Here is a 144179-nt window from a genome sequence, read left to right on the forward strand (position 1 = left end):
TACAGTCATGGTCATCGGGAAACAGGGACATTCCTGATTTCCTGATTCTCTTTCCTTTACCTCTCTTTTACCAGTGAACCCCAGAGCTAACATGCTTGGAAACTGCCTTTACTTCCCCTTCGGGGTCAGCCTGCCTGGATCAATGCATAGGGAAGAACTCTCTCCTGTCCTTTACAGCCTGCTTCTTCCCTACCAGGGTGAACCCAGGGTGAGCCCCGGTGCCCACAGCATGGAAAAGGCTGCAGAAGTAAAACCTTGGGAAGTGGAAGAGTGTGAATAATTCATCAAAGGCAACAAAAGAAGTCCCCAGGACAATAGTGTAAAACCTGCTACTGCCCAATGCCTTGACCTTGTGCTAAAGGAAGCCACTTAGCTTGTATTTGAGCAAGGGTAAGTACACAGATACAATCTGTCAGCAAGCTGGCCTTTCTCATTCTAAAGTTCTTATAGTGGAAACGATAGTTTAATAACTGCTACTAGAGACAGCCCTCTGCAGAATTCCACCTTGTACAAGGTCACAGAGCGTCCGTGGGTGAGCAGGGCCCCTGGTCCTTGGCATTCCCTGCCAGCTTCTCCTTAGCCAGGGGATCAAAGCCTGAGCAGAGAGTGGCTGACCCTGATTTGCATTGTGAAAGTCACCTGTCTGGCTCTGCCCCTGAGGCTGAAATCAAAGCTGGGAGGGGAGCCAGGAGCAGAGAGGAAATCAAATATTGATCCAATGAGATGCGTGGCGATTCTCCTCCACCCACCTTGTCAGTCATAAAAGAGAGCCTGGGAAATGACCAGTAACCATGCTCTTTCCAGGGCTCCGATTATGGCTCCCATTTGCCCCTCCAGATGGGCTGTGCACAGCTTTGCCCAGAAAAGGAAATCCAGGAGGAGAAAGACTGGGTGGGAAATGTGTGATCAGATGGTTTCCCAAGCCCTCTGCCACCTCTGCAAGAAGAAGGGTTGGAGTTTTTTCGGTCCCAAGACTAATGACCCAAACTGATAAAAGGATATAACAGGCCTTGAAAGGAGTTAGGGGCGTGCAGAATGGCTGCTCTTACTATTTTTTAGAAGACAAATGCTGGCAAACATGGAGAAAAAGCAACTCTAATGAGTGTAAGGCCAGCCCCTACGAAGAGCAGAATGGAAGCACCTCCTGCCCCCAACACTGCTCCAGAGCAAGCAAAGGAAAGCTAACACCAGACTTAAAACACCCATCTCTTTCACACTGGTATACTTCTCAAAGGAAGGACACTGGGCGCCCATGTTTACTGCAGTGCTGATTGGAACAGTGAAAACAATAGTAGAGTATTAGTTGCCTGTCAACAGGAATGAAATCCTGCCATGTGCATTAAAGTTGATGGAACCAGATGACATTATAAATAAAATAAACCAGACACAGAAAGACAAGTGCTCTCATTTGTGGTCATGACTTACTAGGAACGGGGGGAGTGTAGTGGAGGCAGACAAAGGGAGCTTGGACTTGACCGATGCAAGCTCTGCTTATGTATAGGTATACCACACTGGCCCTGAATACTATCTATCATTAACAGGTATTAATTAAGAAAAATTGCCAGGTGGTAGGGGCTCACACTTGTAATCCCAGTACTGGGGAGGCAGAGGTAGACAGATTTCTGAGTTCAAAGTCAGCCTGGTTTATATAGTGAGTTCCAGGACAGCCAGGGTTATATACACAGAGAAACACTGTCTCAGAACCCCCCAAAAAAAGAGAGAGAAAGAAAAGAAAAGAAAAGAAAAGAAAGGAAAGGAAGGAAAGAAAAGGAAAGGAAAGGAAAGGAAAGGAAAGGAAAGGAAAGGAAAGGAAAGGAAAGGAAAGGAAAGGAAAGGAAAAAGAATTAAAAGATATGGAGTCTGGGTTCCTTTCCTGGCAACTGAAGAAGCGACAAAGGAAAGTTGGGAAATGACTTATCTACAGGAATGTCTATTGCTGAAGTCTTCTGACACTCTGACACTTGCCATGCTGGAGCTGGGCTTCCGTGTGATGGGGTGGGGTGGGGTGGGCAGAAAAAACAGTGACCAGATGAGATAGTAGAGCTGCATCTGAAACCAGGGAGCAGGCATTTCCGGCAGGGGAGGCGAGCAGCAAGCACTGATTGTCAGGGTCTCTGGGGGTTTCTCAACTGAGACTCCTGCTGAGAGAGACATCCTAACCCTCCATCGAGAAGACCAGGCCCAGGGGAGCTGTGGCTTCCCACAGAAGGAGCTCCAGTTTCTGTAAGGAGAGCCAGGACCCCTTTGGAATAAGGGATGAAAATGTTAAGTGAACATGGGCTCTTTGTTCACCCTCTAGCTCTCAGAATAATTCTCAGCTTGTTTATTGAAAATACCCAAGGTGGATGGCTGGTTTATGTGTTTGTTTTCCCACCATTCTAAAAATATGATAAAAAGTGTCTTTCAGATTTCAAACAACACAACAAAACTCCAAAGCCCACTCCTATTTCCAGGATCCTGCCTGCAGGATGCCACCTACAAGCTGGGTAATCTGGGTTCCAGTTGGCTCCCCCTCTTACCTCAGCTATGGTGATATTCTCCCTGATCACCAGTGGCATCCTGGCCTTCATTCCTTTATCATGTGCACACGTGTATCTCTCCCCTTCCCAGAGGCAGACTCCTGCTTTTCCTAACTCAAAGAGCCACTACCCATAGAAAAGCCTTTATGAAAGGTATTTCCAGGTCAGCTCTGTGGCCTTCAGGACCCTCTTTGGACCTTGTTTCCTTATCTCCAAAACAGGCAGAGATGAATAAAGGGGCAGTGGAGGTGCCTGACACACAGTGTGGCCTCCTGGAGAACTGCCACCGGCCACCTCACCCCCCCCCCCCCCCCCGCCGGCATCATTGACTGAGCGTTCAACTCTCCCACGCCAACCTCTGTGTCATTGTCAGAAGACCAGAGTGAAACGTACTCTGCACTGAGCACTTTCACCAGACCCTGTCGAGGTCAAGGGGAATGTCTAAGTGAGACACAGCACTAAGAGTCAGAAGCTCAGGGTATTGTAAGACAGCCATAGTTGGACCACCCAGACCACAGCCTGTAATCCAGTCTAATAAATTGCACAACGCACACCCCCCCCACACACCCCCCCACACACTGTAACTATAGTATGTTTAAAAAATAGTGGATGTGATTTTGAATATTCCCAACATAAGAAACAGTCATTATATATTGTGCCCATATATTGAAATAATACATTGTACCTTAGAAATATTTATAATTACCATGTGAATTGCACACCACCCTCATTGTGATGGCTAATCTTGGCTATCAACTGGACTATTTCAGGTATCAGTTCATGGGCAAACTTATGAGATATTTTCTTGATCAGATTATTTAAGGTGGGAAGATGCCCCCAAATATGTATGTACACACACACACACACACACACACACACACACACACACACACATGCACATTTATGTGTGCATGAGGAAGAGACCTGTTTAGTTGTCCTCATCAGCTTAGACCATGAAACCCGATATGGACAGGTTCAATGGAATCACCATATAAGGCTACCAATGCATGCTTCAACATTGCCAGGGCAAAAATTTCACTCTTGAATTTCATGTACATATATATATATATACACGCACACATATACACATATACATATATATACATGTATAAATATGCACATATAGTATATATAAATTGGCACATATAATATAAATATATAGTGTATGTATAAATATATATACATAAATATGAAACTTAGAATCATACATGACTATAGAGTCCAATGTAAAGGTGATATATTATAGGTCTATAGTCCCCTTGCACACAGAGCAGAATGCCAATTATTAGAAGTGCCAGTATACCGGCAAGAAACACACAAATGTTTTAGCTGAAGAAGTTCAAATGTTTTATTTTCAGAAGTGTATACCTACAGAGATTTTGGGAAAAGCATAAGAAATGATGAAACAAAAAAATATCAGCCATCCATCAATGTGGTGGTTTAAATGAGAAAACCACCCTATGGACTCATGAGTTTGAACACTTGGTTCCCAACTGGTGACAGTGTTGGTTGGAAGGGTACAGAACCTTTAGAAGGTCTGTGATGTAGGAAGTACATCACAGAGGACAGGCTTTGAGAGAGCCTTGTTCCATTTCCAGCTCAAGCTCTGCTTCCTGTTTGTGGAAGGAGATGTGATCAGCTTCCCGATCCAGCTATATACTGCCATGATGCCCCCACCGTTATGGAAAACGTCTAGAACTATTATGTTCTCCATCTGGAACCAAAAGTCAAAATAAACTCTTTGTTCTGTAAGTAACTTTCGGCCTTGGTGTTTTATCATAGCAACAAAACATAACGGACACAATCCCCAATCCAGCTGAAGTCTTGCAGGGAGCGGGGCAGCTCCCTGATCCCAGGAGAAGGTGGTGCTGAGGATGAAGGGCACTTGGCAGAGCTGGAGACCCAAAGGAAAAGCCTGCTGAACACGGTCAGAATTAAGAGAACATCACTCTTACATATCTGTCTCGTCTTTTAACCTCCTGCTGCCACTCCCCATTGACCATACCCGTCCAGAAGCCAAAGGACAAGATACCTCCTGGTACTGTCTCAGAGACCAGCCTCCCAGGGCACAGGCAAGGCTTGAAAGAGCAGGGAAACCTTGGTTGGGCTGGAAGAAGAAACAATTATCTCCTTCCTCTGGGGTGTCCACCAACCCTCTTTCTTACCCTGCATCTTAGAGGCCACTATGCAAATGAAGCTCTCTCTACCAAAAGCCCTCTCAGTCTTGACTTTGCCATCAAATCAAGACAGCTCAAGACTTGATTCTCTCAGAAGGGCCTGGGCCCATGTATGCTCTGTACAGAGGACAGGAAGGGCTGGGATTGAGCAGAGAGAGCTGCAGGCACAGTTGATACGAACAATGACTAGGCCCTTTAGTAGAGGTCGTAAGGATTGAAAAAGAGGCTTGGTGGTGGACAACAGAAGAAGAAAGAGAAAAGAGCAGACTCAGGAAGCCAGGGAGTGGGTGACCTGGTTTCTTACTGTCACCTTAGGCTGAGAGTGGGGCTGGAATAGGGAAGGGGTGGCCAGGAAGAGCCTAACAGCAAGTAATGTATTTACAATTATCAGTCACCACACGCTAGCTGCAAAAGGCTGAATGCTCAGGTACACCATCAGCCAGAATCTCAAGACTAGGGAAAGGCCATGTGCGGCTTTTAAAAGATCTAGTACATGACACGGAGCCTGCCTTTCTTCTTGGGTCAGTCCCAAAGTGGCTACAATCAACCCAGTTCTTGTGTCTACTCCTGACAGTACCTGGCATTGGGCAGCTCAGCCCGAAAAGAATGTTCTTCTTGAGATCCCAGCTAGAAATTTTGTTATCACATTTTACCAATCTCCGTGGAGTCACACAGTCATCCTCAAACCAACTCCTGTGTCCAAGGCAATACCTAGTGATGGAATATTGAATGTACAAGGCAGGTTACCAAAACCAAGTTTCTATAGCAACATGGTGTATGGGATACGTCTGACATAATGGCAGTGCTCTCACTTCTGCCTGGTCTGGTGTGAACCTAGTGCTGGGTTGAGATGTACCGGAGACGTGACCACCCCCTACCTGGGCTGTCTCGGGGCATTGGGTTTCACTCTCCAGATAGCTCCGAATTCCAGAGCGATTTTGAAAGCAAAGATTTATCCCTCTTTTTTGCATGTTTTCCAATGGAGGACTTGACTGGGAGTTTTCTTTGTACCATCTTCACTTTCTCAGAGACTAAAGCAAACAAGATTTCCACCAGTGTGTTTTTTGTTTTTGCAGCAAGGGAAGGAAAACTGATTTTCACTGTACTTCCCCAGGACCCACCTGGAAGTGACACACATCAATCCTCTTCGCATTTCAATGACCAAAGCAGGTCACACAGCCACTTCTGCTTGCAAACCAATAAAGGAGTGTGGGCATCCTGAAGAGGGAAAATGTTTATGAATGAGTGAGCTGGACACTGGCAGGCATTGCTGGTGGCAGCAGCCTGGGCACAGGTTCTTTTGAAAAGCTCATTGGCATGGCAAGAGAAAGGCCTGGGAAGACATGTATGCTCCTTTGTACCAGCTCTTGAATAGTAGGAACTGCTAATCTGTGTATACATCACCATAGTATGAACAGTTGTGCACACAAGTGTATGTTTAAGTGCTCTATACACAGACAATGCAAAGCCGCCGGAACGCTACAATGGGGGAATAATTTGATAAAGCAACTATAGCATTTTAAAGGTTTTATTAAGTTTTATTTTGTGTGCATGAGTTGTCTGCCTGCATATCTTTATGTGCCTTACACTCTTGGAGGCCCAGATTGGATTCTCTGGAACTGGAGTTGCAGTCAGTTGAGCAAGTGCAAGTAACCACTGAGCTACCTCTCCAGCCCCACTAGCGTTTTGGAGTGTTGCTTTGTAAGAGTATCTGAGGTCATGGAAGGATGCTCACAATATATAAACTGGGTGAAGAAGGAAGAAGTGCACTATGTTATAAATATAAAAAGCCATATAGAAGAAACCTTCGAGGCGGCTATTTATGTTAATGTTCTTGGAAACTTTGTATCTTTCTCTATTTCTTTAGTTCTCTATACCAATATGTAATCTTTGATAACAGTAAGGTTAAAAAAATCACTTAAAAGGATTATAACTTTCAGGCATGACAACACCATCCTATAATCCCAACTACTCAAGAGATGGAGATAAAACCATTGCAAGTTTGAGGCTGACCTGGGCTACATAGCGAAACTCTGTCTCAGTTTTTAAAATGAAAAAGGTTGGCGTATTCACTTCTTCTCTGTTGGTATGCTAAAACACCATGACCAAGGCAAACTTCAGAAGAAAGTGTTTAATTGAGCATATAGTCCCAGAGCATCCGAGTTCCATGGTGATGGAGCAAAGTCCTGCGGCAAGAACAGCTGAGAGCTGACATCTCAAATCACAAGCAAAAGGCAGAGAGCATACTGGGAATAATATGATTCTTCTGAAACTTCAAAGCCTGCCCTTAACAAATACTGCCTCCAACAATTCACACCTCCTAAGCCTCCCTAAACAGTCCTACCAACTAAGGACAAAGTATTTCAAAATATCAGCCTCCGGAGGTTATTCTTATTCAAACTGACACAGTTGGGGATGTAGCTTAGTGACAGAGCATATCCCTAGCATGTGTAAGGCCCTGGGTTCAAGCTCCAGCGCCATCAAAGAAAGACAGAAAGTAAACCGGTTAATTTCAGGTGGCTTTCCTCTTAATAAGATGGAATATGAAGACATTTCTTATAACTCCTTTCGTGGTAGCAGAAATTGGCTAACTGAGTTACATTCAGTTGGATAAGGAGCTGTGGTGAGACATTTAAAGATAAGATGCCTTTAATCTTCCATAGAGGACTTGCTGAGATAAAGTAAAATAGTCAAAGTGTGGGAAAAGTGAGCATGGAACATTGCTGCTTATTCAGGTATGCACACACCCACATGAACATGTATATACATGCAAAAACACAAACAGAAGCACATCCAAACAGATTCACACAAATACACACAAATGCAGACACACAGAAACACATTCAACTACACATAAACATAATCAGATACACACAAACAGAGGCAACTATATGCAAACACCTACAAATACATAGAACACACACAAAAACATAGAAACAAATGCAAACGCACACCAGCATATGCAAATACACACAGATTCTTCAAGGAAATGTACAAACACTGCTAGTTGGCTGCCTTGTGGTGGGGAAGCCAGGAGAGCTGACGCTCAGTCACAGAAAGGAGACTCTTAACTCTATGTTCTTACGTGACTTTTAAAAAAAAAAGCCACATACATACATTACTTATCTAGAATCACCTCACACAAACAAATTAATTGAAAGAAAGAACTCAGACCCTGGGTCTGATGGCTACACTGTGATTGTGGTTTGTCTTCTTGACTTTTGGTTTTAAGCTATTTCACTCTGTGCCTCCGTCCTAGGCTGGGCTACAGCTCCAGCTTAACTGGGTTTAGGGATTTGCCCACGATCTATTGATCTGCCTGCCATTCTGAGCATAGCTAACAGAGGGCTCCAAGGCTGCTGGAATTAGGCTCCGAGAAAATGAGTCACCTTGTCACCTAGCCTACAGACATCTGCTATCCTTCCCAGGGCCAGGCCTGCGAAATGGTGAAGGCTTCCACTTGGTTGATTATTGAAACTTCCGATAGACAGTTAACGTCTTGAGTTCAGGACTATTTTGTTATTGGGAGTTACTTGAGTTCACTGACACCGAGCTGGACTCATCGCTATAGAAATCCTCAGGGTTAAGGCCTGAAGGGAGAACGGATCCAAACAGATGCTGAAAATTCAGGGCTTGGCTCTTCAAAGCAAGGCGCTGGGGGAGGCTCCTTGCAGTTATGTATTCCAGGATGAACTTGACAAAACCTAGAGTTAAAAGCAAGAAAAAAATTGTTCCCTTATTTTGACTTTGAGTTAAATTTGTCTCCAGGTTTCTTCCTCCCAAGCCTCCTTGCAGGGAGTCCACATGCATCCTGTGCCCCTCTCACAGCCCCAGAGTCAATGATAAGTATTGCTCATCCACATGGTAAAAGCCCAGTGTAGGCACCAGAGAGACCCAGAGTAAAGGGGAGAACGAGGGGAGTCTCTGTCCTTGTGGGGGGTTCTGTTATAAAGCTCTGTAGAACCACAGAAGAATCTGGAAGGGGAAGTGTATAATGCGGCACATGTGCCGTAGAGAAAGACAAAGCCAAGTGTGGCTGGGGAGGGCGGGATGGGGACTCCCTCCACAGTACCTGGGGGAATGATGTGGAGACAACAGGAAGGGATCTGGGTGAGTATTGGGGGAGAGAGGGGCGTGACTTGTGAGAAGTGACTGCGTTTCCCTGTGGCTCCACACGAGGTAGAAGAAAAGGGTTTGCTGAGATACAGACTTTACATTTTTTTCTCTTCTATTTTTTCTATGTCTGGGTGTTTTGCCTTCATATACTTCTGTGTACCACTTGTTTGCAGTACCCTTGAAGGCCAGAAAAGGGCATTGGGTTTTCTGGAACTGGAGTTACAGACAGTAGTGAGCTGCCACCTGGGTGCTGGGAATCCAGTTCAGAGATGCTCTTAACAATGGAGTCATCTCTCCAGCCCACACAACTTACTTTACAATGACAGGAATATGTGTCCCTGTGTGGATTATGATGCACTTGGGTTCTGCCACCTGAGGAGACCAGGTGGGTCTTCCTGGAGCTGGAGCTGCAGAAGGTTGTGAGCTGCCTGACGTGGGTGCTAGGAACCAAACTCAGATATTCTGCAAGAAAAGTAACAGCTGAGCCATCTCTCCAGCTCCAGAATTTTTAAATTATGCAATAAAATACTAACTATTTATTGAAGCATGATTAGTAAAAACTCAGAGAGAAAAATTGGGGTTCAACCTGAAGATCCGAAAAGCAAAACAGCCAGCCACTGGCTCTTACCTCGACCTCAGTCTGAGATGGCGATCTTTCCTCCAGGAATTTTAGAATGAGACTGTGTGTGAGAACTGTCTCCTCCTGTTTGATAACCCTCTCTAGGGCTGGGATTAAAGGTGTTCACCACCGTGATTAAAGGTGTGCACAGCCAGGTTTCTACGGCAACTAGTGTGGCCACCAGGATTAAAGGTGTGTGTTACCATGACATCGTCTGTAAGGCTGACCAGTGGGGCTGTTTTCCTCTCAGATTTTCAGGCCGTCTTTATTTAGTACAATACAGCTGAAATGCCACGTCAAGTTATAAGAAATAGTACACATTTTCACTCGCGGTTACATAGTGATATAACTTTAAAGAGAATCCCAGTCTGGTCCCTACCAATCCCAGATTTGGGAGATGGTTCCAGGTGGGCGACCACACTCAGAATAAAAAGTCATGCAGGAAAAGTAGAGCAGCAAAACTACAATTTGCTTTATTGCTTTCTTTGTGCTCATGCAGTTTAGCACCAGAACAGTGGGTGGTTCCTGGTAGCCAGTAGCCAGTAGTAGCAAACAGCTGTTGATAGAATTAATTGTAGAGTTTAAGCACTGTGGAAAAAAAGAACAAATGGGAGCTGAGCCGTGTCTTGAGTCTAGTCATTCCTGGAGACCATCTGATTGATGGTTTTTCCTCACCGGGTGGCAGTGGCAGAGTCAATGGATGTTCGTTCAGAGTCGTGTGGGTCTACCAATGAATGCTTTCTTCTGCGTTGGCAGGTCCGGGTACAGCAATCTCTCTCTGTGTTGTTTCTACCTCCTTTTTCCTTCCCCAGTCCAAATGCATCGAGTTTAGGTCATAAGGTGGAAAAACTAACCTTCAGGTATCCACTGGCATGGCTATCAGGGATGCTGTGGCCTTGAATTCCCCTGTGTAAGCTGAGTGGCTCAGGCCTGTATGTTTGTGCTCCCATCCCAGGAAAGTAGAATGGTCACAGGAGGTTGGGAGGTTAGAGGGAATTAGCGTTAAGTATAGATTGATGAGGCATTCTTTACGCACTTTGGGTAAAGCTGACTAGGAAGGCAGCTGCCATTCAGCACCAAGATACAGCTGGTACACATGGGCTGCGCACAGGCAGGCAGACACAGGCTTAGAGGTAAAAACACACAGGTAGGCTGGCCAAAAAGAAAAAAAAAAGAAAGAAAGAAAAGAAAAGAAAAGAAAAGAAAAGAAAAGAAAAGAAAAGACTTGGGCCTCTGATCTGACCTCAAGGTCCTGTTTATACAGAATCACTAAAAGTGACACTCTGTCTAAAATACCTGTATAATAGCTTTTGCTTACTTTGGGGGTCTCAGCCATTCAGCTTTATCTGAATTTTATGGTGACTCCAAGGCCTCTGGATGTGCAGTGTCGGCCTTGTTTTAGCCGACTCATAATGGATATCCATATCAGTACCACATTGTCTGGGCATTGACTGGCCGCGATGATCTTTTCCCATAATGCCTTTTACTGGGGACAGGGAGGAGGGAACACTCTGTGATTCTACTTGTCTTATCCACTGACTCTGCAAGCCAAGATGGCTGGAAAAGCAAAGGCCCTCTGGGACAAGGACAATGGCAGTGTGTTCAGCGTAATCCTTCCTTCTTTCCATCCTGAGGTGAACACATTCAACAGTAAACTAGATGCTCTTCCTACCATCATTCCAATTATCACGTCAGCCTTTGTCTCCCCACATTAGGGCTGAAAGAAACGTCCTGGCCCGAAGTGTGACGTCTGCATCTCTGACAACTGACTTACTCTTTAGGTAGGCCAGAGAATTCCCTTGGAGGAGAGCGTATCTGGGCCAGATGGGATAGCCTGGCACAAAAGTAGCAGGTCACTTTTGAACTGAACCAAGTTGGTAAATGTCAATGATTTGCATTTCCCTGAAATGTCTACCAGCTTACGCCCATCAATCAGTCCATTTCACCACCTGGCTCGAACCTGGGTCTCTGCAACCCACACTGACTCAGGGAGGAAGGTTTTACCAATGGGCAAAAGCTGTCAGGATTTTCACACGGGAACTTGTCCACCCAGGTTTTCAATATAATCAGAGCTATGCCAAGGCTCTTTTGGAAACTGTTTTTTTTCTACATGCAACCATTTAAACATTGACGTTTCTCTTCCTTGGCATGAAGAAAAACAATAGCAGAGAGGTACAAGAAATTTTACATCATGGGAAACAACTTCATACACGCACACACACACGCACAATCTCTGAGCTCCATGAAGGAGAGTAATTCCTCATTGCCTTCAGGGCCCTTTGCCCAGAAATGAACTTCAAAGAAACAGAAACATAAAGATTCGCATGTCAGCAGGGTCCCAGAACATCCTGAGACTCTCGCAGGACCAGGAGACCCAATATACCTGAGACATTAACTTTCCTATCTCAGTCCAACACACCTTATGTAGCTAGGAAGTTCGCTTTTTGAGATGCTATTGTCCTGCCAGGTGGTGGTGGTACACGCCTTTAGTCCCAGTACTGGGGAGGCAGAGGCAGGTGGATCTCTGTGATTTCAAGGCCTGCCTAGTCTACAAGAGCTAGTTCCAGGACAGGCTCCGAAGCAAAACAACACAGAGAACCCTATCTCAAAATACAAAAAAGCAAAGCAAAACAAAACAAACAAACAAACAAACAAAAGAGTCTGAAATACTGCTGCCCTGAGAAAGGCCCCCACTAGGTGTGAGTGTCTCTTTGGGCCTTAGTCATCTGAATCGAGATTGCTTGAATTCAAATCCAACTTCCAGCACTTGCTATTCAGGGAAACTTAGCCATGTTCACTAACCGTGTTGGGCCTCAGTTTCCTCATCAGTGAGGTGGAAGAGTATTAAAATGTCTATCTCATAGGGTGTTGTGCCGATTCATTCATCAATTAATCTATATAAAGTTATTAGAACCTTGCCCTGCATAGAATTACTGCTTTATAAATGCATTTACTCCCTAAATTCTGGCCTCTGACCATTTTTATAGATTTTTATTCAAGTCTTTCATTGTGCATAACTTATATACATAGTATTCATTTTGGCCTGCTTTGTGTCCAATTTTAACCATATTGAGGTCACATTTTAAACTACTTTTTCCTGCTTAATTCAATGTGAGTACTTTCCCCTCATTTAAGACGGCTTTTAAGGGAGACATTATATTTCATCATATGGATTCATTTATCCAATTTACTATAAACATTTAGGCTGTTTCTAATTTTTTATTATTATAAATCACACGGCAATGAGCGTCTGCACCCATAAATCTTCATGTGGATGTCTACTAACTTCCTTAGAATACATTTCTAGAACTGGAATTGCTGGATCAGGAATTTAACTCATTGTGAAGTCCCTAGATGCACACGGCCCCATTTCTTGCTTGCACAGAAACAAAAGTCATGACTCTAGCACCCTTTCTGTCTCCTCTGCTTTCTTGGCTAGATTTTTTAAAATTCTTCCTTAGGCAGTCTAAGCATCATCTTACCCATGATGCCTTCTGTTTTTCTGTATTGGCTTAAAGGCCCCTTGTCTATGTAGTCATTACTTGATCTCAGTGGAGAATTAGTTCCAGGACCTCTGCAGACATCAAAATACACAGATGCTCAAGTCTTTTCTATAAAATAGCATAGCATTTCCATTAAAGTTATGTACACCCTCTTGTATACTTCAAACCATTGCCTCTAGATTACTTAAAATACCTAATGTAAGTGCTGTGCTGTATAGCATAAGGAAAATGACAAGAACACAAGGCTGTACCTATTCAATACAATTTTTCTAATAGTCGTGATCCACAATTACCTAATCCACAGATGCTGAAGCCAGGACCCGCTGAGCTCCACCCTTGCCTCTCACAATGTCCTTAGCATACTATCTTGCATTTGGTGTTTATAAATCTATCTGCATGGACTAGAAACATCTTAACAGAAGAATAATCAGCAATCTTCGCACCTGGCACATAATGGATGGTCAGTGGACAGACAGAGTGAATGTACCACCCTAATTATATGAACCCACACAAGGTAAGAATCTGTCCAGGTTGTCTGAATGTGGCCCTGGGTGTAGCAATTGGAACAAGCTCAGCAATGGCAGCCTGAGGGGGACATGACCTCGTAGGGCTGGTAGAAGAAGAAGCCATAAACCCAAGACATGCAGGCTGTCTGCAGAAACTGAAAAAAGACCAGAAAACAATTTTCTTACAACCTTTAGGAACTCAGGTATCTTGCTGACACCTCTACCTAACCTACTGAGAGCCTGGCTGAATGTCTGACTTAAAGGTAAACGTGATATTATCTGTCACAGACACTATAGAAAACTCAAACAACCTTATGCCTTTGCTATGTTTCTGGGGTGGTTTTAATGAGAATGCCTCTATAAGTCTCTGTATTTGAGTACTTGGTCCCCAGTGGGTAGAACTGTTTGGGAAAGATTTGGAGGAAGAGGAAGATTTTTTGGAAGAGATGTATTACTGGGGATGGGCATGGAAGTTGCAAAAATCCCACACCATTCCCAGTTAGCTCTCCCTGCCTCGACTTGTGGATCAAGATCTAAGCTCTCAGATGCTGCTGTAGTGCTATCCTCCCCTCCAGGATGGTCATGAACTCGCCCCGTGAAACTGGAAGTCCCCAATAAACCATTTCTTCTGTAAGTTGCCTCCACCATAATGTCTTATCACAGCAAGCATCACTAATACACTTTCATAACTGAATAGGTGCTAGTTGCTTGGGGAACACACATGTTCCCTCATGTCTTTGGTGGTGATCTGTGTTCTTAGTGTGAACTTCAGCCATTAGTGAGACCTGGATCAAATCATGGTGTGTGTGTGTGTGTGTGTGTGTGTGTGTGTGTGTGTGTGAAAACTACACACACACACACACACACACAAAACCAAATAAACAAGCAAACAAAAACAAAAAGCAGATGACTTCTTGAGAATATTTCTGTCCCTATGCTCCTTGATTCCTCTTCCAGAACAAGGGTTTCTGAAGCGGAGCAGACTATTGTTGAAAAAAAATGTTGTTGGTAGACAAATGTCCCATGATGTAAGAAGCCAAGGTCTCAGAATCCCCTAAGGAGACAGTATATGTGTGCCTAGTATCTTTCCTCTGCCTTCCTTTCTACCCATGCCTTTGGATGATGCTGGTACAAGCATCACTTCTGATGGTCAACCAAGAGAGTCCCTGTCCCCTTCGTCTCCTCCAGAGAATCACATCTCTTCTCAATTCCTGAAGTAAATAACTTCTCCTACTTCAGTATGCACAAGAGCCCCTCAGCCAGCCCTGGGCTCAGATTGGTGTTCCGTTTCCTGGTTGTGTGACCTGTCCCATCGTTGAATGTTTCCCAGTCCTTGATTGTTCTTCTGAGAGTTAAGGGTAGCTTCTACTTCATATGGACCAGTAGCACATGAAAAGATGTAAATTTGCTAATGGGCTAATACCGTGCTATCTTATGGAAGATGCTCATAAAGAGATTCATTCATCCAAAAGCATAAATAGAACACTAAATTAATAAATATGTATGCATACACACATGGGAAACATTGCATTAAAAATAAAATTGTATTAACATAAAGCAGGTAAAACACGTGTACAATATATTAATATATTTATATATAAGCCTGTGTATTTGTATATACATATATGTGTATGTATATATAAGAAATAAGACTTATGGCTTATTTTTAAACCTTTTATAGTTCAATGGAAACAAGGCAGGTAAAATATGGAAACATAAGATAATACAGTGAGTTCAAAAATGCCAAGAAACACATGGGTTCAGGAAAGAGAGATAAATAATCACTCAAGGAACACCTTTGGGGAAAGTCATTATCTTTTTTCCCTTTAGCAATGCTGAGGATCAAACCCAGTGCCTTACATCAGCTAGGCAAGAACTCTGTCTCACTGAGTCCCATCCTCAGCCCTGAGGCCTCCTTTAAATTGAATTTCCAGGATTAGCAGGAATTAGTTAGGTAAAACCCACAAGAAACAAACAATATGTGCAAAAGAAACCGCAAGCCCTAAGGCCTAAGGCAAAGGAAACACACACGCAAGCACACACATACACACACTCTTTCTCATACACACACACATTCATGCATGCACACACTCAAATGGACACTACACTGCAGAGCTAAAAAGGGGAGAAGTATAGAGATGGTTTATTAACATAAATATCTTATTTTATTGAGACAGGGTCTCACTGTGTAGCCTTGACTGGTCTAGAATTTGCTATACAGACCAGGCTGACCTTGAATTCATGGGGATCCACCTGCCTTTGCCTTCCAGGGGCTGCATTAAGGTGCGCGCCATTGGACAAGCTTATCAATAGAATGTTCTTTACTGGTACAGCTGTCGTTATGAAAAGCAGCAGACCCGGGGCATCTTTTCACTGACTCGCAGTGAGTCCCCATGAAGGGAAATTGTGATCGTCATTCAACTCTGTCCTTAATTCCTTGAGGCATTATGGGAAGGCTAGGCAATCAGTGGGCTAAAAAGTTAGGAATTACGTGTCAACGGAGCATGGGGTCCCACGGGGAGAGCCAAAGTTCCGATGGGTAAAGAACTCGAGCATTTGTTTTTTATTAACAAGCTGTAGTAAAGATTCAAATTATTTTCAATTTTTTCCAGTTATTAGTTTTTAAAACTTGAATCCATGCCAAGAGTGTGCTTTTGTGGGGCCCTGCTGAAATAGCTGTCGTATCTCTGTGTAAACCCAAGTCTTCTCTAGCTGGACTGTTCACTTGCTGTTTCTCCCAAGTTCCTCCTCTAGCCCTTCACTTGTGTTACACGCCCCACTAGGATGCTTTCCCTGCAATCCCTTCCATTCCTCAGGGCCAGCTTAGACTCCATGTGTGGGAGGCAAACTTGCCCCTTTGATGGATTTCATACATTTGTTGTCTGCAAAATAGACTTTACTTATCTCCAGAAAAATCTTCACCACATCAAAGGAGGTTAGAGAAGAAAATGCTGCTATCCTTTAAGACTACTGCCGTAGAGGAGGGATTATTTAAAGCAATCCCTTCCAATCCTTAATTATGCGATATTGATAATCAATAATATTGCAGACCAGTAGGAATGGTGATTTCATCTCCCAGCCTTCTTCTGCCTTGCAATGCTAATAATTTTTCATATCTAAGTGCAGGCTGCCTTGAGTTTTTATTTTTATGTAGCGGGGGGGGGGGGTCTATGAGATTACAGTCCTAAAACCTCAGCAGAAAGCAACTGTTATAAACAAGGTTGGCTGAGGATAGACGGATTTGACTCAAAAAAACAAGGCCCTGAATGAATGTGCACAACGCCCCCAAGGAGCTGAAAACCCCATGGAGAAGGGTGGAGCTTTGATTCAAAATCTTCCCAACTATTCTCTAAATATCACCAGCCTCCAACTTCCCTGGGAAGAAAGCAACATTTGCAAATAATAAGACAGACTGTGGGTTTTAGAAAGTATAGGGTAGGCTCAGCCATTCACCGGAGCAGTTGTCCATAGCTCACAGAGGTGGTTCTATTGTTAAAATTTTGTGAGTCAGTTTAAACAAAGCTAAAATAATTTATCATTAAGTAAGCAAAGTTACCATTCACTAGTTCTTCTTACAACCGGGCCTTTCGGTGCACATCTTTAATCCCAGTGCTCAGGAGGCAGAGATAGGCAGTTCTCTGTGAGTTCAAGACCAGGGGGTCTACATAGTGAGTTCCAGGATAGTCACAGCTGTGTGAGAGAGCATGCCTCAAAAACAAACAAACAAACAAACAAAAAAACCCCAAAATAAATAAATAAACAGACATCAACAACAACAATAATCAAATTCTTCTTACAGATGCTGCTCTTATGACGCTTTTGGAGGGTTTGGATCTATTGTATTTATATGGTGGACGCATTGTATAATACTATGTAATTCTGTACATCTATCTCTTAAATTCCTCCTTCAGGGATGTAATATGTAGGTTTCAGTTGCCTGGGGGAGGGGAATTGTCAAATCTTAGAACATAGTCCCCTCAAAGAAGAGGAGGTGACTGTGAAACAAAGTTCTTTAGCATGCTGAATCTCCAGTTTTCCCTTTCATCTTGTTTGCTAGCAAACAAATATCAAGTCACGTTGGGAATACACTTGTCAGTTATAAACAAGGTTGGCTGAGGATATACGGATTTGATTCAAAAAACAATGAAATGATCCTATAAGAAACAGTTATTGTTTCAGGTGGGATTTCTATTGCTGTGAAGAGACACCGTGGTCACAGCAGCTCTTAAAAAGGAAAACATTTAATTGGGGCTGGCTTGCAGTTTCAGATGTCTAGTCCATTATCATCAAGGTGGGACACGGTGACATGCAGGCAAAAATGTTATATGTGATGTTTATATCACATATTGTTTTTCATATTATATCATGTTTTATTATAAGTTTATGCTGTATATCCCTTCTATCAGTAATTGTGATTAATTAACATGCATACACATTGTTAATTTGGGGGGAGGCAGTTGTCAACTATGTTTTATCAACCACTGGAATGCTACAAGAGGCGAACCGTTCTAAGGAATGTGTGTAAAATTACTTTTAAAGACACTATCCTTTCCAACAAAACTTCTGCACCCTACTACTTCCAACTATGGTTAGTCTCTGTCAAACCAAGGGCAGATCAAGTGAGGGCCTCAGTGAATGACAGAGTTCACCCACCCTACGGAACAATCAACCATGCCTAAGCATGGGAGCACACACACTGAAATGATTTCTCTCCCTGCTTTAAGACCGGATTTAAAGACTAAAGGAGGAACAGCGTCCTCCTAATCCCTGGCCCACTGTCTCAGTGATTTCTAATGCAATCATCTGAGGGACACACATCCACTCCCACACCACCCGATCTGAGAGGCATCTCCAAGTGCCATTAAGCTCTGACACATGGGACTCATAACCTAAGCCTAGAATGTCCCCATTCTGGCCAGAGTAGTGTTACATCTCTGAACAATGAAGCAGTTGGCAAAGCCAGCCAAGACGGCTCTTTCTGCTCCTTTCCGACCCAGAGGCCCCATGGACTGTGCTAAGGGTAGCTTCGGGTCCCAGAGGTCCCTGGAAGCAAGGCTCCCTCTAAAGCAAGGGCATTAAACACAGGAAGGGCAGAAGCATGTCAACGAGATGACATCTTTAGGCCGCCAGGACCCCAGCGAGGCAAATTGGCAAAGACAGAAAGGAAGACAAGCTGGAACTCCAATCCAGATGCCTGGAAAGAGCCAGAGGCTCCAGACGTACCCCCTTTCCACATTCCCGAGCTCAGCTAACCCCCGCCCGGTTCTCACGCCATACACTTGCTTTTCGTTAGCAAGAACCAACAGAGGATCACAAGCTGAAGCGTGGGGCAAGTCTGTTGCCTATGTTCCCACCCGTCTCCTTAAAATAAGTGAAGACACGAGCAACAGGCTTGCTTCCTATTGCTGCTTCTGTGTGTGTGTGTGTGTGTGTGTGTGTGTGTGAATGCATGCATATACATGCACACACTTTAAAGTTTTACATGGAGAGAAGAAATCAGGAGGTTGGCCCCTGTCGTAAACGTTCTGTTGGGTCTAGTTACAGCACTACACACAGTGTTAAGCACCTTTGTGAATGCATTTTCTTCCCGCACTGTATGCTCTAAATCAACATTACCCAAGTACGTTCAGACAGATGTTTATGCCTGTTTTATGGGACAATGGGAGAGAATGTTCCAAGTCTGAGGTATTTCTATTTTCACATTTTAATCGTGTTTGTTTGCAATAGGACTTCTCGGAGCCTTTTAGGGCAAATAGATACACTTTATGAGTCTGTTTACTGGGGTAAAGTTCACCATATTTTCCAAATTCATTTGAGACCAGAACCTATTTCTCAGGGGCTATTTTTCAGAACTGGCATTCTGCAGAGGGATCACTGTGACGCTGTCTCCTGTTGCAGCTATTTTGAAGGTTTTTTTGCTTATCAAAAGACACTAGTGCTACATGAACAAGACTTCATTCATCTTCCCTATTCATCATCTGCAGCAACCACAGGCTTTCTCTTGTTTCATAACTTTTTGTGTGCTTTCAGAGATTTGATCATATCATTCTTCTCTTCGCTTGCAAGAGACCCTTGATAGCACTATTTTCATCATTACCAGAAGCTTCTGGAAACAAGTGGGTCCTGATGGGGAGCCCTCAGCCAAGAAGCCATTTCTGGCCCAAAGTCAAGGTTTAGCTCCAAGGGGCCACTAGTTCTGGAACATAAAACAGTGTGCATATTTGAGGTATTTGTGGGATGGTTTATGACTGTGCTTTCTTAGCACCAAAAAATCAACAGGAGCCCCAGCACTCCCAAATTCTCTGAAGAAAACACTGACCCTTGGAGGGTCTGCCTCCTGGGGTCCTACCTATGGGTCTATATTTTTAAACAAGTATTTTGGGTAATATTTGCCATCACAAGTATAAAGGCATCAAATTATCTAGGAGGAATGAAGACTAGGTGGTTAATATAACAGCAAGAGTTATAGACAAAAAAAAAAAAAAAAAAAAAAAANAAAAAAAAAAAAAAAAAAAGACTACTTGACCAGGAGGCAGGGACAGAGGTTGATCAACACCAAAGTTCTCTTGTTCATTGCACAAAGCAAACATGTGCGAGAAAGGGGTTTATTCGATGTCACGGGCCATCTTTGAGAGAAGCCATCAAAGGACTCCAAGCAGGAACAGAGGCACCCTCAACATGGAGGGACAGTACTGACTGACTTGCTCTCCATGGTTTGCTTGACCTGTTTTCCTATATAACCTTAGACCACCTGCCCAGGAGTGGCCCCACCCTAGAGGGCAGACCCACCCACTTTAAGCATAAATCAATAAAATGCCCCACAGACATGCCAAAAGGGCAATCTGATGGAGTCAATGCCTCAATTGAGATTCCTTTTGCAGGTGACTCTTGTTTGTGTAAAGGTAACAAAAACCAGCCAGAGAGGCATGCCTGCATCCTTGCACAAGGCTGAACTAGGCATGTCTGCATCCTTGCACTAGGCTGAGCTAGGCATGCCTGCATCCTTGCACAAGGCTAAACTAGGTATGCCTGCATCCTTGCAGTAGACTGAGCTAGGCATGCCTGCATCCTTGCACTAGACTGAGCTAGGCATGCCTGCATCCTTGCACTAGGCTGAGCTAGGCATGTGTACTCCTTGTGCTTGGTTGAGCTAGGCTATAGCTCTGACCATTATACCGTCAATCTTGAGGTTTGTGTTCCTAAATTGGCACACTAGCCATGATTCATCTGAATCTGGGGGTCTTTTTAAAATTTAGCTATGACCTGGTGAACTATGATAAACTGATATCTTCACTCAGGAACTGTAGATTTGCTGGGCCCAAGCAAGGGCTAGACATACATACATGCATGTGTACATGCCAACATACATGCCCTGGCTACTGGCACAACTGGTATTTATAACTCTTTATGCAGTTGTCCAAGAGCTTCGGGGTGATGAAAAAATGACCCTTAAGTTTGAAATGATCTTTGTGTTTCTTCTCTATGTGACCTACATCCAGAAGCTGGGATTACTTGGTGATTTTTATTTCTTCAAGAGAGGAACAGGGGAATAAAAGTGATGTCTGCTTTATTAAAAATAAAATAAGCATCCCAAACAAAAGTTTGTTATTTCTAAAAAAAAAATAATAATCCCCCTTCATGTCTAGCCACCAAGAGAGTCTTTGCTGCTTTCTTGAAAATGTTTAAATCAAAGCCTGGAAAATCTTGCAGCCATTACACTGTAATCTCTATGAATCACCAATTTGCTTTTCATGACTTTCTCCGCATTCCTATTATATTTTGTAGTTTATTTTGTTCCATGTTTTTAGCTGCAGCTTTGCCAAGCCCCAGAGTCTAGAAGTCACCCAAGCAGGGAATGTGTGCACCCCACTCTGCAAGCTGCCTCCCTAGCAACGAGGCACACATCTGACTTCTCTTCCACCCCATCCTCTTTCCGTCTGGCACAGAGACAGACGGAAAACCACCAGACCTAACACTCGAGGACCGAGGCTTTAAACGGTCCAGGATGCCCCAAGTCAGTTAGAAGCCTTCCTTTCCCTGTTATAGCAAGTACATCCTGCAGAGGCTGACGACTTTCAAGGGGGCGGGGCTACCGCAGTTGTGATCTGTTGGGTGCGACCACATCGTGGCTTCGTTAGTGCAATAAATAGTTTATTTTAACTTCGCTTACTGAGTCTCTCCCTTCACTTCTCATTTGCAAACTCTACACATCTGCTTGTGATACCACACACTCCCTTGCTAAGCAAATATTTATTTCTCTTTCATTCCAACATGGGCAAGAAGTTTGAAAACCAGTTCGCTGGATCAGCCTCCTACACCATGCGTGTAGATGGGCGTTTCTGGGTTTGTCCTGGTGTCAGCGGGGTGGATGTCTGATTTACTCATTCAAACATCTACTCATAATTCAATACACATTCATTTATTTACTAAGTTTTATTAAGTGTGTATTGTTGTGTGGAGTACAGGCATTGATTTGGCATGGGCAAAGTAATGGGATGAAAGGCGGTTGGGCAGTCAGGACAGCAGTGTTTCCCCTCAGGACCTGTCAACTGCCTTGTGCAACCTTGGAATTACAGTTTATTATGGAGGGATCCAGGTCCTTTAGGATGCATGCCCACAAAAGTCAGCCTTTGTATACAGTCTGAAATTTCCAGAACGCTCAAAGCGCCTCACTGGGATGTTTAGTAATTTTCAACTCGAAATGGGTTCAACTGTTTAAGTAAATACAAGAAGAACAAAGAGCAGTCATTAGCTGTAGAGTAAGATTGTAAATTAATAATTCATAAATTGACTACACAAACAAATTCTTCATAATAATTACAACTTGCATTGTGGGCTTGATATTTTTTGAGGGGGGAGCTGAGTTTGTTTGGTTTGCTCCCTAGGTGTATACCTCAACTCTTGGGAACCCCAAAGATCCAAGCGGAATGTGATAAAACGTGCTTACATCTTAGCGTATTTCCACTTGTAAATGTAGAGAAAGGCAGGAAACACATTTATCTGTTAGTTGCTGTCATTCGGAATTTGCCTCGCTAGCCACAGGAAAATGTAATCGCTCAACCATGGCTGAAGTCACTGCAGGTGTGTGTCACTCCCTTCTAACATGCAAACATGTGAAGTGACCATGCTGCCGCCGCCATTGTCAAAAGTGACATCGGAACACTCTTTAGCATAGTCATCTGGGGATCCACCAGCAACGGAAGGACCTGGAGACTGGGATGAGTGTGGAGGGCTTGGAAGAGCTATGCAATCTGATAAAGCCTTAGTCCGGTGATTCTCAATCTGTGGGCTGCAACCTTTCACAGGGGTCACCCAGGACCATAGGGAAACACACAGATGCTTGCATTCCAACTCATGACAGTAGCAGAATCACAGCTATGAAGGAGCACGTAGAATCGTTTTATGATTGGGTCACCGCAACATGAGGGACTGCATTAAAGGGTCACAGCTTTAGGAAGGTTGAGAACCACTGACTTGGTCAGGGTCTTAGTCCCTGTTCTGTTGCTGTGAAGAGACACCATGACCATGACAATTCTTATGAAAAGAAATCATTTAATCGGGGGCCTTGCTTACAGTTTTAGAGATGTGCTCCATTTTCATCATGGCAGGGAGCATGGTGACACACGGGGCCCTGGAGCAGCAGCTGACAGCTACATCCTGAGATCAGGCTGAGAGAGGGTGGGGACTGGGGCTTGGCATGGGCTTTTGAAACCTAAAAGTCCACCCACTAGTGACACACTTCCTACAGCAAGGCCACACTTCGTAATCCTTGTAACTCTTTCGAACAGTTCCATTCCCTGGTGAGCAAGTACTCAAATATATGAGCTTGTGGGGCCATTCCTATTCAAACCACCCTGGTCAGCACTTAGAAAATGTACTCGCCGTTGAGAAGAAATACAAGTAGAAGTTCTCTGATTATCATTATTGCCTTATGATTATGCCGAGGTGAAATTACCTGCACCGGCTCCCTCAGCGGCCTCAGGCTAGGGCGTGGTGAGGTGGGAAGCAGAAGTCCTTGTTTTGTTCCAGGCCCACCCAGTGCTTTAAAAAGATTCCTGATCACTAAAAACACCCATAAAGGGTGGAAATGAGAACACCCAGATGGGAAGCTGCATGGTAAGAAACCACAGAGGGAGATGGGTCCATTTTGTCCTCAGCATCCTTTAGCAATGACTCACATGATAAATGCCCATGCTCAGTTCCAGGAAAAAATTTTGTCTCTTTAGAAAAAATTCTGTGTTTTCCATTTTCAGAGAACCAAAACTAAGTAACCCAGCATGTTTCCACTTCGCCTTCTCTGCCAAGAAGCTTGCGCCAAAAATGTATTAGCCAAGTGTTATAATTATCAGGTGCCTAAAGCCATTCATGCCATTGTTTTTTTTTTTTTTTTTTTGTGTCCTTCAGACATTCCTGGTTTTCTTTTGGGCTTAAACAGTTTATTTTACATTGATTGAATCTGCAAATTTTTTTTCATCTCCAGGGAAGGGTTTAGTCACCTGATGTTCTAAGACATCTTTAAACTCAAATTCTATGAAATTTTCAATAAAGTTAAATTGTTATTTTTATGCATTGGCACTTTGCCTGCATGAATGTAGACGGTATATGTGATATGTGCATGCCAGGTGCTCATGAGAGCTAGAAGACGTCAGACTTCCTGGACCTGGAGTTATACGTGGTTGTGAGCTGCCATGTGGATGCTGGGAACGGAACCCAGGTCCTGGGGAAAGACAAAAAGTGCTTTAGCTGCTGTGCCGTCATCCTAACCCCCGAGTTTTGTATGGTTTAAAATGCATTAAGAGTCTACTATCGCCTAATCTCCATGTACTGTAACTCTAGTGTTCTTAGGCTCTTTAGCCTTTGAGTACCAATAAGGCCGTGTTTGTATTAGTTACACCTTCAGCTCTGTAACCAAACCCTGCAAAACGGTAGAGTATCAGGGGTCCTTAGATGTATTATTTACAGTCTTGGGATACAGCAGGCATTGAGCATAGACTGTTGGCTTTGTCATTTGAACACGCTCTCCTTGGAACCCGCCCCTTTCCTTTTCTTGTAGGCTCTGATCTACCAACAGTGATGACTTCTGGGAAAACGCCAACCTGAAAACCCCCTGATTTGCCCACTCCCTGATTACTACACACTCCCTTCATTAGGTTGGGTTAAGGGAACCATGGGAAGGCCATCTTCACAGCTTTCTTATAGAGAAACAATGGCGGTATTATGGACAGAATCATGCAGGAAAAGAGAGTCAAGGGGAAAAGAATAGTTCCCAGGTCTGCGTCTGGTGTCTTCTGGAATTGGAGAGGAAGGTCCGAAAAGGTAGGAGCAACATTTGAGAGAAGGCAGCGTTGAAAATCCAAGAGAAACAGTTGCCATGCCCAAACCTTCAGGGCCCTGTGAAGCAGGTGTTATTGTTCCTCTGTGACACAGGAAGACTACACTTGCTCTGTTTTATCCAAAACACAAAGCTCATTACCATGGAGCTACGACTCCAGCCAAGTCTGCTGGGCTCTTTCCATGACACACCTGTGTGCGGTGGGTGACGGAACAGGCCTTTCACGTTCCTCCTTGTCTGCCTCTATCTGTAACCCAAACCTACAATAGACGATAATTACACCAAAATGCTTCCAAAGTCAACTTCTTCCTCTGACAGATGCCAAAGACAGCAAGCAAACTCCTCTCTTCTCGTGTGGGCCATGGTAACCAGGAGGGAAGGAGTCACACAGGCGATCTGAAACCGAGATAGCGATGGGAGGTTTCAGTTTTTAATGTGATTTTTCTACCAAGAATCAAACAGAGGGAAATATGCTTCAGAAAATAACATAAAGCTCATGCACGCACACACACACACACACACACACACACACACACACACACACGTGTATGTAATGCCAGCGTTATAGGAGAAACGAATGGATCTCTGGGAGTCCGTGTTTGCTCATTGCAGCTGCCAGCCAACCCTAATACATAAAGTAAGACTGCGGAATTCTGGTATCATGCATTCTCCTTCCTGAGAGAAGTCTCTTTCCATCTGTGACATCTGTGTGATTGATTGCTTTGGAAGCGGAACGAATAAAAGAAGGAAGAAATATTATGAGACTAACATGAAAAACTACTTCTTGAGGGGAACAGCATATTATCTGACTGTGTACCAGGCTCTAGCCACTGGCATTGCAGCCCCATTGACTCTTTAGAACAGGGCCAATGGCATCTTCTGTGTCTGGGAGTAAGGTGCAAGCAGGCTCGGATGGACTGTGCTGTCCTGGCCATCTAGGAAGCATGCTCTGAGGCCTCTCTCCCCACCAGGAAACTCGACTTCCTCTGAACCAGAGAAATTTTTTGAGAGTGAAAACACCCCAAAGACACAGCCAATGTTTTTAATATTGATTTAAAGCCATGGAACCTTTTGTGTATACACAAATGTAACAAGTTGAAAAAATATTATCCTGACATTTGACACCTTAATCCCTCACAAGGAGGAAGCCTTCATTGTCTGGAAAATACCTTGGTAAACATGCTTGGGCTATGACGTCAGTGGGAGCCGAGACCTCAGAGCAGAAAGAAGGGAGGGAGAGGAGGGCCGAGGGTAAATCTCTGTTTCTCTTCCTAAATGGCACCAGAGAGGGAAATGAGGAAAAGGGGGCAGCATGAAGGGAAGCAAGAATTAAAGAAATGATGCTGGTACCCACCTATGGATATGCATAAATGGACGTGAGAGCTCTGTGTATCATCCATCTGCCTGTCTATCATCTCTCCCAGTACCTGAGCTCGTATAGAACTCGGGACTTTTCTTTTTTAAAATTATTATCATTTTTAATTATATATACATCTGTGAGGGGGTGGCCCATGCAGCTGGCTGCAGCATTGGTGAAGGCCAGAGATGTCAGCTCTCTCTGGGCCTGATGGTTCCGAGGCACCCACCAGACATGGCTGTTGGGAACCAAACGTGGGTCCCCTTGCCAGAGCTGTGCTTGAGTACTTGCTCTTAACTTCTGAGCCATCTCTCCAGCCCTAATCCTTTTACTTTCAAAAAATGAAACAAGAGGTGTTTCAGATACATATCAACCCCGTGAGCAAGCATTATGGTGCCCAGAAGGGCAAATATCTTAACTGGCAGGCATGGAGCAAGTGAAATTGCATCTGTTGAAGTCAATTTATCTCACTACCAAATACTTTTTTTAAAAAAAAAAATTTTTGTTTCCTCCCTTCTCCCGCCCTCAAAATGTCTTCTGTTAAGTTTACAGATACTTTTGGTGATTCAGTCAGTTTCTTATGGAGCTCAAAGAAAGGCCTGAGTTCTGTGATTGGCCATGGTCCAACTACAGTGGGTGGGAATGGTGCTACAGAGGCCCAAGAGCCAGAAGAAGTTGCGATCCTAATCGCTCCGAATTCTAAGAACTCTTAAAATCTTGGCGTCTTGAACTCTGGAATTGGTAGGTTTTAGGAAATTGAAATTGCATTTTAGGAGTGCAAGGAGGATCCACACAACCCTTGAGTGTGTCTATGCAATCATTACTTGTCAATATATATGAAGAAGGAGGGAGAATAAAGAGGGAGAGAGGGAGGGAGGAAGACACTCTGGCGACTCGCTGCATTCTATACTTGAAATAGCAATAACAATCAGACTTGACATAAATGCTTATGTTAGAAGCAAACTCAAAGAGAGACCAGAAGGAAATGCTTATTGCACCCCCAACATTGCATTGGATTTAGGAAATAGGGGTTTCCCCAAAACACTTGTACTCTATGATTTTTGGTATCTCAATGGTTACTGCCAACTCAGATAACAACCGAAGTCTTCTGTCTTCAGATAGGTACATATACCTCAGATACCAGAACCAGAGTTTTTCTTAATGAAGTAGTTCAATACCTAGTAGGGTGCTTAGCATACAAGAAGTATATAATAAATATATCTTGGCTCATGGGAGATTAATGGATGCATGGAAGCGCAGAGTGGTCAGGGGGCAGAGGTGGTGGCCCCATCTCTTGGTCTCTTCAACATCACCACAGAGCTTTGCAGAGGGCCAGGTGTTCTCGCTGATTTTTTTCTTGAGACTCTGTCAGGCGTAATTATCTAATGAGGGGCCCAAGGCTCTTCATCTGGTTTCTAAGGACACACTTCCCAAATGACAAGCCAATCCAAGCCTGAGTCAGGGCTGTGGACAGCCCAGAAGGTCTTTAAAAGATGGGAGGAATGGGAGAAGAAATCTCACAGGAATCCTCGGTTGAGTCATCTCGATAGACTCCAGATCCCATGACCATAGCCCTGTGCAAACTTCGCTGTTGGCTGGTTCGACCTTACTCCTTAATTCAGATTCTCTTATGCTTATCCAGCCTCCGAGCCTGCCTATTAAAGTGCTTTCAAATGTTTGGGAAGTCAGTCGTACTTAAGTTTATCCCCTTACTGTTTGGATGACAGGAACTATTTGTAAACGGAGCGCCCTGCCAGTTACCGGCATTTATTTGCAGTTATATCACAAATGTTTTTTGAAACTTGTGTTTATCTATAATTTGACACATCAAGAGGACTTTTGCTCTTGGCCCGAGCTCCTGCCAAGGCAAATGGTTATGTGTTAAAGTTGCTTTCATCAGACCTTCACAGACCTCATGGCTGACTCTCTCGTCTCCCTCACATCAGGGTTACCCAAGCCGATGTTAAGAAAAGCAATTGAACACATATGGAGAGCCCAACTGAGAGGAGAACAGGCAGGGGGTGGAGGGCAAGCTCTGCTTGGAGTACTGCTCTAAATAAAGGGCTGTTTTCGGAGAAGCTGGCTCTGACATCCACAAAGGCCCTTTGGCAGAGGACCCAGCTGCTCTCTCAGCCACCTCTGTGTTGATTACAGGGGTTGCTCTTTGCTCCGCTGCTAAATTCAGAGGAAGATGTGTCCTGCCCCAAAGGCATCTGTTTCACTCTCCTTGCTTAGCCGCCATTGCAGTTAAGCCCCGAGAAATCCTATCTTGGCCGATATACAGGGAGAAGCTCTCAGTTGGAAAGATGGATGCTTTTTGTGATGGATTTTGAAAATCATAGTGCTTCGTTGCTGGAAGGAGATCCTCCTAGATGATCCAGTCCAAGCCCCAGCTTATCTAATTCATGTATTCATTCAACAAATATTTGCCAAACTCCTTCCACATGCCAGGGACCATTCAACACGACAGGGGAATACTGGGAATGGAACAGACCAGACCTTTCTGTCATGGAGCAAGTAAACAAATACCGTGATTTTAGGGAGTGTTTACTCCATTGAAGATGACCAAAGAGGATAACATGGGAATGGGTGATTGGTGACGTGCTTTTTTTCGAAAGAAAATCCCCAAGAGGAGGCAGTATTTGAACTGAAAACAAATTATGGGAGACTCAACCAAGCAGAGATTCCCCCGAGGAGACAGACAGAAAACAGTCGGTGCAGCTGACACAGCAGCCAAGGCTGCAAACGCAGAAGGTTGACATGAAGCTCAAGCTCACACGGTGGAGTTGAGAAAGAGCAGAGATCAGATCACATAGGGGTAGGGAGCTCGAATGAGGGATTTCTGTCTAATCCACGTGGAAGCAAGAACGAAGGGGAGTTCTCCTAGGCAGGGATTTCCAGGCAACAGGGTTGACCCCGAATCAAATGCTATCTTCCTTCTCTCCGTTTTCCCACCAAACTGATGCTCTAGGAGGCTCGGGATATTGGAAAGTATGGCCTGGCACAACACAGAGAATTAATCCAGGAATATATGCACTTTTCATAATGACAGTCACTCTAGATTGAAATCATCTCTCTGGCTGGTTGTTTTATGGGTTTGCTTCTCTGGGTGTTTTCCCACCCTTAACGTTCCAGGCTCACAGGGAAAGGAAATCCCTCCCTGGAGCGGCTCCCCAGCTTGGCTGATCTGTGGTTCACCTTCAGAGCAGTTCTTGACTCCACAGCCCACCTGTGCCAGTTTTTACTTCATAATTTTCATTTTAAAGTTATTGACTTGCCTCAATTGATAAAATTGTTATGACTTTGATGTCTGGCTAGACTATCTTTAATTTCACATACGAAACTAAGGTTAAAAGATTAAGGCTTAAAATTTTCAGCATTGCGGTTGTGAGGTTATTTAAAATAACATACGATTCACACATATTTTTTAACCATCCAGTGACGCCCTGTGGTCTTGATCAGGTTTACACTTGTTTTATCACTGAAAACCCTTTATGCATAACCCTCCTTCCTGTGCGACAGCAGAGGACACAGCACGGGTGATGAACTTTTTCTGCACAGGTGACATCGAGATGGAACATGGGTTCTGGTGTTGTTAGCCTGATCCATCCATTCCAAACCGCACCTACCAGTCTCTCCCATTACAGCTGCAGCACCAAGTATCATTGTCTGACCTGGGTTTCTCAGTCTCCACACTGATTGGCTGGGGACATGTCTGTTCGGCGGGGATGGCCCTGGGTGTTGGAGGATGCTCAGCAGTCTTCTTCGTTCCTACGACCATATGCCAACAGCCCCTTCCACGACATCTAGTATCGTCGTGGAATGGCCAATGGTGTGTTGTAGTGCAAAATCGCCTGTATCTCTTCAACCCTGATTTGAGAATCAGTAAGCTGGAGCCACTTTCTCTGTAAGTTGTGAAGTACATTTAGCCAGATCAGTGATATCATCCATTAAACATCCATGATCTTCAATCTTGTAATTCCCAAGCACTTTGCTATGACCAGCATTTATTATTATTATTTTTATTATTTACCATGGTTGAGTTCTATTTCACTCGTCAGAAAGGGAATTCCTCAAGGACAGCATTCATGTTTCTCTTCTCTGCAGCACATACTGTATCTTGACAGGACACGAAAGTGATCTTCCAAGTGAGGGCAAGAAATCTTTAAGAGAGCTCTGATAACATCGTGGAAAAGCATGGCTGTCGGCGGCGATGCTCAGTAGCCATTACTGCGTTCACATTATGCTGGCCTTCTTAAGAATGGGCAGTGTGAGAGAAGAAATCTGGTGAATAAAATGAGAATTTATTCAAGAAACAGGTACAGGGTAAAAATGACTGGACAAACACTTCTCAAAGTTGAAGCATAATGAATAAAAAACAGAGAAAGTTCTTCCTAAGATGGCGATAGCTTACTACAAGAGGGAACTGGCCTGGGAGGTCAAAAGACAGATCTACAAATGCGCACATAAATACACAAAGTAATCTCAACTCAAGCTATAAATACTAAAGGAAAATAAACAGTATAGTTTAGTTATCCAAGGACAGAGAGGGGGAAATTTCTACTCTGGACAAAAGGAAGAAATGAGTTAGAAAAACTGTTGGCAAAGTATCGAATGGGCATTCCTCACCCCTCCCAAAACAAAAACCAAACAGGACTCTACAGTAGAAAGTAATGAGTTTTGTTCAAAGCAAAGGTCATGGGTCAGGGTGAGTGAGCACCCGGAGGAGGCAGTGTGAGGGGACATAGCACACTGTGTCCATGGCTAAGCTTTGGAATGTAAGAGCCAGGCAAAGCTATCGAACAGCTTAAAACACAGATGCATGATTTATATTTTGTAAATAGCAGTTTTATTGAGATATAACCCATCTACCATAAAATTCTTTCTTTTAAAGCGAACGTTTCAGTGGGTCATAGAATGTTCAGACTTGTGCAACCAAGCTGTTTAATTTAGAACATTTTTATTGTCTCAAAAACTTCCCCAGACCGACAGGCCGTCTCTCCGTTCTCTCTTACACTTAACTCTAACATAGCCCATTCTATTTCCTTCCTATATGAATCTACCTATTTGAACATCTCATATAAATGGAACTAAATATCAGGTGACCTTTCGTGTTTAGCTTCTTTCACTTAAAGTAAGGTTTCCATGGTTCATCCGTATTTACAACGTGTATAACTTCATGTCTTTATGAGGTAAATAATTGGGCAGTACATGGGCACACTTCACTTTATCGATTGGAAAACCTTTGTTTCTACTTTTTATGTTTTGGAAATGTTGCTTATAAACATATGTACACAGATTTTTATGTGGACATGTTCTCCTTTCTTTGGGGCCTATTCCTAGAAGTGAAATTCATTATTTTGGTAACTACAGAGGTATCTTTTAAAGAATTTGTCAACCCATTTCACAAAACATCTGTACAGCTTATGACACTACCAGAAATACACGGTGGCTCAGCTCTCTCCAATCCATGTCATCGCTGTTGTCACCTGTCTTTTTAATGGAAGCCATCCCAGGGAGGCTGGGGAGCTGTCTGCTGTCTTATAGCTCTTGTTTGCATTTCTACAATGACCAAGCATGTTGAACATGGATCTTGGTGATTTTCAGTTTCTTAAAATAAAGTCCATTCAATTTATTTGCCCATTTTTCATTTGGGTCCTTTATCTTGATATTTTTGAGTTAGAAGAGCTAAAACACATTTTCTAGGTATGTCTTCTAACAGATACCTAACTTGCCAATATTTTCTCCTGCAGATTGCATTTGGCTTTTTCATTATGTTGTTAGAGGCATGGCTTTTTGTAAGATTTGGATAGAGTTACTTTTTTTTTTTCTTTTGTGATTTTTGGTGTCAAACCGAATAAGGCTTTGGCTAAGCTAAGAGTTTTATAGTTTCAGCTTTTATGTTTGGATCCATGATTCATTTGAATTAGTTACTTTGGTGGCACAAGAAAGGAGCCCAACTTCATCCTTTACCTTTGGATTTTGACATCTTAAATCTTCCAAGCCGCAGGGAATACACAGGTCCCCACTACCTCACGCCTACTTTATTCGTGTTCAACAATGCTCCTGTACTTTCCACGGGGTACATACATCTTGCACTTTGTTAATATTGTTCTTAAATCTATTATTCTTTCTGATGTTATTGAAAATGGAATTTGATTTCGGGTGCTCTTTTAAGAGCATAGTAAAATATGATTGGGGTTTGCATGTTGACTGCATACCCTGAAATATAGCTTAACAAATTTAGTATTTCAACTCGTCCTTCCTCCCCTTCTTCCTCTTCCACCTCCCTTTCTATACTTCCTCTGCCTCTTCTTCCCCGTTCTCTTCCATCTCTTCCTCCCCTTTCTTCTTTCTTTCTCCTCCCCTTCTTCCCTCTACTCTATCACTACTATGATGTAAATGTCTATTATGTCTTTCTATTTGTCTTTTATACAATGCCTAAAATAGCGGCAAGAGTGGACTTATCTGTGCATATTAAGCATCAGTTTTTTTTCATTATTAACTACAATGTCATAAGTCTGTGTTAGATATGTACTTCATTATAATGAACAAATCCTCTTTAATTCCTAGTTTGTTGTGGCTTGATCATGAAAGGCTACAGCATTTTGTCAATATCCCTTTTAAGTCAAGTGGGGACATGGACTATTTATTTTATGAATGTGGTATATTACATTGATTGATTTTCACATAATAAGCCAGCTTTGCATTCTTGGGAAAAAGCCTACTTGGTCATGGTTTATAATTCCTCAAATATGTTGTTGGATTTGGTTTGCTAGAATTTACGAAGGATTTTTGTATTTATGTCCACAAGGGATATTGGACAGTACTTCCTACTATGATTTTTTTTGTATTGAGTATTAAATTAATAGTGACTTTGTAGGAAATGACAGAAAGTATTCTCAATATCTTCTATATTTTGGTAGAGTTTGCAAAAGATTGGTATTAATTTGTTTGATATATCAATAGAATTAAAACAATGAAACCATACGGGCCTGGGAATTTCTCTGTGAAAAGAGGGTGTTTTTTTGTTTTTGTTTTCTTTCTTTTTTTTTTTTTTGTTTTGAGACAAGGTCTCACTATGTGGCCCTAGCTGGTATGGAGCTTGCTGTGTTGATCAGGTTGCCCTTGCACTCACAGAGAACCACTTGCTTCTTGAGTGCTGGTCTTAAAGGGATGCACCACCATGTCCATCTCATAAAAATATTTTTTAGGTTATCAAGTTATTCCATTTATGTCTCCTAGGTCTATTCAGGTTGTTTTTCTTTTTGAGTCACTGTTAGTGTCTTTCTAGACATTTTTCAGTTTCACTCATAATTTATCGGTGTGCAATCAATCATTATAATTCCGTACCAGTTATTTATTGTTTTTCCTTCCATGGCCAAGGCAACTTATAGAAAAAAAGTGTTTATTAGAACTTAAAGAGGAATAATAGTCTGTCAAGGTGGGGGTGCATGGCAGTGAGCAGACAAGAGAGTTGGAGCAGGAAGTGGAGGGCTCACACGTGGAACTGAGAACAAAGTAGGAAGAGAAACTAGAAGTGGTATAGGACATTAATCCTCAAAGCCTGCCTCCAGTAACAAACCTCCTCCAGAGACCAAGTGTTCCAACAGCTTAGCCCATGGGGGCTACACTCATTCAGACCTCCCACATTCCACTCCCTGGCCCCGAAAGGCTGGTGGTCATATCACAAGGCAAGATATATTCGGTCCAACTCCAGAAGTTGCCACAGTCTTTCACAATTTCAACACTGTTTAAACGTCCAAAGTTGAAACCCTCTTCTGAGACTCAAGGCAATCTCTTAATTGTAAACTTCTGTGAAATAAAAAGAAAATTGAATGCTTTCAACCTAACTGCACAGAACATACATTACTATTTCAAATGAGGGGAAAGGGGAATATACTGAGTAAATACTGGACCAAAGCAAGCCTGAAACCAAGCGTGGCAAACACCCAACTCTTTAGTTCCCTATCTAGTGTCGAAGAGCTCTCAGAGGGCGCAGCCCCTCCAACTTCGCTGCCTGCAACATAGATCTCTCTCTCTTGTCTTGAGCTACTTCTGTTCCCTGCATGCAGCTCTCCTTGGCAGGTATCCCAACACTCTGGCGTCTCCGACATCTTGGAGATACACGGTACTTTTGCAGCTTCATGCAGTGGCCTCTCACAGCCTCTGATTCTCTCAGGACCTTCATGGAAGGGGTTCCCCAGCCACGTGTTGCCTGACCCCAGTAGCTCTTCGGAGAGGAAGAATCCAGGACCCGTTCTTGCATCGTTCATTTCCCTAAAGCGCTACATGGGCATCACTGCCAAGTTCAGCTGCCAGGTTGGGTTGGACCCTCACCCTCTGACCACGTGAGCTGCGGCTTTTGTTTACTGTTGCGTTCTAGGATCAGGACATTTCTTAGGCGTTTCCCTTGCATCATTTGGAAGCCTAGTTGGGTGGAGTCCTGCCCCAAGGCCACTCTACCCTATGTTCTAGTGAAGATCCCGTCTCTCTGTGAGGGTGCTAATTTCCTTGGCAATTACAACCTTTCTTCCAGCACAATCCTTGGCTGTAGTATTAAGCTTTTTAATGCTCCTTTTCTCTCCAAACTGTACATTTTTATTTGTTGCTGCCCCCACTTGCTCTTTTTCATTGCAGACCGTCATCAGCATTACCAATAACAGCACTACAGATTCAATATTATGCTGTCTTGAAGTCCCTTCTGCCAAAGAAATTAGTCCATTAGTTTAAAAGTTTGCCTCAGGCAGGTCCTTAGGACAGGCCAGTCAGCAGCCAGATTTTTGTTTGCCAAAATATCGCTGGAATAGCCTCTGGTACAGCTGTTAATATTATTCCCATCTGGAACCCCTGGAGCTGGGTACCCACAGTCCACGCAGCTAAGAGCACTGCTATCTCATAGGCATCTATTAGGATGCCCCTTAAAACTCTGCTTACAGACAGCCATCTAGTCAAAGTTCCAAGGGTTCCCACATTATTCCAAAACACAGCATAGTCAGGTTCTTCCCAGCAGCAGCCCACCCTCCAGGACCAAGTTGTGAGCTATGGGTTTTTCTCGTGTTTTTCTCTTGCTGCGTCAAAACGTTGCCATTTCAATTTACAGAAGGAAAAGTTTCTTTGGGCTTATGATTCCAGGGGGATAAGAGTCCATGATGGCAGGGAGGTGTGGCAGCAAGAGGCAGTTGCGAAAGCAGGAGCAGAAGGCGGAGAGCTCACATCTTTATAGACGAACACAACAGAAGAAGACACTGGATGTTGGGTGAGATCGTAAATGCCCAGGGATGCCCTTCTTCCAGCGTCGCTCCACCTCCCAAAGGTTTGACAACCTCCCCGGACAGCATCTCCAACTTGGGAGTAAGTGTTCAAAAATATCCAAGTCTATGGGAGATAAGCTTGTTCAAGCCCCCATAGTTCACTCTACAATGCTCTTATTTCTTTCCATTTGTTCTTGTTCACTCCTTTCCAGGGTTTTCGAGTTTGAGTCTGTTCTTATCCTGTGCTCAGTTCAAATATGCTAAATATTTATCAGTTCTACCAGCCTTTTCAAAGAAGCAACACTGGTTCGTTGATTTTTTCCATATCGTCCTTCTAATTCTACTTTTTATAAAATTAATTACTCCTCTTTATTATTCTATTTCTGCTGCCATTGAATTTGGTCTGATCTTTCTCTAGTTTCTTCACGTGACAGTTTATGATGTTGAGTTATCTACATACGCATTGGAAGGTAAACTCTCCGTCTAAAAATGCACAATTTGGCACGGCATATTCTCATTCCTCTTGCTCAGTTTCCCAACTCCCTTTGAAATTTCTGTTTGGCCCAATGGTCAACCCACTTATGTAGAAATGTGTCTTTTAATTTCCACACATTTGCAAATTCCCAAAATCTTACCATTATTGATTTCCAAGTTGTTTCCATTATGTTTAGGAAACAAATTCTGTATAACCTCACCTTTAAACAATTTGGACTTGTTTTGGGACCCTTTAAAATGCTTCAGGAAATGTTCCATGAGTACATGGAAAGAATATGTATTCTGGTACTGTTTAGTAGAATACTCTATAGATATTATTAAACCATTTCGCTTATAGCACTGCCCAAGACATATATTTTCTTTTGGTTTTCTGTGTAGCTACCTTGCAATTAGTGAGTTTAGAGTATTCAAGTCTCCAAATATCACCGTTGTCATTTGTTTCTCCTTTGATTTTTAGGAAATGTATTTTTGGACTTTGTGTTAAGAGGACACATGTTTATAATTATTATAACCTTAGTTATAGATTGTCACTTTTGTCATCATGCAATTATTTTTCAAATAATTTTTCCTTTAAACTTTCTCTGATTTTGTATAATTCTCCACATTTTCCTTCTCCCAGTTATTTCTTGCTATTATTTACATTGTTTATTTTAGGTAATGTTCATTTTAGCCTATGTGTGTGCTTGAATCTAAACTGAGCTATTTTCTTTCAACACTTTGAATAAGTTTTGTTACTGTTTTCTGATCCCCACGATTTCTGAAGTAAAATCAAGTTTATGTTTTTAAAGTCAAGTTTTTATTTTCTCGTTGCCTTTCAACACTTCAAATAACATAATCTTTTTTTTTCTCTTACTTGGATATATTGTCAATTTTCTATATGTAGATGAGTGGATATTTTTAAAATCACAGTTGAGCAGCTTGGGCTCTTACTTCTTCACCTTTATTTTTCTGATCCCTCACACACAGGCATGGTTTCTATTTTGTGACTATTACTAGGCTTCATGACTCCTACAGGTGTCTAAGAATCTGTTCATTTGGAAAACTTCTTTCTCCTTTCTTTACCCCCAAAAGTGGACATCAATGAATTTACTTTCAAGCTAACTGAATTTTTCTTCTGATACATTAAATAAAATTCTGTGCTCTTCTGGTAAAAATTTCATTTTCTCCATTTTTTATTATTTGAGAATTTTGTAAGTGTATATAACATATTTTGGTTAAACCCATTTACCCTTCCCTTTTATTTCCTTATATATCCCCCTTACTTTTATTTTTCAATATCATGTTGTCTTTTGTTGTTCTTTTTTAAATTACAGAGTCTATTTATTGATGTCTGTATATATATGGATCAAGATCTAGGAGAGCATGGGTAACCTCCCAGTGATGACTTGCTGGAAGGACCATCTAGGAAAGCATGGGTAACCTCCCAGTGATGTCGTCCTGGAAGAAACCTGACTTGTCCTAGCAGTCACTAACTGTCCAGAGCTCTTCAGCCAGGGGTGCGACTTCATGTGCTCCTCCCTCATCTGTGCTGGGATTTTGGACCGCGTGGTCTTGTGCAGGTAGTTACAGCTGAATTCATCTCAGTGATTTCATGACTCAACTCTAGAATTTCCAGAATACTTAGAAATATTTATTTGTTGCTGTTCTTCACTTGAGATTTATCATTTTCGTATTTTCTTCATTTTTACATGGTTTTTATTAAGTGGAAGCTGTTTAAGAAACAACAGGTTTAAAATCTTTAATAATTACAATGTCAGATTCCTCAGGGACAGTTTATATACATTCTGTGCATCAGTTCCATTTTCCAATTTCTCTGCATTTATTATCATTTTTATTGAAAATGGCATTTTCAGTACGAGAATAACTCTGATGTCACATCCGTCTTCCTTTCCACAGTTTGTCATGTTCCTATCCATTTTTTTTATAGTGACTTTCTTGTATGTAATTCTATAGCATCTGGTCCCAGAAACACCGATTCCTTCTAGATTTGCCCTTCCTGTAGCACCCCCGATCATCCCTGCGTTGGATGCACAGTGTGAATGCCGGTTCGTGGAGGATGAATCGAAAAGATCCACTAGAAAACCTCGCTCATGTTCATCCTAGCGAGAACGGAGTTTACTGGTATCAATGGACACTTTAAGATGGGACAGAAGGAAATAAAAAAGAGCTGCAATTTATAATCACATTGGAAACTTTATAAACGAGAAAAAAAAATGCCTGAAGAGGGTGCAGAAAGATGGTGCGAGCCAGATGCTGTCAGCAACGTCAAGGAACGAGTGCTCTCCACACATAATGGGCCAGATGCATAAATGAACACGCAGTGATTATGTTAGCATGCCCAAGGCCTGTGCAAGATCCAGACAAAATCCAGCACAGAGAGGTCAAGGTGGACAGGAAATCTCCCACCAACTGAGCAGCTGCTAGCATTTGAAAGCCGCTGGAAGACAGGGAGTCAGTTTCCTTCAATGATGTGACCCATTGGTAGCTGACTGCCTACCGGGACAAGACCTTACTGTCAAGGCTAGCTGGGTAACGCAAACTGGACTTGAAAGGGAAAGAAAATAGAAAAAAAGGAAACATCTCAAAGTTGGATCAGAAGAGGTGAGAGGATGGTATGCGTGCGTGCGTGTGTGTGTGTGTGTGTGTGTGTGTGTGCACAGACATGCATGTGTGTGATGGGAATAATTGATATGTGTGTTCAAAGCACATTGAATTAAAAGTTTTCAAAGAACTGATAAAATATTGCTAAATTGTGTTTCCTACATTTGGCAATTTATCAGAGCTTACATACTTTAAATTCTAAACTCATCCTTTCCTATAGGTGCTCAGAGTTTCCCATGCAAACCCCCATTTCTTCATGTATTCAAGAAGATGCTGCTTGCAGCCAGCTCTACCGTGGATGTCTATGGGCAGAGCTCTAAATGTGCTACCATCGTCTCCCAGGGTACCGACAAACCACACAGGAGACATTACGCTTTGCCATTTCACTCCTTAAGACAGAACCTAATTAGATCATCTTCTGGCATCGATCAAAGAGCCCCTTTGGAAAGTTTAACACGTCTGAACGGACTCAATTGCCAGACAGCAACCAGTGTGCCAAAAATAGAACCTTAACCAAAGCCAAAAAAAAATCAGGTTGGCTGAGGCATGGCTGAGTATGAGGCACTAGGTACTTCCAACAGCCGGGTTTGATAGAAGCAATTAGGAACAGCAATAATTGCCTGTCGGGCAACTTGGCTATTTGCTGAGGACAGAGCTGATACAGTTAGACACAAAGGCAGCTGGGCCTGCTGTTGTGGCCTTTTCCCTTTAGATTTCTTCTGGTTCCCATTACAAGGAAGCTCAAACTGCCGACCCCGTTAAAACATCAAGGTGGGGAGGGAGACGCTCTTGAAGCCATCTTTCAAGGTTGGTCTATAGTTGGTTTTATTTTAGAAAGGGGGTCCTGTACACATTTATTCCCGTTCTTTTTCCCTAAGTGATGAAAACATGAAGCTCCCATCAACAAGGGAGTCGAGGAATGAATCCTTGTTTTCTTATACGTGGCAGGATCTTCTTCTGCTTCTGCTTCTCCTTCTTCTGCTCCTCCTCCTCCTCCTCCTCCTTCTCCTTCTCCTTCTTCCTATTTTTATGTGTGTGGCTGTTTTGCCTACATGGTTGTCTGTAGGTATGCAGAGGGGCAGTCAGCACTCTTAATTCCTGAGTCATCACTACAGCCACTCTTTACTTTTCTTCCCTTTGCCATACCAAAAGTGTGAGTTTAGGTGTTCAGTCATAATTTATTTTACAAGTTCTTTAACCAGCAACTCTGAAATCTGGTTAGGGCTTCAAATGCCCATTTCCACAACTGGAAACCTTGTAGAAACATGGACTTCCACTTTCTGGCCCTTGGTTGCTGTGGGAACGTTTTGCCTGCGTGTGCATCTGTGTGCCACACACATGCCTGGTGCCTGTGGAGGTCTGATGAGGATGTTGGATCCCCTGGAACTGGAGTGACAGATAGCTGTGAGCCACCATGCAGATGCTGGGAATCACACCTGGGTCCTCTGGAGAGCAGCTAGTGCTATGAAGCACTGCCCTATCTACCCAGCTCCCAGATTTAGTTTTCTGAGTCGCCTTTCTGTCAACTTTTGCAGTGACTCAACTAGTTTACTTCCCCACTAGCAGAAAAAGGCTCCCTCTCCCCCACCCGACATCCTCCCAGAACTTGTTAGCACCTTCCATTAATGCTAGCCATTCTGACCGCTGTGAGGTGGCGTCTGCATGTAGTTTTAACATATATTTCCCCAGGGTGGTAGGGTATTGAACAATCCTCTGTACTTTATATTTTTGAGAACTGTTTGCTTTATCAGCCCTCTTACCGATTAGATAATGTGTTTCGGTGTGTAGGTTTGAGCTCTTTGTGAATTCTAGACACTGAGCGTCGGCTTTCTCTCATCTTGGAGGTTCCCTCTCCGCGTCATTGTTTCCTTTGTTGAGCACAATGTTGTTCATTGCATGCAGTCCCATTGTCAGCTCTTGGAATTACTCAGCTAACGCCTTTTCAGAGAAACCCTTACCCGTGCCTGCGTCTTGAAATGTTTTATTTATGTTTTTCTTCTAGCACTTTCAAAATTTAAGGTCTTATATTAAGGTCTTGATACATTTTGAACTGATTTGTTCTTTTTGTGCAGAGTAAGCTATTTGGATGAACTTTTGTTCTTTTCCATGTGGACATCCTGTTTTCTCTGTAGCCTTGCTGAAGAGGCTGTCCTATGGCTGGCAAGATGGCTCAGCAGGTAAAGGCTCCTCCTGCAAATCCTGGAGGCCTGAGTTGGATTCCCTTGGGACCCACATACCCTCTTGATGGAAGAGAGGACCTGCTCGCACAGGTTGTCCTCTGACCTTCACACATGTACATCCGACTGTCTTTACAGAACATCGGGTAGCTGCTGTGGGGGCTTGGCTTTATTTCTGGGACGTCTTTTGGTTTACACGCTGGCTGTAGTGTCAGGACCACGCTGTTATTGTTTCTATTGCTCTGTAAGATCATTTGAGAGGAGGAAGTACCACACATCCTGCAATGCTCTTTCTGCAAGGATTCCCTGGGCTACTCAGGATCTTCTGAGTTTCCATATACATTTCGGGGTTGATTTTTCCATTTCTGGGAGGATTAACATTGAGGCATTGATGGAGATTGTATTGAATCTGTAAATCACATTTTGGAAACACAGCATTTTAAAAAATCAATTCTGCCAATCCACAGTCACTGGGACTCTCTTCATATTGTACTGTCTTCTTCAGTATTCTTTCTTCAGTGCTCGAAAATTCTCAGTGTCGAGGTCTTTCTAGCCTTTGATTAGGCCTACTTGAGAGTAGTTTTTAAGCTACGGTGACGGTGTTGCTTTGCTGATTTCTCTCTCAGCGTGTTCATTATTGCTATGCAGGAAGGCTGCTGCTTTCTGGATGAATTTATACCCTGCTACTTTGTGAATGTGCTCACTTGTTCAGAGAGTTTTCTGGCAGAATCTTTAGGGAGTCTCACATATAGGAACCCATCATCTGCAGGTGGGGATAATTTGGCGTCTTCCTCTTTGTATCCCTTACATTTCTCCACTAATTACTTTAGCTAAGACTTCAGACACCATAAAGGGCTAGAATGGAAGAAGTGAGTACTCGTGCCTCATCCCTGACTCAGTAGAAAGGTCAGTATTTGGTGGACACGAATAAAGAACACAGAGGTGCCCACTCTGACCCTAGCAGCCTGAGGAGATTTCCTAGCCTTAGGGAACTTGATGCAGCCCAAACCAGGCTTTGGTGCTGGAATTAATTTTAGGGCTAGACAGTTTATGAAGCAGAACTGGAAGTTTTATGAAATACATTTTAAAATAGGCTTAAAAGTGAGAATTGGGAGAGGGAAAAGTGCTCAAAACAAATCAGGACATGTCCCGGTGTGTAAGGGCTCCTCAGGGAGAGATACGCTCAATGTTTTCACTGTTGTCATATACAGGGTTTGGGTGGGGTGCGAAGCCACTGTCTCATCACTGGAGGGTTCCTGATAGAATTACAATGGATAAGGTAAAAGACTCTCTCACAGGCCATGGGAAAGAGGGGTATCGTTACTGTAAAAAGTTCTGTTGGAGATACTCAGGCAAAGCCCAGGTAGAAGAATGAAGGCTTTCTTAAGATCATATACATTCAGGCCTTCAGTCTAGGTCATTGCTATTTTTGCATAAATATCCACATATAAGACTTTGCTGTTTAATACTTCTTGACATGTTTATTAGACATTTGAGGTAGGTATTTTTTCTAAGACTTCTCTGCTCAGTCTTCAGCATGTTTTTTTAAAATGAGATTATTTTCTTGTTTTTGAATTTTTGAATATTCTAGGTATAGATTCTCTGTCAGTAGATGGCAAAGTTTCCCTTCCAACCTGTAGGCTAACCCTTCACTCAAATGACTCTTCTTTTGCTATCCTGGAGGTTTTTAGCTTCATAACGTCCCATTGGTCATTGTTGGTCTTATTTCCTGAACCACTGAGGTCCTATTTAAGAAGTCTTTGACTGTGCCCATGCTCTGCACTCTACAGTTTCTCTTCTATCAGCTTCGTAGCCTTGGGTTTTGCATTGAGGTCTTTGGTTCATTTGGATCTTATTTTTGTGCAGGGTGAAAGATAAGGGTAGAGTTTCACTCTTCTGCATGTACCCATTCAGGTTTTTGTTTGTTCATTTTTTGATTTTTAAAGAAAGGTTTTTATTGGATAGCCCTGGCTTTCCTAGAACTTACCATGTAGACCAGTATGGCCTCAAACCCACAGAGATCTACCTGCTTCTACCTCAGCAGTGTTGAGATGAAAGGCGTGAGCCACCCATGCCTAGCACTTGTCTAGTTTTACTAACACCATTTAAATATGCTGTCTCCAGCATGTATTTTTGGTATCTTTGTCAAAAAATTGGTGTACTTAAGTTCAGGGTTTTTTTTTATTATGTTCCATTTATTTATGTGTTTGTTTGGGTGCCAGAAACATGTGGTTTCTATTACTATTACTATTTCTATTACTATTACTATGGCTCTATACTAAAGAATGTGTAGTATAACTTGAGATTGGGCACAGTATGGAATGAAGCCATACTGATTGTGGACTATAATTTCTGTGGTGTGTATGTGTGTGCACATGAGGGGTGAGCTTATATTTTTCCTGGAACGGTTTTCGTGTTCTCTCAGTAATAAAGGGTAATTTTTCTGGATCTAATGATCTGGGTTGACAGTTACTGATTTCAGATCTTAAAACACATCACTCTATACCATCATGTCTTTTAGAGTTTCTGTTGAGAGGTCCACTGGGATTGTAGTGGATTTGTTTTATGTGTGATGTGAAACTTTTTCCTTGTGGCTTTCAATGTTCTTTGCCCAGTACTATCAGTGTCTTAACTGTGACATAATACAGGGAGTACTTTTCTGGGCCTGTCTACCTGCCTAGCCTTCTAAAGTGTCTCTTGTCATCTATTTCCCTTGATTGAGCCTTTATTCTGGTATGATTTTATTGAATGTGTTTTCCATGCTTTTAGTTTGTACTTCTCTTATTTCTATGCCATGGTTTATAAATTTGGTCTTTCAATAGTGTCCCACAGAACTTACATGTTCTGTTCATACTTTTACTTTATGTTTAATTTCATTCTTTATATCTTTATTGTTCATCTACCTTGTCTTTAAACCCTGATATAGTGCCATCAACTCAATTCTCTTGACTGGGATTTCTACCAAGAGTTTTATTTGACCAAGTTTTTCGTTTCTGAAATTTCAGTTTACTTTTTCCCAATATTTCTATATCTTTAGTGAATTCTTACTCCATAACTTGTATTGACTTCCTTATTTCATTAAGGCATTTATTCATATTCTTTTTGAATTAAAGAGCTTAGTTATTATATTTTCATGGCTTTCATCAATCATTCTTACAATTATCATTTTGAATTCTTTGCCTGAGACTTCACTTAATTGACTTTCATGAAAACCCACGCTGTAGAATTGGTAACTTTTGAAGCCATATTGCATTGATTTTTCATGTTTCTGCCTTGGGAACGGGACACAGAGAATTATGTCATAAGTTGAATTTTAAAAAGTCACCTTTCTTTAGTTGAGATATTTATTCAAGTGAACTCAGTTGTAGCAGGGTTGAGTGTCATTTCTCCCCTATAACCTGAGAGTGTAGCTCAGTAGCTATACCCACAACCTGTATCCTCAGAGTCCCTGGCATACCCTCCAGTGATATTCTGTAAAACACTAAAATCAGAAGCAACCATGATTGATGGATAAGGCACTTATGGAGGTATTGTAGTAGTCAATCAAAATATTTCCCCTCAATTCTAATCAATTTGGAAGAGTGAAAAGTATAGATAACACACAGTACAAAATGTTAGTTACTGAGGGTAGAAATGAAAAGAAAAGAAGCCAAATAAGTTAAAGAATTATTCTAAGAGCAAGAGAAAATAGAGGAGTGATAAGTAAGGAGTTGAGATATGGTTGGGACAAGTAAAGCTCAACGGTTATTAAAATCATATACATTTGTAATTAAGAACTAAAAGAAGGGAATGGGAAAGAGAAAGGGAGAAAATGAGGACAGAAAGGGAACACTGTAGGTAAGAAAAATAGTACAGGACATGCAGTAGAGCAGGCATAGGCACACACAGGACAATGATCAACTCAAGTCATAGAAAAACTAAAGAAAAAAGTCAAATATTTATTCAAGAATAAAAATTTAAAAATAACAAATGGTGATGTAAAATTAAAATAGTATAGCATAACCTAAGTTTTCTTCCTTTCTGGAATGGGTACTGCCTTTATCCCCTAATACTTGTCTAACATGGGGTGACCAATTTTCGTGTCTACAGTTCAAACTCCTTAGATCAGATTGTTTGGTATGTAGTGTTTTAGTGGAGCTCAAACGGTCCACAGTTTGGTTTCAATTTCTGTCAAGGTATCATTGGGATTAGCCTTACCAGAGGAGTCTCCCAGATCTCAGCATAGGGGCGCCTCCTCAGAATAGGTCTTGCCTGGTCAGCTATGGTCTTCTGCTTGTGTGCTAAATGTTTACATTTCTCCATATGCATTATAATGTCCAAATGTCAGCAGCTTAGGCGTGGCTACACCCGTGCCCATATTTACCTTTAAAACAGCTGAATATTGTGGTTTGCCTGGTGGGCTCAGGATACCTTTCTCTTAGTGTCCACAGTTCTAATGTAAGTATGTTTGCACCGCTGAGTTTCAGTCCAGGTCATTTCCTATGGGTCGTTTATGTGGCTCTGTGGTTCCCTGGGTCTCATGCTCTTTGTGATGAGGCCAGAGAGACGGTGGACTTTGGAGTTTAGAGATGTGATTGCACTGAATTTTCTGTTTGCTTGTTCCGGTACAGACAGGAAGTGATGTGCAACTAGGGCCCGGAGTGGCTTCCGGTATCTGCTGCACTCAGCTTGGATCTCTGTTGTACACATTTTTGGGGTTTGCCTCCGGAGCTTTTCCTTTTTTTTCCATTCATTTGTGGATCCAGAGTGGAAGGCGAGACTCTCTCCCTCTGCCGTCACCCTGTTCAGTGCGCTCCCTTACAGTCTGTGGCCCCTTTTATAAAGCTAACGATGGTCTCCTGTGATTATTTTGAGTTCTAGTTCACTGTTGACTGGGATCCTCCCTACTCTGTGAAGTCACAGAACAGATCATCTCCTTTAGATTCACAGGGAGGTAGGAGAGTGTTGTTAGTCCCTACCTTCTGCTGTCTGTCTCCATTCTTTAAAGGACATTGGCCATTAAATTAAATGTGTTCCCTATTTGATCATGACCTCATCCTCATGTTCGGCAATTATACCTGCAACAACCTTATTTCTAAATTAGGTCTCATCCTGAGGCACCAGAACTAAGAACTTCAGCATATCCTTCTGGGGCATGGGGAGTATAATTCTATCCATATAAGGGATTATTCTAGTTGTCTGATCTAGTTTAACTTTGTGACTAGGACCCAGTGGAGTAATAAATGAAAAACTATTTAGAAATGACAGATTATTATTCACATGCTTGGAAGACTTTCTTCTCTTTACCATTTACTGTGAAGATATAGTAATATTTCACAAAACTTAAATTGTCAACTTGGATACTTAAAGGAATTCATAGCTTATTAATTCCATTAATGTATGGTCATGCACCACATAATGATGCGATGGCCCAAGATGGATTGCATATATTATGGCAGTCCCACAAGATGAAAATGAACTAAAAACTTCCTATTGGCTAGTTACATCATAGTCTTTTGAATGTTGTAGCGTAGTGCACTCTGGGTGATACCAGTGTAAACAAATCTCCTTTGCTGCGATCACATCAAACCAGCATGTAAAAAATAATATACGTTGATAAACGACTGCCGCTGACTTATGCATTTATAGTTTTTATTGTTATTTTATGACTCTTATCTCCTAAGTGTTTTGTTGTAAAGCAGTACTCAAAGTATACAAACAACATCCTCACGCATCTTATGTGTCCAGTATGCATCTACAGACCAAGCCAAGCGAGTAACCTAGATCATTATGATTTGTGTAAGCATAGCCTAAGATAACTCCCGCAATGACAAACCTGCCTAACAATGCACTTATCAGAGGGTTTGCTTGTCTTTGAGTGACACAAGAGTGTGCACTATCTTTCTGCAGTTTTCAAGGAGGCTCCTATACCCGGTTAGAAGTAAAAACAATTGAGAAATTAAGTCAAACAGCACGATCAAAGGCATACAGCACGGCAATAAAATTATTAGAACTGGGTCTCAGGGACACTGCAGTGTAGGGTCATGTTTGAGCTCACTAGAATGCTGTGATGATAATTTCTCTCCGGAGGCTGCGTTTTCTCATTAGGTGGATCATTTGGAAGAACCAGAGGGTCACGTTCTGATCCAGGGAGAATTGCTATCACCAGAAGCCTCTGTCCCATTGGTTTGGTTCCAGCTTTCTGGAATGTGGTGATAAAGATGTGAGGTGGGATAAGAAAGGAGGGCTCATAGCAAAGAGGGTCAGGGCAAGCAGGGAACAGGATAATTAAAATGAATAGGTAAAGTTTCAACTCCGACAACAAGGCATGAATTAAGTGTTGTGTGTAGGATAATTAGCAGTCATTTATTACAAGAAAATTGCTACCAGCTGTTCAAAACCCAGGAGTGAGAGGCTGATCTGTGAAAGACTCTAAAGTGAAGCTGGCTCCAAGGCCTAAAGGCTGCGTTTTATTGTCCAGAGACAGCCTTGCCCTAGGGTGAATCCATCCCACTCAGTAATTGCTGTTACACAAGTTTCTTATCTCGGCCAAAAGCTCCTAGAGAACATTGGGTCAAGGGGATTTGGGGAGTCAGAACAATAAAGGGCAATATAAGGTTGTCAGAACCTCAGAACCCCAGGATCACTCCTGGTGTATATCTCCCGCTTCTTTATAGCCTGGTTTAAAAACATGGCCTTGTCTTTTGCCAATGCCCACTTCCCCCACTGAAGCCTCTGCCTGTTTTTCAGCGGAACACAAGCTCTGTTCCAAGCTCTCTCTCATTCTCTTCAATGTTACACTTCTTTGCAGTTGCTTTTTTGAGTTATCTGGGAACCTGAGGGACACAAACACTAATAACATGGGCAAAAAATAAGTAAATAAAATAAAAAGTATGAGATTAATCTTAGGAAATCTTCTCAACCTGACAGTCATGACACTAGCAAAGGTAGTCTCAATGTCTCAAAGTCAAAAAATAATTCAAAAGGAGTTTCCACTGCCTACTGTGGAGCAATCTGAATAGTGGTACAAATAATATAAAACCTGTCAGAACTGCCTACATTCCAGGACCAGGTGCTCACTGACCCTGCATTTGGTCATTGGCATCACTAGAGGCCAATGGGACACACCATTCCTAAAGGCTGACGTGACAGGTTTCCACCATCGATTTGCTCCACACCCTTATAAAGTCTGCATCATCACTGCCTGCACTCTTCCTCTTCCTCCCCCTCTCCTTCCCTGCCCCTCCCTTTATTCTTTCCTCTCACCCTCTCTCCTCCCTCCCTTGCTCAGAGGCAGCATTTTCCAAAAGAAATCTCTTGCTTGAGGTCTGTTGTGTGGTGTGATTTTTTGCAGTATTCCTTGGCCCTCCAGTCACTGCAAAACCCTTACAAAACCAATGAGTTAAAGCACACCCGATAAGTTAAACATCCACGAGTTAATAAAGATACTAGAACTCATACTCACTGGCATCTTCTAAGATGCCCACGTTTCACTTCTGTTGCTGTGATACAATACCAGGGCAGAAAACAACTCAGGATAGAAAAGTTCTAGCATCTAATTCCTGTTTTCAATTTCAGTCCATTATTATAGGGAAGTTAAAGCTGCTTGTCCAATCCCATCCACAGACTAAAGCAGAGACAAGATGGATGCATGCATGGCTGCCACTCAGCTCACTCCTAAGCTGTTCTACTGCTCAAACAAGTCCTACTGCTAGGCCCCAAGTTAAAGGTTACAAAGATGTGGAAATGGAGGAAGAATGGAGACCCAAAACTCAGTTGACCACAGTTCCCATTCTCCTCCTCTTTTTGTCTCCTTATAATTTATTTGTTGATGAAACTCAATTGTTTGTAGAATTGCAAATGTGGATTTATTCATATAACATTACCTTACTATCATCTCATAATTCTCTTTTCTCCGGGAATTTATAACTCCAGCTACAGGCTGTGGGTTCTCTATAGGATATTAGGAGATAGTGATGCCTCTCATCAGGTGAAACACAATGTCCCCACTGTCTCCCTTCTACTTCTGTTAGCAACTCCATTGCACATTTTCTATGTCCATTACATAGGTAGAGATTTGCGAAAAACACCCCTCCACTGTCTGTTTGTTACTTGAGGGGCAGCTCCTACAGGAAATCAGACTAAATTCTTGATTCCTTTTTTTTTTTTTACCAGTTTCTAAAAAAAAAAAAAAAAAGTTTCCCCAGTTAGCTCCTGTCATGGTTAGTTTTAATTGTTAACTTGATACAGTCAAGTATTGTCTGGATCATGTTGACTTGTAGGCATCTTTATGGGGGACATTGCCTTGATTGTCTTAGTTGATGTAAGATAACCCAGCCTAAAAGTGGGCAACATGTTTTTAGCTGAATGTCTCTTCCTATTTTGTCTGATACCATTTCTGGAAAGATGAAAACAAACATTTACTCCGATGGAAAACTGACAACAGACCAAAATAAGGATATCACCAAAGTCCAACTGAGAGAATCAATGAAATTTGATTGTTTTGGTTACTTACAGCAACAGGGGAAAGGGGTTACTTATAGAACTTATAAACGACGTGTATAGGTGACAGCTCACAAAAGCTGGAAACAAGGAGGTTACTACACAACTTGCAGGCAGCTCAGGAATTGGAACTGTCCTTTCCAAGTATCTCAGTTAGTCTGAACTTTTCCCAGGAAGCTTGACTCATATCTGGTGTTTTTTCACGGCCACTCAGATAGCTCAGCTGGTCTCTGTCTCTTTCAAATGGCTTTTCTGATCTTAGAGTATCTCTATACAGTCCTCATTGCTTATATAAGCTGTGGAGATAAAGGCCGAGTGTATCTGTTCAGTTTTAGGGACTTCCTGAAGCTTGTGATTTGTTTACTTCCTGAGATTACAGTGCTCCCCTACAGGATGAAATATTTTATCCTTTAAAAGATGCTGTGTTTTAGTGAGGTTCTCTCCAAGGGGAGAGGTTTATCTTGGAGGAAATTTCTAAACAATACCTTCCAACATACGTTGAGTTTTTTTTTTTTAATGTGCTTGGATGTTTTGCTGGCATGGATGTTTGTGTACCACAGGTGTGCCTGGTCAATACAAAGATGAGAAAAAGGTGTTTGAACCCATGGAACTGGAATTCCAGGGGGCTGTGAACCACCATGTGGGTTTTGGGAATTGAACCCAAGTAGAAAGTAGCTAGTGCTTTTAACTTCTGAGCCATTGCTCCAGCCATGTGCTGGAATTGCAAGCCTAGTGTGATAGCGTTAGGCAGCTGAGCCCTTCAGAAGTTACGTAGTTCATAAAAGTAGAGCCTTTCTATATGGCATTACTAGAAAAAGGTAGGCGAGGACTACTGCTTCTCTCTATTTTTGGTCATTATTGAATACAATGAGAGATTGCTGTCTATAAACTACAAAGAAAGTCATCAATAGACACCTTATTCTTGAATTTACCAGTCTCCAAAAATATGAAAATAGATGCTGGTTGTGTTTAATGTTTGCCTGAAGTTCACAAAACCCTGGGTTTGATCCCCAAGACCACATAAGTTAGGAGTGGTAGCCCAGCACTGGGATGGGGAAGGGTGGAGACATGAAAATTAGTTCAATGTTATCCTCAGATACATAGCAAATCTGAGGCCAGCCAGGTATACATGAGATTTCATTTTAAAACAGGAAAGAAAGAAAGAGAGAGAGAGAGAGAGAGAGAGAGAGAGAGAGAGAGAGAAAGAGAGAGAGAGAGACAGAAGAGAGAAAGAGAGAGACAGAGAGAGAGAAAGTGAGAGAGAGAGAGAAAGAGGGAGAGAGAAAAAGAGAGAGAGAGAGGAAAGAAGGAAGGAAGGAGAAAAGAAATAGAAATAAATGTATGTTGTTTGTACCACTCACTGTGTGGGAGAGAGAGAGGAAAGAAGGAAGGAAGGAGAAAAGAAATAGAAATAAATGTATGTTGTTTGTACCACTCACTGTGTGGGATTCTGCTAGAGCATCCTACACTAATTAAGAAAATATAGAACTTCAATAAAGGGAGAGAGGCAGCTCACCACTCGCTCCACAACCATCAAGACCATGGATCAGGGCTGGGAATGCAGCTCACTGACAGAGCAGTAGACTGGCTTGTGTGAGCTCTAGCACACACATTACCAGACCTGCCAAAAAACAACAACAACTGCAGCTGACCCTTGAACAATATAGGTTTGGATTTTATGAGTCCACAATATATCAATTTTACTTTGGAGATAGGTCACAATTTAAAAATTGCAATGCGTTGTACAGCTTAAAATACCAAAGAAGACAAAGATACAAATTTAAAAATATGTCGATAATTTCCTGTTATATCATTACTTGCTTTCATAAATATACACAAAAATATTATTAAAAGTGAAGACTTATTAAAACATATGTGCCTAAACACAGCATGTATGGTGTCATGTGTGATGGAGAGAATTTTTAACAAGCATAGATACAGCATTAGATCATAACTCCATACAACCAGCTATGGAACACACTACGCCTCAACACTAATTTTATGGCTACCTCCTGTTGCTAGTGAGGGCATCTCAAGTGTTGCAAATGTGCTGTCAAAGCCCTGTGAGATGCTAATCACCTCCAGGTGAGCAGTTCAACCGTTCAGTAAATTGAGTATTGCTGTGAAAAGGGACCCACAGTTCTCTCACATTCTTTAAATATAATACAGCTAATACATGAAATAGGTTCTAAGAAACTGTTTATGTCTTCACATGGCTTGCAGTCAACAGAAAACTATTAGCAGCAAAATTTTGGAAGAGTCAACATTAAATCCAGAGACTGACTACTCAGGAGTAGAGTACTTGTCTACCATGCAAAAGGCCCTGGATTCCATCTTTAACAATGGGTCAGGAGTGTGGGGATCTAAGCTTAGATATTTGATTGTAGGGCTGTGTGAGGAGTGTGATGCCTGTACATGTGTGTGTGTAGTATATGTGGTATGTGTGTGTACATGTGCACATATGTGTATGTTTCCATGTTTCTGGCATTTTCAGTTCACATATTGCTCTCAAGAGTCAATCATAAATAAAAATCTCCTAATTTCTCTGTACCTAAAGTGAGACAGACTAGAGGCAGCTGATTTTAGAACAGAAAGGACAGAGCAAAGGATCTTGTTCGACACCACGATAAATTAATTTTAGTCTCTAGTCGTAAGTGCCTTGAGACTCAAAGAGAGTAAACTACAGTAAATGGCTCCTTGATTGAGAATTCACTATTCACATGGCAGAGAAAAGAGTGTTTGCTCTTACTGCAAGCTGCTTAAAATCTTTAGGCAGCTTGTTCCAGGCACTGTTATGTTCTGACGTGCAAGGGGACAGAGGTGGACATTACATACAAACATCACTTTTTCAGGAAAGAAGACTCCTTTGATAACTGGAAGGCTTTAGTCCAGCTCTAGTCTGAGCTCATTTCTTGCAGGAAGCATGGAGGAAACACGTGTGTTCATTTCATCCACTTGATAGGACCTAGGGATTTGTATGTTGAGATGAGAGAAAGGGGATCCAACTCATGCTCATCAGAAAGGCAGAAGTATGCTCCACTGAATCTTTTAGCTGTTAAGGACAGAATATATTTTGAAATGTTTGCAATATGGAATGAGACATGGCAATGGAAAATGATTCTCTGTTATGGCTCTTCACTTTCCTATAAGACAAAGACAAACAAGAGAACTCCTGAAACCTGGGGCTACTATTCATTCTTCAGTACAGCTCATAAACGCTGAGATTCAAGAAGACCCCAAGTGACCTCAAGTAGCCACCAAGTTGTTAGAGTGTGATGACCTAACAATCCAGGACCACCAGAGCTTATAAATTGTGACTACGCCTTCCAAAATTTCTTATAGCAATGTTTCTGCTCCTTGTGGTCTTCCAGAACATTGCTGTTTTCCACCAAGAAATTGAATCTGTTTCTTCCCTTGAGATTGGGCAAAACTTTATGACGAATGAGATGAACACAAGCCAAGAGGTACTGCATGACTTCTGAGGTTTGTGGTAATATTTTGTTTGTGATGTAACAAATAAAGCTTGCCTGAAGATCACAGTGAAGAGCTAGCCACATTAGTTAGCCATAGAGGCCAAGCACTGGTAGCACATACCTTTAATCCCAGCACTCAGGAGACAGAGGCAGATGGATCGCTGTGAGTTCAAGACTACCCTGGGCTACATGAAATCTATCCAGTCTAGAAGAGAAACAGAGCCAGGTAGTAGTGGTTCACACCTTTGATCCCAGTACCTGGGAGTCTCATGCCTTAAATCCCAACACTAGGGAGTTGGAGGCAGGAAGAGATATGGCTGAGCAGAGAGAAATATAAGGCAAAAGGAGACAGGAGACCATGTGCATTCAGTCTGAGGATTGGTGGAGACAGGATCTTGCCCACTTTGGTCTGAGGATTTGGTAGAGATAAAAGGTCTCTCTAGTGGCTGGCTCCTTTACTTCTCTGATCTTTCAGCATTTACCCTAATATCTGACTCTGGGTTTTTATTATTAAGACCAATTAGAATTTGCTCAACAACTGGCATCCAACTTTTGGGGCATGAATTCATGAGAAAGCCTCTTTCCTATGGCTTTGCAGTCACCAACATAGGCCAGAGCAATGTGTGGCCAGAGTAACTGCCCCATGGGCTAAGTTTTCCTTTCTTCTTCCCTGGTGGTCTTTCCCTGGACCCCCTTCTTGGGCTGTTGCCAAACTCAGTGGCTGCCTTGAAACCCACTCAGCTTTCTACTGCTCTACACACCAGCAGTCAATCTCACATCTTCATTGTCACCATCAGCAGACTTGGAGAGACAATTGGGAATTCTTAAATGGAGGAATTAGTTTAAAGAGAGTGTTTAGTGGGAAAACTAATACAACAGAGAGAGCTAGGTCTCTGTATGGTTATGCAATGCATGATTTAAAATTGGAACAATTAAATCAGTTAAATGTAGGGATAACTTAACTGGGGTTGACATAATGTTAATTATCATTTTTGATAATCTTTATTGTCGGTTTGGTAATTCTTGATTTATCTGTAAAAGAGTTGGTTCATATGAGTGCCAAGATACATGCCTTAGAAAGACTTATTAAAACAGATCATAGAGATATTCAAATCCAATCAGAGGAATTTAAAGGAGAACCAATTTCATCATTATAGTATAAGGTTAGAGAGGAACAGCCTAAGGTTTTCAAAGAACCAACCTTAATTTATCCAGTTACCTTACAGGAACTGCCAAATGACAGATATCTCCAAGACTGTTTAAGTGCTCAGTGGAATCCTGTGGAAATGTTAGATTTAAGGAGATTCAAGGAAGCAATAGTCTCATATGTCATGCATTCACCTTTTGTGAAGCAGATGTTAAACTCATGGTCAAGTTGTACTAGAGTTATTTCTCAAGACTGGAGAGACATGATTACAGAAGTCTTGAAGCCTGGTCCTCAATTACAATGGAAGACCTGGTGGAAAGATAAAGCTAAGACCATTGAACAATGAAGTAGGACTAGAGGTATGGAAGTACTCCAAGACTAACTTCTTGCAGAGGGGGAGATTTTGCTAATTACGAAGGAAATCTCTGTATGATGACCTCACCCTGACTTTATGCCATGCAGCAGCTTTGAATGCTTGGGACAGAATTGAAGGAGTAGGAAAGAAAATTGATTCATTTACTAAAGTCATACAGGGCCCCAAATAAACTTTACTAATTTCTTACAAAGATTGACATCAGTAGTAAATAGAAAGATACCAAATTCAGAAGCTAGACAATATTTGAATCTCTGAATTTTGAAAATGTCAATTCACAATGCAAAAGGATAATTAGGCCTTTAAAGGCAATATCAGCTCCCTTGGAGAAATGTATCCAAGATACAATCAATACTGAATCTTACAACCATGATGATATTTAGATAGGAAAGACGATTTCCAGTGGTTTGAAGAAAAATCAAAATGTCAAATGTTTGAATTTTTGTAAACAAGGTTACCTAAAAAGAGATTGTAAACACAGCATTTCTAGAAACAATGCTTTTTCTAAAATTCGAACAGAATGCCCCTCTCCTTTGGATTATGCAGAAGGTGTGACAAGGGAAGACATTTTACTAATGAATGCAGATCAACAAGGGACAGTCAAGATAATGTTTTGTCATCAGGAATCACCTTGAGGGACCTCTTGCAGGCCCCCATGTGAAATTCGGTTCAGTAATTTTCTGTCATCAATGAAGAAACTTCTTCCCAGAGCAATTAAAGAACCTAGTGTTTATTGTAAGAAACCATACTGCTCTGGATAAAGGAAACCTATAACAGAGGGAACAAAAAGTTCAGGTGAAACCATAAATCAAATATTTTGGCTAATTTTTATAAATGAACAAAGACTAAAATTAAAATATGAATAATTACATTGTCTTTGTAGGTCTGATAGGCACAGGTGTGGCTGTAACAATAATTGCACAAGAATCTTGGAATCCAAATTGTCTTCTTCAGGAGGTAAATGCTCAGCTTTTAGGGATTGGAATGTTATTTCAAGTAAAACAGAGTGCAAGATGGTGCGACTGTATAGTGCCAGAAGGACAGAGAGGAAATTTAAAGCCATATGTACCTAACACAGTAACAAATTTTAAGGACATAATTTATTACAGCAGTGGAATACTCAGAATAACTAACATTCCCTCAATCTTAGGAACAAACCATAAATTAATGTGTGTTTCTTGGGAAAATATTAGAAGGTTTTATAAAGAACAGTCACTGGCCATTCACATTGTACAAGAACAGAGTACAACAGCTGCTGTTCTTTCCAAGGCATCAACAGCTCTACCTTTAAAATTATTGACAGGCAATCCTGTATGGTTTGAGCAATGACCTTTAACAACAGAGAAACTGCAGGCCTTAGACCAGCTGGTACAGTAGCTGCTAAATGCTCAGCTTATTGAAGAATCAACCAGTCCTTGGAATTCTCCTGTATTTGTTATTAAAAAGAAACGTAGAAAATGAAGAATGGTAACAGATCTAAGAGCTGTGAATAAGGTGATTTAGCCAATAGGCTCTGGAATTCCTTTGTCTTTTCTATTACCTAAAAATGGCCTCTTATAGTTATTGATGTAAAAGGTTGTTTCTTCACTATACCTTTACAAGAAAAGGACAGTGCCTACATGTAATAACTCTCAGCCTGCTAAGAGATATCAATGGAAGGTTTCCCCACAGGGAATATTAAATAGTCCCACTATGTGACCATATTTTGTAACTCAGCCATTAAAAATGATATAAAAGCAATTTCCTCAATCTGTAGTTTACCATTACATGAGTGACATATTATTAGCTGTTTCAAATGTAGTTACTTTAAAAAGAATGTTTGAAGAGTTAAAAAAAAATGTCCTACTTGGGGATTAAAAAATGCTTCTGAAAAAAAATACAAAGGGAAGAGTCTATTAATTATTTAGGATATATAATGGGCCTACAAAAAAATTAGACCCCAAAAGGGCAAATCAGGAGAGTTCAATGGTCAGCTTTTAATGATTTGCAAAGATTGCAAGCAGACATTTCCAATCTTCACCCCACTATTGGGATAAAAAATGATGAACTGAATAACTCATTCAAAACATTAAATGGTGACAAGGACTTAAGTAGTACAGGAGAATTATCAGGCGAAGATGAGAGAATTGACTTTGGTGGAAAAGAAATTGTAGGATGCACAAGTGGATTGTTTGGATCCAGAGCTTGATTGCATTCTGGTTATTTTACCCTCTAAGCATTCTCCTACAGGAATATTAATGCAGAGGGAAGATATTGCTTAAAATGGATCTTTTTACCACATAAACAGAGCAAAATAAACTTATGTGGAAAAGCTCTCTGAGTTGATTCTAAAAGGAAAATTGAGGTTTCATGAATTAGCAGTACTAGACCCAGCAGAAATTGTACTAGTACCTTTTATTAATGATTAAATTGACAAATGTTGGGCAGAAAGCAAACCTTGGTAAAGAGCTTGCATTAATTTTTTTTTGTTTTGTTTTGTTTTGTTTTGTTTTGTCGAGACAGGGTTTCCTGTGGTTTTGGAGCCTTTCCTGGAACTAGCTCTTGTAGACAGGCTGGTCTCGAACTCACAGAGATCCGCCTGCCTCTGCCTTCCAAGTGCTGGAATTAAAGGCGTGCGCCACCACTGCCCGGCAAGTTTGCATTAATTTTTTGGGAGAGATTAACAACAAATATTCCCAAAGCAAGAGAATCCAATTTATAAAGAGCTAATTGGATCCTTTCTCTTGTTGTATGGGACACACCAATATCTGGAGCCCTACATTCTATACTGATGCAAATAAATCAGGAAAGGAAGGTTACAAATCAGAAAACTGAAGTAGAGTGTCTCAAAGCCCTTATGACTCTCTCCAAAAGTCAGAATTATATACTATTCTCATGGTATTAATTGATTTTATGAACCCCTCAACATAGTTATTGATTCTCAATCTGCAGAAAGAGTTGTTTTGCATATTGAAACTGCTGGGTTTATACCAGATGATACAGAATTGACTTCATTATTTATTCAGTTATAAGAAATTATCAGGAAAAGGAACAATACCGTATATATAACACATGTCCAATCCCATACGGGTCTGTCAGGCCCTCTAGCAAAAGGTAATAAAGAAATTGATCAACTATTGATAGGAAATATTCTGGAGGCCTCAGAATTTCATGTAAAAGCATCATTTCAATAGCAAAGTTTTAAAGAAAATGTTTTTCCATTACTTGGCAATAAGCAATGGAAATTATAAGGAAATGTCCTCCTTGGTTTTTATACACCCAGACTTCACTACCTGCAGCAACTAATCCAAAGGATATTCAAAGGAATAAAATCTGGCAGATGGATGTTTTCCATGTTGTAGAATTTAGAAAATTAAAATATGTACACCACACCATTGCTACCTACTCAGGACTTAAATGGGAAACTGCTTTGAATTCTGAAAAGGCTGATTTGATAATCACACATTTGTTAGACATTATGACCATCATGGGTATACCTGTACAAATTAAAACTGAAAGTGTTCAAGCATATGTCTCTAGTAAAATAAAAGGTTTTTTTGCTTATTACAATATAAAGCATATTATAGGTATACCATATAATCCTACAGGGCAAGCAGTTAGAGAAAGGTCAAGTTGAACTCTAAAGGATATGCTAAATAAACAGAAAGGAGTAATAAAAACTCTCAGAAATAGAATGCATAATGTTTTATTAACTTTGAATTTTCTAAATGCTAATGAGAAAGGAATAGGTGTGGAGAGACATTGAATAATAGAAAAAAACTACAGAATTAGATCAGCATGTATACTTTAAAAATGTGTTGACCTCTGAATGGAAACCAGGATATGTGTTACATTGGAGAAGAGATTCTGTTTTTGTTTCCACAGAAGAAGAAAAGATACGGATACCATAAAAATTGACAAAAGGTTTGATTTGAACAAGAAAGACCTCTTAATCAGAAGAGATGGTAGTTCATCAAACAGCAAAGCTGTTCAATTGAAACTAACCTATAAAACTAACAAATGTTTTTCGTTTGATTAGGTATAACTTGGCATAAGAGAACCTCCCCAAAATGAGGGTTTGGGAAGGTTTTGTTTCCGTCTTTTCAGGAGAATAAAGACATCCAACTAAGGAATTGGAGAAATACTAGACAAATGAAACATGTAAAACAAGGGACAAATAATCCACAAAATAATGTTCCAAGAAAAAGAGTAAATTGGCCTATTGGTATATCATCTTTTCAGCAAGATAAAATGTTTGTTTTTGCTGTTCTCTATAGACACATAATGCAAATGGTCTTTATGTAGTTCCTGTCCAATTATAAATTAAAGCTGGTTTTGGAGTCAGAATGTGGCTATCTGCTTCTCTAAATCCAAGCATGCTTATCAAAGTAAAACTCAAAGTCTCTGTCTTATGTCAGAAGACCCACCTGATATAGGACAGAAGAAAAGCAAAAATTTAGAGACTATCCTATTACCAATAATCTCATAATCCTTAGGTTTTAATTTGACTCTTTAACAGCTTTTCTTAAGGCATAAACATTATTTCAAAAATTTTAAAGATTAATACATATATATATTTTAAACTTTTTGTCATGATATTAATGGTCATATAAAGTACTAACTAATTCTAGAAAAAGGCTTCATCTAGCTTCCTCTACATGATTTCGGGTTTGAGTCTCTATGAGGCAACCAGGAATTAAGTTTTTGTACTCTGGATATACATATACATATATATATGCATATACATATATCAAAATATGGTCCTTTAATCTCTTTGAGATCTGTTGTATATGATATTTAAAGTGTTTAAATTTTCTGTAGCAAACCATGATCACACTTAAGAGTGACCTTTGTAGTCTCTGAAAGGAGGATGTGGCCCCACAATGGCGATTCCACCAGGACTATGATAACACCACTAAGCTAAAACACAGCATATAAAGATCAGTTTTGAACTACAAACTACTCAAGATCATTTTGAGGTGGCTAGCTGAGATGATCCAGGCTTACAGACTACCCTAAGCAGGACCTGAGACAAGCTCTGCACTTTCCCATTACATGAAGACTGGATAACAAATGGTATAGCTATCTCTCCCAGGACTTGACAATTAATCCAAATATTTCTTTTCAGGTTCCCCTCAAGATGCTATTGCCCCCAGACAGTAGGAAGTAAATTTAAGAACACAACACCCACATTCCCAAGACGTGGGATGAGTGGGTTTTGGTAGTTCAATGGGTTATGGATATTTATCATTGTTTAGGGTGATTGGTTATGAGTTCTTATTGGTAATAGTCAAGAAAAAGGTTGAACAAAGAAGTTTAGATTTGGGGTTCTTGTTTTGAAAATAAAAATGGGGAGATAGATATGATGAGATACACAGGTAGATTATTAAGTCTACTCTGAAAAGAAAGAAGAATATAAAATTAGGGTAAAAGATAGATTATTGAATCTACTTTTAAACCAAAAAAATTGTTTTAAGTATTTTACAGTGATAATGGATTTTTGTATATTGACACAAATTTAAGATTATTTAAGACAGCAGAATTTACATGAAAACTGAACCTCTAAATCTCACGAGCATCAAAAGCCTGGGCTCTAGGACTTTGATACCATTGAATTGACTTCCTTTCAGAATCATGTCCACCTCAGCAACATCTGGATAGTCACCAGAGGAGTTAACCCAGATACTAAGAAAAAAAAATACTATTTAAGAGGTTTTAGTAGATAAGATTCTGTACAAAGGAAGTACTAAGAAGGATAACTTGAGATAATCAGACTTCGGTGGTGGGATCACTTGTCACATTCAGGGAAAACCTGGAAAAAACAAACACAATGGAACAAGAAATGAACAAGAGAGAATTAGACAGCCTTCCAAAAGGCTCTGCAGTCCCTGGATAGCATTTTTTTAAAAATTCTAGCCATGGTAAATACATGCCCAAGAATACAATTAGAAAAAAAGACTGCTTTTCATACGAACTGCAAACTATATCAAAGTTTCTCTTCTCTCAAATTAGCTTTGCAATAGCTCTGTAAAAAGAGTGGCATTATTTATCACCATTTTCCCTCTTTTGTTACAGAAGAATGACATTGTGTGAAATAAAAGTGTTAGGGCAGAAATGATCCTCATTTACCTTCCCACTCTCGATTGCTCTTCCCACCATAAAAGTCCTAACTTTAGCATCTGAAACCACATTCAGAAACGGACCTCTGGGTGTGCCTGTGTGTTTACAGGTACACAGCTGCTTAAGTAACCTAAGCTCAATTACTCTATTTTTGCCTTGCATTTTGCCTCTGTATTTAACAAAAATAAGGTGGACAGTTGTATCAGCATGCGTGATGCTTCTAATCCCATTAATAGCAGTTTGACATATTCTAAAGTATGGACACATTATGAATTGCTTAGTTTTCTCATTACTATTGGATCCATCTTTAGACAATTACACACAATTCTTTAATAGGTGTCTTCATACATATATAGGTAGGATGTTTGTGGAGGTATTTTTTTTTACAGGAAAAAAATCTAAAAGCATGATTTTGGGGCAAGAGTATGTGCCTGTTACTTTTCTACTCTCAGGATGAATTTCTATGACCCAGACAACTTATAAAAAAGTTTGTTTGGGGTTTACAGTCTTAGAAGACTAGAGTTCATGAGGGTGCAGCGAAAGCATGGTGGCAGGAGCAGCCGAAAACTTTCATCTTGATTCTTAAGTTGTAGGCAGAGGAACACAGGGAATGATGTAAGTTTTTTAAAACCCCAAAACCCACCTTCAGTGACAAAACTCATCTAACAGGGCCACACCTCCTAATCCTTTCAAACAGGCCCACTAACTGGTACCCAAGTACTCAAGTATTCTGTGGGGTTCATTCTGGTTCAAGCCACCACGGCTTGAACGGCCTGTGAATTTCAAATTTTTATTATACTACCTTTGGATATGACAAACTGTATTGAGGACTTACAGAATTCGTCCAAGGTTACACAATTGGAGAACGGCGGAGCCAAGATTCAAACTCAAGTCATTTGATTCCAAGTGCCATGTGTTTGCTGTTATGTTGCCAAGGAAGAGCCCGGGCTGAATCACAGCCAGTGCTTATTAGACGGGTTCATATATTCTCTCATTGCTGTGACCACCTCTTAGGAAGCAAGAAGGAAGAACAAAGTCCCAAGTCACTTCATGCGTGTTAGTAGGTGGAGACCCTTGTTGCACCCATGAGGGTACATTATTAGTTTCTATAACAACCTCTGTTCAGAAGCAAAAGACAGTGAATGGCAAGACTTTATGGGTTTCTTTCTGGTAACGATTTGGTATTCTGTTGCCACTGAACATAACAAAGGACCCAAAGATTAGTGGTAGCAGCCCTTCGGGAACCCAGTCTCTCTTCCCCACAGTTTACTAAGGTTTGGGGCACTGCAAGAGGCATGGACAAATAGCACCGGTCACCAACCTGGACCTATAGGCATCATGGCACTTCCGATCATATTTTATTGGTTGACCTCAGTCATATGTCTGGGTTAAACTGTCAGCAGGGCTTGATGTCCAAGTCTGGCAGTGTGCCCCAGATGAAAAGAAAACATAGTCAAAAAGCATTTTACAGTATTGTCTCCCACTATGGTGAGGGATTAGAACACACGAATACAGAAGCGGCCTCAAGCAGTCTCTGCACATCAAGTGTGTTCTGATAACACCGTCCTGAGAGTGCCTTTAGTCCTCGCTCCAGTGCTCCTCCGCTACACTTTACAGATGGGAAAACCAAGCGATAGGGATATTCATTTATTCGCCCAAATTCACACAACCTGTCAGAACTTAAGCAAAGGATTCCGATGAGCTGGCTCCAGCATCGCGTGCCCTGGAATTTCTGCACACACAGCCACTTAGACTTCAGATCAGCTTTCTTTATCTTGCTGGAAACACACACACACACACACACACACACACACAAACACACACACAGCATCACTTAGGTTACAAAAACTCTTACGTTCATCTTTTTTTCATGCAAATGGATTTGAATCTTTTCCATGAATGTTTGTTATTGAATCCTGGCCTGGGCACAGGACCTAATTAATCATCTCTTTGGGTCCCTTATTATTCTCTGTGGCAGCAACAAATCCTTTCCCAGAAAGAAACCCTTCAAGCCTTGCCCTAAGAGGAAGACTGGGGGAGAAAAGGAGGGGCTATTCCTGCTGGAGCCCATTGTTTATTTAACCCGGTGGCTGCATGATAATCAGGCTTTCTTTGTTTTGTTTTTAAGGCATAGAAGAGAATTACGTTAGTTCTGCACAGTGATTTAGAAGGGAGAGGGTCAAGTCTATTATGGCTCTGGGTGCACATGAAAACCCCCATTTCTTTGTTGCTTAGCTGTCTTGTGTTTAAAGGTGTATACCCTATGTACAGGCATGTTCACGTGGAGGTCTGAGGCTGATGAGCTTCTTTCATGATACCGATCACTTTGTCTATTGAGGTAGCATCCCTCCCTGAGCCTGAAACTCACCAATTCCCGCCAGTCTAGCTAGCCAGCTTGCCCTGGGAGCCCCTCATCTCTGCCTCTTGATTGCTGGGAGTAGGGATGGCCGCTGCACCTACCAGGCTTTTCTGTGGATTCCAGAGTTCCAAACAATGGTCCTCATGCTTCTAAGGCAAACATTGTATCCCCTGAGTCATATCCCCAGCCTTCTGATTTTTTAAAAAATACTTCCAGTAGGTAAGATGAAGAGGAAGGGCAGGGGATAATGAAGGAGGAGCTAAGTGAACAGGAGGAGTGGGCGGCTCCGGGTACAAGGCCTGCCACTTTGAAGATAAGGATAATGTTTGCTAGGCTTAGGGAACAAGCAAGTCTGATGCTCCGCTGCAAGCCTGAAATCTGCACAAACCGAGGATACCATAAAGCTTGCAGAGTCGTTGGTCACTGTCTTTGGCAGCTCATAACACCTCACCACCACACTAAGTGCTTGGTCCCTCTACTGTAAGTAAGCTCTCCACACCGCCCTGCAACCAAAGGAGCATCAGCATCACTGATACTGATACTGCGGGAGATAAGGAAAGTGACTTGTTTAGGCCCTAGATCTAAGAGCCGCAGACTCCAGATGCAAAGTCTAGCCCCTCACAGTGCCTGAAGGCAACGAGTGCTTGCTACCAAGTTCTGTGTTTTTCACTTTCCTGAGTCCTTTTGCTGGTGGCTGTGAATGCCACTCCCAAGCTGGAGCGATCTAGGCTGCTTCCACATTACACCAACAGCTCAAACTCCCTCTATGTACTTAACTCTGGAATCATAGATAGGGGCTGCCACGTGTCTGGCCTAAGCCACGGTAGATTTCCAAATGGTCTGGCCTTAAGGGCCATCATCAGCTAGGTGCCAGATTTGACTGGGAGGCACTAGGAGGAAAGTCGGGGTTGCCTGGAGTTCCAAGAAGACGGAGAAACTTGGCCTGACACTAATCAACATTCCCGGGTTTGTGTAACACGTTTCTCATTTTATTTGATTTCTTAGCCTCCTGTTTAAATGACTCTCACAATGACCATATGAGAACAGAAGGCACCGCATCGCTACTGCGTTTTATACTGAGTAAGTGGGATCTAATGACCGTCAGTAGCGGACAAGGTAACACATGCCATGGCTGAAGGCAGGGACAGGCTGGAGCTAGGGTGGGCTGCTTCCCTGTCCAGCACTCATCACTGGCCCGCATCACCTACTGCTCTACATATGTTGGCTGTCCTTCTGGAGGGAAGAGAAGCTTTTGAGGGCAGAAAATGCTGTGCTGTCAGCTGCTGACTCTCTGTATTCATAGAGAGAGCGGGATGCTGATGATGCGTAATATCCAGTAAAGCACTGATTTATTTGTCATTTGAGAATACGTTCTCGGGCAAGGCACCAGCCTCTTCCATCACAGCCTGCTCTGTTTTCAATAACAAAGAAAGGGGTTTCTGTAAAGGAACGAATTTTTACCACTTCCACTAACTCCATTATACCCTTTATGCTCAGGCCCACTCTTAGCTAAGAGCAGTGTCAGCCGCTCGGCATAAATAAGAAAACAGGGTCCAAAGTGTCGCACACATCTCTCAACACCTCGCAGCTAGCAATGCACCCCCCAGCTTCCCGGGAGCTTTGTAATGAGTCCTCTTTAACCTTCTGTCTTTCTGCCATGCGCCCTGTTGCTGTGCTGTGTTTCTGTCAAGGGACAAGGTGATGATGTGTTCTGGTTCTGGTCCTTAGGTTTTTTTGTATGTCCAAATCAGTTACTACTTTGACTTCTGCGGTTCACTTGACTAGTCCTCAAATGCATACAGTAGTAGATCTCCTTCTTAAGGCTCTAGAGGGCTAGGGGCTATCACAGCAGGTAAAATACTTGGCGTACGAGGACCTCCATGTAGGTCCCTGGCACTCACGTAAAAAGACGGATGTGATAACAGGTATCTGCCACAAGTCCTGTGTTGTAGGGGTGGGAATGGGGGATATGGGCAGAACTCTGGGCCTTACTGGCCACACGGTCTAACCAAACTACATGCTTGGGGTTTAGTGAAGATTTTATCTCAAAAAGATAAAAACAAGATGGGGATCAAAAGAAGATACTGGCATTGACCTCTGACCTCCACACACGCATTCACAGACAAGAGCATCTGTACACAAACATGCTTCCCCCCACTTCTTTCCCCTGCCCCTTCCCCTCTTCCCCCATTCCTCTCTCTTGTTACAAACACTTTCCCCAGCAGCTGGTAAACTGTTTCTCCTCCTCCTCCCACTCAGCCGAATACCAGTTGTCCCACCAGCTCAACCCAGCCTCTCAACGGTTTCGGTTTCCAAGAGACAGCTTGCCTCAAAATGCCATCCAATCCCACTGCCAGAGTGGGCACAGCGATTTGTCCAGTAGCGGGGACAGAAAACACAACAGCCAGAGCCACCATGCCAGGCAAGCTCTGTGACTCCATTCTGTGGAGAGGTGGGTGTGGCTAGTGAAAAGTGCCAGTTCATTGGGGAGCATTCCATGGCACAAAGGGGGTCTTCAGCACCATCCCGTGGCCTGATTTACCTTTCCAGGAGATAAGTGTGTGAGACAAACCATGTATTTGAAGTTACCTGTCTGCAGCTTAGAAGCACAGTGGTCCATTTTCCCCAGGGAACTGGCTTCAGAAGCCCTTCCAGCCCATTTGTACAAACCCATTTAAGATCGTCTTTAGACAATTGATAATACTTACACAGTGTAGATGCTATGCAAATGGTCACGTATTGCCACGTTTAGGGAACAGCGATGAAAAGGGAAATGTACTCGTGTTCAATAGGAAGGAGAGTTTGCTCTCAATGTCTTCAAGTGTGTTGATGGCACGGATGAACCTGTGAATTCACTGCACCAGATTTTGCCCTAAATTTCATTCATATTTAGCAAGAAACTTCAAAATATCAAAGGAATAGACTTCAGCGATCTTAGAGTTCTCTGGTTTGCCCATTCTTCGGTTTTGTTTTTTAATTGTCTGCTCCCCATATCATGACAATCTTCTGTGGAAATACATGTGTCTCCTGTAGCTGAGAACACATTTGAGTCCACACACAGCCTAGGCTGGGCCTGTATTCAAGAGCCACAGAGGTTAATCTAAAAGTAACCACATGATCCAAGCTGGGCAGTCAGTTTCCTTTGCTGGATTTATGAAGCCAAATGTGGAATAGAACAGGGCTCCTTATTGCTGCAGCAGGAGCAGACACTGCCTCCAGCCACACCTGCAGCCCGCTGAAGGAAGCTGGCCGCACAGAAGGGAAAGGGAAGATAAACAGAGTCGCCCTGACCCTAACCTCATCCTGTGAGCTAATAACTTTTTCTCTTTCTTGAATTTGTTTTCTGTCCTTTGACAAAAGCAATGGAAAGTGGTTGAACTGGCGTGCAGAGGGGGAGCTATTAAACCACCGTGTGTGTGTGTGTGTGTGTGTGTGTGTGTGTGTGTGTGTGTGTGTAGCAAACCTTGGGGTAATACAGTAGTAGAAACACTGTTTTAGAATTCACATCCAGGTGAGACAATGCATGAAGTGCCAAAACATACGACTGAAAATGGTCAAAATACAAAGGGGGTGTTTGGACCTGTGCAACTGGGAAGTCCCCAAGTGCCGCTCATGTACAGACATCCAGATTCTCAAATACTGCCACCCACAGTCTGACCTTGTGCATTGCTCCTTCCTGCCTTGAATGGTGACAGCTTTATGCTGTGCTCCATTTACACAGCGGAGCAGCTCATTATGAGGCTGGCAGAGGCCCACCCCAATTATGCCACCTGCAGGCTTACTCAGTTGGGAAAGCTATCTAAAATTTTAACTGTGACCAAAATGAGATCTGTGCTTCCATTTCCATTTAATATTTTCAAAATCCCCCCCCCTCTGTGTGTGTGTGTGTGTGTGTGGAGAGGTGGGGGTCAGGGTGGTGTGTGCACCTACACATCATTGTGTATAGCTAAAAATTATTAAGGGATCCATAGCAGGTCCCTAAAACTGCTGGCATAGGGTGAGAAATGGAGCCAAGGAAACTAGAATAAAAGACTAGGGGCGTTCTTACTAATAACAGTATTTCTATACATTTGCTTTATGAGGCTTCTCGAGCTTTTAGAGACTGCTTGAATTCCCGGGCTAATGGTCCCTGTCCATCTTCAAAGCCAGCAATGACCAGCTGACATTTCACGTTATACCGCACTGCCCTAACCTTCGCCTGCCTCTTCTGCATTTAAGGTCACTCGCGGGTACACAGGGCCCCTCTGGATAGCCCAGCATAATCTCCCTTCTTCCACGTTAGTTGATTAGCAACTTTAATTCTACCTGCCCCCTTTGCCATGTAAGGAAGCCCATTCTAGGTTCTGGACATTAGAAAGCAGATATTTCTGAGAAGCCGCTATCCTGTCCCCCATACATTGCAAGTCCACTGGCACAAATGCGAATGCATGGTTTCAGAAAATAGCAACTCAAAGTACAAGGCATATGATCAAGATGCTAGTGGTCATCCTAGGCGATAGAAGGCAGGTTTTTTTTTTAATCTCAATTTTTAAAATAACGTGTTATCTTCTCAAATACCAGTCAATCTTGTCGGAAGCAAGCAACAGAGCTAGTTGCATTGATCAAAAGTATTAGCATCAGGGGTGTGTGAACAGAGCAATCTCTGGTATCAGAAGAGCTGGTTCCCAAATGTCCTAAAGCTCGTAAAAGATGTGAGAATGGGAGCAGCCGCCACAGAGAGAAACAGTGCAACTGGACCCTCTCCCAGCAAGCATCATTCTGTACACAATGGAAGACCTGGAGCCAAGGCGCTAGAAGAACTCCCATCTGCTAATAATCCAATTAGAGAGACTCAAAGCCAAGTGGAACACTCGGGCGGATGGATGTACAACCTGCCTTCCAGTCGCTCCGAGGAGCTGCGGGAAGTAGCGAATGAAAGCCATACTTAGGATCTGAGATGGTACATCCCAGAGGAAGCCATTGACCCTCCTCCCTGCTGCCTCCTGCAGCCTGCTCCTATACCATCATCCTCCTGCTGCCCCTTCCCATAACCCTGGCAACTCCGCCATTTCTTGGTCCCTCTGCATCGTCACACCAGCCCTCCAAACCTTCCTTTTCCCATTCTCATTCATTACTGTCTTCTAGAAAACTTGGGAAGGCCAAGCTAACAAAATTAAATCCATTGTTTCTCCGCAGGACAATTTCTAATTGACATGCTCATGTGCACTGTAATACTACAGGCAGTGGCTATAGTAAGCAGTAAACTCGCCTAATGGTGGGACCACAATAGTAAAGGGTTACTGGTGGAATGACTGTTCTGCTTGCCAGGAAGAGTGTTAAAGACTCCCCTGTGGGATGCGGGGAAAGTTAAGAGCTTAAATCTTCCAACTCCAGAAGCTTTCATGATCATCTTATTCAAATCTTTTAATCCAGGGGTGGGAGCACTATCAATGGGTTATGGTCTGGATTGGGTACTTTTAGGATCTCAGCCTTTTATTCAAATAACTGAAATAAAGGCTCACCTGATTGCAAAAATAGCAAGGAAGTCTTATTCCAAGCAAAGTGATAAAGGATGACAGAACACGCCGCAAGAGAGCCGTGAGTACCAGGATGAAGATACTCAAGGGCCCCAGTTATTGTTTGTGACTTCTTTTTAGGAGATTCAAGAGAAGAGTTGGATGAGAGTAGTTCTATGTTTTGAGTGACAGATGAGGTCATATAAGTATTTTTTTTTACTGTGCACATTCCTTCTCATAAAGTATCTAATTTTCATATGCAAGCCAATTACGCATAGGCATCAGATGGTAAACAGGGGACTCACCCTACAAGTTTTGCCTTACTGTACGTTCCCCCAAACCAGTTCAGGCTGCATCAGCTCCCCCTACCCTGTACCAGGATGTATGGGGAACATGCTTATATGTACATTTTCCAAGTTGAATGATAATAAAGGAGAAGAGAAATTTATTCCATTGTTCAGACAGGATTATGCATATAGCCTGATGCCTTCCAAGACTTAGGTGCATATCATGAGCTGGTAAAAGAGGTAGGCTGCCAATTATATTATGAGAAGAGGGATGATGTATCTATATAACCCAAAGCAAGTAGATTCCCAGCTTGTTCTCTGTGCTTGCCTGCCTCGGGGGAAATGACTTGCCTGAAGTCACATCAGTTATTAATAGCAAATATAATAATCTCTTTCCAGTTCCTTATTCATTATTTTATGTCACCTCAAGCTGTGTTCAATACACACAAAAAAGAAATTTGCCCCATATGGCAGATCTATGGGGAAGTACAAATAATCTCTGCATACTTCTCGGAGCGAATATTGGGCGTGTGGAATTGCAATGCACCATAAAGATCTCTTCATTCAACATCCCACGTCTGGTGTTAGCTCAACCGTGGAAACCCAGGAGTGTGAGTAGAGGATGCTAGGGTTTGATATAAATTAAATTATTAATGATGTTTATATGTGGAAATTTATATACAGTTACTAAACTATCTCCATAATTAATGTAGTAAAACTTATGTATCAGCCAAAAATATTTTTCCATACTCTACTATTATTTATCTTCTAATCTTCCTTAGCCCACGAAACACCTCACCTTTATTCCTTCTTGTGTGTTTTCTCTTTTACGGATCCAGAGAGTAAACCTAGGGTCCCAGGCCGTATACTTGGGAAGGGGGAGAGTGTGTTTTCACTTGATATAATTATTCTGAAGCCCATAGGTATCATTCCCTGTATCAATAGATTGTTCCCATTGTGTGCATATAACAGATACTTTACCCACTCGCTTCTGGATCCTGTTATTTTTGGTTTGGAGAGACTGCCGAGGAAGCTGTTATGAATATTCAAGTCCTTAGCTACATGATTTCTTTCCTCTTATGCAAAAACTCCGCTAAGGAAACTCTTCAAATTTTTTTCATTAATGTTTTGCAACTTTTAATGTAAAGGTCTTTTACTTTCCTCACTGAATTTATTCTTAGGATAGTTGGAGGTGTTGTGAGTGGGATTGCTTTCATGATTTCTTTCCCAGCAATCTCATTATTGGTCTATAAAAATGCTACCGATTTTACATGTTCATTATTCAGGCAAAGCCAGATCAGCGTTCATTCTCTTATATTTGACATATAAGGCCAACCCCTGGTGAGTATTCTGCCTGATATCCGAATGGTGAGGAAGTGTTTTACTCTGGCTGGTCATCCTGACAGCAGTCCTGGCTCTGAAATTCCGTCTCAGGGGGTGTTTCCTTCACTAATTTCAGATGACGCCTTGGTTTGGGTATTTTCCTCACCTGAGTGCACTGACCTCATCCGGGGACTCTGAAGCCTCTTCAGCTCCTGTGGTCTCTGGTGCTGTTCTCCCCACTCCCTGAGTTCTCTGTGAGGCCCAGCCACTGTCCTCAGGACTATTACTCCCTCACTGCTATGGTTCTCTCCTCAGGGCTGAGGTCTAGCAACTTTCTCAAGGCAGGGGCATAAAACAATTTAGGAACTTACCACGTTTGTTTCTCTTTGTTGCCTTTTTAAACTTATTCTTCTTTTATCTTTACATCCTGGCCACAGTTTCCCCTCTCTTCACACCTCCCATTCCCTTTCCTCACCTCCCCTCTCTCCCAGATCTATTTCTCTTCTGTTTCCCTTCTGAAAAGAGCAGGCCTCCCAGGTAACTCAAGCAAACATGGCATATCAAGTTACAATAGGACTAGGTACAAATCCTCAAATCAAGGCTGGATAAGGCAACCCTGTAGGAGGATAAATGTCCCAAAAGCAGGCCTACGAGTCAGAGACAGTCCCTGCTCCCACTCTTAGGAGTCCCACAAGAACACCAAGCTACACAACCATAACATATATGCAGAGGACCTAGGTCAGACCTATACAGTCTCCCTGATTTTCTGTTCAGTCTCTGGGAGCTATGATCCCTGTTTAGTTGACTCTGGGGGGCTTTTTCTCGTGGTGTCCTTAACCAGTCTGGCTCATACAATCTCTCCTTCCCAGTCTTCTGCTGGATTCCCTAAACTCTGCCTAAAATTTGGCTGTGGGTTTCTGCATTTGCTCCTATCAGTTGCTGGATGAAGTCTCTCTGATGATGATCATGCTAGGCTCTGGTCTCTGAGAAGAGAAGAATATCATCAGAAATCATTTCAATGACTTTTTTTTCCAGTTGTATTTGGTTCTATCTTAGGTCTCTGGGCTATCCAGTCTCTGGTTTCTGGCCCTCTGGGCAGTGTCAAGCTTAGGCTCCCCCTCATGACAAAGGTCTCAAGTTGGGCCACAGTCATTGGTTGGCTACTCTTACAACGTCTGAGCCATCTTTATCCAGGCACATCTTGTAGATTGAAGGTTGTGTGACTGGGTTGGGGTCCCAGTCCCTCTACTGGAAGACTTGCCGAGTTACAGAAGATGGCCGGTTCAGGCTCTGTATCCCCCCCACTGCTTGCAGTCTTTGCTTTGCTATGAAGCTAATGTCTCATAGATTCCAGGAACTTTCCATTGCTCTAGGGTTCTACCTGAACCCCGGAAATGCCTTCCAATTCCAGTCGTCTCTCCCAGTACTCTCTTCCTCCACACCCCTTACCTGATCTTTCCTGTTCCCCTCCCTACCCGCCCCCAGCGTTGGTGGTATAGTGGTGGGCATAGCTGCCTTCCACATTCGTTTCTCATGCGTGAATCACTGTCTTTTGTTGCTGGATAGCCAGTCTCCTGAAAGTGGTTCTTTTCCTTTTGTTTTCTGTTGTAGTTGTGTTAATGCTAATGCTGTGGCTTCAGATGGAGGACACAGGCTGGTACCTTCCACTCTAAGTGAGTATTGAAGACCCTGATGGTAAGACTTTAATAGGGCTCTGCTCCTTCCCTTGCCTCTCTCCCTCCTCCTCCCTTTCTCCCACCTTCTTCTTTTCAATTCCTGCTTCTCTTATTCTTCTTTCTTCTCCTTCCCCCCATTATCTTCTGCTTTTCCTGTTTTCTAATCCTGGGGATTGAATCCAAGTTCTCATGCATGCTAGCCAAGTGCGGTGCCATTGACCGACACGCCCAGATCCCTGGTGTTCTTTCAATTCACTTTTAGACAGTTTGCCACACAGCCATTCCTCACTTCCCCCTCTCCCTCTACAGGATCTCGTTCCAAAATGTCAAGCGAACCCATATGCTGGATCTCAAATTCCTCTCATCATTCCAGTCTATTGTTCTAATTCCCGGACTATTTACCCAATGACTTATTATCTCATTTTTCTAGATGGCCCATAATGTGCTTGAACTCGACATGTAGAAAATGAATAGGCCACCTACAGATTCCTGGTCCAACGGCAGTCTCCATTCATCAACAAACCACGGCTAGCTGTTTGGGCTTCCTTTCCTCTTCAGGATGCTTGCAGAGATTGTGGTTTTGTTAATGTTCCTCACCACCTAGCACAGGCCGGGACACAAAGAGGGTTTCAGTTAATACAGCAAATTACATTGGATGCCAGATACAGGGCGAGAATCTGAGAGAGGGAGAGGAGCAGGCTACGTTCAAAGTCATTCTTACTGCACTGAACTTGCTGTGTCCCTGTAAGTGTCAATCAGAAAGTAGATGGATGAGGAGAGCTGGTTTTCTCTCCGGTGACTGGGAAGAACATACCTGAGGATAGGCAAGGAGAGAAAATGAAGTGGAAATAATAGAAGGAAGCAGCTTTCGAGGCTCCTAAATACTGAACACTCGCCTCTTAGTACGGTGTCTCAGTTAAGCACTTCTGCGACTCCCCTGTGTCGAGTGTGCACTCATACCAAATGCACGGCTATCTGAAGTGTCTCCGACTCATCTTATGCAAAGCTGGCCTTCTAGTCAATCATGTTAGGAATTCTAGTCAGGCTTACTACACCTATTTTATCCATGGTTTGGGAGATCAGGAGTGAGAACTCTTTGGTGGGCACATGTGTCCCCAAGACAGTAATTACGAGACTTCCCTAGCATTGGTGTGCAAAGATATTGCACCTGAAAGAAGCAGAACCATGGGACAGGCTTTGGGATCAGTCTCATCTGATTATAAGACACATGTGTGCCACACTTTCCTACCCACACATCCACTCTGCTTCCATTAGGCAGGGGAACTGTGCTGGTTCATGTTGCCAGGTCTACTTCAGCTTGCCTAAAGCTGTTTCCCATGGAAATCTTGGCCCAGCTTTTCTGGACGCAAACTCCCTGGCAAACCATGCATGTCTGTTTTGGGGGAGAGTTCTCAGCATGCTCTGCTTCTGTTCAAAGGAACTAGGTGGAATTAGTGTACTCAGAGGAATTGGAGAGCAGGCCAGGCAGGTGTGCAGGATTCTGCCAGCTACCTAAACACTAGAAAACCATCTTGTTTGATGCCCAGGTCTGACTTCTCTTAAAGAAAGGCTGGGATGTCCTAGACTTCCTTGTGTGTGTGAGAGTGTGAAGTCATTTTGTAAAAGGCTCCAGATCTTAGCCATGTTAGAAGTCCATTTGGGTCGTGGAACCCAGCATGTAGGCAGCAATGTCTGTCAAAGTAGGAACAAAGACCTAGTCTGCCTGCGAAAACAGGGACAAAGGGTAAGTCAACAGTCCCAGGATGTGGTTTGGAAAGTCTATAAATGCACTAACTTTGTTTTTTTTTCTTCAGTAGTTCTGTTTCTTGCCAACTGTTCTTGTTAACTGAAGTATATCAAGTCTATTTGGCAAGGTTATGTCTTTTTGTGCTTAAAAAGTCAAGAACAGGAAGGGTTGGGATGCATGATTTGGGTGAGTTTCCCATGCAGGTGGTGGCCAGCTATAAAGACTTTCTATTGGCCTGAAGAGTCCATATGTTCAAATGACAGCTCATGTTGGTGAGGATGTGGAGTAAGGGGAACACTTAGCCATTGATGGAGGGAGTGCAAACTTGAAAAGCCTCTATTGAGATCAGTGTGGGGGCTCCTTCGGAAGATGGGGATGGGTCTATCTCAAGATCCAGCTATACCACAGTTAGTATTGTCTTGGTAAGTGTTTCTATTGCTGTGATGAAACAGCATGATCAAAGCAACTCGGGGAAGAAAGGGTTTAACTGGCTTGCATGTCCACAGCACTGTTCATCAATGGAGAAAGTCAGGACAGCAACTCAAAAAGGCCGGGAACCCGGAGGCAGGAGATGATGCAGAGACCATGGAGAGGTGCTGCTTACTGGCTTGCTCCCAATGGTTTGATTGGCCTGCTTTCTTATAACAGCCAGGATAACTAGCCTAGGGATGACCCCACCCATAATGCCACAATGGACTGGGCCCTCTTCCACCAATCACTAGTTAAGAAAATGTTGTACATGCTTGCCTGACTTCATTGAGATTCTGTCATCTCAAATGAGTTTAGCTTGTGTCAAGTTGACATAAAACTATCCATCACAGGCGTATACCCAAAGGACACTTCATCCTGCCACAGAGATGTTGCTCAACCATGTTCATTGCTGCTCTATTCATAATAGCCAGAAATTGGAAACAGCCTAAATGTCTCTTGGTATATTTACACAATGGAGTATTACTCAGGCATTTAAAATAAAAAATGAAATTTTTAGAGCCCTGGACCTCCACCACACAAGTGGGCCTGGAGGAAAGACAGTCAGGGCCCCAGCCCTGCCACTGGGAAGGGATGGGTGGGTGCCACTATGATGAGCAAGTATGCAGTGAGGGAATGAGAGAGTGAGAAAAGTGGGGTGCTGTGAAGAGGGGTGCAACTGGAGATACGACATGGTGAGGAACAGGGGCTGGTTGAGTGACCTGATCAGCCACCTAATGCCATGGGTACAGCCTACCCACCTACCACCTGAGCTGCCACAGAGGCCCATGCATGGATCTGCGGCCCTTCTGCAGCTGAGGTCTGTGTGGATGTCTATGGTCCATGTTACAACCAAGGATCATGCAGATTTCTGTGGTCTGGGCCACTGCCAGAGGCCACACTGATGTCCAAGAACCATGCTGCCACAGGAGCCATTCCGATTTGAGTGACCCGAGCTGCCACCAGAGGCCATGGTGATGTCTGGACCTGTGCTGCAGTTGAGGACCATGTCTTAGTCCAATGACCTACAGTAGCTGGGGTCCAGGTTGTTATCAGTGGCCCACATTACTACCAAAACCAATGAGGATGTCTTTGGTCTGGGCTGGCACCTAAAGTCATGTTGCTGTCCAAGGGTAGTGCTGAGTTAGCCCCACCTCAATGACCATACGTGGCATGGGCATAAGAGAGCTGGCCTGGGTTGTGTGGGAGAAGGGGAGCTGGTCCTGCCTCTCCCTCGCCACTAAGGCAGTGCCTTCAGAGGTGGGAGGGCAGGTAGAACCATAACTGCAGGGTCTCCATGACTCCAGCAAAAGCAGGATATCCAAGAGGAATCTTGGTGAGGGTTTAGGATGGGTATGATAGCAGAAGCCAGAGGCCTTGAACCAGACCAATGACTCGTTGCAATCAAAGCTGTTTGGGCAAAAGGATATCCTGCATGACACAATGTAGCTCCCAATGCCGCTATGGTGAGCAAATGTGATGGAGAGGTGGGAAAGAAGGAGAATCGAAGTAGTACGCACAGGGCAGAACTGAAGATGAGACAGCTTTCTTTAATTTTAATTTTTTTATTTACTTTTGGTGGGGAGGCTGCGAGGGGAGAGGGCAGACATGGAAGGATTGGGGTACAAGATGTGAAACTCCCAAAGAATCAATTTTAAAAGATTGTGTTAAAATTAAATTTTCAGGTAAATGGATGGAACTAGAAAAAAAAATTCGTGCCAAGTGAAGTATCCCATATTCAGAAAGACAAAGAAGGTTTGTGTTTGCATATATGCAGCTAGTGGCCATTAAGTCAATGATAACCAAGCTACAAACTGTAGATCCACGGAGGTTAGGTATAGAGTAAGGGACTGAGGGTAGGGGAAAGAATAGAGCTCCCTAGGAAAGGGAAATAGAAAAGATAGTTACAGATGGATGGGATGGGGCTAGAATGGAAAGATCAAGTGGAGGGAAAGGGGAGAGGGATACAAGCTACGAAAGTCTATTAATTATCTGAAGGAGTTACCTTGCAACAAACAATTTGAACTTGCTTAAAAGATTATCAGACATGACAAAGAATAGGCCAATCTCCTAGCAACTACACTCTCCTCAGACTCTATTCTAATAGTTTATTAAAATTGCTTTTAAAATTAGAGTTACAAGACCAAAGGAGGCTAAGCATAAAAATCAAAAACAATGCTGTTTAATAATTTAAAACTATAAAGTAATTTTATTTGCCCACCCTGACAACTGCTTAAAAATGACAACTGAGATGGCGAAAATGTGTGAGAAGCAGCCCTTCTCATGAAGTCTTGCTAGGAATGCAGAGTGGGACCGCACTCTTCATAGTCACTAAGACAAAACGGCAGCCTACAGAATAGAAAAAAGATCTTCACTAACCACATCGGACAGAAGACCATCTCTATAAAGAACTCAAGAAGCTAGATATCAAATTACCAAACAATACTATCAAAAAATGGGGTACAGATCTAAACAGAGAGTTCTCAACAGAAGAACTGCAAATGGCCAAAAGACACTTAAAGAATTGTTCAAAATCCTTAAGCATCAGGGAAATGCAAATCAAAACGACTCTGAGATACCACGTTATACCTGTCAGAATGGCTATGATCAAAAATACCAATGATAACTTATGCTGGAGATGATTCTGAGTAAGGGGAACACTCATTTATTGCTGGTGGGAGTACAAACTTGTACAACCACTCTGGAAATCAGTTTGGTGATTTCTCAGAAAATTGGAAATCAACCTACCTCAGAATCCATCAATACCACTCTTGGACACATACCCAAAGGATACTCACTCTTACCACAAGGACGTTTGCCCAATTAAGTTCATAGCAACATTATTCATAATAGCCAGGACCTAGAAACAACCTAGGAAACCCTCAACCGAAGAATGGATAAAGAATATATAGTACATTTACACAGTGGAGTACTACTCAGCAGAAAAAAAAAACAATGCATCTTGAAATTTGCATGCAAATGGATGGAACTGGTTAAAAACTATCCTTCCAGTAACCCAGATAAACAAACATGATATGTACTTACTCATAAGTGGATATTAGGCATAAAGCAAAGGATTACCAGCCTATAGTCCATGATCCCAGAGAAGCTAGATAACAAGGGGGACCCTAAGAGAGACATACATGGATCCCCCTAGGAAGGGAAAACAGACAAGATCTCCAGAGAAAACTGGGAGTGGGGGGGGCAGGAAAGGGGAAGGTGAAAAGAGAGGAGGGAAGAAGGGGAGGGAGGAGAAGAACATGAGGAAATGGGATGCTCAAGGATGGGAAGGGATAGAGAGGGAGAGAAAGAAAAGAGATATTGCGATTGAGGGAGCCATTAAGGGGCTAGCAAGAAACATGGCACTAGGGAAATCCCCAGAAATCCACAAGGATGACCCCAGATAAGATCCTAAGCAACAGTAGAGAGGATGCCTAAACTGGCCTTCCCCTGTAATCAGATTGATGACTACCTTAATTGTCATCAGAGAACCTTCATCCAGCAACTGATGGAAGCACATACAGAGATCCACAGTGAAGCACTGGGTGGAGCTCTGGGACCAGTCCAAGAGAGGGAGGAGCAATAATATGGACAAAGGGATCAAGACCATGATGGTGATGCCCACAGAAACAGCTGACCTGAGCTAGTGAGAGCTCACTGACTCTGTACTGACATCTGGAGAACCTGCATAGACCAAACTAGGCCCACTGATTGTGGGAGACAGTTATGAGGCTTGGACACTCTGTGGGGCCACTATCAGTCAGACCAGGATTTATCCCTAATGCTTGAACTGGAGTCTTGGAACATATTCTCTTTGGAGGGATACCTTGATCAGCCTATATATAGAGGAAAGGGCCTTGGCCTTGCCTGGAAGTGATGTGTCAGACTTTGTTGACTCCCCATGGGAAGCTTTACCCTTTCTAAGGAATGGATGGGTGGGTTGGGGATGAAGGAAGGGTGGAGCTGGAGGAGGGGAGGGAGTGGAAACGGGGATAGCTATGTAAGATAAGAAAAAATTGTTTTAAAATTTTTCAAAAAAGAGTGTCTGTCAAAACCTAATGCACTCTTAACAGTTCCAGTTCTAGCTGTCTGTCGCAAGACTTCCATACTCCAAGCCACACACTCGAAGACCCTCAGTTCAGCAGTGTTTGTGATGTCAAAATGTTGCAAGTAATCTAAATCCCTATTAGGGTGACAGAAAATAAACCCCCAACCTTATGAAATATTAAGTGAAAATACGAAAGAGTGGAGAGGTCCTTTGTATTGTGAAAATATTTGGAAGACATTGTTACAAAGTCATAAAAAATAAATCAATTAAAAAAAAATAAGCCACAAGGCCCCACGTCTGTGTGGAATGTATTTCTGCTGGGCAGCACACCACACTGCTTGGTGCTTAATGCTGAGACATGAGTGCACAGCTACTGGGAAGAGAATTTCAAATTTCTTTCTGCATTTGTTTTGAAAAATAAATGAAAGGAAATGACAACAGGAAAATTCCCCTCCTCTCTGATATTCGAGGAGGGATGGGAGTTTGGGTCTTTAGAAAAGCAAGGCTTTCAATTCTACCTTTATCACAAAATCACTTGTGAGATTAAAAAAAATACACTTAACTCAGCTTCTATAAGAAGCAGAGCTGAGGCAAGAATTAAAAATCTGGGACTCAATTTGGAGACGGGGTGGTACAAGCCCAGGATAACAAAGATAAGGACATAAAGGAAAGATGTACCCTACTTTGATGGCTGTGCTCCCCAGTTTCATGTCAGCTTGATACAGGCGAGAGTCATTTGAGAGATGGGTGGTACCTCAGTTGAGAAAACGGCCGTCCCTGTTAGATCAGGCTGCAGGTAAGCCTGTAGGACAGTGGTTCTCAACCTGTGGGTGGCGACTCCTTTGGGGGTCGAATGAACACTTCATAGGGGTCATAAATCAGATATCCTGCATATCAGACATTTAGGTTCCGATTCACAGCAGTAGCAAAATTATAGTTATGAAACAGCAACAAAATGATTTTATGGCTGGGATGGGGTCACCAAAACATGAGGAACTGTATTAAAGGGTTGCCACCTTAGGAGGATGGAGAACCACAGTTGTAGGGTATTTTCTTAATTAGTGATTGATGGGGGAAGGCCTAGCCAATTGTGCCTGAGACCACCCCTGGGCTGGTGGTGGTCCTTGGTTCTCTAAAACAAGCAGGTTGAGTAACTTATAGAGAGCAAATCAGTAAACGGCATCCTTCCATGGCCTCTGCATCATCTCCTGCCTCCAGGTTCCTGAACTGACCTCCTTCAGTGATAGACTATGCTATGAAATTATAAGCTAAATAAACCCTTTCCTCCATAACTTGCTTTTGGTCATGGTGTTTCATTGCAGCAATAGTAACCCTAACTCGGACACTGACCACAATATCACACGAAAATGGAAGAGAAGTGTAATTGATTGACAGGGTGTCTGTAGTTGTCTAAGTAGGAGCAACATCCTGGAGTAGTCCACGGGAGAGAAAAAAGATGTGTGCATGAGGACGGGAGTGGGGGACAGGGCGGATATCTATCCAGCCAGTTTCTTCATGTCTTCTATTTCTCGCTCAAGTTTGTTCTCAAGGCGTGTTGCCTCCCTGCCCCACCCACACCGCTGTGGCTCTCAGAAGAGAGAACTAATACTTGGAGCTGTGGCACTTCATCAAAATGTGAGCCACAAGAACCATGCCACTTCCAGTTTGCCCTCAGTTCTAGCTAGCTCATGGAAGTGTGAGGTTGAGGGGATGGGAGATGGGGAGGGTCAGCAAGGATCTAGCAGAGGCAAAGTCATGGTCAGACAGCCACGCAGAGCATGCAGCAGGGTAAAAGAGGTCAAGGGAGGCCAAGAAGATTCACAGAGCTGCGCTCATTACGACGAGTCTGGCCCCACCTCATTCCTGACCAATTAAATCAGGATGTCTGGGAATGTGTATTATTTGCAAGGCCCCTTAGAGGACGTGGGCGTCCAGCCTGCAGTGGAAACCATGGCTTTTCAGTGTCTCTGAGAAACAAACCTCCGGGTGCAAATTTCACTTCACAATGCCCCATTTTGCTCCTTTTAACGGAAAGAAATAGCAAAGCCACTTACTTAGAAGGACATTATGGGAAGCAATTGCACCCCTGAACCTTAAATTCTTTCAGGGCAAGCTTCGGAAGATGCAAGCATTCTGTGACCTTGATTTCCTGCTACACAAAAGGCCACCGAAATTCTTGATGCAAAACAATGAAATTTTCCATTAGGTTCCATTTAAGCAGCAATTTTGCAAAGGGTAGGGAGAAACAGCAGGTTTCTCAGTCAGACTAAATAGGTTTTGTTTGGAAAGTAATAATCAGTTCACTGTCTTGGATTTAGAGGGCACATCCATCCTCAGAACTAACAATGTCAGATTTTATTCTCTCCACATAAATTGTGCGCTAGCCGTGTGTATCCAGATGAAACCAAAACATGAATAAAGTGATTCCTTGAGCTCTTCCTAGAAATGCATTTCCAATTACACACTTTCAATTCCCACCACTCGCGCTCCATCTATTGCATACCGTTACAGAAAAGGAGCGAGAAACTGCCCAGCAAAGAACTTCATATTGCGAGCAAATGCAACTTTCATCTTGGCCCAATAGTACTTGAATACCTTGCCCTCCGGCCCATTTCACCACCCACAGCTTCTCTTTAGTCAGGTCAGCAGCTGAGTTAAAAATGACGGCAAGGGTTGGCAAGTCCGGAGACTGCAGGAGTGGGATCTAACGTAAGCGGTACTCCGAAAGCGTGTGTTCCTGGCGGTATCGTTTCCCCTAGCCGATCAGTTTCCCCAGCTGTGGATGAGGCACTGGTTAGCCCTTTCATCTTAGGGATTTTACGTTTCCAAATTCTTGGACAACGGCCCACATGCCTCTGTCAACATCCACTATCGACTTTGAATTCTCCCTTTTAGCTAGCTATTCGAAGGGCTCCATAAGTCAAGAAAAAATTATCTCAGCATAAAATGATCAACGTGTCTACCTGAAACAGGAACACGAGCCAGGTGTACCGTGCGCTGCAAAGAGATGGAGTGAGACGTGACGGTCTCCTCTGGGAACTTATCATTTATTATCTGCTATCATCAGATAAAGGGAGAAACGTGATAATAGTAACAGAACCCAGATGTTAGAAGATGTATGCCAAGTAAAAATTTTAAGCATGTGTATTATAGGTTTAAGGTTTTGAAGATAATATTTATTGATGATGGGCATAAATTAAACATGGATGAATTTTTAGAAGCACATGATAGTGAAGACTTAATTTTCTATGTGTGAAGCAGCTGCTCAAATCTGTGTCTAGATGTATCAATCCGTGAGCGTGTTGTTGTCTGTATCTCAGATCATTGAGCGGTAGAAGTTTTACAAAAGAAAGCGTAAGTGAAACTAAGTAGGTTTCCAAAAATGTTTAAATTATGTGTATGTGTGCTGTGTCTCTGTCGGCATGTGCACATGAATCCAGATGGCCACAGAGGTCAGAAGAGGGTGTTGGATCCCTTGATCTGGAGTTACGGGCAGTTGTGAGCTGCCTGACATGGGCGCTCAGAACTGAACTCAGGTCCTCTGCAAGAGCAGTACTTGCTCTTAACCACTGAGCCGTCTCTTCAGATCCTTAAGTAGGTTTTTTCTTTTTTTTTAAATTTTAAATTCCTATCTCACATCTGCTTCTCCTTTTTACTAATTAAAACTTAGTAAAGATTTATTAGTAAAACTAGTAAAGAATTATTTAATATGTATCATGATCAGAAATTAAAAGAATCAAAAGAATGGAGAAAGAGAATTTTATTTACATCCAATGTCTGTACAAATAACACAATTTCTGGTGAATATCTAAGGCTTGTCGAGTGGTTGGGTCAACAGAGGTAACCACTTTCAGAAGAATAATTATGGTGTATGTTAATCATTTTAATAAGTACCTTTGCTCAAGAGCCATGTCATGTGAAGAATAATATTCTGGACTAGAAACTCTTGCCCAAAGCTACTTGCTACCATTGAACACAATTAAACTCAAGTAAGTTGGTTTTCATTTTCATTCAATTCCAGGAATTCTTTGATTTCCTGTGTGATATCTTTCTTGACCTAGATTTATTCAGTAATGTGTTGTTTCGTTTCTATGAGTTTCTATTGTTGATAGTCATCTCTATTCTATTGTGGTCAGATAGAAGTAGGATGCTATTTCAATTTTCCTGTATTTGCTGAGGTTTTCTTTATATCCTAATGTGTGATCTATTTTAGAGAAAGTTCCTTGGGATGCTGAGTTTTCAGAGTTTTGGTGGAGTGATCCATAGATATCAGTTAGGTACATTGAATTTATGATTTCACCTAACTCCAGACCTTCTTTGTTTAGTTTTTTTTTTTTCAGATGACCATGGGTGTGAGTGAGGTGTTGAAGCCACCCATTATCACAGTGCTGTGGTTTTAGATCTGATGGTATTTTGTTCATGAAATTAGGGGCTTGTGTTTGATGCATACATGTTTAGGAGCATGGTGTCCTTTAGGGGATTTTTTTCTTTCATCAATAGGAAATATCCCTCTTAATAATTTCTGATTAGTTTTAGATTGAAGTCTCTTTTGTTGGATAATAGAAGAGTTACACCTGCTAGTTTCTTGGTTCATTTGCTTGGCATACCTTTTATCTGTCCTGGCATCCTCAGGTGCCCTCTATCATAAACTGTGATTTCTGTTTCTGGGAGGCAGCATAAAGATGAATCATAATCTGTTAGTCTCTGTTTCTTCAGAATTGAGTCAATTAACAGTAAGAGCTATTACTGAACAGCATATATTAATTCATGTCATATTACTGCTTTCTTGAACCCTTTTGGTTAAATGCTATGAGAGTATTTATTTTCTGTCCCCTCTTGGGTGTATTTAACCTTCTCTTTATACGCAAATATTCCTTCCAATGTTCTCTGTAGACATTTAGTGGTCATAAATTTCTTCAATCTTTTTTTAATTATAGAAAGCCTTCCTTTATCCTTTGATAGAACTGGTAGTTTTGCTGGGTATAGTAGTCTGGGTCTCTCATCACCTGTAGAACATGCATACAAGCCCTTCTGGTTTCCATAGTCTCTACTAAAAAACAAGCTGTTATTCTTATGATTCTGCCTTTATATGTGATTTGATCTTTCCCTCTTGCAGCTTTCAATATCCTTCTTTTTTTCTCTGTACATTTAGAATTTTAATCATTACACAAAGTAGGGCATCTTTTTCCTTAGATTATGGACATTTTCTTCTGTGCTTATGTTAAAAATATTTTTTGTCTCATTGACCTGAATCTCCTTTTTTTTTTTTGTTCTACACCACAATGCATAGGTTTGTTCTTTTTTATTAAAATATTTTGCTTCATCTTATGTGTATGCTTGCCTGTATATCACATGTGTGCCTGGTGCTCACAGAGGCCAGAGGAAGAGTGTTGGATTTCCTGGAACTGGAGTTACAGATGTTTGTGAGCAGTGATAGGGGTGCAGGGAATCAAGTCTGGGTCCTCTGGAAGCATAGCCTGTTCATTTAACTGCTGAGACATCTTTCCAGCCCCAGGTTAGCCTCTTTATAGTGTACCAGTTCCTGTGCATTCCCTTTATGACTTTTCTTTTATTATTATTGTTATTAATAGTACTAACTATTATAATTATTATTTATTTGACATTTTCTTCGACTGACTTATTTAACTCCTCTACTTTGTCTTCAAGACCTGATATTCTCCATTCCACTTGACCTAATTCATTGCCGAGGCTCTTCTTTGAGACTTTTATATTTTACATCCTGAACTTGTCATTTAGCATTACATGTGTAATTTCACTTAATTCTTAAAGAAATTTTGGGGCATGAAGGTTATTTCTGCTACCCAGATAAAGAATCAGAATATAAAGAAAATTTCACAGACACATATGATTGATGCTTTTTGTTTGTTTTTGTTTTTGTTTTGAGACAGGGCTTCTCTGTGAAGCCCTGGCAGTTCTGGAACTCACTCTACAGGCCAGTTTGGCCTCCAACTCAGGAATTCACTTACTTCTGTCCCTAAGTTCTGGGATTAAAGCTGTGTGCTACCACCATGCTCTCTTTATGGCTGATTCTTAAGTCAAACTATTTTAGAACGCAGACTCCATTGCCTTTTGCTACAATATTATAGCCTCCCAGCAATGCAGTAAGTCGCTTTCCAAACCCCAGAGGACCTGCCATGAATAACTTGGAAGACTGACCACTCTTCTCTAGGCTGTGGGCATTGGCATCTCTCTGACAAATGAATGACTTCTTTTCATACAACTTATTTTTTCATTATTTTTAAATTTCATACATGTGTCTGTTGTATGCTGAGCATGTTCCTCCCATTGTGCCCTCCCTTCCTGTTTGCTGTCCCTCTCATTAGATCCCTTGCTTCCCTGAGAAAATTTCACTTCCACTCTCCTGTCATATATGCCTACATGGTTTCAAAGATCTATAGAAAATCTAGGAACTGGAAATAGGTCCCAGAATGACTGGCTTTATTTCCTTAATATGAGTGTTTCTGGTTTTTCCTTTTTTGGCAAGACCGAGTTGTTCTTTTTGATGACTGAAAACAATTGCTTTTATATGCACATGACACTTTCTTTATCCGTTCCTTTGTTGTTCACCTAGGTGGGTTCCATAACATAGCTGTTGTGAATGATGCTCAACAAACACTGATGAGCAAGTATCTATGGTAAGTTGCCTGGAAGCGTGCAATTCATGTAAATTCCTTGAAATGGTATGTGAGATCTACTTCAGTTTTTTAAGTAACTCCCATACTGACTTCCACAGTGGCTGAAACAGTTTACATTCCCACCAGCAGCGGACGGGCTCATTATCTTTTGTCCACGTTTGTTGTTATTTGTTTTCTTGCTGGTTGCCATTCTCTAACAAACAGACAGCTTTGAAGCAGTTACTCTCACTAGAGGCTGCGGAAGCTGCTGGGGGCTGAGTGTCAGGGGAGTCTACAGCTGCGTATCAGCAGGGATGACTGTTGTCGCAAGTAACACGAGTTCCAGCTATTAGCATCAGCAGCAATAAGAAGAGTGTGTATTATTGCATAAAACCAGGCGCTCAGGGCTAAGAGCGTCCATATGAAGGTCGTTACCGTTCAGCATCTCCGCAATCCCATCACGGCAGACGCCTTCCATTTCAGTCCCCCGCATTCACAATTCAATGCAAGATTACCCTGTCCTTCGTTTAACAGCAGCAGCGTCTTAGATGCCTATGTTCCAAACGATTCCAAATTTTCACAGCATTCACTTAGTCTGCCCTCTCAGCATCCATGTGGCATAGATATTTGATTTACGGCGAGATATCTCTTCGACATAAGTATAACAATGCCAACTATCGAGTGCCAACCAAACTACACCAGCTCTAAAATAACCTATCACATCCTTTGCCCTTTTCCTTCCCAGAAGCCACTGAGCAGGAAGTCTCTAAAATTTTGTGTTCAAACTAACCACTAGAGTGGAATAGAAATTATCGCTGTTGCTTATACACAGTCCCCAAGAACATGCCTGTGGTCGAAATCTAAATGCCAGCAGAGAATCTACCAAACTGTACCAGACTTATTCCGTGACCATCAGTGGAATATTCCTAGGCGGGGTCAAGGCTGATAAGCTCTCAGAAAGCAGGTGATTAGGCTGGAGATGCGAAGGACTTGATAATATCATTGGTAGGTACTAGGATAAGTGCTTCTCAACACTTATAGATACACTAGGGAAAGGTGGGGTCAGAGCTGAGACAAACAGAAAAGGCTTTGACCCTTGTAGGAGGCAAAGTCAAGGTCTGTGTCTCACAAGAATGGCGAGTGTTACTTAAAATTATATCACCTAGAGTTTGTGGATGGGGAGGAAGAAGCCCCTGTGTGACTGTTAAGAGGACTATAAGTAAGAAAATATCCATGGAGGGCGCTTGATGCTGTGTAGAGTAGAATTTACAGCATCCCATAGCCACCCAGCCTCTATCCATGGCGAAACAGTTTCAAGCTTCATGAGAATACATGTGTCTTCTGGGCAGTAGATAAAATATATGTCTCTTCAGATGTGGAGTGTGTGTGCTTACATGTGTGTAAATATGTGCAAAAAAATCTCCCCACACGATAATGATAAATGCCTCACTGACAAGGGCTGAAACCCACTGCGTTCACCTAGTATTTCAGAATGCTATGCATTTGTAGATAGAGCCTTGGAAGGACATGTGGGTAAGCCCTGGTCCAGGACTGACTGTGTACTTATATACAAAGACTATGCCACAGTTAAAAAAAAAAATTTAAAAAGATCACAGGAAGAAGCAGAAGATGGCCACCTTGCAAGCCTAGGAAGGAGACCTGAAGTGATTGTAAAAGTCAAGACTCCAGTGCTGTGAGAAAATCCATCTCTGCTGTTTTAGCCACACACTTTGAGGTATGTACTTGTGGCAGCTCCAGAAAACTGTAGGCTGAGCTAAAAACTATATTCTGATTGAAAATCTGGATTGGATAGGCTTCAAACTCTAGAACTTTCTGAATACGAACACGATGCCACAAATGGAAACATCCACACTTGGCCTCATGTGACAAGTAACTCGTGTCATTTGAAGACAAATGAACAGAGCTGGAGGTTGTCATGTTGATTCAGAAAGAGAAATTCTTTGTGTATGTAGAAATACTTCTTGTACATAGACCAAAAGATAAAAACCAAATTGTAGAGGCGAACAGTTATGGAGTAAGAAGAGGAGCAGCAGCAGCGAGGAATAAAGTGAGGGTAGCGGGGGAGCAGAAATGATGGAAGCACCATAGAGGCATGTATGAAGTCAGGGGAAACCCACTATCTTCCACGATTAATATTTCATACTAGTAAAAGACACAAAATTATTAAAATAGTATCTAAAATTACCTCCAGCCCAAGTGTATATACTACCAATGAGCCATAAATGAATTTCACATCTACACTTGGAGCCCATTCCAAAGACATCTCATTATAGTCATGAAAATACTGCCACATCAGAAAACTATCTTAAATTCCAACACCTTCTCATCACAAGCATTTCAGATAATGAATTCTCACCCTACAGCAATTTGTACAGGATAAAGCTACAGACAAAATGCTTCATATCCATTTAACTAACGGTTAGCTCTTCCTTTTTCCTTCTAGAACATGTTGCATAATGAGAAGTGATGTATGTGATAGACAAATGTAAAAACGTTGTGTGGTGGAGGGTATAGTTTATGTGTGAGTATGTGGTTGCGGGGGTGTGCATGCGTGTGCATATATAGGTGTGTGGGTGAGGGTATAATTTATAGTACGCATTTATGGGTGTGTACATGTATGTGCGTATGTATGTGGCAGCTAGAGGTTAATATTGTCGACCTTATTTTTGAGAAAAGGTCTCACGGAGCCTGCACCTCAGTGGCTTGCTAGACTGACAGGCCATGATCTAATCCACCTCTGTCCCCCCCCCACCCCCCCAGTACTAAGCTGCTAACTCTCCTGGCTTTCACGTAAGCATCCAATGTCAGGTCCTCGCGCTGTGTGGCAGTACTTTGCCAACAAAGCCATCTCCCCAGGCCCGAGGTTCGCCATCTTATCTCACTCTGATCCATTCTGGGAACAACTAGGCCCATTTTGAAAACGATAAATAAAATAAAATCAACTAATTTGGGTAAGCTATGCTTTGGTTCTGGCCTCTGTGGAAGCATTTTTGCCCTTAGTGTTGGATGTATGACTTACCTCCACTTTCCCTCCAGCATCTCAAAGGTCTCACAGGAGAGGGGAGAGGAGGTGGGGGCAGAAAAACTGCTGTTGATAATCCTTTGCCTTTTGCATCCTTTCCTAAATTGTTTCCTTAGAGCTGGCGGCTTGGCGGTGGCGGCTCTCAGCTACAACATTCCCACCCCAGCCCGTTCATTCACCCTTCTGCCTGTCTCTCGGAAAGAAGAACCTCAAATCCCCCCTCTCTTGCTTAGCAGAAAAGCAGTTCTTTCATCGTTTCTCAGCCTGGAGACCAGATGATAATGCTAAGCCCTGGAACCTTAGCATGAATATATCAGCGCATTTTCTCAACAAAAGCCAGTGTTTCACTTTAGGTGATTCCTCTGCCATGTATTGAGAGAACAGAATCATTTTCTAACTTTGTGAGGAAAAGAAAAATCAAAAGAAACCAAAAGATGCTGAATGTGAGAGCCTTAGTCCCTCCCATTTCCTTTTGTCAGAGAAAAAAAAGACCTATATTTTATGTCTTAAATAATCTGACAAGCTCACTAGCCTAGAAAGACCAGACTGAAAAATTACACAGCTACATTTGAAGGAGAGTGGGCTAATGGCAAACACACACACACACACAAACACACACCAACACACACACACAGGGAGCTGGAGGGAGACAGACAGACAGAGAAACAGAGACAGAGAGACAGAGAGAGGAAAAGCCATCTCTCTTTTCCTGCTGAATTAACATTGACTCCCATTAAACACACACAGGGTAAAATTATGTTTAGGAATGTTTTAACTTTGGCTTCTCAGCAGGGATAAGTGCCTTAATTTCCTGCAAATCATTGTCAAGTGTCTAGACGGGAGAAGTGGGAGCAAAGATAAGAGGCTCTGAATTTCAGCAGAGGAGCCATCAAGTTAACCCAACTCAGCTATGATTCTTCACCTGGCAACGCACGATAACTCTTTCAGCAGCTATCTTGCTTACACGTTGCTGTTGACTTCCTTGGCCTCGATAAGAAGGAAGAGAGTGGGAAGCAATGATGAGTGTTGAAGATAAACAGCCCGGCTGTACTGTTGATTGTATTTTACGTTAACCGAGCCCCAGAGGAATCCCAAGCCCTACAGGGGTCTGGAGAAGTTTATGAACGCTTGACGCTACAGATTTAGAAATAAAAAACAATGCTTTAAAAAGAGTCGTCAGTTGCTTATTCCTTGATTTTCAGTACAGCTCTCGGTCAACAAAAATCACCTTGAAGAAATTGCTACCATTCCAGGAATTCTTCTGAAGGAGGGTCTCTCTCTCTCTCTCTCTCTCTCTCTCTCTCTCTCTTTAGCAATAGGCAGGACCTCAGAGGTCAGCTGTAACCTTTATGGCATCACATGGCTTCTCTGCCAGCAGAACAAAGTTTCTACCCATGCACAAGTCTAGAGACAACCAAGGACCTAAACTCTCACGGTGTCCAAGACTAAGACACGCTATTTCCTGATTCCTTCCTCATCCACTCAGGCCCTCATTAGCAGCGTTCTTCCAATTCTAATTGAGTAGTTTGAAGGTGAAATTGGTGGGTTCAGAAGGATAGTTGCCTGGCTGGGAGCTTTGACTATCTGTGAAATCAGATAACGACAAGAATCACCTACTAGGATCACTGTGCGGGGTGAAGGGTCACAGATGCAAAGAGAGTCTATGTGTCAAAAACTATTAAACTCTGCTCAACTGGTGGAAAGACCTCTTTGGCTATACGTAACTGGCATGGACCTCAACAACAACTTGTAAGCCAGTCCTAACTTAGTTTAAATCTAGAACAAAATAGTTTGGCTAGAATGACTAGGGTTTCCAGGAAGAGAGAGATCACTGTCACCTGAGGAGGTGAGATTTCACACAAGACGCAGATTTACCCTGATGGCTCTGATGGACATATCGTTAAGTGATGGAGGACCAGGTTACTACTGGGGGTGTAGGAGGTCAGCATCAAGATTGGGCAGTGCTGAGCTACTGTAATTGAGGTTGCCTTGAACATGGGGACTCATTTGCAGTGGTCAGAGACCAGGAGGCTGCCTTGCCACCATCCTCACTTCACTTTGGTTTCATGGTGGACCTATGTGCAAGCTGGCGGTGGGGTCCATTCCACCCGGGAAACCCTCTACACCCTTTGCTAAATCAGTCCTCTTCTAGAACTGCCGTCGCCATGTCTCTATCTTGTTCCTCTAGGCTCCCTCTTCAGGAACCATTTCCCTCACTGGGAAGTCATTATCCTCAGGCCTGAGGTGTCACAGGTCTCAGAATGTGACTCAAGTGCTGTGATTATGTCACCCAGCATAGCTCCCTTCTGGCTTTCTACAGTTCTTCTAGCTAAGTCCCCATTTCGTCAGTTCAAATTCCAATATGAAGTTGGCTCTGCCATTCTCCCTTCACCCTTCTTATTCACTGTGTCTGTGAACTATTTATTGGTGAGCTTTCTGGTTCTTTCCCAATTTTCTAATTCTTTTTAAAAGTTTTGCTAACTCTCCAGCGTCCTTGTTCATTTCCATAATTTAATACATTTGAGCTCATAAACTACATGTGCCTGCTCAATGGGTATTTATATTGTTCCTTCAGGTAGAATTTTATATTTTAATATCATTTGGAGAGGAGTGCTTTTGTGCTATTTCCTTCCCAAGTCTTGGTTTTCAGTCTGTACTATTAGTTTTCCAAGATCAGAACCTGAATCTGATATTCTTCTTGCAAGCACAATAACAGCTGTTAACGACTGGGGATGGTGGAAGCCAAGAATGTAAATACACAAGACTTGCTTGAGCCACTCACATGGGGAGACATTAGGAAAGTTTGTATTCCAGTGTTGGTAAAGGGTGTGGGTCAAGTTCCATGGAAAACTGTTGCTATTACTCAGAGTTCCTTACTGCTGCTGCTGCTGCTGCTGTTGCTGCTGCTACTCCTGTTGTTGTTGTTGCTGCTGCTACTAATACTGCTGCTGTTGCTGTTGTTGTTGCTGCTGTTGCTGCTGTTGCTTCTGCTGCTGCTGTTGGCCCTGCTATTCCTGTTGTTGTTGCTGCTATTGTTGTTGTTGCAGCTGCTGCTGTTGCTTCTGCTGCTGCTGTTGCCGCTGCTATTCCTGTTGTTGTTGCTGCTATTGCTGCTGTTGCTGTTGTTGTTGCTGCTGCTGTTGTTGCTGCTGCTGCTGTTGTTGTTGCTGCTGTTGCTGTTGTTGATGCTGCTGCTGTTGTTGCCGCTGCTGCTGCTGTTGTTGCTGCTGCTGTTGCTGCTGTTGCTGCTGCTGTTGCTGCTGTTGTTGCTGCTGTTGCTGTTGTTGCTGCTGCTGTTGCTGTTGTTGCTGCTGCTGTTGTTGCTGCTGCTGCTGTTGTTGCTGCTGTTGCTGTTGTTGCTGCTGCTGCTGTTGTTGCTGCTGTGTTTCTGTTATTGTAGCTGTTGTGTCAAGACTATGAGTTTTTTCTCCAAAAAGTTACTGCTCTTGGGATCAGTATCCATGGGAGAATAGGCAACAAGGGATGAAGGATGGGGCTTGGGCAAGGAAGAAAGTAGTTGAGTTGTGATATCAATCCAACATTCTCAGCCAGTCTCCTGGGAATCTTTGGAACTGTATGCTTCCTTTGCCTGTCTCAACTAAAGCAAAGCTCATTGATATCCAATTAGATTCCTCTGGATTGAGATGAACCCAGTGACAGAGAATAACTGTGAGTAAGACAACCACTTTCAGCAATTTCCAAAATAGAATGCAGGAGTGAGAAACCAGGGGTTCGAATCATCAGCAGCTTTTGGTTCTAAAGGCATAGTCTATTGATGCTGCTATAGTAGTCTCTACAGTCAGATAGCATGTGACAATACTCACTATTGGCTTTCTTATCTTCATTACCTATAAGTCCCTCCCTTCCCAACCACTCAGATACACCCCCTCTTTTCTTCCAGCCCATTACCTGCCTATGTCCTCTTCCACCAAGTCATCACCTGTACCTTTAATATTTGGAAGTTCTTTCATTGCTGTTGATAATGATTTGGGAAAGTTAAGAAGAGCAGAAAACAACAAAGATGAATAAAATGCTTAAGTAACTCTTTCCTAGAATTCACTCTTCTTAAACTGTTATCATATTTACATTCCTATTCTTTTGAAATAAAAGTATTATAGGAAGATTTAATTATTTCTATTTCTGCCTCCTATGGAGAAAAGTAATCATAACACATATGATAATTCCTTGTTCATTTTAGATATTGTAAATGAACAACTTGAAACTATAGATAGCGATTATAACATATATCCCAAGAAAACTGAAGAAAAAATTTCAAATATTTTTGACAGGCTCAAAAAAGACAGCTGCTTTCATGTATTAATTCAACATTTATATTTCTACATGTTAATTAAAATTCATTTTAGGAATAAATAAATGTGTTTGTTAGCATTTGTGAAAAATAGAAGATATTTTAATGCAATTTTAAAATTATGTAAATTGCACCATGTTATAATGCAATTTTTTTCATCAAGCCTTTTGAAATTTGTTTACATTGCAATTTATTGACTAACTTCACTCTCAACTGTTTATGAACGTCTGCCAAAGGAGCATAGTGTGTTTTATTTATTCATTCTCGCGCTGCTAGGCATTTAAGTGACTTTCACGGTTCACCTTTTTGTGAATTCCTCCCCTCCCCACTTCCTTGACAGCTCTGCTTGAATGAAATGTCCTTTCCTTTTTAAATTCCTGGCTGAGACTGACCAGACTTTCCGAGAAGAACTCCAGTTCTTTGTTCTCTACCCCTCTGCCTAGCCTGTGAAGAGCACCAGGCACGCTCCCTGCAATTCCTATTGTTTCTGCCTCAGTTCTGTCAACAGACTTATTCCTAGCCAGACCTACAGAGGAGCAGAACAGAGACGTGACAAATATGGGCAAAAGCGAGCATAGCTCATTGGGCCTCAAACTAAATCTGTAGTCCTTTCAAGACGTTCACCGCGAGAAAACAGCTTAAAGAGAGGAAATATCCTACACACACGGAGGTTTTCTAAGGGGAAAAATGAGAAACAAAATGGCCAACAATAAGGAGTCCTTATATAAATCATGGTGGATCAACTCCAGAAGAAATACTGTTCATCCTTCCTGTGGTGTCTGAGAGCCAGATCTAAGATGAGATCACACAAACTTGATCTTTCGAGTTCAAAGGAGTTGAATCTCAGTCATTTTATGTCACTCACCTTATGATTACAGAGAACACTAGGCGCTAGAGGGAAACACAGAGAGCAGTGTCACATCTACAGTATATACAAGTATCTTTGCATCTCTGGATGGAAATGAAGGAGGAAAATGACAGATTTAAAACAATATTGAAAAGCAGAGAACTCAGGACACTTTCACCACCAGGATCTAATCCTGTGTCTGCAATCTCCCTTCACACATGCACCAGGAAGCTTTGGGGTTGCAAGGTCACCATGCATCTGAGATTCTGTGTTCCACAGTGACATTACTGTGTTCAACTGAAGCAGGAGAATGCTGAGAAGGAAAGCTGAGTAACGTTGCTGACATTGTGTAATTGTTTCATTTGATTGCTGGTTTGCTACTGTCACCAATTTATAAATTAAAATTTATCATAGATATCTATGTACAAGAAAATAGTATCTGTGTGTGCATGCATACACGTGCGTGCACGCTTGGATGCATGCACCTATCTGTCTGTCTGTCTTTCAGTACCGTTCGTGATTTTAGGAATCCAATGAAGTCTTGGGAGAGATCCCCCTTAGATAAGGGGCAACTATTAAAAACCTTTTTGTGAAATAAGTCAGTTGGCCTGACTAGAGTTTACATCTATGCTTCTTTGACCCAGAATTTCATCCTCTGAGTCAATGAGATACATCTTCTCTTTACAGTTCTCATAATATTTGTATAATAAACAGACATTGAAATTAAAACTTCCCAAAGATGGGAGAGAGAAGGAAGTCCGTGAGGCCTTTTCCTTGGTTCCTTTCTGGTCCAGAATGACAGGGTATCTACTAAGTTTGACTCTGATTTTCGGCCTTGCCCTTAGGGCTCTTGGTACAGAACAGAAGGCTGCTGGGGAGGTGACAGTCAACAGACAGAGCCTATTGAATAGGGAATAGGAGAAGCCATGTACTGCCTAAGGCCACTTGATCAAAGTTCTGTCACAAAGACTTCTCCGCTGTTCTGTGTGGCTATTGAGAGCCAGCCGAAACCTAGAGACGGTGTAGGTATATGGATACTCCCAGGGCCAGCCTGCTGCGTTCAGCCGGAACCAATAAACAAAGGCTTATTGCAGGAGGAACCAGGACTTTGGGGCTCCTTGTACAGTTTCTTGCTTTGAGTGGATGAGTCCACGAGATTCTCCTTTCTCATCTTCAACAGGAAAAAGTCTCCCTCTTCTAGGTTTATGTCTCTTTGCTTCTTGGCTATTCCCAAAAGAGAGCGGTCCATTCTAGTACCTGGAGAAGTTGTGTGTCACTTCTACTAAAGGTAATGTTTATTTCTCTTAAATTCACCCTTCAGTTGGGCATTTTGTTTCTCATTTTTCCCCTTCAAAAACCTCTATGCAACACAGGTTATTTCCTCGCTTTAAGTTGTTTTCTTGTGGTGAATTTTGAGAAATAGCTTCAATTTTATTTTGAGGCTCAATGAATTACTAACACTTCTGTGATCTTTTCACCCACTAAAGCAATCACTACCTCCCTCCCAGGGCATTTTCAGGAAGATTCTATTCTGGATTTAGTGAGTGGAGAGACTCTGACCTAATGGTGGGTAATGAGCTCTGACTATTCTCACCTCATTCCATCTGGTCAGCGAGTGAGCGTAGCCTCACTCCACCGCCGTTCTCATGCCGAGGGCATGCCAAGGCAGCTGGGGATCTGCCTGCAAGAGAATAGCTAAAAGGCCAGCATCCTCCTCGGCTTTCTGACACACCAGGGTAGAGCAGGCTGCAGCCCTCCAGACAGCTGGCTGACTAACACCAGCTGTTACAGGCTCCAGAGAGGGCACTGAAAGTTGAAATGTGGGCCATGGTGGAGAGGAAGCGGTGGGAGGCTCGCTATGACTTCAAAGTCAATATATATGTATAAAAGCGTGGCCTACGAGCAGCTCAAATTTGGGGGTTAATAAAGCCGAGCCTGGAAATTGCAATTCCACACGTTCAATTTGCTACTATTAATGGTTAAGAACCCCAAAGGAAAAAAATGAGTAGATAATTAGCAACCCCAATGTCAAGTTCTGAAGTGCTGCCAAGGATCAAGATGTTGCTAGGAGTGTAGTGTGATAGTGGCACCGGAGGAGAGGGGGTAGGACGTGGGTGCCTGGAATGAACCATATTTCTGCTCTTGAGCTTTGGGAGACAAAGCGAGAAGCTAAAATAACAGGGCTAATCCCTAATCCCAGGCTCTAACAGGCACGTGGTTACTAAGTTTAAGACTCCCAGGGGCTGTAGCCTTGCGTTATGAGAACCATCACCCAAGAAAATGCCCGAATGTGTCTGTAAGTCTTCTCAGGAAGTGGGGAGATCATGGGTGGACTGAAGTCCAGGCGCATGGGCACAGGCAAGCTCAACCCTAACAGTTTTCCCAGTTACAAAGGAGGGAACATCATGGCCCCTTCATAGGGGGGTTGGGAGTAGTTAATGGGTAAGGGCAAGCGTATATCCACAAACATGAGGTCGATACACCAAGGCCATAAGTTTAGCCGAGGTAAGGGTCACTGTCGGATTGTTAATGAGTAGATGTCCAATACCTAAACTATTGTATCAGAAAATATTTGTTGCTATTGTTCATGACATTGTTATTAATATATTGGTGGGGGACTTGAAAAAGTATTATTTATACAGTCTTCATTCTGCTTAGAACACTGAAGATTCTTTTGGTTCATGCTGCTTCAGGAACCATCACTATGCGGGCAGATACAAATTTACCAAAACTAACCAAGCTAAATAAGGTCTTGCCTATCCTTTCTCCCCCCCCCCCAAAAAAAAAGACCAGAAGAAAGTATAAAACCCTATCTCTCAGCTGGGCGGCGGTGGCACACGCCTTTAATCCCAGCACTAGGGAGGCAGAGGCAGGCGGATCTCTGTGAGTTCAAGGCCAGCCTGGTCTACAAGAGCTAGTTCCAGGACAGGAACCAAAAGCTACGGAGAAACCCTGTCTCGGAAAAAAAAAAAAAAAAAAAAAAACCTGTCTCTCATATGAGTGATATAGTTCAATTTGATTTCCTTTGTCTTTGTCTGAGTTTTCATATAATTCCCTTATTCTCATCTCAGATGTCCCCCAACCCTTCAAGGGAACCACACAGTGACAGGAGATAAGAACAAGTGTCAAAATAAGTTGGGGGTGGCTGGTGAGGAAAGAGCCTTTCTTATAATAAGAACAAAAGGAATAACTTGCTTTTTGAGAATAGAATGTATTCATTCTACTATAGCCAGACTAAACAGAAGGCCCCGAGGACTTTAAGTTCTGGGATTTGGCCAGTGAGGAGGAAATTGGCTTCCAAAGCAAGACACTATCATCTAGAATCTAGATTCCAGGTACACAACCTTCTCCTAACCATCATGTGCCCCTCAGCTGACACCATCAAGCTGCATCTTTGGTGGCCACCCCCCAGCAGACCGTCTGCAGGCTAGCGTAGCATCAGGAGCTCCTTGGATCATTCGCATATGTACAGACAAGTTTAAATATTGAGGCTGTCTGTCTAGACAGCTTTTCCAAGCTCTCCACTCTCCCATGAGTGCTGCCCTTATCCTCCCTTCATCCAGCTGTGGAGATGACTGACATTTTTGAATCCTAGGAGACGCAGTGCTTTCTAAACATAGAGTCTTAGCGGGAGAGAAGGGAAGGATCAAGTGGTGACTGGGGAACTTTATCTCTAGGGAGACTTCACAAGTTAGAGACCATTCGTAGCCCCGTTGAGTATGACACAATGAGATCATGAACCCAGGTCTTTGGACTCCCAAGCCTAGTTGTATCTCCATTAAGTGGCTTGAATAACGAGGAATATTTTACTATCTTCCAACTGGCTTCAAGTATATGAAGACAAATTCTGTATAAAATCATTAGTGCTATTTTATTGTAGCATCATTGACTGGGTGGCTTTTGCCATAGGACTGACTAGAATATTCTTGGAGGTGAGTCTTTTAACATCTGCGCCATCTCTCTAGCCCTGACTATCCAATGTCTCTAGTGACAAGTAGTTTGGAATCAATGTGTTAGCAGTGTTTCTTCCTTCTGAGGGATGTAAGGGGACATTCTGTTCCTTGTCTCCTTAGTTAGTATATAGCTATCCTCTCCCTGGGTGTCTTTACATTGTATTCTCACTATATATAACCACCTTTGCGTCCAAATTTCCCCATGTCTTAAAGACCAGTTAGACCAGTTAGAGACTGTCCTGATGGCCTCATTTTAGTCTGAATGCCTCAGTAAAGCACTCATCATAAACTGCACTAATTTTTGGAAGTACTTGGGGTTAGGACTGTCACATATTAATTTTGAGGAGAGAAGCATAATTTAAGCCATATAAACTCTAAGTTGGGGTTTTATGGGTTTATGCCATTTTTATACCCTCACATCTTCCCTTTACGTACATGATTACCCCTTTAATATTTATGAAGAACACTGTATTGATAAAATAGATTTACTTAAATGATAACTTCACTTATAATATGAACACAAGGCTAATACTTTTTAAATATACATTATAATGATTATTAGAATTACATCTATCCCTCATTTCCCTATTGTCTACGACTTTGTTCATCTGCTTTCAGAGACAGAGAACTATGGAAAAACTTTGACTAGATAAATTAAGATGGGATAGGGCACATTTAACCTTAAAGTCATCAACTATATGGATTTTTAAAGAATCAAGACCTGGTGTTGGGACAGGGGTTAGTACACGAACCCACTGTCTGCCCAGTTTATGATCTGTTCACTAATCAGGTTGCTGAGCAAGTCTTTCAGGGGAGTAACCCTGCCCTGGTGCTCTTCTCACTTCTAGACCAATTTCCATGGGCCCTCGCACCGCTGAACCCTGGAGGACATTAAAACCCTTCTGAACATAACAGCCTTGGAAGTCACCACCAGGTGTTGGTCTGTGTGTGTGTGTGTGTGTGTGTGTGTGTGTGTGTCTGCACGCGCTCATGCACACATAAATGGAGCCAATGGGCCAGCCTAGTGGTTGAGCTGCCCTATCTTGCCACCAGAACGGACCAATTCTGTAAAGAGTTTGGAGTAAACTTTCATCTTCTTTCCTCCCTTCCCCTTTTCACCTCCTCACTCCAGTCCCTGAAAGGACTTGACAGAAATGCTACCCTCCAAAGACACCTCCTTTAGAGACATTAGGTACCCAAATAAATGCCTAGATGCCTCCCACAATTCTTCCCGTTCTTTGTGGCAAGATGAAGTCACGTCATTTACCACATCTTACAATCACTGGCTTGCTTGAATACTTACCTGACCAGCAGACTACTTAGCCTCAGTGTTTACGTAGAAGTACAAGCTATAGCCGTCTTGTTTACCTTCTCACCGGCACACACTTGGCACTGAAACATAATTGTGCGAACGAAATTCAAGGGACAGAATTTTGTTTCAGAAGAGGATGTGAGAATGTGGAGATATCTTTGACCTTGCCTGCCCCCCCTCCCCAATAAGAATGCCCCTTTCTCAGATGAATTAGGGAAGGAGAAAGTTTCCATCCTCTTTCCCTGTACTAACTGGTTCTCCTCCTCCGAGTAATTCATCTGTTTCATAAAGTGGTCATGTGCTAGTTTGCACTGATATGCCACTCTGTGTTGTATAGATTAAAACCAGGGAACTGATTTCTGGGACTTTCTTGCCGGCCTCTGACCTTGACACAACAGGAAGCTGCCCGTGGTTTGTTAGAAGCCTATTTGTTGGCCTGACCCATATTCTCCACGATCATCTCTTGCTCTAGACTGGGAGTAAGGATTAAGATGCTCAGTAAGCCCCTATCAGGTCACCCTCTTTTACAGCTTTGCCAACAATGACCCAGATGGTTATTACTCCTCTCAGAAACCTACCAGCAGAAGGGAAGAAATACCCTCTGATATTAGCTCCACTTCCCAGCCCCCAAACTCCACTCACAGGCCATGTGGGCCTTTCTGGAAGGCCAACAAATATTGGAAATCCATTCTTCTGGCATCATGATTTCTCCCCAAACCTTCCCTAAGCTTGGGGTGAGGGTCCTCCAACACCACATAGATCAGAACTACCACAGGAGGTGCAGAGAAGTGGCCATGGGGCCATGGGTGAGGTCACTTTGCAAGGACCTGGTTCAGCAAGGATCACATTCAGACGGCTTCCTGTGAAGGTACGCATCAATTACATTCCGGGCAGATGTCCCCATCAGACACGGAGAACATTACCGCGGATGCGAAACGTTCCCAGCATGGCTTGCTACAGCACTTTATGGGATGTGAGAATGCTGTTCCTAATTGTTAGGAATCTGCTGCCAGTGTCTCCAAGGGTTCTCAGAGCTGTTCAGAAGGCAGCACTAGCATTAGTCATTCCGGATGTGAGATTGTTCTCCAATACGTAAGTGAGAGGGATTAAGGGCATTGCAGCGGGACAGAAAGATTTGTAAAAAGTGAGAGGCAGAGCAACCCATCTCATCCTCCGGCTTTCCCTGGCATCAGAGAACACAGAATCTTCTCTTATCTCTAATGCCCTGACACTGACTCTTTCATTTCCAGCGCTTTCCATCTGCTACGTGGGACGACCCCTCAGTCAGATGATCAGCCCTCTTCAGCGGGGAGTCGTGTTTACATCTTACTCGTCTCTGTATCTCCACTGTCACCAAACATCTTGAGTCAGAGACATTAGATGCAGTTTAGTTTCAGTTCTTTGGCAATTGGCGCATTCCATATGCTAAAAAGGTGGCATATTCAGGGATGTAAAACTCCGGTGTGCCCGCCGTAGGCCAGGGATGAGTCGGGGATCTTGCACTGAAGCAGAGTTAAGGATGATGGGGATAGTACTGACACCATACAAACTGCTAACAGTTACGACAGCTAATGCTCAAGTTGCTTACCGAAAGCAGAATGTCATCTGCACCCTGGATGCAAATTGTCTTGTTTTTCTTCATAATAACGCTGAGACAGTACTAGGATTTACCCCAGCTTTCTTTTTAAAATATTTTTTTATTAACTTTGGGTTTTATACAATGCAATTTGATTATGTCATTCCCAGCTCCTCCTCTTAACTCCTCCAGGATCCACCCTTCCCTCCCCACCTCCTCTGTTGGGCAAAAAACCAATCTACCAAGTTCAATTTCTGATGCTCACACACTCGGTATGGGGCCGAGATGTGAAGTGTAGTCGACTTTACTGGGGTCTATGTCCTTAGAGAAAAACGGACTCTCCTGCCCCAGAAGTCAATTTAGTACCAATAGCTCCTCTTTTAGGGGCAGGGCTCATGAACCTCTCCCTACTCCATGCTAGAATGTTGCTCTTGTAGAGGTCTTATGCAGGTGACCACAGACGCTGTAGGTTCCTGAGTGCAACGGTCCCTAACCTCCAGCTCTCAAAACTCACATTGCATCCTCTTCTACAGCGGCCCCTGAACTCAAAAGATTTATTCTTTATTTATGCATTTGTGTGCCTGCATGTGTGTGTATGTGTGTGTGTGTGTCCATGCACATGAGCCCCTGTTCCCAGATAGGCCAGGAGAGGGTGTCACAGCACCCGGTACTGGAGCTGGACGTGATTATAAGTGCTGGAAACTAAACTCTGCTTCTCTGAAAAGGCAGAATGTGTTCTTAACCACAGAGCATCCCTTCCCACCCTGTGAGCCCATTTTTCTGGTGAAAACACTAGGCACAAACACAATGTTTGCAGTGTGGGTTTTGACTTGGGGTGATAAATATATATATATAAACTTAAAAATAGCTATAAGACAATCATACATAAGATGAAAGAAGGTGTGCCAAGTCCATGAGTGAGAGATATGTGTGCATGCTTAAGAGAGAGAAAAGATGCAACTTAAGTGTAATAAGGGATCTTAATCAGGTGAACAAGGGCTCCTTTTCTGAGTAAATTTCATGGGCTTGATTCAGTAGTGTTGGTGAACATTCAACAGCTACATTTCCAGGTGTAATTCTTGATGAATGCGGGCTTATGTTTTCTCTTACATCAGTGAGCAAAATGAAAGTGACATAAACAGTGAACACCTATGTCGAGAGTTGATTTGTCTGTGAAAGTTAAACTTCTTTGCTGCACAAGGCAATAGCTTTAAACACTGCAGCAACACTTCCTCAGACTTCCCATTACTTCCTCAAGCTTCCAGCTACTTTCTCAGGCTTTTCACTATGCAGTGTAAAGAGTGTCTGAACAACCATGTTAAGTTAAATGTGCTTTGCTTTTCTATGTCTAGACCAGGTGTTAGAAGGGTATAGCCCATTATCTGACTAGCTTTTTCTTCCCCGTTTAAACACACACATGCAAGCATGCATGCACGCACTACACATGCACTCACACACTCTTGCACGCGAGCACACACACACATCACACACACACACACACAGAAGAAGAGGAATTTGAACAAAGTCCATGTCGAGTAAAACCTAAATCATTTACTAGTTTGACCTTTATAGAGAACTTTTGCTGACCCTTAGTTTATATACCAAGAAAATGATAAAGTTAGTCTTGATTTTTGAAGCACTGTGATTTCTATGGTACAAATACTTCCTCTATGGCTAGTTTGAAGCTAAAAATATAACTCTGTATAGTTGGGAATAGCGCAGGCCAGAACTGCTGGATCTTGTTCTCACCTTACAAACACAGCGATCATTGATCTCAAGAGCACATCCATGGGTAAGGCATGGCAAAATAATTAGGAAATAATGGGACTGTGGATGTTAATAGCTTACTATAGCTTAATTTGTTCCATTGAAAGTTTATATGATCTCATTTTTTATAATTACCATTCTTAATAACTACATGGAAAATTCTTGAAGTTATAATAATTATGTCTTGTAAGCAAAATTAAGATGGTCCCAGAACAGCCTACAGTGACCACAGAAGCACCTGTTTTCCTTTATTAAGTGGATTCAAACTGCTCTGTGGATGTCTGTGATGTAGGCAGGTCTTTGAAAAGTTGTTCATCTTTGTTTATAATGGACAACATATTTTAAATATCCACTGATAGACTATATCAAACACTATAAATTTGAATTATGGGATCTATTATGAAGTATACCCTATGTTATAATATAATGCAAAATATAATTCATCATCTAGTTCTATAGTCATCCATGAGGATAGATAGCAAAAATCAAATTGTAAAAATGGAAGTGCCTGAAAGATATCTACAGATGTTATAGTTGATGTTGATTTAAGAAACAAAGAATGTAGGGGAAGCAAAATGGCTCAGTGGTTATCATGCAAACAAGAGCATTGAACTCACATAGATGCTGGGAGAATGTAACAGCTCACCAGCAATCAGACTCACAAGACAGAAGCAGTGGCTCCTCAGAGCAAAGCAATTAGGGAGACTAGACTTATCAGTGCGCTCTGGGTTTGATTGGGAGGTTTTGTCTCAAAAGAATAAGATGATAGAGGAAGAATCCAGATTAAAGGTGGATCTTCCCACTTCAAATGATGTAACTAAGAAAAATTCATCACAGCTGTGCCCAGCCTTTTGGGTTTTAGTTCACTCCGGATATAGTCCGGTTGATAACCAAGAATACCTATCAAAACTATCCATCAATTCTTTCTGTTCATATCCATTAAGCTGGGTTTTGGAATCACCCAGTGGTGAAATTTTAATTTGTGAATGGAGATTTAGACAAATAAGAACTATGGTATCCCTAAGAGATAACCAAAGACTTTCTTCCCCCAAGAACTTCTGATCCAACTTTCCTTCAATATGGACACAAATTCAGGATTTACCTTCTTAACAAGGACACCCTAGACATCTATGAGTTTGTACCCATCCCTGTATGCAGATGTCAGGTGACCTCCTTACCCAATCTAATTATAGTTCCTTGTGCCAATACCGTCTCACGTGGAATCCCACAAGAGAGAAACAGAGTCATTTGAGTCCCAGCTGACGTACTTAAGAAAACCCCCGGCTCTGCACTTCATCAAGCTAAACAGTGCACTGAGTTGATTTATGAGATAAGGCTATTAATGCATGTAAGAACTCCCACTGGAAAGAAAATTATCCACATAAACAAAGTGTTATTATGGGAATTGGGGAGAGTGCACGTGGGAAAGGTCATTAAATTAAAAAAAAATCCTGGTAAATCAGTCCTTCCTAAATCACTAAGTTCACGTGAGGGAAGGTAATATCTATGTCTCACAGGTTTCTTTTTGGTTGTTAGTCCTTCCCTCTCAGAAGGTGACAATTTCACATGCTCGCCTACTGAATGTTTAAATTAGAGGTACGTTCTAAGCTACAACTCCTGAAGTCTAATTTTTCAAAGCAGGTTCAATTAGAGACTGCCTACTAATATAGAACAGGCATTCAAGTCTCTGGAGCATCATTTTCTCTTCTACAAATGAAAGACAAATTATTTTCCTTTGCTTCATTTGACAAAAATCTGATACTCTTCAGTCTTTCTCTTAATGAGGGGGACACATAGCACACAATATAAAGAGATGTACTTCAAGAAAGTGCTCAGGCTTTGGGTTAAAAAAAATTAAATTCCCAGAGATTCCTAGCATGTGTTAGAGAAATTTTGTGAGTGGGGACCAGGCTCCTGCCATGGAAATCGTATTGGTAAACAGCCCGATTAGATACTATTCACACTTGGTATTCCGAACCACATTATTTTATTCTTGGCAAGGATTTTGACAGCCTCGCTCGCACTACTACTGACCTACGTTCCCCCAAGAACATGAGTGAAAGAATGTACCTTTAATTTCCTTCTTAGTCATTCTTTAAATCTTCAATTACGAAACTTACAGACAATGGCATGACAAGTAATATTCTCAAAAATTGCATCTGGAATTCATAATCGGGTACAATAGTGATAGAAAGATATGGTGGAATTTTGGTTAGGGGGCTTAACAATACCTGAATTCTTGCCTTGGTTGCACAGCTGCTTCCAGAACACCCCCAAGGAGATTTTGTACAGAAAGGCAAAGTACAAGGGATTTGACCCCAAATACCAAGATAGAATTCAAGGAAGCTGGTTTAGGCTCAATAAACACATCCTGTAGCCAAATGACACAGCTTTGGCTGGACTGGAAGCAAATGACAAGGCTGACCTGTCTCTACAAAGCCCAGCTCCTCAGAGTACTTCGGTTTGCAAAACTCTGCAAAAGCTTCAGGAACTAACACAAACTGGGCACTCCCAGACATCCACAGAAAGTCAATGATTCTTCCAGTATAACAGGACAAGGCCAGTATGTCAACCAGATGGAAAAGGGATTAATTGGGGGGGCATTGTTATTTTGATTATACGTCTTAACCCTACAGAGAAACTCTTCATGAAAGTCAACTGTGTTCATCGTTTCCTTGCTGCTGGCAGAAGGAAGATATGGAATGATGATCAGAAGAACCAATGAACTTTTCTTCATTGTTAGGAACTGGAAGTATAAAAATCTTTCATACCCAGCACTGTGAACATTAATGTATGTTTCTTTGGCTCATACACGGGACTCACTTTCTTGACATTTTCTTTCATACTAGTCATAATTCATAACCAACTGATGAGTTTGGATCCACAACACTACTGAGCTGCAATGCATGCTAAGTCCTCCAAATCTATTTACATTCATCCACTATGGTGGCAGATGTTGTTGTGCTGGCTGGAATCCTTTAACCTTTGTCCCAGCACTGACATCCCAGTTTTTACCGCTTTAAGCCACATGGTTTCAGTGGAGTATCACCATCTCTAACTCACCTAACACACGTGTGTGTGTATGTGTGTGTGAGAGGGTGTGAGTGTGTTGGCGGAGGGTCATTGAAACACATCTAGCCTGTGAAAGTCCCAAGTCTAAGGACCTAGCTGAGGACATCCCCATGGACACCTGGGATCCCCTCTAGAGCCAAGTCTCTTGCCAACCCTAAAATGGCTCCCTTAATGTAGATATCTCTTCCCTGCTCCTATATTCGCCCTTCCTCCATCTCCACCCTCCCACTCCCCCAAGCTCTCCCCATTCTTTCCCTTCTCCCTCTCTCTCCCTCTCTCCCCTTTCCCAAACCCCCCACCCCTACCCTCACCTTCATGCTCCCAAATTTTGCCCTGTGATCTTGTTTGCTTCCAATTTTCAGAAGGATCTATATATGCTTTTCTTTGGGTTCATCTTGTTACTTGGCTTCTCTAGGCTTGTGAACTACAGGCTTAATGTTCTTTGTTTATGGCTAGGGTCTACTAATGAGTGAGTACATACCATATTCATCTTTTGGGGTCTGGGTTACCTCACTCAGGATAGTGTTTTCTATTTCCATCCATTTGTTTGCAAAATTCAAGATGCCATTGTTTTTTACCACTGAGTAGTACTCTAATGTGTATATATTTCACACTTTCTTTATCCATTCTTCCATCGAGGGCCATCTAGGTTGTTTCCAGGTTCTGGCTATTACAAATAATCCTGTTATGAACATAGTTGAACAAATGCTTTTGTAGTATGATTGGGCATCTCTTGGATATATTCCCAAGAGTGGTATTGCTGGGTCCTGATGGGAGGTTGGTGAAAATCTTCTCCCATCCAGTTGGCTGCCTTTTTGTCTTAACAACAGTGTCCTTTGCTTTACAGAAGCATCTCAGTTTCAGGAGGTCCCATTTATTCATTGTTGTTCTTATTGTCTGTGCTCCTGGGGTTAGATGTAGGAAGTGGTCTCCTGTGCCCGTGTGTTGCAGTCTACTTCCCACTTTCTCTTCTATTAGGTTCAGTGTGGTCAGATTTATATTGAGGTCTTTAATCCATTTAAACTTGAGTTTTGTGCATGGTGATAGATATGGATCTATTTTCATTCTTCTACAGGCTGACATCCAGTTATATGCCAGCACCATTTGTTGAAATGCTTTCTTTCTTCCATTGTATACTTTTATCTCCTTTGTCTAAAATCAGGTGTTCATAGGTTTGTGGGTTAATATCCAGGTCTTAGATTCAATTCCATTGGTCAACATCTCTGTTTTTATGCCAATACCAAGCTGTTTTCATTACTGTAGCTCTGTAATAGAGTTTGAAGTCAGGGATGGTAATGCCTCTGGCAGTTCNCAATACCAAGCTGTTTTCATTACTGTAGCTCTGTAATAGAGTTTGAAGTCAGGGATGGTAATGCCTCTGGCAGTTCCTTTATTGTATAGGATTATTTTGGCTATCATGGGTTTTTTGTTTTTCCATATAAAGTTGATTATTATTCTCTCAAGGTCTGTGAAGAATTTTGTTGGGATTTCCTGAACTGGCCTTACCCCACTATCACACTGATGATTATCTCAAATATCACCATAGAATCTTTGTCCGGCAATGGATGGAGATAGAGACAGACAGAGACCCTCATCAGAGCAACGGACTGAGCTTCCAAGGTCCAGTTGAAGAGCAGAAGGAGGAAGAAGACAAGCAAGGAAGTCAGGACCACGAAGGGTTGGTCCACCTGCTGAGACAGTGTGCCTGTTCTAATGGGAGCTCACCAAATCTAGATGGACGGGGACTGAACGAGCATGTGATCAAACCAGACTCTTCTGAATGTGGCTGACAATGGGGGCTGACTGAGAAGCCATTGATAAAGGCACTGGGACTTGTTTCTACTGAGTGTACTGGCTTTTTTGGGACCCTAGTCTATTTGGATGTACAGCTTCCTAGGCCTGGATGTAGGGGGAGAGGGCCTTGAACTTCCCATAGGGCAGGGTTTCCTGCCTTCTCTTAAGGAGAAAGGTGGAGGAAGGAGAGAGAGTGGGGGAGTGAGCTGAGGGGAATGGGAGGAGGGGAGGAAGTATAAATTTTTGAATGGAAAAATTAAAAAAAGAAAGTCCCAGGTCTAATGATATCTTGTAATTAAAATGAGAGTAGTACATGGCCTGACTTAGCCAATCAGAAGACATTCTATTTTTTTTCCTAGAAAGTCTAAAATAAAGACGCTCTCTTTTTCTTTGGATTTCAGCCTAGATCCATCCAATTCCATGTACTAATGGCAGTCACCTTTCAACCATGAGAGAGAGCCACCAAGAATGGACAGCTCAGGAAGGCTTAGAGAAAAGCTCGGTTCTGGGGACACCATTTGGGCTCTGCACCAGGCTCCAGCGACGTTTGTTATATTTTCGGATTGCTTGATGTGCAAAAGCCAATAGACAGTTTTCCATATTTAATCAGTTTGAGTTGAATTTTTACCTTTTGCAGGAAAATAAATGATATTAATATAAATTTCATTAAAAAAAAACTAGCTAGGATAAGCCAGTAAAAACAGTTCTATAAACTCCAGCACTGGTAATAAAATTCAGAGTTAACCTTTATTAAGCACTGACTCTGGGACAGGCACCATTTCAACGCAATTCTATGTCTCAGCTAATTTACACTTAGCAACAAATCCACCAGGTGTGCATTCTCACTTTCTCGTTTGCAGGCGAGGGGAGTATGTCTCAATCAAAAGGACAGGCAGACTGCGCAAGATCATCCAGGAGGAAGGTGACACTTGAATGCTAACCCAGACAAGTTAAGCCCAACTGCAAAATTCTACTAAAAAGGGTCTCACTCTCTACCCCAACATGCTTCTCAAAACCTAGCCCGGCAGTGGCTGCCTTAGAGATCACATCAATGCTGTAGAAGTCAGGGGGTATTATGTGAACATGGGTATATCTGTTATCTACAAGTCAAACAGAGAATTCCTTAATTCAGAAAAAACCATTTACACACCCTCAAGTATCTGTTTGTCCAGGAATGAATACGGGTATGTGCTCTGAAATCTCTTTCCTGTGCCATGTTGATGGGGAAGGGTGTGTCTTTGTGTTTTCAAACTTCAACAAAACGTGGCTAATTTACAAACTGCCCACAGCTCTGGAGGCTGGGAAATCCAAACACCAAAAGATCTGGTGTTTAGTGGGGACCCATCCTCCTGGGTGGTATCTTCTATATATGATCACAGGGTGGAAGACACACGTGAACTTGCTCACGCCTCTTTTGTAACAGGACTTTATAAGAGGCTAATCCTATTCATGAGGATGAAGCTAACATGATTTGATTGTAGTCTAATGGCCTCACCTCTTACTAGTGTCTCCTTGGTCATTAAATTCCAAAAGGCCAAAGTTGGGCAAAGGCAGGTATTCACACTGTGCCAAAGGCTAGTACAGGTATTCACACTGCGTCAAGGTGCAAGCCAGCTATAGGGCAATGGGAAACTTGGGTTTACAGCTAGGTTACTTCCTAAGGGGTTCATTCTAAACAATAGTGAAGAGAGCAGTGCATCCTAGCCAAAAGTGAGAGTCAAATAGATATTTCCAGAGCCCCAATTAATCAATTTATTGGCAGCAAGTTCTCAGTCCACTTTTATAGGCTGAACTGGATCCACCCTCAAATGTACATGTTGAAGCCCTATTTCCAGTACATCATAACTTGAATGTGTATGGATATAGAGATTTCAAAGACACAATAAAGTGAAAATGAAGCCATTAGGGTCTATCCTAATCCAATGTGACTGGTGTGACCTCCGACCCACCCCCACACTGAGAACAGAACCCAGGACCTTGCACTTGCTATATGAGCACTCCGTCATTGAGTGAAAGCCCCTACAAATGGCTTCTTTATAAGAAAAGAAGGTCAGGTCCCAGGGAGATGCCAGGTATGTGAGGTATTTATGTATCCAAAGAAAACATATGTGGGCCCGGTGGGGAGCATGACCATCCGTGAACCAAAGAGAACGGCTTCTAAAGAAACCAAATATGTGGACACTTGATCTCGGACTTCCAGTCTTCAGGGGTATTAAAAATAGCTATCTGTTGTTGAAGCCAACCCATCTCTGCCAGTGCTTTGACAGCTCTAGCAAACCAGGACTTTCCCTAACTTAGAGATGAGTATAAAGAACAACAACAGAACAGCCTACTTCAGAGATGGAAGCTATGCAAGCACTTGGGTAGGGCTTTCTAAAAATTCAGGCCGGATGCTGTTATTCCCAGCTAGGCATGAACCTAGAATGTTCTGGGTAACTTGAATGTCTGGGTGAAAGCAAAGTTGCAGGATCAGGCCAATGGACAGGGTAGGGGGGCATAGGCGTCTGATTCCCAGGGTAAAATATTGACTCTGTTGCTTACTAGCTTAGTGTCTTTAACGACTCAGCGTGAGTTTCTTCACTATGAGACCCCCTTCATCATACATATAGCGATGATTAAATTAAAAGTACTAATATGTGAGATATATTTAGCAGTTCTAAAACCCTGGGAAGTATTCCCTAACTGGGAGCTGATTGACTGCTGAGTCTAGAGGGCTGGGGCTTGTCTGGGATGCACCTGAACCTTAGTGCCTCAATGCACTGTTGCAGACCCCTAGGTGCTAGGGCCTAGCGCTTGGCCTTCTGCCTGCACAGCTGGATATGAACTTCCACAGTGGTCTGTGCTGGCCAGGAAGAAGTTCAAGGCATGAAGCTGAGGTAGTCTGGTCTGAAATGGTCTACTCCACTTCTCAAACACACATGAAATCTACTCTTAGGGTCATTTTGGAACAAAAAGGGACACTGTGAGGCCTAAGCTCCAGCATCCTGTTTAGTGCCCCCTTCAAAGCACTCTGACCCAAGAAGGCTCCCTTGTATATTGGTGGGAAAAACTCCAGATGAGGAAATACCAGGGATAGCATGGAAGAAAAGGCTTATCATATTGATATTAAACATTGTTTGCCTTAAAAAATAAGTTCTGAGTAGTCAAAAACAGACTAAAGAACAAAAAATGAAGGCAATGCATCAGATATAACCCAGACCATCACTGCAATGGTCTTACTTACAATGCACTTAGAAGAAGCTTGTAAGATACTTTTAGCCAACTAAGATTCTAGGGGCAGGAGGGGGGCTGGAAAGATGGCTCAGCAGTCAAGAGAACGTGTTGCTTTTGTAGAGGACCCTGGTTCAGTTCCCAGCATCCAAACTGGGAGACTCACAACCACCTATAACTCCAGTTCCAGGGAATCCGATGCTCTTTCTGGCCTCTGCAGGAACTAGACATGAACTTGGTGCACACACATACCTTCATATATATATAGACAAAAGATCACATGTAAAAAATAAATCTTTTAAAAATAGAACTTAGTGGATTTTCTTAAGGTAAGCTAGGCTTCACACTTCTTGGGATTCAGTCACATTAGCGAGAACTTAAACTGCCTGCATCAAGATGGCTTTGTTTACTGTCAGTGCTAAATGCAACACTCCTTTACAATGCCAAGCCTTGAGAAGCACTCACTCTGCTAGGACAAATATTGTTTCAGTCCACGGAGCCTTCATGGCAAAGGGTACTGAAGAATAACCATTTCCACAACCACAGAGAATGGGAATACGATGAATGTCATTTCCTGTTTAGGTGTCTGGAGCGAGCCAGATGGGAGACTCTCAATGTCAGACCATCTCTGCTATTGTACTTGGTCAAGTGTTTACTGTGTGCATCTCAGGGGAGGATGGCCTGAGGTAGGCGAGGGAGGAAGAGGCAGAAACATGGAAGATTCAGGAAAAGGACTGCAGATGTTAAAATAGAAGGGGAAGGCAGGGAAAGGAATTGGAAGACAACAGCTACGAAGGAAAGCCTCCATGGGAGAGAATTGGAGCTGTAAACAGCGCCTCTCGGATTTACTTACCTGGTCAGGTGACACAAACATGGTAGGATGGTAGCAATTGAAATCTGTTTTCCAGCATTGTCAGGACAGCTGACAGGGAGCTACAATATAGGACACAGTTATTTAGCAACTACCAAGCCATCAAGGAACACCCAAAGAGATCTGTTGAATTTCCATAAAAATGAGAAAGCATGTCTAGCATTTTTGTTTACAACAATAGTACTGTGATTTTTTTTCATTCTAAAAAATGCAGGACAGAGAGGGGCAAGTGACTCAGAAGGGAAAAAAAATACCTTAAGACATATTTTAAAACATAGTGCCATAAACCATAAGAACAGAGATTGCAAATTCACATCTCTGGGCTGAATCTCTTCTGAAATGTTTATCTTGCGCCACCGTTTGGTAAGGGAAGTTCTTGTTATTAGGGCAGTCTCATTGGCAGGCGGGGAATGGGGCAGGTCATTCTCACTCTGAGGGGCTCTGCTCTCCCCTGATGGGAAGGGAAGCGAGCTCTGACACCCGCTGCTCCTCACTTCATAATGGGGTAACTTACTCTGCTAACAGTCTCAGGGCGCCACGCTGCCTCTCTCTCACACACCCTTTCTTCTCTTACGAGGCAGTCATGAACACCCAGGCTTTCTTCTGCAAGTGGGAATTAGAAAATACACTTGGCTGCACATCCCAGCCTTCTTGTGCAATCAGCTTTGTCAGTAATAATGATGACATTTTCGTCCCCATCTGTCCTGCTCCTGTGGCACTTCTCAACGGGTAATGAATGACAGAGGAGAAAGAGAGGGGGTAATTACCTGGCTCCTGACAACTCCAAGAGGTTTTTTTTTTTTAACTGAGTAAAAACACAAAAACAAAACAAAACAAAAAAAACCAGGAGTTTTAAACACTGGAAATTTTTATTTTAAAATATCTATTTTCTGGCTTTCAGGAGATGCAAGACCCTGCGGCAGCCCCATGGTGATACCTACAGACTGCACTAGGCAGAGATGAACAAAGAATATGAGTTTTTGATAGGTCATGAAAGATTCGATTTGTCATCATCTCCCCCACCTCCACTCCTCACTCTCCCGTCCAATCATTTAATTCAGCCATCTTTCTCTGTCGTTTAAGTTTGAAGTTTCTTCCATAGTCATATAAAGATCCTACTTTAGAAAAGTGGGTTTTTTTCTACAAGCCAGTGGAATCCTGACCATCAGGAAGGAATCATAAGAAAACCTTTAGAAACACCATTGAAATGAAGGTAGAACCTAAGTCCATACGTCGGCTTGCAAAGCCGTGGTGATGGTATTCTGGCTCCTGACTTAGCAGTACCGTGGACTGCTATGGTTTACTTCTTCCCCGACACTCCCAACACAGCAGACACCTAAATCGACAACATTTCCCCTACCTTTAGGTAAGACAGACCCTACCAGACCAGACAAAACCTACTTAAAGCCTAATAAAAAGAAATTCTCCCATCTACCGTGTATGGTTTGCGTGTCCCTGTGGCAAGAACAGTATCGAGGGTTGGAGAGTTATTGAACTGCTTCAAGCAAAGCACTTGTCAAAAGATCCAGGAAAAGACCGTTTCATCTGAACTAGAGCACTTGGAGGGCACCCCATGGCCCCTGTGTCACTTAGATCGTGGAGACCGAGACTCAGTTTTCACAACCAAAACAGCTAGCACTGGACCAGCCGTGCTTCTCCAAAACAGAATATTGTTGTATTCCTGTAGATCAAATTACCTTTAACACAATCAATAGTGGGGAAGAAAAAGACATTAATTTCATTATCTCCAAATGACTTAATCACATTACAGAGGTATAGCCAAGGTCAAACTTTCCCCCAGTTTTCACACTTTAAGATCGTCAAATGACTGGCCCATCAGACAGCTGTCTGGCCCAAAGGCAACACCTGGTTTCGGATTTCTATTTGATTGATAGAGAGCTTGGAAGTATTTTTGCTCTTACGATCCAGAGGAGTTATAGGTTAAGAATCTAATCTTATTAATTATGTTTCTTCTGTTTTAGGGGGCTCTTGCTTTGTTTATGTTGAAAACCTAGCTGCTGCCTTCTTTACACATCCTGGAGGGACGGCTCCTAGAGGAAGCTCAGGTCCCACCCGGCCTGTCTTCCTGAGGCAGTTCTCTCTGAGACTGTTAGCAGAATAAATTGCTCGGTTATGAACGTGAGAACCAATGGACCGCAGAGCTGACTTCTCTCTCGCTCTCACTCTAGCTCCCATCCCGTCGTTGGAAAAATGAAGCCTCTCCAGGCTGACCCGTGGAAGATTTCTGACAAGGCTCCCCTCTGAAGCTGCCCCCAAACTAGACTTGGAATCCTGGCCACCATGATATCATTGACTTCAGAAAGTAAACACAGAGTAAATATAAGTCCAGATTTCAATCAGGGAACTTAAGAAAAGGCTCCAGACACAAGCCTTTGGCTCTGCTTCTTGCTGTGAGTCAGAGGCAGGAGGTTCCCATTAAGGTGTATGTGAACTGTGTATTACTCCACACTGAAGTGGATCTGTAATGCAACGCTGTCAAGCAGCCAAGTTCTTCCAGCCATCTCGTAGGCCCATATTCAAAACATATCAGTATCTTGTTAGCCCTTTTCATTTGTAAAAAGCTTCACAGTTTGCTCAGCCAGCCATAGTTAGAGATATTTTGTTTTAGAGTAAAGTAAAACCCGTTTTAAATAAGTGTGTTTCTCCTATTGTATTAAAACCTATCAAGTTGTCACATTCATGTGGAAGGAGTTGCTATGGGAAAATAAAAAAACACTAACTGCACAGAATTATGCATGGGACACACTTTGATACAGAGCAAAGTACTGCAGGAGGCAGGTGCAGAGATTTTTTTTTCTATAACCCCCTTAAGCCAAGCCATTGAGCAGGAGAGACGGTATTCAAATAAGCTCAAGTCGGGCAAGTGTGGTCAGGGGCAGCAGTGAATCTTCAGACCCTTTCCCTTCCCTCTGGCTTCTCCCTTCTAAGTGAGTCCCTGAAGAATCTTAGGCAAATATATTTTGAAAAAGGACAGAATCTCAAAAGGTTTAATAGTTGAAGAGTTGACTGTGGATCCCCCCTCCCACATCTCCTTCTTATTCTTCAAAGGCCACTTCTTCAGATGATAACTTGTAAAGACGTCCCCCGTCATTAGGTCATCTCTCACCCTGGTATGTCACCATCTTCAAAGATGAATGACCTGGTAAGAGGATGAAACACATTGAGGTTCAAACGCTCCCATGGACTAATGGCTCACACCATCGCAAGAAGGCATCGTTCTCTTTTCTTTCCCATCCTGGCGCTCTGTGCTGAAAGGACAATGCTTATTTCATTGACTCCAGAGGTGAGAGATGGAGAGGCAGGGCTGAGAACAATTGGAACCAGGACATACAAAACACATGTTTCTGACGGAGAAATAAAACAGATGAACAAACACACAGAAAAAGAAACTCAGTACGCAGAATGAAGAATTAACCCTGCTCTATTAAAAAAAATCCACGAGTGTATTATTACATACAGTCTCAATAGCCAACCTGTGGAATCATCCTCAGTGTCCATCCTCAGGGGCACAGGCAGACAAAACAGGCTGTATGCACACAATTGAGTACTATTTAGTCATAAAGAGGAATGAAATCAAGTCACTTGCAGAAAAATCAATGGAACTAAAGATCATCATGTTGAGCAAAATAAAGCAAGCACACAGTGACAAGAATCACATGAGCTTCTAATTTGTAGAATCTTTAATAAAAAGGTCTGCGAACAGAAGAGCGACCAATAGAGAAGAAAACAGGGACAGGAAAGTAGACGGGAGGGCATGCGCGCTTGTGGACATTCACAAAGCCCAGTGAACACATTTGTGAACATGGTAGAGAAGCAGCTTGTTCTGCACAATTAATGGCAGTTAATGATGCAAAATTTATTTATTTTTCTTTATTCTACACACACACACACACACACACACACACACACACACGGGGGGGGGAGAGACAGACAGACAGAGATAAAGGCAGAGAGAGAGATTGTGCTTCAGAGATCAAATCTCTAGCCTTAGGGTTTTTACATCTGCTATTAATCCATTCATGAGGGTGGAGCCCCCTCACCTAACTCTTCCCACCAGGCTTCCCTTCCTATAGGTTGCACTGGGAGTCACGTCTCTAACACACGCTCTATGGCAGATACTCAAACCATGGTGTTAGTGCCTGAACCTGCACTTTTAGACCTGTCCTTAGAGCCTGAATGGGACCGCACCTCCCTGTAGTCCTCTCTGGGAAGGGAGTTAATGAGCTGGTTGTCTGCTCAAAGAGAAGCTGAACAAGAACAACACCAACGGTTTTGCCAAGGTGGATGGGAGCTGGAAAGGCGGTCTTCCTTGGGGAAGAGCAAGCCAAGTGGTTGTCTAGTACCAGACGGTCAGCCCCGAAAACAGACACAACAAGTAACAATATATGGACTGAATAGGTTATATTTAGGAGTACATATGTATACACACACATGCAATGATGCAAAATTTAAATCATAATTATTGAGAAGCCTTTGGAAAATTCTGTGCTCTCCATGGTCACTGAGAAAAACAAAATGGTCTGACTTTAAAAAGAAAACATTTTGCACTAAGTGAGGCCTCTCCGGGAAAGTGTCTTTTATTTTCAAATGGGTCTTTAAAGTTTAAACACGGGAGGCTGATGGAGGAAGGTCATTGGTTAAGTAATAAAGAAACTGCTTGGTCTCATAGGTTAGAGCATAGGTGGGTGGAGTAAACAGAACAGAATGCTGGGAGGAAGAGGAAGTGAGCTCAGACTTGACAGCTCTGCTCTCTGGAGCAGAGATGCCATGCTCCCATCTCCCGGGCAGACGCAATAGCTCTGCTCTCTGAGGCACACGCGATGAAGCTCCGACCCAGAATGGACATAGGCTAGAATCTTCCCAGTAAGCCACCTTGTGGGCTACACAGATTATTAGAAATGGGCTAGTCCAGGTGAGAGAGTTAGCCGAGAAGAGGCTAGATATAATGGGCCAAGCAGTGTTTAAAAGAATACAATTTGTGTGTTGTTATTTCGGGGCATAAGCTAGTCAGGTGGCCGGGGTGCCAGGGACGCAGCCCCGCCCTGCCGCTCCTATTACTACAGGAGGCTGGAGAGACGGCTCAGTGGATAAAGGTCCTTGCTACCATCCTAAAGTCCTGAGCTCCATCTTTGATACTCTTGTGGTAGAAGGGTAGAGGCTAAAAGGGCAAAGATCTTGACACTGACATCCCAAGGGCCTACATAAGAGCTTGTAACAGGGTAGAGAACCCAGAATGAGAAGAAAGCACACAAAAAGAGCTTGCTTTATAACAAAGTCAATCTGCACTAACTGACCCACTCCCGATAATGGCGGTGATGTGTCCAGAACAATCCAGCCCTGGTGACCAGCTCACCTCTGAACACTGTGACAATGGCAGTTCAGTTTCAGCACGAATCTGGAAGGGGCATTCAAACCACAGCACTATTCTATGTATGTTATTTTCTTCCCACGGTCTTTTGCCGTAGTTTGAGTCCAGTAAGTCCAATGTATGCCTGATGTAGACTCACTTGTTGTCCCTCATTTTGATAGTTCCTTATCCCAATGCCCTGATTGCAGCATGCAATTAATGGAGATGCTGAGTGATCCATGGGCCTTTGGACATGGGTGGGATTTTCTCTGTTAGCTCTTTTAACAGCCAGTGAGAACAAAGTTAGAGAAAATGGATGGGAACCTAGAGTAAACAGGGCTGCAGTTCATTGACACTGCACATGCACCAGCCAAACTGTTTGGGGATTTCCATCCCTGGCTGGGTCTGACTTCAAATGTGCTATCAGAAGCTGGTACTGAGGCTAGAGATATGCTTGCGTAGCTTAAGAGTGACATCCAGTGGTTTGCTGAGGCAGGCAGTCATAGAAAACAGTTTAACATCATCGAACTGGGCTTAGTTTGGGTTATCATTCACACCCACAAACTCCCAAGTGTTGTTCAAATAATGCACTTGACAGCCTCGTTTCTTCACCAGCATGTGCTATGTCCCCAAGCCCCTCCTCTGTTGCTGCACCTAGCAACTTTGGGCCCCCACCTGTACATTCTACTCCAAACAATAGAAAGGTTTTCTCTCCTCTAATTATCATTAAACCTGAGGAATTCCTATTTAAACATGTCTCAGTTAAGTCCAGTACGATAATGTGGGGTGAGATCCAGTCTGAAGTAGTTTGAGGAAAAAATGCCCTCAGAGGAGGTTTTTAGGGAGATTTTCCCAGTTACCATCTTATGCATCTGAAGACTTGGGCATGAATATGATTAAAATCAGGTGCATTATGGGTAGGGATTGTATGGCAGAAAATATTTTATGGTTTAACCTGTCAATAAAAACAGAGAACCACCTTCTCTATGTCCCTTGGTACCCAAGCTCCTCCTATTCTTGAAGCCCATAGCAGGAAGCTCAAACAATAACTGGGGTACCTAAGAATCTCCACTCCCCTGGCCCATTGCTCTCTTGCAGGATACTCAGACCTATCCTACAGCATTTCTTTGAGTCATGTTTTCTAGACATATTTCCAATGCGTGAGGGCTTTTTGTTTTAACTTCTTGAATAAGAAGCCCCAAACTTCAATACATCAGACTCTGACCACAACCTCAACGGCATAACTTCTAACTTAATCACATCTGTATTGTATCTGGAAATCTAATCACTTCCCATCTGTCAACATAATAGAGCAGGACATAGTATAAGGAACCCTACACACAAAACCATCACATTTACTCTGGGAGATTACCGCAGTAGTGCCGCCTCATTGTTGGAGAACTCATAGTCAAGTGCATTTGTCCATTTTTCTCTTTGAAAAAAAAAATAGCCTGTCCTCATGCTGGTGATATCTGCTAAGGGCATGAACTGGTGGGCACAGCGGGGAAATGGAAGGCAGCTGTGCACACCACTGCATCCTCAATACATTTGCAGAAGAAAAGTGAGATACATGGCGCAAGTCTAGAATTAGCCAACTCTAGGTCTGGCTCTCAAGGCCAGAAGTTCAACTATGTATGACTCAAGTGTATGTCGAAAAATCAGCCTAGGCACAAGCTTGAATTAATTTATGAGTGCTCATCTGAGAAGAGCGCTGATCTGTCTGTGTAGGGTCCCATGTAGAACAATACTTAGAGTTAAGAGAGTCCTTGCATATGGTCCCGGGAGATCCAGCTGCTCTCCAAAGATTCCCAGAGAGCAGCTAAGGCAAGGAAGCCCACGAGCTATGAAATGCCAGCCAGCAACTAAACTGCCTCAGGTTCGGGCTGGTGCAGCGTTCAACAGCGTGCTTCAGAAAGCTCAAGGTGATTGCCACAGATAGACTTGGGAATCAGTTTCATTCTATTATAGACACTGTCTGAGAATCAAATAATTAAATAACCAGTTCCATGTGTGTTTCAAATCCCCCCATTCCCTTCTCTCAAACATAAGGATCAAGCCAATAAGTCTCTAACATTTCGTACTTATGTCGACTAGGAAATCCTCCCAATCTTGTTTAGAAAGATCTTAGCCTGCAAAAACGTAGTCAGAATTCACAGTTATTTGAATATGTTCTCTGGCATGAAGGAATTCCAAGACAAGTTTCTTTCCCATTTACTCATTCTTCCCAGAAGCAAGTCAGCAAGGGTGCGTTTATTTGTAAACACAGAGCAATTTCTGCACAGGAACTCTTGGGGTGGATACAGTTAGAATTGTTGGGACACCTCTGTGACTCCTTAACTAGAGAACAAGATACTAATTCTGAGGGGTGGTATGATTAATACAGCCCCAATGTCAAGATACGGCAAGAGGAAACTTGTTCTGGCTTCCTTCTGTATAAGCAAATCCTACAAGGCAGGGGGAATGGATCTTCTATGGAATCTGCAACAAGACAGTTTCGACAAAGTTTGTTTACCTTGTACATCAAAGTGATAGGTGAGGGTTAGCCTCTCCTATGGAAGTTTCCATGCATGTTTTAGAACATATGAAAACTGTAAGGGAGAGCTATAACATCCATATATACTTAGAATGTTAAAACACTCTTGTCAACGAGGATACGGAATGAGGGTGGTGGTCACACCTTCTAACAGGACATTACTTCATTTCTAGGGAGAATGGGAACTTTCAGAAATCAAAGGGAAATAATTTCCTATGTTCAGACTTGCAAAGCTTTAATATCAGTGGATAAGATGATGTCACAAACAGAAATAGAAATGACAAAACACACAACTTTCAATTTTGTTTTCATAACTTAGCCATGACTGACTGACCAAGGCAAGGTGAGGCAGATATTGCAATTCAAGTAGAACTTATTCAACAGCATTTTGTCTAGAGCTGTTTTCCCCCAAACATGCTCTTGTTTCCAAGACATATTTTAATAGGAAACAGATTATGTCTTGGTCTAATCTGTCAGTGTGAAATTTCTCCTTTCTCTGTTCCTTCTCTAGTTTCTCATGCAGGAGCAGCCTGCTTGTGTGATTTTTTTACTTAACCTTGAGCATTTTTCCAACAAAAAAAGAGGCAACAAAAGATTAAAGAAACCTTGGGAACTGTCTAGCACTTAAAAGGCCTTCGTGGCTTATTCCCTGGGATGGCAGACTTGGTGATAATCAAGAGAGTGTTTTCAGGGGACCCTTCCTGTCCCATCAGCTCTCCGCCCCCAAAGTCCACTGCAAAGGTCCACTGTCACTCACTTCCTCTCTTCAACCTGGAGGGCCTGTCCTCGGTACTTTTTTGTCTCACAGGAAGAATTTCCAGGGAGAGCGTTGACAAAGGAGGTCAAAGTTAACTTTCAGGAATCGACATTCACCCAGTGATAAGACTTTTGAATCGATTCCTTTCTTCAGGCAAGGTGAGAAAGACCATTACTTAAACATGTAATTGAGAGTTAAAATGAAAAAAAAAAAAGATTTAACTGAGGAAATTGCATGGTGTGTGTATATACATGTATATACACAGAGAGACAACCCCAGACATACCTAGATAGACAGACACACTACACACACACACACACACACACACACACACACACACACACACACACATGCATATATGAGGATTTGAGACTTATAACAACCTCTTCCTCAAACACCCGATTTATACTTTCTACTGCTAGCTTACTTAGGGTACAAAGAACAAAATGCAATATAAAACATTTATTAAAGACTCAATGGAGAAAAGATTATATTGAAGTATAATAGTTTCCAGGAAAGCAGAATTTAATTCTCGGGCAAGCACAGGCTAGAAGCTCAAATTCTGCCTTTCTGAAAATTATTACAGGGTCAGAGCTTCATAAAAGTGTTCTCATTTGCATATCCAAACGAAGATCTCTCATATAACTCTCAAGAAAGAGAAGGGTTCATATTAAGTATGATTTCATATTCTTGTAACATGGGCCCTGCTCACTCCCATGCCTAAGGCACTCAAATATGAATCCCTTCTTGTATTTTCAATAAATCAAGCCAGAAGTATTTGACTGCTCAGAAACTTTCAATTTCTGTGTTCAATTACGGCGCCCATCTAAATGCAATGCTTAACACAGACATGTATGACCTTGAACCAATGGTATTTGTGTTGAGCATGGATCAAAGGCGACCGTGTGTAGTGGAGGAGAGAAATGCAGCAAGATTTATCAAAGTGAGTTAATATTTTTATGAGAAGGAGAATGGAGGCTAATGACACATTCCTATAACTATAACAAGGCAGAGATCAATTTGGGTTCTTAGGAGCACAAGACCGAGCATGCCAGGAGCACATTGAATGTTTGAAAGGTCCGGTGCAGCTGAGGGCTATCAGGAGATGGCACTCAGGTCCCTACTCATAATTGCCTTCACCTTGTGTATATGCTGTCTACGTCACTATAAGACAGGTAAAATGCAAAAGTAATGAATAGTTATTAGGGCTAGAGCAATGTGTGGCCTAACCTACTGATCCATCTAAAAGATCAGGGAGGGGTTTTGGACAGTGTGTGGAATAAAGAGGGAGATTATGGTATGGTAAGATCACCCTGGCTGAGGGTTCCTGCAGCTTTTGAGCTCCACAGTTCAACCTGCCACCGTGTGTTCGAAATTTCATCATGAGGAAGCCACATAACTAATACAACAAGCATCCTTCTGCTTAAACTGTCACAACTCCAAGTGTTTTGGACTCTTGACCCAGAGACTCATTTTTAGGCCTCCACTCTACAGAAACATTTGCATACAGAAAAAAAGCAAGTAGACAAAATTTTCTGATGTAATATTGTTTATAATAAAGATATTGGAGCACCTTAATGCCAGGGCCCACAAATGTGAGTCCTGTTCTACTTTGACTAAAGGTCAGAGAGTGTGAGCTTATTCTTGCTCTCTCAAAGTTGCTGACAACAGGTATGTCTGCAAACAAGAAATCCTGACATAGGGTGTGGTTAATTAGTATTTTGAATATAGAGGTGGACCTGCTTCACCTTGACCAAAGGTTGGAGAATTCAAGTCTATTCCTGCTCCTTCATCAGCAGAAGTTTCCAGGGAGTGGCTGCCTGCAGTAGTCTAAAGGGGTAAACATTAAATGTCCTGTTTAAATTACAGAGTGCTTGATTGAGAATGCCGTTTATTCCTTATATATTGTTAATGAAGTCTGTTGCCTCCCTCCTCCCCTTTTGGAGGGAAGTACATAAGCACGTACTAATAAACGTGGGTGATTTTGGTATCCCCTGAATTTTCCTCCCTGTGCTGTTCTGTGTTTCTATCCATTATTTCTCTCATATCTCTGCTCCTTTTGCTTAATAATTCCAGTCTTCATGCTCCTACCGTGGAATGTGTGAATCCCTCCAAGGCTGGACCCCAACAGATGTCACCCCAACGTGTGGCTTATGATACATTAACTACATATAAATAAAGGAATATTAAAGTATGTTATACTTGAGGCCAGGAAGGTGGCTTGGTTGGCAAAAATACTAGTTGCAGTAGCCTGAGATGAGGGCTCAATTCCCCAGCACCTATGTTAAATCTGCTTGTGTCTGTGAGAGACTATACTCTAGCACTCAGGGGTGGAGGAGACATGCAGACACCAGAAGCTTACTTGCCAGGCAGCCTCACTTCCGTTCGGTGAGAAACCCTTTCTTTCTTAAAGGAACAAAGAGAGAGCAATAGAGAAAGACACATGTGCACCCACACAGCCATATGCATATTACATACACACACACACACATCAACTAAAAATAAAACAAGAAGAAAAGAATGTGGTATGCTTATACTAGCAACAAACTATATAGTGGTTGAAAGAAAGTCATCAGAATTACAGTTAATGCTTACTAGTAATTTAGACTTGCCCAAATCATCTGTCTAGTGATTCAGCTTCCCGCAAATGTAAAATGATAGCCAAATGCCCTTCTTTATAGAGCTATTACAAAAATTACAGAAGGTGCCCTCCATAAAGGACCAGGATATTGCCACATGCTACACACTGAATTTGCACAATCATGGTTGCTATTTTAGACACACTGCTGTGTAGTATTTTAAAAGATTAGAGTTCATTAGCAATTCTTCATGAAAAACAGCTCTCCAAAACACACTGTGCGACCGGAGAATGACTGCAGGCGAGTGTATAAGGATGTGTCTCAGTCAGAGTTCTAGTGCTGTGGAGAGACACCGTAACCAAGGCAGCTCTTAGAAAAGAAAGACTTTGATTGGAGCTTGCCTATGCTTTCAGACATTTAGTCTATTATTGTCCTGGCTGGGAGCAAGAGGCGTGCAAGCAGACATGGTGTGGAGAGAGAGCTGAGAGTCCTACATCTAGATCTGCAGGCAGCAGGAAGAGAGAGAAAGTCACTGGGCCTGACTTGGGATTCTGAATCCCAAAGCCCACACCCCATGGCGCACTTCCTCCAACGAGGTCACACCTCCTAATCCCTGTCACGTAGCACCATTCTCTAATGACCAAGCTGTCAAATAGGAGCCAATGGAGGCCATTCCTATTCAAACCACTACAGCATGATACTAATTTTTAAGTGCATGCAGGCAAACTTGCATCTGTATAAATGCATAGTAGCAAGGATAGGCGATATCAAGGGTTATCCCCAGAGAAGGGAGTGGAAGAGCTGGAAGGAGATCTTTCCTTCCTTCCTTCCTTCCTTCCTTCCTTCCTTCCTTCCTTCCTTCCTTCCTTCCTTCCTTCCTTCCTTTCTTCCTTCTTCCATCCACTTTGGCACTTGGAGATTTGTTCTAGGAGTATAGAATGGCACACCAATGAAAAGCTTTAAAAAATACCTTTGGAAATACCATACATAGACAAATAAAGAAGAATAACTAAGTTAGCCTGGACAGGTAAATGTTTACAATGCTGCAGCCAGGTGAGCGTCCAAGGAAAAGGGAGACTGGGGTTTTCAATCTGTGTTCAAGGGTCCAGCGTGTGTTCTGCATGGGGATGAATCAAGCTATGTGTCTACTGTAGAAGCTTAAAAGGGTCTCACTTTCAGGGCCACGCCATACATGAACCTTAGACCTGGCAATGGTCCTAACACTCAAATGAAAATACGACCATGGTCAAAGAGCCTGCTTATTAGTAGAAAGTATGGAGTAAGTCCAGAGTCCTGAAATGTCCCATCTAGACTTTTTTCTCCCCATCTCCTTCTTAAATCCCAAAACGAGCAATAATTTAAGCAATAATTCCCTTAAGTGCAAACTAAACAAAAGTCCCATGTCTTCCCAGCTGTTCACTTTTCCCTTTGGTAATGTCTCCTGAGAAAAATAAAAACAAACAAACAAAAGTCAGAGAGCCACCCACAAGGCTTGATGATAGGCTTTGAATTGTCTAAGGATCTTATTGGGGATTTATCCTTTCTTTAATAAGTATCGCTTTAGCATCATTATTGGTAGAGTTAACTTTGGCTAAAAATGCAATATATCATATGTCAATAGGAAAACACCCACAAGAGAGAGAAAGCACAAGCAAATATGTTAAAAATTGGTATATGGGGCCGGAGAGATGGCTCAGAGGTTAAGAGCACTGGCTGGTCTTCCAGAGGTCCTGAGTTCATTCCCTGCAACCACATAGTAGCTCACAACAATCTATGAGATCTGGTGCCCTTTTCTGGTGGGCAGGCATACATGCAGACGGAACATTGTATACATAATAAATAAATAAATTAAAAAAATTGGTATATATTAGTAAAGTATAAATAGGTTTCCACTGTACTATCTTATTCTTCACATTTTTATTCTTTCAAAAAAAGCAGAAAAATAGGCAGAAGAAATTACTAATGAAGAATCCAAAAGCAATGCTGAGTTCCCAACATAAAACAGAGGAACTAGAATAGACAAATAGGGTTTGAAAACAAATGTCAGTACACCACTGACCAAGAAAACACTTAATTGCTGCAAAAAGAAGGTATTTTTCTACAATCAGACACTAAAATAATTTTTCAGAAGCAGAGAACAATACAATACAGCAAGTTTCTTAAGGAAATTTATACCAGATAGAATGAAGCTCAGATATCCAGGAGGTAAGACAGAGCCATGGCCAACTTGAAAATATACTGTGTGTGTGTGTGTATGTGTGTGTGTGTTCTAATATTATAACAGAAATTTACATTTACTGTGGTTTTAAATTATGTAAACTTAGAATCTCTCATCTGATCTAGTAACTTTTTTCTCTCTTGTTTCACCTTTTAGATTAAGTATTTTTTAATTATATTTAGTATTGTTTTATTATAAATAAATATTACTTTATTATATATTATATTATATAGAGAGAATATTATATATTTCTCTTCTTGCCTCTCTTATTATCAAACATTCTAAATCTAAAATGACTTTCCTGGAAATTGCAGTATTCTTAATGTGTTTAAATCTGATGTGAATGTGTAGTTTGACGTATTCTCGAACAAGCAGAGGCTATGAGAATGCTTGGGTCTACTTACCTCTCTCTTCCTTGTTCTTTGGGGCTCCGGTGGTGAGATACACACTCCACTGGATACTCTCCTGCTGGGTTATTTTTTCTCTTATTGTTTTCCAGGGACTCTAAAAATACTACATTTTCACATTTTCTTTTTATTCTGTCCACTATCAGTGATATATTGTAAACATTTTTATCCAATCCGTGCTTCTCTTTTAAAGAACAGTTTTATTGAGGTATAATGACATATGGTGAACTACACACGATATAGGGCAGTTTGATGAGTTTTGACAGGCCTAGGCAACATGAAACCATCATCACAGATACCCAACACATGGGAAAATTTCTTTGTGTTCTCCTCTTGCCTCACCCTCTTAACTTCCCAAGCCCATCATCCCCAAGCACCCACTGGTATGCTTTCAATCACTGGAGATGGCTCTGTTCTTATAGAATGTTACACAAAAGGAATGTACAATATGTACTCATTTTTGCCTGGCTGTTTTACTTGGCAAAATTATTTTGAGATTCAGCCATGCTGTTGCTTCATTCTATTTTATTGTTCTGCTAAATTGAATCTGATTGCATACACATTGTAAAACTGGCTTATCTGCTCATGTGTTGACGGACATTTTGACTGCTAGCATTTGCTATTAGCGGTCTTCTTAATTTTAGCCACTCTAGTGGCTGCAGAGTGGTATTTCGGTGTACTTTTCTTGTATGCCTTTTCATGTACTTACTGGCTAAATTTGTCTGCACCTTTTGCTCATTTTAAATTTGGCTGTTTGCATTCCTAGTATGAACCACAAGAGTTCTTTATTTATTTTGGATATAAGTCCTTGTCATATAGATGTTTGGAGAACTTTTTTTTATAGCCTGTTATATCTCTCAAAGAAGATTTGGGTGGGGGCGGGATTTGCAAAGCTGGCTCAGTGGTTAAGAGTGCTTGTAGCCCTTCCAAGAGGCCCTGAATTTGATTCCCAGAACCTACAGAGTAGTTCATAAACTGCCTGTACCTCCAGATCCAGGGTACCTGGTGCCATCTGCTGGCCTCCAAAGGCACTTGCACCAGGCATATGTGCGCGCGCGAAAACAATAATCCTTAAAAATCAGAAATAAAAGAGTTTTTACATTTTCTGTACATCTTAGCAAGAACTCATGTTCTGAGAGTTGGTTGAGTTAGTCCTAGACTCTGAGTTAATTGTCTATGTTGTTATATAAACAAGGATAATTAGTCTTTTGTGTTTCTACCAGTGAAAGATGCACAGAACACCTTTCCTATGTTAAATAAAAGACTGTTAACAAACACCCTAAAATCCCTGAGATCATGGTTATAAAGCCGGCTGGCTTTCTAATGGAAGCCCCTCAGAAGCAACAGAATTGCCATCTGCAAACTCTGCAACTGACTTACGATTAAGAAGATATGAGTTAAAAAAAAATAAAAAATAAAAAAAATAAAAAAAGAAGCTATGAGTTCTAATTAGTAAACTTAATTCGTTGTCAAAATACCAGTTTCAGAAGAATACCACTAAGAGAACACACTCTGAATTCAATGCCGCTACTGGTTCTCCCAGCCACACAAGGTCCGTGGGCGAGCATTTCATCACCAGGGTCCTGGAAAATCTCAACCGCAGCTATCATTGATTCTCACTGAAAAAAAGTTCCCCTAAAAGCCAATCCCAAGTACTTTCTTTCTGTGCTTTTGTGCAAGCGTACATAGTAGGAGAGGAGAGGAGAGGAGAGGAGAGGGGAGGGGAGGGGAGGGAGAGAGAGAGAGAGAGAGAGAGAGAGAGAGAGAGAGAGAGAGAGAGAGAGAATGAGGTAATGAGAAAGAATGCTGTGATCAAAAACCAGATCTGCATGGTAAAAAGAGAAAACACTTGGGAGATACTTCCAAGAACTCCCCAAGGAGCACCTCCACTAAACTGGAGATACCAATCCATTTTTATAGAAAACCACCGGACAGGAAAATACAGAAAACACCACCTTACCTGCACCGTGTTCCCTTTTACAAGTGCTCGCTGCTCGCAGGGCAGGCATCTGAAAGCAAAAACTGCAATAGTGACGAAAAGCTTGATTTCTTAGCGTCTGAACTTTAAAAGCCAAGAACGTTGCCTGAAGAATAAAACAAGATTTCCCTCCCCTTCCTCCCTGAACTCCGACAACACTGTTTTCTTAGGTGACAGTCTCAATTAAAGAATGGTTCAGATCCATGACGACTAAACATAGTAGCGCTCCCAGTTGTGGGAACAAACAGCTTGGAGTTTTTTGTTTTGTTTTATATACACGTGTATAGCACTAGCTTCTTACACAATTCTCTAGTGCTGCCATAGAACCCTGGTGTACAGGAAAGAGGTAGGAATGCACCATGGTGCACACCTGCAGTCTTGGCTACAGCAGCTTGGATGTCTGAGACACGAGGATGACTGGAACTCAGCAATTCAGGGCCAACCCAGGCAAAATAGCATATGTAAAAAGGGAAAAAGCTCATCAGAATCACAGGTCTGGTGGCTGGCAGCCCCTCTCAGCAAGGTTCAAGATGCTGGTGAGGACTTCTGACTGCTTTGTGTTTCATAGAAGCAGACGTGTGCAGGAGAGACCCAGATCACACAGTGGGATCTCACTTTAACAGACCCCTCTCATGATAAGGAGGACACTCTCAGGAGATGAACCCACTGCCAGGAGGCAGGCATGAACTCCTTCCTAGAGTGATGAGTTCATAACCCCAAACACTTGGGAAAGGACCTGCTATTTAGCATTGTTACATAGAGGACCAAGCCGCAACATGAGTTTTAGTGAGAACAAATAATATGCTATTTTTAACTTATTATCATGTATGGGAGTGGCGTGTGTGTCATGATGTGTGTGAGGTTAGGAGACAGCTCGCTGGAGTCAGTTCTCTCCGTCCACCTTTACAGGGAGATAAATTATGTATTTCAAGGGAAGACGCCATGATGTAAGTAACAAGCTCTTTTGATTCAGGAAAAATATAAGAAAATGTGACACTTGTGTGTGTGTTTGTGTGTCTGTGCACGTACGCATATGTTCGCACACACAGAAAGACAAATGAATTGAGGCAAACTATTTCTGTACCTAAATAATGGCTTGCAATTGTTCATTGTTAGTCATACATATTGTCTACAGGTTGAGTTATTCAAATGCATATTTTTAGGTAGGATTAAAAGAAAAGAGAGTCATGGGCATGGGATAATAGATAATTTAGTGTGAACTTATTCACACTAATGATAATAATAGTGGGTAATCAAGTGAATAATTGTGAGCTATTATTTATGGACAGTTTACAATGGTACAGTTTTTGTATATTGATACAAGTTCAAATTATATTCGTTATTTGTTTGCAATATTTGAATACCTATGCAAAGTTATTCTGTCAGATTGTATGCATGCATATTTCTACCTCTGTTTAAGACATTTTGAATATTGATACAATTTTTAGGATATATTTTCACATTGCATTATATATTAATCTTACCTCTGATCAAGATACTTCTACATTGTTTAATTTTGAGTTCATTACCCTCATTTGCTGCACATTTCTTTACAGATGATTTAATATTCTGATATGAAGTCTTAGTCTTTAAGTTATACAGGTATTAAGTATTATAGGTCAATAGTTATTCATGTTTGTTATACATATAGTCAAATTAATTAGGTTCTTTAGATATATAGAGATTGTATTCTGTCTAGATAGGTAGTCTTCACCACTTCAAGGATCTGTAGAACATGGCATTTAAATAACTCAGGGTTCTGTTGACATGAGACATGTTTGCTCCTGACAGCACCAATCTATCCCTGAGAGAATGTTGAGCACTAAAGACACTCCACTTAGAGTTTGTTTTCTTCTTGGCACAATTGGCCTTTGGAAAAGAAACTGCCCATGCTTCGACCACTGACAAAGTACGTGGTGTCTGGACTGGATAATCAGGACACACATAAAAAAAAAAGACTGCCAAACTTTCCCAAGACAGGGTAAGATGGTTCTACGGCCTCTAAAAATGGTCGGTCAGTTATGTTAGGCCTTAGCCAAAGTTGGTTGCTTCAACGCTGCAAATGAGAATTTGGGTGATTGCTCAGGTAGCCAATTGTTTCTGTCATACATGCTTTGGAAGCTGCTTGATTACACTTCCTGCCTACTCAAGTAACGTTATCTCCCTTCTCAGGCTTAAAGATTAGAAAGTCTTAGTTACCTTCCTCTTATGATTTAGCCAAGCCATTTCTGATGCAAGGCTTAGAGACTCTTTAAAATAAAATGTTTATTAAAACATTTATCATGTGTTACTTGCTTAGTACTGTTTATGTTGGTTGTAATTTTATACTTGATATCTGTTCCTATTACATAGAGTTTTGTATTGGGTTTGGAACTCTCTTATTTAAACAAAAGGGGGAGGTGATGGGGAATCTACGTCAATCAATGATCTTTAAGAGGTGGGACCAGGTTAGGGCCTGACCTTTTGGGTACCCAGAGAAAACCACTGGGCCTCCCAAGGTTTGCTCTTTCTGTGGTTCCCGCACTACACAGCTGAGCTTGGACTTCTCGTTCCTGTTTCATGAATTTGCCCCTTATAATAAAAACATATAATTGGTTTATCTTGGAGTTAGCCTGGTATTTTTCGACCCGTGTTACTTCAGCAGGCAGGTGGAGCTCTGTGAGTGTCAGGCTCATCTCCTCTGACCTGTGCCTCAAGGGAGAATGAGAAAAAGACACGCTGGTCCACCAAGCTTCACTCAGGACAAGATTCAGCTTAGTCACAAAGAATAAATTTTATGTTGTTGTATTTTATTTCCACACAAGAGAACTGAGCCTATATATTTATGTGAAGTTAAAATTTTAAGAACATCAAACCAAACAGTGAGAGGGCTCTTGTACATGAGACTCTACTTAGAGAAGCAGCATTTTTCTCCAACAAACAGATTTTTCCTGGTGCTAGGAGTTTACTCAGTACTTTGGGCATCAGAGAGTAAGCCTTTGTTTGTTCAGGCATCCACTATGATCAACATTAATTGACTGGGACAAGAAAAGAGGAGGTGGGGACTCACGTTTATGGGTACCAAATACAAGGATTCAGCCTTCCAGCAGTCAAATTCCTCTTCTGAGATGTGCCTCTCTGATAAAATGGCAAACAATTTTAAACTGAAAAGTATTTTTCAAATAGCATGCGTAAGGTTTTCCGAAACCAGAATCCATTCTTGGTGATTGCATAGGGTTTCATCAAGCTCAGGAAAAACACCTTACACATATACTCTTAATATTTTGGGAGAACTTAGTCACAGTTACCAGTTTAAATTGTGTTTTAAATGTTAGCCTCTAAAACAGCCTAGACATATTTCTTGGAGTTTGTGTCACGAAGCTGAATCTTTCCTTGGCAGCGCTCAAGGTGGGGATTCTTACAGGATCAAGAGAAGAATCTCTTCTGTGTAGATTTTTAGTTCCTCGGGGATTCAAAGATCAAGTTGCTTAGAGACCCCGTGGAATTTGCAGAAAAAGCAGCTCTAATCTTGACGTCTGTAATTACCATTTTATCATACTCTGAAAACTCAGTTTGCTGGCAACTCAGCTGCTCTTTGGAGCCGAATAATGATCTTCCCCCACCACATCCCACATGGAGCTCCTTCCCAAGTGTGGGTGGGGTGTGTGGAACTCTCTCTTGGGGCCTTCTGTCTTGGGCAAAGTGTCAGGCTCTTGCTCTGGTTATGCAATGCTTACAAACACCCCGGTTCCACTCATTCACACCCCCTGCAGGCCTTCTAAGCTAGGCTAATGTTTGCCAGGCTCCTGATGCTTTTCCTGTTGGGGTAGCAGACCAACACTTATGCATGCCGAGAACAGGGGATCAACTGGAGGCTGTGAAAACATCCGTAGAAAACTGTTCTTTGGAATGCAAACATACCACTGTATCCTACAGAGGACAATTAAAAGTTGTCTTCCTCATTGTTCACTTGGGCAACAAGTTAGATAAATCCGAACTCGACACACACACACACACACACACACACACACAGACAGAGAGGAGTTTTGTTGTGACTAAGATACATTTCAGTCACTCCAGTACTTGGGCCTGAGACACACAAGTAAGTGCCTGAATGAAATGTCAGTCAAAGCTATCACGCCAACAGAAGGAGAACCTCTCCCTCATCTCACCTGGAAAGGGTCATTGGTCGACTTGACTGCACAGAAAAAAAAAACTGTTGGAGAGAGGTCTCGGGTGTCTTCTTGAATTACTCTGAGGCCCAGCGCCTTCACTGAAGGTGTCACAGTAAACAATATGGAAATGATCCCGCTACTTGCAACAAGCTAGTGAGGGGACAGAGGAGACGGGGAACAAAATTAATAATGATTAGAGGGTCCATAGGGTCACTGGGAATGCACCAGACGACAGTGCTGAGAACATTAGTGGCTTTTAAGCTCAGTCTGAATTGCAAATGTTTAGGTTATAGCAACATATTTAAGTTTTAGGGTTTTTATTTTGGGGGGTTGCTTTTTCTTGACAATAATAATAATAATAATAATAATAATAATAATAATAACAATCCTCCTTCATTTCAGTCGGGTCTTCATAACACACCTCTCGAAGATTTGACTTTGATAGCACCCCATTGGCTTCTACCTACTTGGATTCTAAGTTTCATTTTAAAATGCCGTTATGCTACTCAAATTCATTTTAGAGCCCTAAGTGGCAAATCTAGACCCATTAGCTATAAGTGATATAAAAATACCCAAAAGATGTTCCTGCAGGGACTGAGCTGGCCTTTTAGACAGAAATAATGAGTTCATCACTGCTCCAGCTGCCGCAGGCTCACACATCTCAGCGGCTATCAGTAACCCAAATCATCTGACAAAATGACTCCGCAAACACGTGTGCCGGAGCCCAGTCATGCAGGCTCTCAGGCAGGGGCTCGGCTGCCCAGCTCTACTGTGAACTCATCAGCTCACAGTCCCCACGCTCGGGGTGAGGAGCAGACATATTTCTTGCCAGGAAGTTTATCTATTGAGAAGCTGCAGCTTATTCTTCACCTCACATTTTATACCTCAGAGTGCATAACCCTTGTGATTTATGATGGGAGTCAATGGAGATGACCGCCTGGAGGTGACTCCATGTAAAGTTCTGTAATATATAAAGCAACCACTAGTCATATGATCTCGTGATAATCATTTATCCTCCCTAAATACCCATTTTTATATATATAAAAAAGAAGAAATCTAAGCAGAAGAACCCTAAGTTCTAATATTAGTCTTCTAAGATTCCATTGAAATGACACAGATAATATTTTTGTAGGGTAAGATGTTAACCATTTGTTTAAACGGAGGAAGGAATCACATCGGAGGATGCCGAGTTCTGTATTCACTGGAAATGGCTTGGTGGCAATGAACAAACACATCAACAGTGGTCTGAAGAGACAAAGTTTTATTTTTCTTGCATGCCAAGAAGTCTAGAGCAGGCTTCAGCTGGCTTTGGCTCAGTCGTGGCACCATATCAGGGTCAGCATACCTTCTGTCTCCCTTATCTTGTAGCTTCTGGTTCACAAGCTGGACACTGGAAAGGCGAAATATTCATGTTTTCAGAGCTCAAAGGATAACCGAAAAGTTTGGGGAGAGGGCAGTGTCACCCCAGCCCTGGCATCCATATGCCCAATGAGTCTGGAATGTTTGGGTTAAGGCCATACCAAAACCCCTGACATCCAAATATCCAAAGAGTCTGGAACATTCCGGTGGAAGCTCCATCTCAAGCCCTCTCCCCTGGGAGTTGCCTCAGTCCAGACTCCACCTCCAAGAAAGCCCTTCAAATGACGATCCCTCCCCAGAGATGCTCAAGATGACTCCCACAGTGTATTTAAATTGTACCCCAGAGAACAAACACGTGGTTTCCGGTCTTCCTTCCCCATCTTCTCTCTGGGGAACTGGAGGGCCACCCGGGAGCATTGGTAGCCATTAACCCTGGGCTTTTTCTAATTCTGTTTGATTTTATCTGACTTGGACTATTGTGTTGGTGCAAAGGTTTATTGAGGTGCAGAAACTTTTCAGGCAGCAGTGTCAGCCAGGTTTGATATATCTGGAAAGCAGAGCATTTCAAATATTTTAAAATTTTATTTTATGTGTATGGATGCTTTGCCTGCATGTATGTCTGTGGACCCAACACAGGCAGCATTCTCAGAGGTCAGAAGAGGGTACTGGATCCCCTGGAACTGGACTTACATATGGTTGTGAGCTGCCGCGTCATTGCTGGGAGTTGAACTTAGGACTTCTGGGAGACCAGCCATGCTCTTAAACCCTAAGTTATTTTTCAAGTCCCAGAATAGCAATTTATCGAAAAGCCTACAGCAGCCAGTTCCTCATATATCACAGGACCAAGTCTACATCCAAAGGCAACTGCAGAATTGAGGATTTTATGCCGCAGCCTAAAGAGTGGAGATCTCAGTTCCTTCAGTGTTTCTTGGGTCAGCCAAGCAACCATGTCTATCACAATGATTTCAGCACTATATGTTTGTACCCACTTGCATTTCAATTACTAACACGAGCGCATTTGCTCAGGGCTTCTCCATGATAAAGACAGAACCAAAATCAAATGGCAAAATCATGAAAATTTGTTAAGCTGTAGCCATAGGAAAGACAAGCAAAGAAAACCAGTGCTGAGTCAGTCTGGGGGCTTTAACATTTGTCAGAACTAAATAAGGCTAATAGTTTAATGGTTTTAAAATATATGTTTTATGATTCTCACAACAATATGACTTATGGACTAAGTGTCAGACTGTGGTGAATTATAAAGGGGAACCCCTGCTGTGGCATATTTAGTATGATGTGTCATGTATCGGAAGCATTTTCCTAAGCCGTCGTCATCTTTTCTTTCTTCCTCTGTTCCTTCCGCAATTACTAGGCTCCTCTGAAATCCGTTTTCCTCTCACGAAGTTTCTTTATTCCTTCTCTGCATGGTGGCTGTGTCACATCCTCCATGGAAGGCAGCGTGAGGAGTACAGACCCAAGACAGACTGTCTGGGTGACATCCCAACCGCATCCCTCACACTTGCATAGCCTTGAGCGGATTGCTCGACCTCTATGCAGCCCAATCCCTTCACTTATCAAATGAGACAATCATACTAATTTCGCAGAGGATTGTTGTGAAAACGGAGCGAATTTTTACGATGCACTCAGCACGGTGGTAGTCAGGCGGCATACTAAATAAATGTCAGCTATTTTTAGGGTATAGAACTATGTCAAACATTTTTCATTAATCCTGAATGTGTAGGTGGACATTGACATCTTTTAAATATTTAATTTTATAAATGGCTCATCCATTAATATCCTAGAAAATATATCTTGGACTAATATCTTCCTAAAGATATAGTCCTCAATGTACTTTCTGGGCTGAGATGTCTACATGGAAAATCTGCCACCCACCTCCACGCCGCTTCCATAGAACTCACTCTGGTTGGTCGGCTGCAGCTTGTCTTGTGTTTTGGCATAACTGTTCTTCCACAGTGCTAGATAATAACTTTGCCACGCTGGTCAGTAACAAAAAAGTCAATACTCCTTTAATTTACATTCCTTTGGACAGTGAAAAATAATCGTAACTTTTAAAGTGGTTTTAACCATGCACGTTTTTAATTATTTGATGATATCGTTTGGAGTTTAACTGATTTTTTTTTCTGTTGTAGGAGTTACTTGGCCTATATGTACTTTAAATGGAAGACTCCAATGCCAATTTGTTTTATTTTACTTTTTACTATTCTCACTGCTACTGAATGCTTCACAGCTGGAAAGGAATACACAGTCAAGAAGGATATTCTACATTTGTAAGATGGGCGTCTCCTAGGATGTGCTTATTTGAAAGAATACAGCAAAAAAAAAAAAAAAAAGAGGGGAGGAGGAGACATTCGTCTCATTTAATGAGAATGGATTAGGGAACACCTGCTTGATTGTAATTTGGAGCAGTTTTGTTTGACTTATTATTATTTTGACTTGTCTGAATCACTGGGAAGAAAGACTCAAACTCCTGGGTTACACATTCGGAGGGAACAGAAGTCACAACAGCAGCCTTTTCACCACGCTCTGCAGGATCACTTGCCTCAGCACCAGCACGTAATCCAGCACCTGATCCTGATGCTCAGTTCGCACACTAAGGCTAGGGTCGCTACAGAGACAGAGGGCACAGCTGCATCTTTCCAACACCCTTCCCCGGGGATGCTTACACACCAGCATCAGCGCTTCAGGAAATGCCAGCTAGCCAACAGGACTTTATTTAATTGTTCGCTGTCTGTTAACAAGATAACTGAAGAGGGTGAACAGTCATCATGTTAATTACTGTCGCGGGGCTAGAACACTGAACTGAACAGAGCCTAACATAGGGAAGCCGATGTTAGAATGGAGGATACCAATGAGCAAGCAAGTAAGCAAACACTGTGCAAAGTGGTATGTGCTGTTATTAAAAACACGGAAATGGACGGGGAAAGACGGTGTGAGTGAGTACCTCTTTATAATGATTTACAATAAATAACTTTTATCTATCATTTTACAAACAATAAAGTAATTTTCCTAAAGACATTGCAATCTTCCAGTTTACTTGAGTTTGGTGCTGGCTTCTCAGCCTTCAATCCTTTCTTCCTTCCATCCCTAATTCCACCGACAATTGGCCATACGGAGTATTAACCAGAGATAGCCTCAAGGAAAAAGATCATCCTTCTCAAACACGCATGAGTTAATATGTGGTAAACAACACAGACAACAGTCAAACAGTGGGCTGAAATTTGAACCAAGGTGGTGTTAACAGTCTACTCACTCCTAATACATTATCACCTAGAGTCTTCAAAACACTCAGCTCACATTCCACAGAAGCATCCAATCCATCAGACAGTGCCAGAAATGGTAAGGTGCAGCCATGAAGGCTTTTCCGGGGAGCCACCAACTTCCTAGTCATTCTGTCACTCAGGGCTTTGGGCAGAAGGCAGGTCTAGGAGTGGGAGTGGCAGGAACACACCGAATCTTCATGAGACATTGAAATGTATCCAACAAAACCAAGAAGACCTGGTCAGGAGCCCTTTAAACCTGAGATCCAACCAGAAGCCTGTGCCTATAGTCCCTACCCTGTCAAAAGTGTAGCTGTAACGGTAACAACAATGAAAGCACACATCTGACAAACAGAAACAGATTATCTGGCAGTTAAGAGTCATCCATACATCCCTGGGGATTCAAGGAAGGTACACTCCACCAAGAGCATTAGTCTTTTACCTTGTATCCCCACAGTGACTAGCCTGTGACCATGGCTCCCCATGCACCCTTGCGCCGTTCCCCATTTAGGCATTTAAGGGCTCTCTCTCTCTCTCTCTCTCTCTCTCTCTCTCTCTCTCTCTCTCTCATGCATTTTTTTTCAGTAAGAAGTTCTACACATTTCATTAGATTTTCAAAGAAGGTTGTGAGCCAATAAAGCTTAAGAATGACTGTCTCAGATCAACTATCAACATACTTGTTTAGACCACAAAGTAGATCAGCTCCTTCAGCCTCAGAAGCGGTTAGCGTGAACATCACAGGGCAGGATTTCCTAACAGATCCTAGTGCTGCCATGCTCCTTCACAGTCATAAAGTGCCCTGTGCTGTCTAAGTTCAGACCTATGGAAAGGATGGTAAAAGTCTCATGTTTTTAAATGCGTAAACATTTTTTTAAAAAAAAAATCACTGTGATGACTGTGCTGTCTGGTCATTCATAAAAACCCACCCAAACCTTATGACTTAGAGGTGATACTTCCTCAATATCCTCTAAGGTCAGTATCATAGATCAGGTTCAGCTGAAGAATTCTTTTGCTTAGCAATTACACATCACTTTCTGCTGTGGCTTTTGAGACAGTGTCTCACTATGTAGCCCAAGTTGGTCTCAGACTTAAAATCCTCCACCTTAGCCTCATGAGTGGCTATGTTTACAGGCTCACAAGAGTAGCTAGACTACAGGATGGTGCTTGAGAAAGAGATTCCATCTCCTTCGGAGTGACAAAAGGCACATTGCAAAGGGACACACACAGAAGAATCACACTGGCCATCTTGCAACCTATCTACTATAGCTGCAGACTCAAGAATTTATGGTTAAAAGAATTTGGCATCTGTGATTTGCTGCAAAACATCCCACAAAATATATTGGTGAGGAATGGATGGAACCAGAGCTATAAAAAGTAACCATCACTGAAAGTCAACAGCAGGCACTCAGAAGTCACTCACGTGAACGTCTCTGCTTTTGTGTACACGTGAAACTTTTAAAATAGAAGTAAATGACGAGAACACTGGCCTTCCAGTGTTATTTTTCTCCAGTTTTACATATGACTAGAATGAGATAGGGGGCTGGTATTCACAAAGGCTTCATGACCATTATAACGTAGTCTTGCAGTGTGATGCAACTATTCTTTTATTTATTTATTTCTTTATTAATTAATTAAAGATTTCTGTCTCTTCCCCACCACCGCCTCCCCTTTCCCTCCCCCTCCCCCAATCAAGTCCCCCTCCCTCGTCAGCCCAAAGAGCCATCAGGGTTCCCTGCCCTGTGGGAAGTCCAAGGACCACCCACCTCCATCCAGGTCTAGTGAGGTGAGCATCCAAACTGCCTAGGCTCCCACAAAGCCAATACGTGCAGTAGGATCAAAAACCCATTGCCATTGTTCTTGGGGTCTCAGTAGTCCTCATTGTCCGCTATGTTCAGCTAGACCGGTTTTAACCCAGGCTTTTTCAGACCCAGGCCAGCTGGCCTTGGTGAGTTCCCGATAGAACATCCCCATTGTCTCAGTGTGTGGGTGCCCCCCTCGCAGTCCTGAGTTCCTGATGCAACTATTCTTTACCTTATGTCAGAGTCCTTCTCTGCACACTGCTTTCTCATTGGATCCTCACACTGCTATTGTTTTTATGCCTCGGGTAAGAAACACTGGGAAGCTGCACGTCACAGAATAACTAATAAAAGCCTGATTCGGATCCAAGAAATGGGGTTCCAAGGCCCTCCATTCCATATAGTGGAGCTGAAAGTAGAAACAGGATTAGCAATGCTGTTAATGGCAGGAGCTCATATTTCATAGTGCCAGCCTGGGACTTTTAGAGCTGGTGTTTCCTCTGTGGTGGTGTTCCTCTAGTGACTAGTCCAAGCATGTCTGGTATCGCTTGCCCATGTGGCATGTTGAAATGACCATTAATATCTCAAAGTCAATTGCATATCTGAATAGATTACTTAACCTACTTCCTACATAAGGAACAACCCCATTTTCTTCTGCTACATAATACAGTGTGTCTGTACTTTCTCAACCATGGGGCATTAGGAAAGATTCGCTCAGCTTCTGACAGCAACAATATTTTAAATCAGCAACTATTTGTAAAACTGTTTTTACAAGATTGTTAAAAGAAACAAAATCTTGTAGTAAAGTTTTCCTTAAACTTCTCCTCTAGAACATCTCCACAGTGAATAGATTTACATTAGATGAAGAGCTTCGGGGTTCCAGAAGTGCACATCTGGTCGGGGAAAAGCAAGAAGCCTAACAGAAAAAAAAAGGGGGATTTTTGACTCTCCAACTTTGTTTCCAGGAATGAACTAAGTACAGCCGAGGCTTTGTCAGCTACTCTCGATTCTAGATGGAGATGCCGTGTGGCCCTTCTAAACGCTTTCCTGCCCATGGATCTGAGTGGAGATGTCCCAGCTTGAAGCCATGGTCCACCGTCTCTGATCTTAAGAAAGAAAGATTTCCCAAAAGAGTAAGAAAATCAGAGAGAGAGATGATTTTACTTCTGTCTCATCAAACCTGTCCTGGGGACTCCTTATTCATCTCTACAAGCACAGTGTCAGTGCCCAGCACAACTGCAGTTATGGATTACAGATGGGAGGGAGGGAGAGGAAGAGAGAAGAGAGAGAGAGAGAGAGAGAGAGAGAGAGAGAGAGAGAGAGAGACCCACACACAGACAAATTTCTTACTTCTTAATAACCTAGGCCTCAAACTCAGTCAATTACAGTAACACATAAAACAGTCAAATATTTAATTAAAACCATTGGAACTTGACCCTAAATACTTGTAGCTGCATTGTATCAGGTTTCCCAGAAACAGGAATCATAAAACACATTATTTATAAAGAAGGATTTCCTCCCCACCCAAGTAAGCGTTTCCCTTGGTGACCAAGCAGCTGTTGCCAGCCACTGGGGGAGAGGGTGGGCGTGGGCGATCACTTTTCTGCCACTCTGTGCTCTGGAAGGAGGCAAAGCTATGCCAACTCCCCAGCTCTCCTTAGCCTTCAGAATTTCAGGGAAAAAAATAAATCAAAGGCCATTCTAGCACACAAGGCTGGGTCAATTGGCCATATACTTCGAAGGGGTACTCACTGAGAAAGGAAACTGCTGGGTTTTCTACTTTCAAGTCGGTGTTGCTCAGCCTGGAATGTACTCTGGGTCATGCTCCCAGCATATGCCCTGTGTAGTCATGGCCACCAGGCATTTTTCTTTCACTGTGGGAAAGTGTCAGGTCCGTTTTCTCTTAGTGTGCATATCTGAGTCACAGGAAATGGTCCTCACATCCTATTAGGGAATGAATGAGGTGTGAGAATTTCACAAAAATGCTTCCCGTTCTTATCAAATGGATTTGCCTTTGTTGCTTTTACATAGATGTTTAAACACTCTAACAAGTTTAAAAGTGATGTGGATTCCTTGGGGGGAAATCAGACATAGAGATACTAAAAGGAATAAAACGGGGGAAGCATCTACAGTTATAGTTATGCGTCTTTCCCTTAGAACATGAATTAGAATAGAAGGTTTTCATCACTCGAGGTCATCTTCATATTTTCAGAAAGCTGCCTGTATAATGGCTCATAATTTCATGATAAAATCTTGTTACTTAAAAATTAAAGTATGACGATGTTATAATTCTTATTGTAAATAATGGTTAGAGAACTCAACCTCAGTGGAGACCAGAAAATAAACCTGAAACAGTGTCTATTATATACTAGAGACCATTAACGATAACGGAAATAACATTGGCCTTGGTTAAAGTCAAAAGATGAATTTAGATCTCAGTTCTGACACTAATACACAGTGTGATCAAGAATAAACGTTTAACCTCTGCTAAGCTGTTTCATCCCTTAGATAAAAGGCCTAGATTTTATCCTAAGGACTCTTCCAGAGTTAGAGCAGATCCAACAGGTAAGCACCTTGTAGACTGTTTAGATGCTGGCAAACACTTCAGATTTCTCAGATCACTAATTCTGTTCTTCGTGTGTTGATGAACTTGGTCTAACGGCTACTTTTATTCAACCAATGAAAGCAAGGCCAAAAAAAGAAAAGTCACTTAGCAACTTTTCTGCTGGGGACAAATGAATTCATTCTCTAAACACATCAAATTGAAATCTGATAGAAACGACTTGAGCTCTTTCCTCAAGCCAAGTTATCAAATGGCCCACAACAATACAAAGAATTCCATTTGATAAAAGAAAAACCACTGGCTCAGCTTGGGAGACAATAGAGTGATGTCACAATCTAATCTTGTCTCATAGCGAGGATGGCAATGCATATAGCAACCCAGGCACATAATAAAAATTCTCCTGACACCCACTTCACTTCACAGAAGGAGCAAGCCAAACATAACGGAGCAGGCAGCAGTGAGTGGAAAAAGCACACAAATGCGACAAACAGAGCTAGTGAGTCTGACACCTCGAATATGGGTTTAGGGATCAAAATGATTAACAAATCTGCCGAACTTTTGAAAATAAGCCAGAAATCAAGACTCTGAGTATGCATGTCCCCAATTTCCTAATTTTGTTCAAAGATTCTTCCCCTTGCGTTGCGAATGGGTAAACAGAACAATCTTGGGTTACCATTTTGGACACCTCTCAACATACATAAAAAAACCACAACTTCCTCCATTTTCTGTAAGAAAAATTACATGGACAACTAGTGTTAACACTGAAGCACGAAGTAAAAAACCAAGCCAGTCTCGGAAGGGAGGACTTACTGTACACTATGCTAAGACATCCTCAGTCCTTACTTCTGAGAAGATGGATTTTAGAAGCTTCTGCAAACCACTTCCAGTTTGCTCATCTACAAATATTAAACGCAGTTATAATAGATCATTACATTGTCTTTTCTGGATGTGCAAATACTTGTACCTCTTTGCTTTTTCAGAGTTGCCAGCCTAGAAGTTTTGCTATTAATTTTTCGACTTTCCTGAACCTGAATTCAGGTTGAGCAATTATCCCAAGGCCCGAGGCCCCTCCTCTTCTGCAACCAGAGAGGCATTAGGAGCACAGCTAAAAGAGATACCTAACACATGAACATTATGGCACTGGCCCCTTTCTCTTGATCCTATAAAACATCTGTACAAAAGAGGGCCAGCTGATTTACAAATACGTACCATGACGCAGGCCAGCTTCAGCCTTTCCCATTGCCCTCTCTGTATCTAATGCTTTGTGGAAAACAGTGCTGTTAGCAGGCCGTAAGTTTACAGAGCTCCCCTGTTGCATTCTTTCCATTGACAAGCTTGGACAGGCCATGGGGGAGTTGACACGTCACCTATTTCCCTAGTCCCTTCTTGGAGGACAGTACAAGGGCTTGAAGGTTGTCCCTCCAACCTTCATGCTTAAATTTGCCAAATCATTATAATGCCTGCTTTCAAGAAGCTGTCCTGAAATGCCCCTTTCCCTTTCTTAGCTTTTCTGCTGTTGGCAAAGAAATATACCCAGCATAGGTTTCATTTATGGAGCAAAGGCCTACTTGAGATGATGGGAAGGAAGGAAATTATGGAAATGATCCAGTAGTGAATGGTCTTTTAAATTTAAAGTTGAAGACATCCATACTTCTGGGGAAGAACCTAAAATCAGCAGGTTCTTCAAAACTGGGTCCTTGAGAAGTTTTTTATTGGTTCAGACTCACTGGGCTATGAAGCAGTTCTACCTGAAACTATGCTGGCTCCGGCCATTGCAGCAGGCATCCAGTAGGTGGGGAGAGTAAGGATTACAAAGTGCAAAAGAAAAGAACAATGAATCAAGTCACATCTAAAACCATAGAGCAGGTTCAAGATGATAATGTGGCAACTCCCTTGTGGTCAGAGCTGTGACCCTGGAGCTGGGAGCTGTGGGTGCAGCCCGAGCCTAGACTTGGGACACAGGTCTTTACCAGGTCTTCCTACATTCTGTCTATCTTCGGGCTCAACACTTTCCTCCCCTTTCCTACACTTGACCTTGGGAGAAGGGAAGTCAAAGTATTCATGGACTTTCAAACTCCTTTTTTAATTTCCAAAGTGCTGATTTTTTAGGAGAGGCGGGGTCTTAGGGGAGGTGATGCTAGTGGCTGAAGTAAAGCCCCTATAGATGCTAAACACTCACTCCACCCTGCCTTTTTATAACCATTAGCTGTAAGGGAAAGGGCTCCAACACGGGCTCCAACCCTGAAATTAATGGCATGCTGCTCTCCCTAACATCTGTTCAGTCGCTGACTTTCCCAAGGATAACCCATGCTCTCCCTAGCATCAGTTTAGCCTCTGACTTTCCCAAGGATAACCCACGCTCTCCCCAACATCAGTTCAGCTGCTGACTTTGCCAAGGATAACTTATGCTCTCACTCCAATTAGTCTGAGCACATACATAAAAAACAGAGGACGTTTATTAAATTTGATTTTCAGATAAATGATAATTTTGTATTATTCATTCCAAACACGGTATGGATGCACTTAAAAATAAACAAAACAAAACAAAACTTTGTTTAGTTGAGATGAAACTTGCATTTTATAAACAAGGCTCCAATGAAGATTAAACAAAACGGTTGGACATTAAAGCTGAGAGAACTTAAGAAAAATGAACATTCCATAAGTTCTATGAAATTACTAGTGGATAGGAATGTAGAAAGCTTTTAACTGCCAGAAAAAAATGGTAAGGGAGTTATACTGTACTGCCTTTTTAAAAGAGTTTTGGGCGAGGTAATTCTACTACCAGCAGACATTACAGTCACATAGGAGAGCAGCCAATCATGTTTGATACTTAGATGTGACCCTTAACAGAACAGAATGGAACTTTTTGTAAGGATCTAGGCATTGCTGAAGAACAGTAAGGTTGAGAGCCACTGGGCTACAGAGGTAACAGAACTCAGTGGTGTGGCAGAGAGTACATGGCTGCTTCAACGTAAGGCTCAAATTCTGTTGCACACTGAACTCAGGGGATTTGCAAAACCTATGCCAACGCATTCTGATTTCATTAGTACTGGGTACGGTCCGCAGGCATCAGAAACTGCCAGCACTCTAATGAAGGGGTTTCTAAGGCACAGCAAGGTTTGGAGACCACTCTGCTTAGGATGGGAGTTGCCCTAATGACTTTTGTGGGAGCAGAAATAAAATCTAAACTGCTAACCAAATTATTAAATAAATGAGAAGTTACTTTTCATGCCCATTTTCCCTGGATTGGCTGGGAGACTCAGACCTTATGAATGAGGTGTCGTGTGCAAGAACTTTAACCTGGTTCTGCTTGTGGGATCCATATTAACCCCTTTAATTAATTAAGCCAGAAATTCTGTGGGGGAAATGATGGTCACACAAGGTCTTTCCATGGTGAAGTGCCTTGAATCAGACATAGCAATGGCCATATAACAATGCTTTGGTCGATGATTGCCACATGTACAACAAGAGGTCCCATATGTTCACAAAGAAGTTGAACAAGTCTAGTCGCTGAGTGGTGCTGCAGCCATCCTAAGGGCACAGGGTAATGCATTGCAAATGTATCTGTGGTGATGCTGGAAAAACAAACCCATTCTGCCTGTCATATAAATGTATCACATGTTTAATTATACACAGTACATAATACTTGATAATAATAAATGACTATGATTTTGTTTATGAATTTACTTCTTCTAAGTATTTTTGGAGTGCACTCCTGTTTATTAAATAAAAACAATGGAGATAACAACAGGTGTTGGAGAGATGGTTCATCTCACACACACACACACACACACACACACACACTAAAATAAGACATTAAAACAAAAACAACTGTTGTTTAGGACTGTGGGTGTCTCCCAGCAGACTTGCTGGCCTCGCATGCCCAAAGCTCTTGTTTCCACCAGCAGCACAGAAAATAAACTGTTTGACATTTACTCAAAAAAAGCAGCATGCTTCATCCCGGCAGTGGCTTTATATATCACCTGTTTCCCCCACCCTAACTCTTCCTGGGGTAGGGTTTCATCACCATAGCTCAGGTGGGCCTAGATCTTGCAAAGCTCCTGCCTTGGCTTCCTGGGTGCTGATACCATAGGCACGTTCCAAAGCTATTGCCTTCACATCTTAACATCAGGAAAGCCATCACACAACTGACCTGGGAGGTCAAGATTGTGCAGCTGTCCTCTGTGATATGTAATATGATGACATATTACCACAGTTCTCAGAGGTGTTCGTATGGCTAAACAATCTGTAATTAATCTGTAGTCACACAGATTAAATAAAACTTGAAAACTACACACTAGCTTAACCAGAAACTATACTTCATTCCTGTGTGTAGATCACACCACACAGATGGACATGAAAAAAAGGACCATGTCAACCTTCAGCCGTGTTTCACCAGAGGACAAAATACAATGTGGGCTTTGCTAATTTAAGCACAGTGATAAGGGACAGCAACCTTTCTTGCAAATGGCTAAATGCACACTGATGCTGGAACTGTCCGTGCTCTAACATTTAAATGGTTACTCGCCCCCCCCCAGAGATTTCTCAGCCCTGCGCTGACTTAGAGTGAAAAGAGCGTAGCTTCGGTGCCAAGAGCTCAGAGATCTGCATTTCCAAAGAGGCACGCACTGTGGGAGGATGTGGGCCTCTTCCCAGCTGCTTGGGAAATCTGAGAGCTGGACGAAGATATGAACGTCAGAGAAGACACCTGATGAGTTCCAGAACTTCATTTCAGGGAACTATTTCACAAGACTGGCCGATTTATCACAAGTGGCCATATACAGCCAGCAGCACACAGTATCTTGTGGGTGGTTGATGGGATTCATTCGAAATGAAGCAATGCTTCCAGCATCCTGCCAGGTAGTGGAAGGTTAAGTACAGCCAGTAAAGAATGACTGGAACAAAGAAATGGACACATCTACTCACAGAGCAGCTTAAAGTCTTATCACCGAGGCAGAGGAAGAGGGACTTTAGGTGGTCTGTGCAATGTCCATCACCCCAAAAAGAACACTTTCTCATTCTCACAGCTAGAGAAAGATTTGAAAACAACAACAACAAAACTCTTTTAAAAGTAAACTTACCCTCCCTCTAAACTTTCTTGTGGCTGTTTCTGTGCCCTCGTACTTGCTGCATTGATTACACCATAACTAAGGGAACTTAGGGGTTCTGAA

This window comes from Alexandromys fortis, unplaced genomic scaffold (assembly GCF_014885135.2).
Source record: "Alexandromys fortis isolate MF-2015 unplaced genomic scaffold, M_Fortis_MF-2015_v1.1 scaffold_11, whole genome shotgun sequence".
NCBI classification, from domain to species: domain Eukaryota; kingdom Metazoa; phylum Chordata; class Mammalia; order Rodentia; family Cricetidae; genus Alexandromys; species Alexandromys fortis.